We start from the raw sequence: 144,179 nt of genomic DNA on the forward strand, positions 1-144,179 counted from the left end.
ATATATATATACATAATAACATTAACCCTATTTCTGCATTAGTCCTGTTATAAGAGAAAAAATCAGAGCAATTATGAAAAACCTCAAAATAGAAAAAAAAAAAAACAACAGCACCAAAAACAAAAGAAATATCTTATACTTTTCTTAAATATATCTTTCTTGTATCCTTTCCTTCTGTTGAGTTTTTCCTTGACTTTTTTTCATATTTTTATTTCTCCACTGCCCTGTATATTTTCTACCAGTTATCATGATTTTCCTCTGGGAGTGAAGCCAATTTGTATTGCTTTTTCCTATACATTCTATACCCATTTTTTTAAAAAAGATTCAACTGAATTGTCTTAAACATTTACTACTACCCAATAAGAATAAAATTAATAGTATCATCATACAATTTGGGTGGTCCCAACAACTGTAAAAAAAACATTATTATAAGAAGAGCAATATTCTATCATTTTTAATGGAATCAAAGCAATTTGGTTTTTATTTTTTTTTTTAACAAATTCATCAACTTTTAAGAGTTCCCTAAGGATTGAGTTTCATGGAAGAGACTATTACTCCTTTCATGTTTTTTGCTAGCCCCCATTTTTGTATGCCTTTGTCTTGGTCTCTGTCTCTGTCTTATTCTCTGTTTTTCTCTTTCTCTGTCTCTCTTAATTTCTGTCTGTCCATGCCCTTCCTTTTCTCCCTTCTACCCCCTTCCATCTTCTCTCTCCTTTTCTTGCTCCCTCTCCCACTCCCTCTGCTTTCTTTTCTTGTCTTTCCTAATACCCTCTCTTGCTCAGATATAATTTTTCAAATAAATTACTGCTAACTCTTAGTTCATTGCAATGTGGTTATATTAAAAAGAAAATTGGTCTTGTTTATTGCTTCACTTTATTTTATAGCACTGAGTGGATTGCCATGCTTGTGCAAATGAGATACTGGCAGCAGCAGAGATTAGACAGACTGAAGCTGGTCTCATTTTTCCCCCTCTGACTCTAGCTCTGCCCAGCCATCTCCAACCTGATGGCCCCTGTTCTTACTCTTTCAGCCTTGTGCCTTGCCTGTGCAGAAAATTGGGACAAAGTCTGAGGAGGTCTACCAGGAGAACAAATGTCCACCAGGGACCAAGCCGAGATCTGTAAACCAATTTTCACTTGTGACCAATGCCAGGATTCAACCCATCTGTCTCCTGTGGTGAAACACTGGAGTGGCTCATTAACCCACTGTGCCACTTAGCAGCTTCCCTTCACTTGCTGCTTTGTGAATTAACATCCCTGCTGCCACCTTTCCAGACCCCTGTTTTATTTCTGCTCAGAGAGCAGCTGACTGAATAGTGGTTTTCTGTAGTTTGCTATCAGGGCACACACAGGACTTTAAATTTTTACCTGAAATGCACTGCAATTTTCCATTTAGTTCTATCTTATCATCATCCTTATTGTTGTGAATTCCCAAGATGAAGGACCCACATAGTGTTGTCAGTCTGATCTCTCAGTATTTTAATATGTCTGTGGCTAGTAATTAATGGCTTTAACTCTGTAGGTAGGACTCCAGGGAAGCACCTCAAATGAATTTTTCTCAAAAACCTCTCTTGGAGCTCACATACTCTTTGAGACTTCAAAACTGGATGACTATCCCCTATGATCAACCCCCTTGCCTTCTCATTTAAATGTTCTGCTATACAATGTGATTTGGATCAAAAGCTCAGTGCTTTACAAAAAAAATACCAACACACACACACACACACACACACACACACACACACACACACAAAGCTGCTTCAGGGTGAAGAGTTTGGATCCAAATCAAAACGTTTCTGTACTCTGGCCATTAGTGAACCCAGCTAACTCCTGGGAAAGACTGATATTCAAAAGATAGAGGGAGGAAAGCACCTGCTTTCTCACGCTGGTTTATTTTGTCTTGATAAAAATGCAAGGCAGCATATGCAGAAATGGTGCAGAAACACTATTCACATGGTAATTCCTTTGTATCTGAATAATTTCTTTTCAGGTGCTGAACTGAATGCCAGACCATGGGAGGATTTGAGCATCCCCCTTGTCTTAAGTGGCTCCATGGCCATGTTTTAGCATCTGGCTTGTTTTTTAGATCAAAGAAGTCCACTTTGTCTGGGTCTTCACAAGTGAAAGGTGGATTTGTTGGTTCACAGCCAACACACATCCATCTGAATGAGCCCTGTTTGTATAACGTGACCCCAGAAGAAGCTTTGGCAAAACCTTGATTTTTTTTTTTTGATCACAGGAAATGACATGGTAAGGATTTTTTTAACATTGTGTCTCATGACCTATAAGAAATATGTCACAGTCAGGTCCCTGAGCCACTCCCACCAACCCTTACCAAATCCTTGGTCTCAATGAAACTTAGGTAGTGGAATAATTCTGAGATGATATTTTTAGCCAAAGCAATGAGAGCCTATGAAAACTTTGTAAGCTCACTTTACTAGTAAGAGTGCCTCCACCCTCCAAAAAAAAAAAACAATTTAATTCAATTCACACAAGTAGGTATTAAATACCTGTATCTGGCATTTTTCTATGCTATTAGACACACAAAAACAAAAGCAAAAAATAGTCCCTGTCCTCAAGAAAGTTATATTCTACTGAGAGATGGAATTCTAAAAGGAAGATATTACCTGCACATTTTAATAAAGCACCACCCCCAGTAAATATTTGTACCCTAGTCACTGAAAAAAAAATCATAGGATTATTAGATAGTAAATGTAAAGCTAGATGAGAACTACATTTACATTACATTTAGATAAATTCCTTGAATTCATGAGAAAAGTGGGGCCTAGAGAGATTAAATGATTCATCCAAGATCACACAACTAATAAATGACAGAGGCAGGATTTGAATTCGGTTAATCAGATGCCAAAGCCATTTTGCTTTTTGATCCGTGCATTTTTTTTTGTGGGGTAATGAGGGTTAAGTGACTTGTGCCCAGGGTCACACAGCTAGTAAGTGTCAAGTGTCTGAAGCCAGATTTGAACTCAGATCCTGCTGAATCCAGGGCCAGTGCTCTATCTACTGCATCACCTAGCTACCCCTAAATCCATACATTCTTAAGGATTATATACTTTAGCCCTGATTCAAGTTCGAATCCTTTTTCTCAATTATTTTTGTTGAATATAATTTGAGGCGAACCCTTTGGTCAGTAATGGTTATATTTAAATTATGTAATAGTAGAAATCTACTTTACTGCATCTTTTAAAGTTTTTATGCCATTCAATGCTAGGAATATGTATACTCTTTTTATTCCCATTCAGTAATCACATTTAACTTCTCTAAACTTTTATTTAGATTCTTTTTTTTTTTGGTGACTTTTATTTAGATTCTTAACTTCTTTCTTATATTTTCCCTTAAATTAGTTTTTGACTAAAGCAGGTACATTGACTCCCTCAACTATTATAGTTTTGTTATCTATTTTTCTTTGTAATTTGATTTGCTTTTCTTATATGTTCTTTGATACTCTGCCATTTGACATTATTTCATTCTCTTTTGTACCTTTAATCATAATATAATTTTCCTGCATAATTTTCCTCTTCTAGCCATCCTTATTTTTGGTGTTGTCTTTTCTAATATCCAGTTTGCTATCCATACTTTGTTTTTGTATCTGCCTGTGACAAGTATAGTGTGCTTTTACCAGGCTGTTCTGAAACTTCTACCAAGTCCTAATTCTTAACATAGAAGCAAATAAGTAAACACCACTGAGGAGGAAGCACAATGGAAAATTAATTATCTGAGAAATAGGATTGTAAAACAGGGGAGTAGAGTCCAGAAAAATGTACCCCCAAGTCACAATCACCTTATTTTAGCAATTTACCAAGAGACAACCCTCTGGTACCTGACATTTGTGGGATAAGAATAATCACAGTGTGTGGGGGAGTAAAGTGAGAGAGGATTGTTGTTCTCTTCTGACCTGGCAAGACCTTCATTATTCTGATGGGCTGCTGCCATCAGGATCTAGGATGACCTTCTATGAGGAATTGAGAGGGGAATGAAAATTCATATTGACTACTATTGAAACTAACTTCCCATCATATATCTTTAGCTACAGTATCATTGTATGATTCTCAGTAAAGTATATTTAGCAGTATCATAATATGGAAGTATCATTTTGTCCAGATCCAAAATTTAAGACCCATCAGGGAAAATTCAGGCATAATAAATACTGTTGCAATCCATCATTTCAACTGTATGAAAATTTACATTTTAACTATATTTCTTGTATACATTGTCATTGCCATTGATTTTGCTTTCCAATCTGTTCCTCTATCCTCTGGCATTTTATGCATACTCTTCATATTCATGATTTTGGAAGTTAATTTTCTTCCTTCCTTTATATTTCCTTATAAAATTTTCTTTGGCCCACCCCCTTCTTCATAAGGAAAAAGAAGGTGGAGGAAACAAAGGGAATGAGATCCTCAATATTATTTAAGACTGAAGTCATCTGATCCCAATCCTCTGCTTCTCCTGTCTTTGTTTAATTTAGATACATTCACTAATCCTTACATCATCTGCCATTTAATAACTTCTTTCCTTGGTTGAAATTTCTTTTACTTTTGATTATTCATCTTTTTTTTTTTTGGTAATTTTGGATTCCACTACTCTGGAACAGTTTGGGATCATGTAGCACTAGGCCATAGTCTTTCTCTGCTATCTTCTACTCTCCCTCATCTGGGAATAGGAGCTGAGCTCAAAGTACCTTAATATGGGACTTTTACCTCTACCTCTTGGTGGCCCAATGTGGGCTTTGGTCTTGACTTCTCTGAATCACCATCTCCTCCTTTATCATTACCTATCAGGAATTTTCTTTACTTCTGCTGTGAGCCTAGTAAAACCCTACTGGATCTAAAAAAATAGAATAGCTTCAAGATTCCTGAAGGACCTAAAGGTGTCTCTATCTCATGCTTATCTCATTAATTAACTGGTAGTGGCTAGCAAATACTGCAGATACCACTGTTTTTGTTTTTTTTAAATCACCTTGGGGGCTTCCTGAACACAGTTTCCTTCACCGATCTTATTGAGCAATTCCTCATCAAGAACCAGATTTTACCTTTTCTGTGTTTCTGACAAGAGCTTTGCTAAATCAGGCTGGCTTAAGAGCACTTGGAAGGCACTTAGGCATATATATATACTGCTTGAGCCTCTCTATCTCATGTCTGTCTCTTGTCCAGTGACCTACAAAAAGTTACCATTGTCACTTGGTACATCTCTAACACAACCAGACCAAGATCCTACTGGCTTCTAGAATGTTTTTCCTGAGATCACATTAACTTCAGGACCCCACTGGTGGGTCCTAACTAAAATGTTCATGCTTCTTTTCATCTTCCTATGAAGTTCTGAATAGGATGGAGGTTCTTCTAGCAGAAGAGTTTCTCTCTTATTTCCCTACTTCATCTGTCACATTTTTTCACCTTTACTGGGGAGTTTCTTAGGGGACAAAGACTCAGCTAAAAACTTTTGTGTTGCCATCTTTTTTAGAAGTCACATCAAGGTCATTTTGCATTTTTGTTTATAAGTCTATTTTGGTCATGGATCAGGGACAAGAAGATTACACTTGGTTCTGAAATATGGGAAAAAAGAAAAGATATTATGGAGTGAGTATGGTACCCAGATGGTAGCATTACCTCCCTACATATTCCAAAAGGAAATGTTAGTTTTTCTTAGAGCCTCCAAATGTTGTCTATTGAAATCATGTGTTCTATGTTGTTGATATCAAAATGTCCCCATTTTCAGTGGGTAAAGGCTAGAACAGGAAGCACACTCATCACTAAAAGAGTCCTTGTTAGGCTCCAGATGGAAGACATTATAGCCACAGTATTAAAGTCTCTTAAATTCAGAAGGGATTTTAGAAGTCAACCAGTACCTGAATTTTAGAGATGAAGGAAACTTATACCAAAAGAGATTAAATGGTCACACATAGTTTATTAGTGGAAGCCTTGTCAATACTTGTTGTTTTATAGAATTATGTGGTGTTGTTCATCATGAGAAGAACCTGCACAGCTCTGTTCATCTTCTGGTTTGACACTCTGACCCTCAGAAATAGGAACAGTATTGCCAACTTTTATCTTGCTGGATTTCTACCTATGACCATCAGCCATCTCCTTTCTGCTTGTACAGTCCCTGGCTTGCTGAGAGTATGAGTGCTAATAAAGTATAGACCACAATAATATATTATGTCTGAGGTACTAATTAACCAATGCCACATATTTGGCATTTAGTTTGAACTCACTCTGAAGTCCATTAGTTATAAACTAGCCTGGAAACAGACTAGTCCCCATAAATTTGACACAGTGACATCTGTACTTTAGAAGTAATTTAAGAAAGCTAGACCAAAATCCTTTGGGAGTTCATCTTTATTAATTGGGGACCTCAGGGCATCATTTCTGTCACTTTGATATTATGAAGTTTCCACCACAGCTCAGGCAGTATATAGTAAACTTAGCACCTATTCAAGTATTTTAGTCATCTATGTGAACTACATTAAAGTTGAAGAGAGATTTTCTGCAAATAGTGACTCTTCTAGATGCTTCTGTTTTTTCTAAATGATATTTTGCTGGGTTCATCTAACCCAGGAACCCTGGAAAGTCTCCTGGAAGAGATTTGAAACACTTAAAAGAATTTTTCTTGAATATCCATTCAGGAACATCCAAGTGGATGAGTACAATCTATTGCCCAGATTATGGAATACATTTTATACACAGCCTGTAGATACTATCTATCAGTATGTATATCTGAAATAGATAGAACAGAGGGACAGTGAGTTGTTTCCAGAATTAATGAGAAGGAGAATGGGCTGGATTGCCTTTAGTCAGTTACAATGATGTCAGACTTCCCCTGGAAACTAAGATTCATCTTCCTAACAGTCTACTGATGCTGCTGCATAGCACAACCATCTTTGAAAAATTGAAAATAAGTTTCACAATCAGGTATATATACATATTACATATGCATATGCATATACATATTATATATATATATATATATATATATATACATACACCTAAGTGTGAAATTTACTTTCATATATACACATAGAGTGAGCATACTCATCTTGCAATATATAAGAAAGAAGGAACTTCAAATAAGAAACTGAATAAAATATATTGCCAGGTAAATGCATTGGAAGGAGAAAAAATGGTCTAATTATGATGCAAAGGAGATTTAAGTTATTTACTCCACTAGCATCCTTTTAAGAAAGTAAGAAGAACTAAATTATGAAGGGTAGATCCCACTAGATGTCCTTAGAGAAGCACTTTGACAGAGGTTGGATGGAAAGGAACCAATAGATTGCAATGGGTGTAATTAGATAAACAACCAAGTTAATAACACCACAGATTGACTTGATTATTTAGTATGTGAACTGTATTTCTTTAACAGTTCTGATCATAAGATTGTTTCCTTTCTAGAATTATGTTTTTGTCTTGAGTGGAAAGAATGATCAAGGTACTAAGAGGTATGGGGGAGACCTCTTTTTGTAAAAGTAGGGCTAAATGAGAAGTAAAAAACAAGTATAGGAAGAAAAATCTAATTGCTGAATAGGATGAGGACTGAGATTTGGCTAAAGAATTGATTAGAAAGGATTGAAGCAAATCAGTAAAGCATTTAAGTTATGTTCCTCTGATAGGAGGGGATAAGAGTTTGTCATGTTTCTTGTAGACTAGGGATATCATTTTTTAGGGCAATTAGGGTTAAGGAACTTGCCCAGGATCACACAGCTAGTAAGTATAAAGTGTCTGAGGCCAAATTTGAACTCATATCCTCCTGAATACAGGGCCAGGGCTTTCTCCACTGTGCCACCTAGCTGCCCCCTAGGAATATCATTTTGCCATTAATTCTATGATGTCCTGACCCATCTCCCAACCTCAATTCTAACCTCCTTTGCTACAGTTCTTGCTACATGTGAGGGAGAAAGAACTAAGAGAATAAGTCAATTTGAAAGAAAAAGGTAGTACTTTCCCCTGAAAAATTGGTGGAAATAAGAAAAAATCCCTTTTAGCAATGGGAATTAAGCCCACTGGTTACATAAAAAGACAAACTATAGCAGTTTTGATATCAAGAAGCTTATATAACCCATCAAATTTAGATAGATAGATAGATAGATAGATAGATAGATAGATAGATAGATAGATAGATAGATAGATGATGGATGGATGAATGGATGGGTGGATATTGGCAAGGACATATGACTCTATGGTAAGAAGAGATGAATTATAGTGGAATTATTCTGATCAAGAACTTGTGTGAGGTTAAAATTAGAACTCATTTCAACTAATTAGGGATTACTTGGGTTGGAGGGAGGAGGTGGCCTGAGGAAGATGCGAGTTAGTAGATTCAGGCGTAATAATTTTAATCTGCTACAGATGTCAGTGTACAGTGCTAACTTGAAGGAAGGTCTTGAAAGAAAAAAAAAACATTATATCTGAGTTTTGGTTCCATAAAATCAGAAGGTATTTGAGATAGTGGAGACAAGTTCATAAGGATATTTATAGGCTTAGAGGAAGAATCAAATTTATCTACTATATTTTATGTTAATATGTAATCATCTTTTTAAATATAATTGCAAGATTGTTAATTTCCTTATCCCCTTCTCCCTGAATCAGGATGCAATGCTACCAAGTGAATGGTGATGTCTTGATCTGAAAGACACCTTAGCCAGGTACTTAAGGCCTTCCACATTCTAGCCCCCCTAGCTTTGTAGCATTATTTCATATTGCTTCTCAACACAAACTCTGCATTCTAGCCAAACCAGGATACTATCTGTTTCTCATACTCAATACTCTATCTCTCACTTCTTTTCATTTGCAGGAATTCTTCTCCATTCTAAAGAATTTGCTCCTCCATTTTGGATTCACAAAAATTTTTGTCATCCTTCAAGATCAGCTCAGTTATCTCTTCTGAAAAGCTTTTCCTGACTCACTTCTCTCAACTATTAGTATCCTTCCCCTATTTTATTTTCCTTCTTCTTTTCATTTTTTTCTTCTAGATCATGATTTCTAGTTGTTATATCATAATAAAAGGACAAGAGAAAGAATGACTAGCTCTCAATGACCCATGATTAAAAGAATGCTTCACTGATTCTTGTATTAAGCACAGCAAACTTCATCCCTTTAATAGACCAGAGCTTCCCCAATTAAACTAATTTCTTTGGCATTTTTGCTATACTTTCATCCTTGACACTTTGTATGTTCCTAGTCTTTTCATGTCATGATTGCTTAAGATTCTTACCTAGCACGTGCATTTTCCAACTTTCAATTGAATCTCTGGTATGATGTCTCTCTCCATGAGTACTGATTTTGACCATGAACATCTTTGTTTCTCTGATCTCTTCTGACAATTACCTCTACTCCCAGTAATCATGTGTGATTCACTCCCCTCAAAGGGACAATAGTTGTGAACAATCTCTGAGTGTAGACTCCTGACTCCCAACTGCTAAACCTGGATTTTTAGTGTCAGGATGTGACAATACATTTTAAGCAAGATTTATAAAAACAACTTTAGTAACAATGTGATATTAACTTTATCTAACCTTCCCCACTAATCCTGCTTATTCCTGCTTAGTTGGCATAATCTTCATCTAATCCTCATTTCATGCATGATCTTTATTGAGAATATTGTACTGAAATTCACTTTTTCTTACCATAGAGCCAAATGTCCTTGCCACTTTCTATTTATCAATTTATTTATTTTTCTGTCCATCCATCCATCATCTATCTATCTATCTGTTTGTCTCTCTATCTATCCATCTTTCTGTATATGTATCTCTTACTCTTGGGCCTTTTGTAAACTTTGATGTCAGAACTGCTGTAGTTTCTTTTTTTCATACAGCTAGTGAATTTAATTCTCTTTGTTGAAAGGAATCTTTTTAGCCTTCCTCCCAACTTCTCAGGGGGAAGGTCTTGTTTCCATACATGTGACAAGAGCTGCAGCAAAGTTGGTTGGAGTTGGAGTTAGAAAGGCATGTGGGAGGCCATGGAATTAATAAAAAAGTGACATCTCTGGTCTACAAGAAACATGGTGATTCTTTTGTCCCAGTCAAAGAACATTTTCTTAAATGCTTTATTAATTTGTTATCCTCCTTTCTGATCCATAATCTAGCTGGATATTGTGAGAAATGAACTTAAAATTTCATCATCTTTTAGTATTTTTACTCTCTTGGCATTATAAAATTCTTAGTTTACACCAGAAATAGTTACCTAAAACTGTCAATACCTCTCCCAGAATTAATCATTTAAAAATAACATTTAAGTAAGAAGTTAGTTAATTTCAACAATGATATCAGAGGTTGTAGATCACCCTTTTGGCACTATTGATCTACTAATTTTGACACACAAAAAATTAGAGGCTCTCTTATGAAGTATTTCAATTTCTAATTAAAGTGTAATTTAAACTAAGATAAAGTAGAGTAAAACCATGTGTGTGCTAGTGAGGAGGGAAGGTATAGAAATGGTAATTTCCTATTTTCTTAATAAACAATAATAAAAGCAGGTACATGGCATGTTATTGTTTGCAAAGTACTTTAAATATGTAGATGGTGGGGGAGAGGCTGTGACTCCCATAAGCTCCAGATAAACCCATCCATTCATGCCCAAATAATGCAGTAAAAATCAAAACCCAGAACAGCCTAATGCACATAAGAACAGAGTGAGACTATTTCTCCACAAAAGAGGGCAATTCTGATCACCTACTGATCAGGCTGAACAGCTCAGCGCGTGGTCCGGACCCAGCCAGGGACACTGCTTCCAGCACATGTCAGAGTCTTCAGCAACAGCAGCTTCTGAGGCTCAGATCACGGACTGGTGAGGGGGTTCAGTGGTAGGCCGGGGTGAAGTGGAGGAAGTATCTACTGGAGTTGGGGCAAAGCGCCCTGGTTCTGAACCAATGGGCTGAATGGAGTGAGTGCTGGTGTCCCAGTAGGGGAGGGGTAAAAGCACGCCAAGCTTCCGACTATAGAGAATCAGAGTTCAATCAGGCTTCTGTTTCTGGGTCAAAGAGAAAGCGGCTGTGATTATTCACAAGCCAGGCAGGCTGAGAAGAAGCCCCATCACCCCCTGGGCCAGGCTGTAGCAGGAACAGTGTGTTCTGGAAGCAGCACTACACTTTAAGAAGGAGTAAAAAGCCAAGAAATAGTAAGCCAGGATGAGTAGGCAGAGAAAGCAGAAGACCATCGAAAACTTCTTTGGGGGAAAGGTAGACCACAATACATCAGAAGAAGAAGAAGATAATAATAGGGTCAAAGCTCCAACATCCAAAGCTTCCAGGAAAAATATGAACTGGTCTCAGGCCATGGAAGCTCTCAAAAGGGACTTTGAAGAGAAAGTAGGAGAGATAGAACAAAGATGTAGAGAAAGAGAGGAAGGAATGGAAAGAGAAATGAGAGCGATGCAGGAGAGTCATGAGAAAAAAGTCAACAGTTTGAAAAGCCAAATGGAAAAGGAGATTAAAAAACTGTCTGCTGAAAATAATTGCCTAAGAATTAGGATTGAACAAATGGAAGCTAGTGACCTTATGAGAAACCAAGACACAGTAAAGCAAATCCAGTTGAATGAAAAAATAGAGGGCAATGTGAAATATCCCCTTGGAAAAACAGCTGATCTAGAAAATAAATCTAGGAGAAATAATTTGAAAATCATTGGACTACCTGAAAACCATGACCAAAACAAAAGTTTAGACACCATCCTCCAAGAGATTGTGAGGGAAAATTGCCCAGATATTCTAGAAGCAGAAGCTAAAATAGAAATTGAAAGAATCCATCAATCATCTCCTGAAAGAGATCCCAAAAGGAAAACCTCCAGGAATATTATAGCCAAATTCCAGAACTCCCAGGTCAAGGAGAAAATATTGTAAGCATCTAGAAACAAAGGAATTTAAATACCGTGGAGCTCCAATAAGGATAAAGCAAGATCTAGCAGCTTCTACATTAAAGGACCAAACGTCATGGAATATGATATTCCAGAGGGCAAAGGAACTGGGACTACAGCCAAAAATCACATACCCAGCAAAACTAAACATCATCTTTCAGAGGCAAACATGGAATTTCAAGGAGAAAGAAGACTTTCAGGCATTTGTGATGAAAAGACCTGAACTGAATAGAAAATTTGATTTTCAAATACAAGACCCTGGAGAAGCATAAAAAGATATACAGGAAAATAAATCAGGAGGGCCTAATCCAAGGTGGTAGCTATTTGAGTGGAGAGGAGGGGTCAAATGCAAAAGATATTATGCAGGAGAAATGACAAGATTTGGCAACCGATTGGATATGTGGCATGAGGGAAATTGAGGCGTCTAGGATAATGCCAAGATGCTAACCTGAAATATTGTAAGGGTGGTAGTACCTATGCAACAGAAAAGGAAGTTTGGAGAGAGCATTTTTAGACATGTGGACTTTGATCTAGTTTGAAATGTTCTAATAAGCAATTAGGGATGTAGTATTGAAGCTCAAGGAAGAGAATTAGTATATATAGTCTTTAACAGGATTTTGTTTACAATTTTTAGATCAGCAATTCTTAATATTTGGAATATAGTTGTTTCACAAAAAGAATTTGGTAGAGTGATTTGTCTCAATTTTTGAGATTAATTTGTATAATGTTGGCATTAATTGTTCTGCAAGTTTGACAATATTCTCTGATAAATTAATTGATCAGAATCAGGAATTTGTTTCCCCCCCTTCTTTGAATAGGGCTGGTTTTTTTGTTTGTTTGTTTTGTTTTTTGTTTTTTGGGTTTTTTTTTTTTTGCTTTGTTATTTGCAGCTAGTTTTGCTTCAGTTTCTGAGATCGTATTATTTAAGATCTCTAAATGATGTTCTGTTCTTTGGGGTATTTTATATTTTTTAAAATGTTATTCTCTATTTCTTTTGTATTGTGAGTTTTGTTGATATATCCGTTTGTAGCATTTTGTAATATTTTTATTCTTGTTTTGTAGTGATTTTTCCTTTGTTATTTTGTTGATTTGATTTTTTTGTCCTTTCCTTTTTAATCAGATTGGTGAAGAGTTTATCAATTTTTTTAACCTTTTAAAATTACTTGACTTTAGTTTTGTTTGTAAATTCTATAATCTCTTTGGTTTCTAATATGTCTTGTCCTCTAATTTTCATTATTTCCTCTTTTATGTTTATTTTGCATTTGTGTTGACAATTTCTAATTTTTCTAAATTTCTAGGTCTCTAGTTTTAAAAAATGGACATCTAATTCACTAATCCTTTACTTTTCTGTTTTCCTAATGTTTATTTTGGGGGATATATTGTTTTCCCCATGACTGCTTTAGCTACAAGTCAGACTTTTTTATATGTTTTCTTATCATTGTCATTGTTTTTCCACATAATTGTTACTATGATCTTTGATTCACTTTTTATTTAAGGTTTCATTATTATGTCTTTATATTTGTTCTTCATGAACCATTTTTGTTATGGTACATAAAGGCTATTAAAATTGTTTCTGCCTTCTTAAAAAAAAAAGAAACACTTAAAATAGAAAAATACAGATAGAGCTAAAATTAAAAAAAAAATCTTAATTGATCCCCACAAATATCCTATAAAGTAGGTATCTATTTTACATGTGAAAAAACTGAGGTCAAGAAAGATTAAGTGGTTTGTTTGGGTTTTACAGCTAGTTAAAAGTCTTGAGGCAGGATTTTAACTCAAGTATTCCTGAGTCAGGATTTGAAGTCATCTTCCTGATTCTAGGATTCAATGATCTACCCACTGGGACTTCTGCCTGATAATAATAATAAATGGATATAATTGGTTAGGATCAATAGAAGCTGTGATTCTCAGATATAGAGATAAGGTTGGGCATCTCTGGATCTTGGTCAGTCCCAAGAAAGTTATCTTAAATGCAAACAAGGGAAAGTGTGCTATATACCTTCAAGTTTCCTAAGAGCCAATTTGAGGGGCCTTTCCAACTTCATGGGAACATTCATAAGAGATGAAACAAGCTATAGGAGAGAATAGACATCTTACATCTCTATTGTAGTAGCCAGCTCAAATTCCTTTGTAGTAACTCATTCAGTTACAAGACCCAATCCAAAACTGTCTTTTGTGTTTTTTTTTTTTTAAGTTACTAAAAAACCCCAACCACACATCTTCTATTGTAGTCCATTCATCTTTGGAGAGAAGATAAAAATAAATGATTCATCAACTGGGGAGAGAATTGGATTTGATAGCCTCTAGGATTTTATAATTAAGAGAACTAGATAATCAGAAATTGGAAATAATAGAACACAACATTTATTGTTGGTGCTGAATACATTAGATTTGCTGTTTTCTATTAGACTTTGCTGGCTTTCTATTACACATAAATTTATAATTATTTTTTATTCAATGAGCATAGACAATGAGATTTCTGGCATGGGGGCCAAGAGTACACAAGAAGTTCAAGAAGTTCAAGAAATTCATATTAGCATCAATTTTCTGATGCCTACTAGCAATATACCCTTAGAAAAATGTCGAGTCTGGGCTTTTGTAGTGTGCTCTTCTATAATGATGAAGGATTTAAACTAGGTGTCCTTAAGGTTCCTTCCATCTCTAAATCTAGGCTTCTATTATCCTATGATATGTTTTTTTTAATCCTAGTTTTCATTCTGATTTGATCATTTAGTCTTTTGCTTTTGTGGTAAAGATTAATATTGGAAGTTTTAGCTGAATAATTTGAGAGATTGCTCATGCTACTGAAGCAGCTTTTTTTTTTTAATTGAGGCAATTGGGGTTAAGTGATTTGCCCAGGGTCACACAGCTAGTAAGTGTTATGTGTCTGAGGCCGGATTTGAACTCAGGTACTCCTGAATCCAGGGCCGGTGCTCTATCCACTGTGCCACCTAGCTGCCCCTGAAGCAGCTTTTGAAGGACCTCCTCTTTTGGGAGGAAAACTCGAATGCAAGGAACTTCCAGGACACAAACTTTAAAGTGAGGGTGGGAATGGAAGTTGGAGTTCTCTGGCTGCTAAACTCAGCCTTGGTGGTGCCTGTGGGTGGGAGGAGTTTGGAAAACACATGGTTGGTGTTCAGCTTTGGGTGTGCTAGTTCTCGGCCTGGAGGACAATTTGGGATTCAGTGAGGTTTATAATGGAAAATAGACTAAATTTATATCTAAGGCCATTCATCTATATTTCTACTTCCCTATTGCCCTAATTGGTATCACCTTTTGTTGTCTAATTAATTCCCAAGCAATAAAAACTAATCCCTCACAGATTAAAGCTCAGAGGCTCCTTTTTCTTAGTGGTCTGGGATATATATGTGTGTGTGTGTGTGTGTGTGTGTGTGTGTGTGTGTGTGTGTGTGTGTGTAAGAGAAAAGTTAAAAGGGGGAGTTTAATGCTCCATATATCCAATTTTAAATCTCACAGTTTTGGCAACTACAAAGGGATTTTAAGGACCGCCCCCCCCCCCTAATTTGGCCATGACCCAGCCAATTTGGTGGACTTTCTCTTACCTCCTCTCCCCTCTGACTAAATTCCCTCATTTTCCTAATCTCCCTCTAAAGGCCTTGCTTTAAAGAAAAAAAAACTGGCCCAGTTTAAAGGGCAACATGCTTGAATATTCTGCTATTCCTTTGATTTTTTTCTCATTAGAATGTATTAGGACAGCATAATGTCCCGACTTAGAGGAATAGTTTACTCAATAGTCCTTCTTAACATTATTGGTTTTTTCCTCATTCAGGCAGCAAAAAGTTTTTGGTATAATAGTCTGAGTATGAATCTTAGGGAAAATGCATTTAATATAAGTAGAAATTTTATGCCTGCAATTGAAATACCTTTTAATACCACATTCATAGTTCATACCACTGTGGATCTCATTTTTGCTATTATCATTGTTATAATATGGGGGAAATTGTCACGGGTTGAGAGAGATGCCAAGATGGCTCCCTCTGCTGGAGATGATCCAAGTTTAGAATCAGACCAGCAGAAACTGCTCCCCCTGCAGGAAGCTATAGAACATACCAAAAAAGGAGCGCCAATTCAACTTAGAGAACATAACCCCTTTAGACCAAGTGACTTGAATGCATGGAAATCAATCGTGCCTAGTTTTGGGAAAAATCCAAACACTGTAATTTCACAGTTTAGGACTATATTTAATGCATATCATCCCACTTGGGCTGATGTTACTTGCCTTATGGAAAGTTTGCTATCCCTGGCTGAGAGTGCAGATATTATCTCAGCAGGAAATGCCCTTGTTGTGAAGGCTCAGGCTGTTGTTGCATGGCCTCTTAGGCATCCAGATTGGAATTATAATGATGACAAGCAATTTCAAGAATTAAAAGACTCTAGGGAAATGCTTCAGAAGGGAATGTAATCTTGCTCTAGAAAACCCAAAACTGGCAGAAATTTTTAAGCCTACCTCAAGAGGCTAATGAAAGACCAAATAGATTTTATGATAGGCTTTGTGAGCCCACTAGCCAATACACCAGATTAGATCCAGAAGAACTAGGAGATTCCTATATTATTCTCAACATATTTATTTATAACTCACTGTCAGAAATCCGCAAATATTTTCTAACACAATGCCCAGACTGGAAGTCTCTCAGAGTAGATAGGGTTAAAGAACTTGCAAATTACATCTTTGACTCATGTGAGGAAAGTCCAGATGGCCCTAGAGAGAGCATTCTGGGACCAGCCCTTCCTGGTTAGCCATTTAGACCCCAAAACAAGGGCACTAAGGTGTGTTATTACTATGAAAAGGAGGGGCACTCATTGAGAGAATGCAGGACTTGGAGAAGAGAATCTAATTACAAGGGAAATCAAAATAGAAATAGATCTTTTCAGGGGAATACAGAGAGACAGTATCTGAATAACTATAGACCCTATCAGAGAGATATAGAAAGACAGAACCAGAATTGTATTAACCGAGGTCTCCCTCAGAGGAGGGCACAGGATTGAAGAGATGAAGGGGAGGAATGGAACCTAGATAATGAAAGCCACATATTCCCAGATCTGGAATTTTTAAATGCATTTTTGTCAGTCCATACACCTCCCCAGAGTAATGAACCTCATATGATCCTCAAAGTGGGAGACACGTATTATTACTGTCTGCTAGACACAGGAGCTTCTAAATCAGTATTGGTAAGCAAATCAGACCCTGGGTGTAAAGCTGTGGGATCTTGGAATGTGGTAGGAGTCTCGGGGAAAAGCCCAAAGGGTGGCAAAATTGACCCCTTGCATGGTATCTGTGGGGCCCTTAACAGTGGAACATTCATTCTTACTTATGCCTGATGCCCTCTAAATTTATTAGATCATGATCTCCTTTACAAGCTTAGAGTAACCATATCTTGTGCTCCAAATGGGGCTGTCTCCCTACAATTGCCAGAGGATACTGTTTATTTATTACCAATTTTACGTATAGAAGCTAAAGGAGCAGTAGGGGAAGTATCCAAAATTCCCTCTGACGTTTCTGAGTCTTTGTGGGCCTCATCCCCTACGGAGGTAGGGATCCTTAAATCTGCCATGCTTGTTACCTTTAAGGTTAAAGGGGGGCCATTCCCCCTCCATTCCACAGTATCCATTGTCTAGGGAAGCAATAGAAGGGATCACCCCTATAATTGATGCTTTGAAAAGCCCTTTTGGTAGAAAAAGCCTCTGATTTGGTCCTAGGTAACCCTCTAACTGTGCAATGCCCTCACGAAGTAGAGGCTCTCTTATTACATCACAGGACACAAGCCTTTACAGATCAAAGGCTGGCTAAGTATGAAGTAATCCTGTTAGGCAACAAGAATATCACTCTAAAATGCTGCACAGTCCTTAACCCAGCAACACTACACCCTAACTTACCACTCTTGGGGGAGCCATTGCATGACTGTGCTTCTTTAGTTGATATGGCTGAGAAAAACCAGGATGATCTTTTTGATACCCCTTTAGAGAAGCCTGATATTGTCCTCTATATGGATGGCTCTTTATTTATGAAAGATGGGACCCATTTCACAGGGGCTGCTGTAGTTTCTGATTATGATACTGTCTTGGGCAGCTTCTCTGCCTTCCCATTTTAGTGTTCAAGCTGCTGAACTTGTGGCTCTTACACTAGCCTGTAATATAGCCAAAGGAAAGAAGACCATCATTTTTACTGACTGAAAATATTGTTTTGGAACATGCCACTCAGGGGGTATGTTTTGGCTACAAAGAGTTTTTTTTTTTTAACATCCTCGGACAAGGTCATTGCTAATGGGGGCCAGACAAATGGGGGATAAGATCATGTTAATGCTTTGTTTTTATGGATTTTCTATTTTTATTTTTGTTAGAAGAGTGAGCCAGGTGCTCATACAAGGGAATATAGATATACCCCTCTCTCCCAACCATGCCTTTTCAGAGAAACCTCTGACTCCTGCAGCTTTTCCAAATTCTAACATTGTTGCCCTAATTTTGCATGCCTGGAGGCAACGACCCCCGCCTCTAAAAGCCTTTAAATCCCTTAGAAGCCAGGGAGGGGGAACCCAGGCTTGAGTTCCAAACCAAGCCTGATTCTAATTGCCCTTCCCCTCCTCTCGGCACCCCATTTCTTCCCCCTCCTCTTGTGCCACCTCCTGCTTCTCCCATGGCCAAGCCCCTTGATCCTCCTGCCTGGGAGGTAACATGATCTAATTCACCATCTTCTACTCAGTTGCTGAAGCAATCAGCCTCAGCCCTTCCCCAGCCTGGCTGTGATTCTGATGTGACCTGCTGAGATTCTCCCAAACCAATCTTGGAAAACTCTTTAAATATGGTCGTTTTGTTTATCATTTTGTTAATCTGCTTTTGTCTTTAATTAGTAACCTTATAAAGCATTTGTATTATGAAAGGACTGACAGGCAATATAGAGGGGTTAAAGAAGACAAACTTAAACTGAATAAAAATCACAATCATCATCATATTTCAAGAAGACATTTTACAGAAATGTAGAAGTAAGCAGCAAGGTATTAATATGAGTATTGGGGATTTTAGATATCAGAATCAAGAGTGTTCTAAATTCACTCAGAGATATAATGTCAGTTCAGAGGTTACATAGGATTTCTATGCTATTACATCTATATTTTGAAATGAACAGTATGGGTTTATTTTCATAGAGATTCCATTCTTTTGAGATTGTTGTTTATACTTAGCTTTAAAAAAAGAAAATATTTGTAAAAGTTTTTTATACTCATGTGATCAAGTTGATATTTTGTAATACTCTTATTAATATTAAGTTCATATTCATTTATATTTCCCTAGTGTGAATTTCATTGTCTTTTATTCTTCCATGTATATTTTCTTCTATTCATTTATCTATCTAATTTTGAAACAATGAAAGACGGTTTTGATTTCATAATACAATGCTAATTCTGGCAGTATTGTGCTCCCATATTCTGAGTTGTTTGTTTTTGTTATTTTTTTTCTCTCAACTGATCATTTGATTAAACTCTATTTCCCTGGCAAATTGGTTGCCATGGCAAGTGTAAACTGATTCTAGAAGTATTAATTTTGATAAGCATATTCCAAAAAAATATGAGAAGAACATTTGTAAAAGTTTTCTTTTTACAAAAAAAAAGTTTTCTTTAAGATTGTGTTGTGTTTTTACTTGTATTTAAATATGTTCTTATTTTTTTACAAAAGTAATTGTATACTTAGTAAACAAAAAGAGGTATTATTTGAAATTATTGCATAATTGTATATTATATTCTAAGTCAAGATACATTCACATTTTTTATGACCATTACTATCCTCAATTTTTAAATCCATATGAGACTTGGATTATTAGAACTTATCATTTAGGACATTAATTGCCTTCATTCTGAATTATCAGATGCCAATTGACCAAGATGACATCCAATCACAAGAGGAATGCATGCAAGAGCAGACATTGAACTGTCACATGAGGGGAGACATGCATGAAGTCAAGGTATGGCTGAGGGAAAGGCTTTTGACAAATGTTGTGGTTGGTTTCTCTTGGTTTAATTTTTCCACAATATTGTACAGGTGGCTGGAAGTTTTCATCCCACCCATTTCATTCTACACCTGGCTTCTATGCCCCCTCCTATATGTCTGATGCCATGGACATCTCAATCCCAGGCATCTAATTAAGTCTGACTCAGTTTCCTCCAATATGTTTGGTGGCATGGACATATATCCCATCCACCTATTTTAAGTCTGGCATACTGCATGGGAAGAATATATTGCTCAAGTGTGGGAATGCTCATATCCCATAATTTCTCTGTTCTTTTATGGTAACCCCCATAATTATCTCAGGTGTCATGATAAATACAATGTTGGATTTGGCCTTGACTTTTGTTACCAATTATATTAGGTTTTTTAATTTCTCATAATGGCATGAGGATAATTAGGCAGATGATGCAAAAAGTGATGAAACAAAGATAAAAATTATTTTTTAAAATTAATATAGCAGCAATTGTCTTCTCAATTTACCCTCAGCAAGGGGGGACTATAGTAATATTAAGTTTTAGAGAATGTTTCAATTTTTATTTTATTATATGTTTCATGTATAACAACTAAGATTCTGATTTCCCTTAGACATGTTTTTGAGAACTCTTATTATTTGATTTGATTATTGACAAAGCTATTTTAAAGTTATGTTAAGCTCAGTTTTGTTGGAAATTTTCCTGTCTGATTACTAGCATCTACATATCAAGCCCTGAGACGACTTCTATTCCATAACTACACCCAGAGGACATCTGAGAAAACACTTTCAAAGACTTTAAATGAACAGTTTTGTTTTGTTGATTTTTATTCCCTTCTGTTATGTACACCATTTGTAATATGTATCCTCTGCAGAGGCCCTCCCTCTGCAGGCATATATTAAAGTGCTGGTTCATGAGGGACTGCCCCTCTGGACAAATTTCCTCTTTCTCCTTTTTCTATATTGTTATTAACATATTGTTTGTTAGCATAGGGTATTATATTCTGTTATTTTTTACTGTTTCCTCAAGGAAACACCCAGTGCTTCTTGAAGAAACAAAGGGGGTGGGATTGTAATGATTGGAATGATGCCACCTGCTGGAGATTTACTGCAGGGCACTCCACCATGAGGAAAAAGTGTCTGAGGGCAAGACATGCAGCTCTTTGGTGTCAGGAAGTGACATTTGCTTGTTGGAGGAAGAGGGGGCAAGGCTGCTGCTCTTGCTCTCTTTTGTCAGAACTCTGGTTGAGAGTGGAGCTAGGAATGCTCTCTCCCTTTAATAGATAGATGAATCTAGGCCTTTCTCTCTCTCTTTACCAAATTCTTATTCTCCTTAATAAATGCTTAAAAGTCTAACTCTTGCTAAAGATTATAATTTATTGACCACCACTCATTAGAGATTTTAGACAGACTAGCTAGAATTTTAGCCCCTTACAAAAACAACCCTGGGAGGTAAGTGGTAGTATTATTCCCATTTCATAGCTGAGGAAACTGAAGTAGACAAAAGTTTAAGTGATTTGCCTAGCGTTCTTCAGCTAGCAGGTATCCAAAACCAGATCTTCAGATATTCCTGACTTTAGGCCCAGTACACTATCTACTGTACTACTTAGCTGCCTCATCCATCTTCCTATATCATGCCAGAATTCCATTTATCAATTATCTTACACAGAATCATAGAATCAGAGTCTGAGTTTAGGAAGAGACCACAGTGACCAATCTTGTCTAATCCCTATCTTATTAAACTGTGGGTGGTGAACTTATATGGAGTCACATAACTGAATGTGAGGATCACAGAAGAATTGGCAACAGTAAAATGTGTCTTTTATATATATATATATATATATATATATAATATATTATATACTTATATACCCAGAGTTAAATAAAAATTTCTCAGATGTGTGTAATTTAAGATTCTAAATGTGGATTCTAATCTGTTCCCCAAGTTTTGGGGTAAACTGACTAAAATCACTGATAAAATGAGTTTGGGTTTTTAAGGGTTTATTGGAAAATAGAAAAAGATTGAGAACAGAATTCCAACAGCATGGCATTCCTATCTTTCCTCAAATTTCCTGTGAAGTCCTCTGCCACCACCACCACCATCAAGTCAGGAACCCAAAAGAGCGAGAGCTCTCCACACAGGCTCTCTTTCCTCCTTCCTGTCTCCTCCCAGAAAATAGGAGGCTCCTCAAGTTGATTGACTGGTAGCCTTGATAGACAGCACCCATGAGCAAATGTCATTTCCTGACGCCAAGGAAAAGCCATATGGCCTTGCCCTCTGAGGCATTTTCCTCATGGCCGAGCTTTCCCACAGCAAGTCTCCAGTAGGTGGCATCATTCCAATCATTACAGATGAAAAGGGGCAGGGTACAAGTCAAAAAAGTTTTAAGAAGCCCTGGTCTAATCTATAAAGGACAAAAACCTCTTTAGAACATACTTTTTTTGCCTCAAATAGGGCATTATTCAATGGAAGGACCTGAAATATGTGTTATTTTGAATGAAAGAGTACAGTTAACTTTTTAAAATGGAGCCAAATATCAATGGTGTCTCTAATTTGACACAATCATTGTGATAAAAATGCCTGTTTTGGCATCCTTAGAAAGGTATTTTCTTTTGCCTTTCTGACAAAATCTTGGATTTTGATTTATGACTTTCTCTATATCTTTGGGCTATTTGTCACATGGGCCTTAAGTGGAATTACCACAGTTTGACCACATGGAATCAAATCTTACATATATTTATTTAAGTGTTGTTGAATACCATAGCAGTTAGCAACAACCAAACTAGCATATTTGAAATGTAAATGAGGATATGGTTTAGTAACCATTGTGGCAAAGATGGTTACTCTGCTTTTGGCTTTCTATTCCTATATGCATGGAGTAATAATAAATTCAAAATTACAGTCTCTTCTCTGCTATACATTGGGATTTTATAATTTTAATTTCAATCATTTCTATAATATGGTTTGCTTATTCATTTCTAATGTGGTCTTGAAAGCATATTGTTTTAATGTTGGTTAGATAGATTTCCTAAACTACAAGTGTGTAGTAGAAAAAAAGCATAACAAATAGGTCTTATAAAAGTTTTAAATCCCACTATAGTTAATCAGTTTAAACAAGACATTTAAGTTGTAAATAGCATTTAAAAGTAAACAGAGCTTTACACAAAGTGACAGCTAGTATTACGTTTTCTGCTTCTGAGTGTGAGAAAATTAATGTACCAAAAAAGTGACTACTATCTAAAGGCGTCTTGCTCCAGACACTTTTAACAACTGAGATTTGCAGTGACTAGACCACTGAAGTGTCTCGTCATTAAATTATGTACTGTACATTAGAAACATATGGACCCTGGGAAGACTTGCATGACAGCACGGTTTTGAAATTCCCCAATTAAGATGTTGCTAAACTGAAAACAGAACTGAATGAAGAGGTTTCCTAGGTTACCTTGGTGATGGAAGGGAAGCACTGGGACAGATTTTCATTCATTTGAAAAGGTAACCCTTTGTCATTTACATGCTCCTTTCTTTGAACTATGGAAGCACCAAAGTTTGAGAAATATGCACAAAATGTATGTGGTACAAATCATTTGGATCCAGGGTGTTTAGACTTTTAGTGTCATGTATTGGAAACTCTACTTCCATACTCAATCACAAGCAGAAACAGAACTGTAACTATACATTCTTGAACCTGAGATAGTATCTTTAGATAAGCCAAGGGGAAGGACTAATTCTGTTGATGGTAGAGAAAGGACATGGTGGGGGGTGTAGAGAGAGGAGAGACTCTGGCCAACAAGTGGTCCCTTCTGGGGATATTGTAGGAGGAAAGAACAGAATGGACCAGGCCAGAGAGAAGGTAACTAAATAGGCTGTTGGGGCTAATTATTTTTTCTAAGGAGGCTCTAGGCTCAGTTGTTTTCTCCTACTAAATGAATACAAGTACTGTCAGTGTTGTTAAAATTTCTATGGCCTGAAGCAAAGGCCAAAATGTATTCCATAACTTAGTTACAGTTCTGTGAAAAAAAAGTAACATGAGAAAAAGAGAGGGGGCGGGGAAAGGGGGCAATAAAGATATAATTGTTTTTCCCACTCAATGAAAAAGTCTCATGAAACCCTTTGAAATTTTGCATTTCTATCGCAAACACCTTACAGAAAGAAGAAATTTTTGTTTAGCATCCATACTTTTGCAAAGAGAAATCTAAGTGTTAAAAAAGAGAAATTTGAGTGAATGAATGAAAGAAATAGCATTTATTAAATGCTTACTATGTGGCAAGCACTATGGAAACCACAGAGGATACAAATACAAAAAGTGAGATAACCCCTGCCCTCAAAGAGATTACATTCTAATAAAGATAGAGAACATAGGAAAATGTTGAAAGTTTTGGCATATGAAATATATATTTGAAATTTGGAATATGTATGATAAGTAAGTTTGCAATCACTCAGTCACCAGTGAAGATTGATCAGCCCCAGAGTAGAAGTTCCATAGTTCAGTGTTTTAATTTTCATAGTAAGAGGGGCATAAATTTTGGTTACCTGGTGCCAGAGATTCTGGTACAGTTAGGGAGAAATAAAACAACCATGGCAGGACAGATGGCAAGATGAGGAGATCCGAATGGCAACAGATATTTTAAGCTAGATGGGATCTTAAAGTTTATTTATTCACTATCTTCCATTTTATAGATGGAAAAACTGAAGCCCCCAAATATTAAATCAGTTGTACAAGGTCATACATCTAGTAAATGGTGGAGAAAGCCTTTGAATATTGATACACTAAATGCAGATTTAGCATTGTTTCTACTGTGCTAAAAATATTGCTTCCAAAAATGAGCTGTACAATATTTCACTGATATCATTATTATATTAAGATAATCTGTTTTTATAACTCAGATGGATATTGTTCCTGTCTATATGGAGCCAAATAGCTAAAAGTGACAATTCTAGTCTGCTGTTGAGAGATTTTATCTCAGTAGTGTCTATACATGTCATGCCAAGTATATTCAGGAACATCTGTCTAATTGACTGTATTGTTCATATCTTTACCTAGATAGTGATTGCCACACATACCTGCCCCAGATACAGATATAGAGAGCTTCAGTGACTGACCAATGGATGAAATGATTCAGTGGGGCAAATCAAAAAATCTTGAAAGGCCTGGTTTTCAATAATCACATGCCTCTTTCATAAAGAAAGCAACCTATGTGAGATTTTTCTGCTATTTTCTGCTATTTTAGCAGAAAGTTGTCTCCAAGGAATGAAAATAAGGGAAGGGCTTTAAACTGTTGACTTTTAAATCTCTTAACTTACTTTGCTCCATCTGATATCTTTTTTTTCCTTGGAAACCATACTGGGAAGGAACGATGTTGGAAGCAATAGTTTAGAGTTAAGAGAACTCTTATTTTATGGCTGCTATCCATAACATTTCTCTTTCAGATCTTGAAACTTGATGAGGAAAAATATCATTTTCCTGGCTTAGAGCATATTGATTTACTGAATTTTGGTAAGTATTCATCACTAATTAATATTATCATTTTGTTGTTGTTGTTGTCATCATCTTCATTATTGTTGAGTGGAATCAAATGAATGTGGTATTTAGCCTAGGAAATGATTTTAGAGATCACCTATTTCAAATATTTCATTTTACAGATGAGGAGACTGAGGATGAGAAATGCTAAGTGATTTATCAAAGGTCATATTTGTTATAAGTGGCGAAGGTCGGATTCAAACCCAGGCATTTTGACTGCAACTCAAGAACATTTTGCTCTATCTATGTGGATTGCTGTGTTTATTAGGAGTGTGTGTGTGTGTGTGTGTGTGTGTGTGTATGTGTGTGTGTGTGTATGGGCAGGGGGCAGGGAGTGTTTTATTGGATACATCTACAATATACCTTGTATAATCTACAATTATTCAAATAACTTAGATGAAAATTTAAAATAAAACATTATTGAAAACTTTCGCCAAAATTATGAAAATGTTTTAGGGTCCTGGGGAAAAGGAAAAGAATTGAGAAGAAGATCTAGGCACTATGCCATTTTTCTCTTTCATTTTTTTCTTTTGAGGCCTGGTCTAGGGCTGTCATTCTTGAATCTGAAACAAGAAAAATTGTTTTATGAGTGTGTGTGTGAACTTGTATGTGTGCATATGTGTTTTAACCACAGACCAGATGTTCTTTTACCCTCCCATCTGTTTATTTTCATAAGATTTCCCTCACTAGGAATTTTCCATTTCAAGAAAAATAAAATCTTTAAAAATTGTTTTACACCAGAAATTAGACATCACACAACTGGATTCATGCACATGAACCCCAAACAGAGATAAACAGCCTGTGACATCACTCTTTACTCCAAGACTGATGAAGTTACAAGTGGCCCCAGGTGGCTCTTTATAGCTATCTCCTGATGGAGAAGCTGGCTGGGATGAAGGAGAGAAAAAGAGAAGAGGGTTTTTTTTGTGTTTTTTGGTTTTTTTTGGTCATTCAGTCCTCACCTTTTAACATCCTCTTTATAAGCAGCTGAAGATCTAGGCTGGCTAAAAATGGTAGTTTCAGGTTAGCTCTCTGCTAATCTGACTTCTGGAATGGTAAGAAATGATATAATTCATCCATTCATTTCACAGTTGCCATAAATTCCTTGGATGACTGCAATTTCATTAGTTAAAAATACTGTTATTCATGTCTTGGGGTTTTCTGGGGGTGGAAGAAGGCATTTGTAACATTATGAAAGACAGACACATGTTTGCATCTTAGCCATTTGTTTTATGTGAATTAAGGAAGGCTGACATGGCCATGTTTGGGGCTCATCTGTCTTGCTGAATTATTTTACAAAAACTTTGGTCATTATAAAACCTCAAATGCATTTTTCCCCAAGAAGCTTCCCCCCTTCCCTCGTTTTTCAAGTCTGTGTGTATATAAAGAGAAACTGAATCCATATCCTTCTGATTCATTTACACTTTACTCATCAAAAGAATTTTGTAAGGGCTCTTTGTCCACAAAAGCCTTCAGAGCCTTTTCATGGAACTCATTTAGGCTACCTTTCTTAGAAACAGGAAATTGTGCTTGGCTAAGAGTAAATAATCTCAAACACCCAAACATCTGAGTCTGCATCAAAACCCCAACCCATGAGGCTTGAGAAGGATCTAAAGCTGGCAAAACATGCCCCCACCTTCTGAAACATGGATACTGGAAGGAGCCAACAAGTAGCTTTAGGATTTTAGCCAGGGATTTATTTATGAACAGGGCCCACTCTGTCTTTAAATTGTACCTAATCTAGGAGGTGCTGGCATGATTCCAAGCCTAATTCAAGTTTGATGTAGTCATTGCCTGCCTGTGATTAACATTCTGCAGTAAGCCCACCTAGGATGAGCCATTGCATATTTGTGGTCACAGTATGGTAAACTATGGCCAGTGCCATGAAAATTATATTATCATAGTTGGGCCTTGGCTAACCATGTTCAGCTCTTTCTCTCCCCATAATTACATAATTAGATTCATTTCATTTTAAAGCATATTTTAAAGAGTTTTCTGTATGCTATATTATTAAAGAATCATGCACTCATAAGGCTATTTTTGTAAGCCAAGAAAGCCACATGTTATGCATTATAAAGAAAGGTTTCCATGAGTAGACTTCTGTCAAGCTATGAGCCAAGATCCAGGAACATTATTTCAGACAGCCAGTGATACTTAGGGAGCTCAGGGAATACAGTTGCAAAGCAAAAATTACCAATAGAGTTGATGAGAAAAGATATAGGATGTTAGAAAAAAAATGTAGTACATTACTCTCAATGCCAACCCTCTCTTCTTGGTGGAATGAAGAATTAGACTTTAGGGAGAAGACAAAAAACTGTCTTCTATCCAGGAATTCTATCAGCCATGAGGGCAGGGATAGGAGGTGGAGGTGGCAGACCTAATTTGTAATAAGTCTATTCCATCTCTCTACCTCCTATTTTGAATACACTAGTCATCTGTCTTCTTTATATCTCAATTTTGTTTACGATTAGAAGGTATAATAGCTCAGCGGTTAAGTTCCTGAGCAGAAATTCAGGGATTCTCAGCAATAATGGTAAGACTAGGCCTGACTTGGAGTATCATAGAGCTAGAGATGGAAAGGACTTCCAGGGATGTCTAGTCCAACCCATTATTTTACAGATGAAAAAACTGAGTCCCCTTGCTTTGTCACCTTAGGAAGATTACTAGTCTGATTGTGGTGAGGGGGAACATGAATAAAATATTGAATCCCAGAGCAAATATGAAGTGCTACTGATAGATATATTCATTCAGCTACCAACTCCTAGCAGTTCTTCTATTTACTTACGTTATTATGGGCCTAGCAGGGGATAAGTAACCTTGCAAAAGTATTCCACAGAACAGAACAGGGCAAGTTTTGCATCAATTTGCAAGGTAGACTTTTCATTCTAGAAAGTAAGTTTAGCTATCTATATTGTCAGAAATTTTTTAAAAATAATATACATATTTCTATCTCATCCTCTGTTGTTTTTGATGTCCCTATTCATATTTACCAATGCAACACTGAAGATATGTACACCCACAATTTATTTCTTCACTAGATAAAATGGTTTGTCATTTGAAATTATATGGGGGCACCTATCTCTGTCCCAAATTTTAGGGAACTTAGCTGGGGTTTCTAATGTATTGCTACTTATAAATTAGAGGCTATAGCACCAGTCTTTGGCATTAAGCATTTATTAAAGCATATTAAATGTTAGTAAAGAGAGAGCACATGGCTCCAAAAGTTCAGAAGCCCTATATTACCTAAGATAAAGACAGAGCAAGGGGGCCATGTGGCTGCCTCCTCCACAGTCCCATGCCAAGAGCACATGTCAGAGACAGTAAGCTCCCTGTGGTCTAGAGGAAAGGTGGCTCTTGCACACTGATCAAAGCTAATTGGGGGCAGCTAGGTGGCACAGTGGATAAAGCACGGGCCCTGAATTCAGGAGGACCTGAGTTCAAATTCGACCTCAGATACTTGACACTTACTAGCTGTATGACCCTGGGCAAGTCACTTAACCCTCACTGCCCACAAAACAAAACAAAAACAAAACAAAACCAAAAAAACCCCAACAAAACAAAACAACAACAACAAAGCTAATTGGCTAGCATCATTCAAATCTATTGGTTTACTGGACTTAAGGGTGGTCCATATTAAAATAAGCTGTATGTGCTGAGGTCAGAGTCCAGAGGACAGACCCTCTGAGGAGAAAGGCTTTCAGGTTGGTGTAGTTTTAATCTCTACTGTCTCTATTCAGAGACCAAAGTCCAATTTGAGTGACCTGGGTTGGCTTTAAAAGAGGTTAGGCAAGACTCCCTCAATTGGGGGGGGGGCCCTCTGGGACCCCCAAAACCCATTGTTCTCTCACAATGGAAAAAAATCCTGTTACAAATCTATATGCTCTTTGAAGAAACAGTTATAATTTTCATTTCTGATTGTGCAATATGTATTTCTGTAGAACTGATGTGAAATTATAATGTAAATACAGTTACAATCTTTAACACATTAGGCAATATAGTACAGTGGAGGGATCACTGGCTCTTTAATAAGTGGACCTAGGTTCAAACCACAGATGATTGTATCACCTGGTATATGAACTAGTTATATTTATATACCAGATCAAGTTATAAAATGCCAAATCTTTACTTCTTGTACTGTGTTGATATATGTAATAGTCTATGTGATGGAATCATAATTAAGATCACAGGATCAGATACTTAGAGTTAGAAGGGACCTGAAGGGTCATCAATTCTGATCCCATTATTTTACCGATCAGAACACTGAGGCTCTAAGAGATTGTGACTAGTTTCAAAATCACAGTTAATAAATGAGACACCCAGGATTCAAGTTCAGTTCTTTTGACTCCAAATGAAATGTTTTGCCCACTATATACTATAAAGTTGATGGAAAGTAGCAGACACAGGAATGTGGTATTCACAAGATGTCTCCAATGGACAGGGTGGTAAAGGAGTAGAAAAACATCATGCCCAAACAAAAATGAAGAATTAAATAGCCTAATTATAGTCATAATGGGCTGCTTATTAATTTTCTTCCTTCTGATTTCTTTTACTTATTTTCTAATTGGCTAGAGCTTGGAAGTGACAGGCAAGTATGACCCATACAAATGTAGTTAGCATATAAACTTCATCAAGAAAGGTTTTTTGCAAATGAAACTGATGGCTTCCTAAATACAGATCATTTATGAGTTGAAGGATTCTCAGAATTCTACCATTCATCACCATAAGTGACAGACTGGACATTGCAGAATATAACCCACAGGACATCATTGTACTACTTCAACCTGGTTCAGAGTTTAGCCATAAAACACTTCATTTGCCCCATAAAAATGTGTGGAGAATATGCCATGTAGATGAATCTTAAAAAATAAATAACTAGACTTTTTGCTGTAGTGACACTACTTCAAAAGGACATAGGGAATTTGTTCCCTAATTCTTTATTTTGAAAAAAAAAAAACCAGCAATATTAACAACATTCCCATTATATCATACTCATCTGAGAGGCAGCTTGTTGTAATCAGGGAAGAAGGCCTGTGTTGAAGTTTATTAAGAAATGGCTACTATATTTAAGAAATTCAAGACATAGAATCAGAGATAATTCTTTCAGAGGACAAGTATGTTTAATTTAGGCCTTGTCATTCAGGTGGGTCCCTCTGTTTCCCACATCTTAAGATTGGTTGGTATTGGTTGGTAATTCTGAGACAAAAGAGGGAAAAATACTTGTGCACAATTGTAGTAAAGATTTATATCCTGCTGAAAAGTAAGAAAATGGAAGAGCCTAAAAATGTATTTCTTTTAACCATTATTAATTTATTATACTGTCAAGGCAATGGTAGGTATGTTAATGAATGATATCAATGAGAGAACACTCTTCTGAGTTCTTCATGTAGCATTAGTTCCCTGCTTTCTTAGTCAAGTGACTTATCTGTAAGAATCATTTATAAGGCTTTCTTCCCTCATATTCTTCATGCTTTCAAATCCTTTCAAAAACACATGGTCCTAGATGGTCATCAAACCACCCCTGTAGCCAGCTCAAGCCCTGGCACTGTATGTCTGACAGCCATTTCGACTGGACCCAGCCCAGATATGTTAAGACAACTAAAGGAAATTAATTGGGTTGTCTATTTCAATAAAAGAGCCAAGGCAGCAAAGCCAACATAAACAGCCTATAATAGTAATAGCCAATTTAAAGGATCATTAACAATTACCAGTAGTAGCCCTGTAGCTCTCAACCTTTCATCACCCAGATCTTAAACAACAGAAACTAAATACTAAAAGAAGAAGAAGTATAAAGCATGGAATTAAGACATACGTGACTAAGAGTTGAGTGAAAAGATATTCTTCTAATGAAGCCATCTGAACTGACAAAATATGAGCTATTAAAGGTATTCATAAGTGTAATATTATTTGCAAGAAATTTAGCTTGCATTGTACATTTTCTATTTTCTTTCTTCTCTGTATCTTGTATTTTTTCCCTTTCCCTCCTTTTAGGCATAAAAATACATGCATAAAAAAAACAAAACAAAAGAAAACAAAACACGAACTATGTTTGTTATGAAACCAGTCCCTGAATTAAGCCTTCAGGATATAAATATAAAAGAATAGTTCCAGCCCTCAAAGACCTTACATTCTAATAGCTGATGACAACACATATAGAAGACAGGTGTCTAGGAAAGAATATTTGGTTATTGAAAGTCATGGTGATTGTGGCATTATGACTAGAGTATAAGTGTGTGTATGGATTAAAAGGGATGACCAGGAAAAGGAGGAAGAGTAAAGGTCTATGGCATGGATATATGGAGATATAGAGATATATATATATGAATATAGATATAGATCTAGGTAGTCATGCTATGGCCTTTCCCACAGGAATTTACTCCTCTTCCTATACCTACACTTTTTTGCATATATATACACACACACATATATGTATGTATGTATGTATATATATGTATATACATATGTGTGTATTTAAAACATTAATACACACCTATACATATGTATATGTATACATATATGTATCTATATACATGAATATATATATATATATATATACATATATATATATATATATATATATATATATATATATATATATGAATATCTATTCATCTACCCATGTACCTCTGTACCTATCTGTCTGCCTTTAAATTTTTTTTTTTGTACTGGAATCACAACCCTACCTTCTAGTTTATCAGATCATAAATCAAGAAAAGACCTCACAGGCTTTTTAATCAAATTTCTTTATTTTTCAGGCCTAAGGAGTACAAGGATATGAAATGATGTTCTTTGCGGTTTTAGTTGGAAAAAATCTGGCTCTTGATTTGAAAGAGGATAGAACGGGAGAACACTAAAGTATACAGAAATAATAAATCTGTTGTAAATAAGTAAATGGCATAGTCTATATGAAAGACATTCTGTCAAATTCATTTGAGTTAATAGTGTTACATCATAACTAAAAAGGCTAACTCCATCTTAGGCTACTTAGGTAAAAGCACATTGGTCAAAATCAAGTGGACATATTTTCATGATGCTTTGCCCTTGTTCAGAGTACACCTAATAATTATGTTCTGTTGTGGGCCACACATTTTAGGATGGATATTGGTACGGTGAAGTATATACATCCAGAGGAATTTTAACCTAGAAAAGAGGAGACTGGGGTGGGAAAGGAAGGAAGGGCATAATGATTATCTTCAAATGCCTAGATGTTTGCCTTCTAAAAGAATGACTAGACATACCAAGCAACAAGAGATATGTTATAGGAACATGGATATGGAATTATTATAAAGAGGGACTTTCTAGAAAATAGAGGAGTTCAAAAATAAAATGAACTGTCTCACAAATTAGTTATCTGTCACTGGGAGTAGTCAAGCAGAGCCTAAATGACCATTTATTAGAAAGAACACAGAGGGAATTAATATATTTGATTGAGGGATTTGGGGTCACTTCCAACCCCTTGGCTTTATGATTCTATGTAAATAGGGATGTAGAGCTTTCCCCCCTGCCCAATTTTTAATTCAGAAAGTTGGATATAATCCACCAGACCATGATGCATCTAAATAATTATATGCCTAGTAAAATACCTTAGAAGAAAACCCACAGTAGTGAAAGACCATGGCTTTTGCGTTGCATTAATTAATCAAGTGTGAAAGCGCTAATGAGAAAGCAGTGCCAACCAGAGGAACCACACAGAGACAAGAATGAGGCTGCCAGAGATTCAAAAGAACTCCTTCTTAAAGCTGTATAGCCCCTGTGGAAACAAGAAAAACAAACAAACAAACAACAAACAAAAACAGCATCAATAAAAACAACAAAATTGCTGAAAGCTTTTAATCATAGTCTGTAGGACAAAAGTTGTTTTCATTCATGGCAGAAACTTGTATAATATCTTCTGAAAGATTTTTTAATTGTTAAGTAATTTTTCATTCATTTTTGACACTTCATGACCCCATTTGGGATTCTTTTGGAAAATATATTGGAGTGGTTTGTCATTTCCTTCTCCAGCTCATTTCACAGATGAGGAAACTGAGACAAACAGTATTAAGTGACTTGCCCAGGGTCACACAGCTAGTAGGGGTCTGAGGCCAGATTTGAACTTTAGGATGAGGAGTCTTCCTGACTCCAGGCCCACCATTCTATCTACTATGACACCCAACTGCCTTCTGATAGATTCATAGGCTAAATAAACATGGTGTTATTTGTAGAAAGTGAGGTTATCTTTCTTACAAAGAGAAATGAAAGCATGGTTAAAACTCACATAGCATTTTTTTTCTTCGAGTCTTAGTTATTGTCCTCCTAGAAGTAGAGATGGGATTCTGATCTCTAAATGTCCTTTGCTTCCATCTATAGGCAAGGAATTTCTGGGAAATTCTGGGACATATGTATGGCCAGTTATGGTAGCAGAAATGGTAAAAGAAATCCTTTAACCAACAAATGTCATTGCTAACCATTCTCCTGATTCCATTTAGTACAAAAATATATATTTTTTTTTGTGGGGCAATTGCAGTTAAGTGACTTGCCCAGGGTCACATAATTAGTAAGTGTTAAGTGTCTGTGGCCAGATTTGAACTCAGGTCCTCCTGAATCCAGAGCTGGTGCTCTATCCACTGTGCCACCTAGCTGCCCCCAAAGAATCTATTTCTGAGGGAATCCCACAGATCTAAGTACTTTATATATGCTACACTGGACAGAAGTACTGAGTTACAGTATTTAGAGTGAAGCATCGATAAATTGTCGAGGGATATGTGTGTGCGTAAACATGTATGTATGTGTATGTATATGTATGTATATACTTATATGTGTATAAACACATACAAATACATATACATACACATCATAAACATTCATGAATGACCTACTCTGACATCTACCTGTGAGTCCTCAGCCACTAATAAAGCTGGACTCCTATTTGACCTTTAGGGATTTCTCTAGTCGCATAACTTAATGAAGTTGGCTCTTTACAGAAGTAAACATGGTTAGATATTACATAAAGTTAATTTTACTTTTGGTATGTAATTTATGAGCAAATGAATAGCACATAATAACCATAAAAGAATGCATATAAAATATACCAAACTTCTATGAAACCTGCCATTCAACTGAACCCAGGAATTATTATGTTTTTATTATTATTATGATTAGTTGTTATAATTAGAGAAAGGAAAATAAACCAGTCACTCCTCATAAATATTCAATTCACAAATTAATTTAAACTACTCATCAAATGAAGATGGAGAAACTCTGGTTGTAGATTCTTGGCTCAGCCCCCACTTGGAAATTTTGGGTCCACTGCAAACTGGAACTCTCACAATTTTATTCTTTTCCTAGTCTTGAATGCCAAGTTGTTGGTAGGAATCTCTCTTCACTACTGGCCCAAACTAGTCTATTACAGATTAAAATGAGTAGACCTAATAGCTAATCCCAGAAAGGATCCAAATTATCACTTTTTCATGCAAATGTCTGTCTGTTTAAGGTTGGGAGCAATTGTGTCCCTTCACTTGTTATTGCTGCTTATCAGGCAAATCCCTGATAATTGATAATTACTTTAAGGAGGGAATCTAAGTGGCACAGTGAAGTGCTGGGCCTGGATTCAGGAAGATCTGATTTCAAATTCCATCACAAACATTTACTAGCTGTGTGGATTCAGACATTCTTTAGCTGTGTGACCTTGGACAAGTCACTTAACCCTTTTTTGCCTAAGTTTCTAGATCTACAAAATATACTGGAGAAGGAAATGGTAAACCACTCCAATATCTTTGCCAAGAAAACCCCAAATGAGATCATGAAGAGTCGGATTTAACTGAAATGACCAAACAACAAACAATAGAACCATTACATCAGAATTATGTAGGAAAGCAATTCCTCCCTACTCTTCCCTGTGGAAAGGCTAGGGCCAACATTCTTTCTAGGCTGTTAAGACAAGAAATGGAAAGATAAAGCATTGAAAGGAGGAAGATCTCATTTTCTCTAGGCATTGGCAGAACTCTTTGGTTTCCTAGATCAGGGCTCCTTATACTTTTTGTATTCACAACCACTTTTCACTGAAGAATTTTTTACGTGACTCCAGGTATATAGGTATATAACAAAGCTTCTTAACCTTTTACTGTTGCCAAATTTTTCATGACCCCCCCAATTCAGTTAGTAACCCCATGTAGGGTCACAAACCCACAGTTTAAGAAGCTTTGTTCCAGAGGGTGCTGGGTCTGAGTTTTCTACTTCTACTCCAACATGCATACACATACACACATACTTCTTTCTACAGCTCATTTTACAGATGGGGAAACTGAGACAATCAGGATCATATAGCTAATGTCTGAGACTGGATTTGAATTCTCGTCTTCCTAACTCTGTGTCAGGTGCTCTATCCACTGTGCCACCTAGCTCCCCAAGTAGCTTATATAATAGCTTATTAGCTATAGCATTTATTTCCCTTTTAACTGTTTTTGTCTATCATTACTATATCTTTATACATACTTTTCCTACTTATATAGTCACTGTATAGTCTGTATGCAACTTTGATGGTAAGTCTATTTCAATAGACTTTTGCCTATTCCTATTTTCCTGACCTTTCCTAAGTCCTCTGAATTTGCTTAAATTTTATTTTCCCCTTCCTTCCTTCCTTTTTCTCTTTTCCTTTCTTTTATCCCCCTTCATATATTTATATTTCAAACAATGTCTTTTTTTCTTTTTTTGACAAGGTAAAGTCTGAGATATAAAAAAGATACCAATTAAATCATTTCATCAATAAATATATTGATAGATAAATGGAATTGTATAGGGGAATACACATACACATGAACATGGGTATGCATGTATTTAAATAGCTATCTCTTTATCTGTCTATATCTATGTATTTGTTGGAGAACCCAGGGGGCTCTCTCACCCCTCTGACTGAGTTCCCCCTACCCAGGCTTTGACCACAGTCAGCGAAGCAGCAAGTCTCCTAGGAGACCTTGTGGTCAAGGCCTGGATTCCAGAGACAATGCTTGGCCACTCTCCCAGGGTCTGAAGACTCAGCTGTGCAAACTATGCTCTGTATAAGCCTAGAACAAATTCTGACATGTTAAGGCTAAAAGGTTGAAAAATTACTCTTATTCTCTAGAATTATTCTTGCAGACACTTTATTTGATTACTTTGTGGGTTTTTTTCTTTTTTTGCTATAAGTACTGAGCTATCCCGAATAATAAATCACACATAGTTGTTCACACATAATGTGATGCTGATGTGTCAATCATTAATGGTCTCCGATCCTCAACCCCTGTCAAGGGCATTGGCCCATGACCCCGACATGTATCTATATATCTACATACATGTTGGATATGTTTATATTGTATCATGCAATATAATTTCTTTATTTATTCATACATACATCTTTTTATTAAATAATGAATTACTTATGAGTGGTCTCCTACAACACAACTTTGGATCACTCACTTAGAACAATAAAACATTTAATGAAAATCATCAATATTTGTACCTCAGAAGATATATGATATTCTCTACTTCTATACAAAAAGAGAGATGCATTTCCTTATCTATTTTCTAGGACCAAAATAGAACACTTAAATTGCTCAAAATACAAATCCATTTGAGTGTTCTTTTCATTTTCATTAATGTAGCCATTCTAAATAACATTACATTAATTCTACTTTAATGTGTATCAATTAATTTGGGTTTTCACTCTATTTCTAAATATTTTATTTTTGTAATTTCTTATGGTACAAAACTGTTCATAATATCCATATAATACATTTTGTTCATCAATACCCCAACTGATGGATTCCTATTTTGTTTCCAGTTTTTTGCTACCACAAAAAGTGTTCCTATGACTCATTTCGTGTATATATGGTCTTTCTTCCTCTCTTTGATCTCCATGAAGCACATATATGTCTCAAAGTAGGAAAAGTTCAAAGGGTGTGAAAAAAATGTCCTTCTATAATTACAAATTTCCTCTTAGAAGGGTTAGATCAACAATATATTAATGTGTCTGTCTTCTTGCACTGCTCTGCCTCCAGAGTTGATTATTTCCATCTTTTATCATGTTTGGCATCTTGCATATTGTGAGGTAAAAACTCATAAGTATTTAAATTGAATTTCCACTACTGTTAGTGATTTGGAGCCATCTTTCATGTGGTAGGCTGTTATTCTATTAATAATTGTTCACATAATCTGATCACTTGTTCAGGAATTTCATATATATATATATATGTATATATATATGTATGTATGTATATATATGTATGTGTATATATATATATATAATTTTTCCCAATTACATGTAAAAATAATTTCAACAATAATTTTTAAACATTTTGAATTCCAAATTCTCTTTCTCATGTCCTCCTTCCCTGAGATTGTAAATGATTTGATATAGGTTATACATATACCGTCATACAAAACACATTTCTGTATTAGTCAAGTTATAAAAGAAAACAAAGACAAAAAAGCCCATGAAAAATAAGGAAATGGAAAATAGTATGCTTCAATCTGTATTTATACTCCATCAGTTCTTTCTTTGGAAGTGGATAGCATTTTTCATCATGAGTCCTTTAGAATCATCTTGGATCATTGTACTGCTGAGAATAACTAAGTCATTCCCAGTTGATCATTATACAATATTGCTGTTACTGTGTACAGTGTTCTCCTATTCTGCTCACTTCACTTTGCATCAGTTCATGTAAGTTTTTCCAGCTTTTTCTGAAATCCTCCTGCTTGTCATTTCTTATAGCAGAATAGTATTCATTTACAATCATATACCACTATTTGTTCAGTCATTCACCAAGGAATGGGCATCCCCTCAAATTCCAATTCTTTGCCACCACAAAATTTGTTAGTATATATATTTTTTTTGGTTGGGGCAATGAGGGTTAAGTGACTTGCCCAGGGTCACCCAGCTTGTAAATGTCAAGTGTCTGAGCCCAGATTTGAACATAGGGTCTGTGTTTTATCAACTATGCCACATAGCTGCCCCCTAGTATGAATATTTTTGTACAAATATTTCCTCCCCTCACCTTTTAAAATCTTTTTGGGGATACAGAACTAGTAGTTTTATTGCAGAATTAAAGCATATGCACAATTTGATTGTCCTTTGGGCATATTTCCAAATTGCTCTCCAGAATGGTTGGATTTGTTTACAACTCCACCAACAGTGCATCAATGTACCAATTTCCTCCATCCCCTCCAATAGTTATCATTTGCCTTTTCTGACAGAGTTATTTTAATTTGTGTTTCTCTGATCACAAGTTATAGAGCATTTTTTTTCACATGACTATGGATAGCCTTGATTTTCTTTCTTCTGAAAACTGCCTATTGACATCCTTTGACCATTTATCAATTGGGGAATAACATGTATTTTTTATAAATTTGATTCAGTTCTCTATATATTTGAGAAATGAGACCTTTATCAGAGACACTTGCTGTTAAAATATTTCCCTACTTTTCTGTTTTCTTTCTACTTTTGGTTGCTTTTTTTTTCTTTGTGTTAAACCTATTTAATTTAGTATAATCAAAATTGTCCACTTTAGATCTTTTAATGCTCTCTATCTCTTGCTGGTCATAAATCTTTGATTTGACAAAGGGAAATTAATCCTTGCTCTTCTACTCTGTTCACGGTAACACCCTTTATGACTAAATCATGTACCCATTTTGACCTTATTTTGGTATATGGTGTTAGATGTTTTTCTATACCTGGTTTCTGCCATACTGTTTTCCAGTTTTCTCAGCAGGTTTTGTCAAATAATGAGTTCTTATCCCAAAAGCTTGGGACTTTGGGTTTATCAAATACTAGTTTACTATGGTCATTTGCCTCTGCTTATTGAGTGTCTAATCTATTCCACTGGTGCAACACTATTTCTTATTCAGTACCATATTGTTATTATGATTACCACTATATAATATAGTTTGAAACCTGGTATAGCTAGGCCACCTTCTTTCACATTTTTTCATTAATTTTCTTGATATTATTGACCTTTTCTCCCAGATGAATTTTGCTATTATTTTTACTAGTCCCAAAGAATGTTTCTAGTCATTTGATTTGTATGGCAGTGGATAAATAAATTAACTTAGGTAGAATTGTCATTTTTACTTTATTAGCTCAGCCTCCCTATGAGCAATTGCTATTTTTTGTTCAAGAATTGTTTTAAATTGGCAGGCAAAGACTTCTAAATGAATAGCTAATGAAATATGAAAGTGGCAGAACATGGGTTAAAGATTAAGTTGGTGGGGTGTGGGGGCAGGGAGACAGTTAGGTAGCACAGTGGATAAAGCACTGGCCCTGGATTCAGGAGGACATGAGTTCAAATCCGACCTCAGACACATACTAGCTGTGTGACCTTGGGCAAGTCACTTAGCTGTCATTTCCCTGCAAAAAATAAAGCAAACAACAACAAAAAAGACTAAGTGGGAATGAAGGTAAGAAAATCACAAATGGGGAAATTGATGGGTCAACAACCTCAAGAACAGAGAAGAACCCATCCTTTGTATTTATATCCCCAGTACATCACACTATAAAACTTTAGGGATCCTGATCAAATAAAAGAGCAAGTAAAATAAAATCACCAAATTAAAAAAAAAACTATCAACACATGAAAGACCAAAAATAAAAAGAATGATCAGAATCTATTGTACAATATTATATGCTAATAAAACAGATTTTTAAATAGATGCATTGCCTACAAAAATTTAAAACACTAAAATTGACAAAACATAAAATTGAATCTTAATCAATCCAGTTGCCTCTTTGCTCTCTTGTCCATCTAAAATAAAACATAAAAGGTCTTAATCTTTTATATATTAACATAAACCATAAATAGGTGAAGGACAATTGTCCATCTTTTTCCTGGCTGTCTACTTATATTTTTTCTTCTTCGAGTCTGACCTTTGGGTTCCTTTATGTCTGATGTCCTACACTGAATGTGTGTATGTATATTTTCATGTGTGTTCATTTATATGTTTTTATACATACAGATATATATATATATAGAGAGAGAGAGAGATATGGATGTGGATATGGATATAGATAAAGATATAGATACACACACACACATATATGGAGAAAGAGAGAGTGGCAAAAATCTAGAGATATCTCCATAACAAATGTTCATAGAGACTATTTGTGCCCAACCTGTGGTAAAGCATTCTGAACTCATATTGAACTCATCCACAGGTGAATACACTTCGTCTCCACCATCATAATGTCATTGGTCCATTGCTTTAATGAAAATCTGGCTTCCCTTGGATAATATCACACACTAGCAATTTTAGGAGGGGTAATCATATTCTTTGATCCTTATGGCCATTTTAGACTATCCTATAACTAGCAGGGGGGTAGAAAGAATGCTGGTGGAAAAAAATTTCAGTTATATAGAGGATTTTGTTAGCAAAAGATTGGAACTACAGTGGAATGGGTTTAAGTTGGACTGGGAAGTAGAGGTAATTCAAATTGAGCCAGATTTTGGGAAAGAAGAATTTTGAATACATCTTTTAAACCTTTTATGATTAGTCTAGATAACAAAGGGTTTAAGGAATAAGTTCAATAGGAAGTATAATGGAATCCTCTGGTAGTGGAATTTAAGTGATAAAAGATCTCTTTGATAGATTGCATAGTTAACCTCTCAGAGTTTGAGATAGAATTTGTAACTCAATTGATTTAGTGTGTGCTTCCAGATGTCTTTCTACTTATTGGCTGAGGTATCAGAATTATAAAGACATGGATTGTCAAGTTTTTTAAACCCAAAATCCAATAAAAGGGACTTTTCTATGAGTTTGGGGGTAAATATTATAAATAGAGGAAATTGAGAAATTAACTAGGCTTTTGCTGCTTGCTATTCATATCAATTATACTAAAAATACTTCACAAGCCCTGAATCAAGTGCAAATACAGTGCAAATTGTGGAGACGTGGTATGTTAACAACAGAGGAAATTTAATGGATCTGGGGGGAAATGGGTGTAAATTGTAGAAAGATGTACTTTGATCATGTAAATAACCATTCTTACTGCACAGGGTAAAAAAGCAGTAGAAACATGAGATAAAAATCTGTTTCCATGATTTGAAAAGAGGATTAACATACGTCCATCCTTCATAAGGAATAATAAAAGGATGTCTGATAATTTAGGAAAAATAGCCGAGTAAAGACCAGAAGTAACAGCTCTTTGTGTCCTTATATATGATGAAGGCTAACATCCTTATCTCTATTAGGTGTTTGCAAAGTCAAATGTTATTTTTTGTTATCAAGGGAGGACTGAACAAAGATATGAACAAATAATAATTGGATATCCCTATTTCTTTGAAGAATAGGAAACTGGTACAGATAGGAAACAAATCTGAATTTTGGACATTTTGACTTTCAAGCAGCATCCAAATATTTGTAAGTTCGTCTGGAGTGATTACCTTAAAAATGTGACCTGTTTCAAATAAGCTGAGTTTAAGTGAATAAGAAGGAAAAATTAGCTACATTATCCCTCATACATCTTCACATGCCATCTTTCAAAAATCCCATTTTTCAACCTGCAAATGAATCAAACCTTATGGATTAAATCTACCTCCCCAAGGCATAAGAGTATAAAATTAAGTAGGAAAAAAGTCAGTCGAAAATAAACAAACTAACAAACAAACAACCCTCTCTTTTCTTTTAAGACTTTTCTTAGCTTTAGAAAAATAGTTTATATGTTGCTGGATGGAAAATGTCACCAAGTTTTTTTTCTTTGATTTATGTTTATTTGCATACACATTCTATTGCTGATTGGAATACTAATCATTTAAATAAATTAGGTATTTTCTCAGAAAGCATTGCCATTTGCCCACAAAAAGAAAATAAAAAACAAAATTGAAAAAATGTTTAAAAATTGGATTGTTAACACAGTGATACACTTCTATGTCTGATTTTTTAAAAACGATGTGCTTTCAAGAAAAGATTTGGATTTCCAGGCAAATTTGCAGGAGTAGTAATAGTAACAAATCAGATGTATGAAACTTGTTGGGTTTTTTTGAACCCTCTCAACTGTGATGAAGTAAGAGGTATTAAATTATTATTTGTATACAAGTTATTTAAATCATCCCTATTTAAAGATGATCAAACTAAGGCCTAAGGAAGTTACTTGGACAATCACTCGTCCAAGGTCACCAAGCAAATAATAAATGTTGGAGTACTTAAACTTATGCCTTCCTGCTTAATGTTTATTGCTCTTTCAATACAAATTGGAAGGATATTCCATAATTTAAGTAACCCTGTACCTTGCAAGAAATAGATGACTATAGATGAAATTGAAATAGTTTTCAGTTTGCCATGCTTAAAATTTGCATAATTAAAAATATCAGTATATCTATACTAGAGAAGGAATCAACTAGGAATGATATCACAAATCTTTACCATGAATAAAAGTTTCCAAGACTCCTCAAAGATAAATTAAGCATAGATTAGATTTTTAGTTTATTTATTCAACTTAATTTGTGTTTCCAAGATGTTCTTGTGAATGGAAGCTTGGTCCTTGGCATAAGGAATAAAATTTTACTGTGAGGTTTATTGGCTCAAATGATTGATAATGAAAAGGTTGTCTTTTGATTTTTTTTTTTGTCCTTTGATTTCTGGTTCAGTTATGACTTGGGTGCCTATTGATCACCAAGTCAAAATTATTTGCACACTCTATAGCTATGATGGCAGAAAAAGTCACTAGTTATTTTTTAATAATAACCTATATTGGAGTAGCTAGGTGGCACAGTGGATAAAGCACTGGCCCTGGATTCAGGAGAACCTGAGTTCAAATCTGGCCTCAGACACTTGACACTTACTGTGTGACCCTGGGCAAGTCACTTAACCCCCATAGCCTCACCAAATATATATATATATATATATATATATATATATATATATATATATATATATATACACACACACACACATATATACATATATATACACACACATATACATATATATACACACACACAATACATATATATACATTTATATATATATATATAAAAAACCTATATCATCTACATTAGCCCACCATGAGAGAGGATGAGAGTTGAAGGAATTAATGAATGAGTGAATAAATGATAAGATTTTATTAAACTTTTATTATATACAAAATATTGGGTTAAGCTGTACAGATATAAATAGAAATAAGAAAATTCCAGTTGTCAGAAAGCTCACATTCTAAAGGTGGAGACAGCACATATGGAACTAGGTTGAGTTGAGAATTGCATCATACAATCTTAGAGTTCAAATGGACCATAGAAATTGCCAAGTCCAGCCCCTAGCTTATTGATATATGTACGAATTCCTCCTACATTCTGAAACATTTCTAAAGAAGTGGTCACCAACTTCACTCTTGAAAACCTACACTTGAATATTTCAGTGCCTTCCCTTTAAAATTCATCCTGTCTTAGTTATTGATCTGGCTGGGAAAATAGTTTGTATACACCCTAATATTCCTTTAAAAATAAGAAAAGTTCACATGATCTTTCCACTGAACTTTCTAAAATTGGTTTTCCTACACTTTGGGATACATGCCTGATTCTGCCCAACATTACTTTCCTTGACTTCTAGGAAGCACAAGATATCATGGTCATTTCCTCTAAAGGTAACTACCATTCATACAAAACCTTTCTTCATTGTTGGTCTGAACTGAATCCAGAGTAGAAGTCCGTTTCTTGTTTATCCTCTTTTGAAAGAAGAAATAATTTATTCAATGTTTTGTTGCTAATGGAATGAAATTAGTTTCCCCATCTTTATCTCTGTATTCTACTCTTGTGATTTACATTAGGAAATCACCTTCCATGGACTATCTTCTCAGATGATTTGTAGTATGACTTCCCACAATGATATAACATTTCTTTTCTCTCCTTTTATGCCCACCTAAATAGACCACCATACTTCTACCATCAGGTTAATGGACTTCCATCATGATGGATATATTCTTTAAATACAATATAATTCTACTATTCTTACTCCATATTCTGAGCGCTTTGTCAGGATTAGAAGAAAAGAAATCTAAAGCAAGAAGGACTCTTAGGAAATAGCCACTAATCATAACTGTGAATGTGAATGGGATGAACTCTCATATAAAGCAGAAGCAGAGAACAGAGTTGATAAAAATCGAGAATCCTACACTATGTTGTTTATAAGAAATATAATTGAAGCAGAGAGACAGACACATAGTAAAGGTAAGGGGCTTGAGCAAAATTTATTATGCTTTAGCTGAAGTAAGAAAAGCTGGAGTAGCAATTCTGATCTCAGACAGAGCAAAAGCAAAAAGTGACCTAATTAAAAAAATAAGGAAGGAAAATGCATCTTATTAAAAGGCACCATAGACAATGAAGTGATATAAATACTAAACATATTCACCAAGGGGTATAGCATGCAAATTCTCAAAGGAGAAGTTAAATAAGTTAGAGTAAGAAATAGTCAGATAATTTTGATTATCTTAAATACATTAAAAAAAAAAACCTTCTGCACAAACAAAACCAATGCAACCAAGATTAGGAAAGAAGCAGAAAGCTAGAAAATAATCTTTACAGCAAGAATGTCTGATAAAGGTCTCATTTCTTAAATGTATAGAGAACTGAATCAAATTTATAAGAATACAAGCAATTCCCCAATTGATAAATGGTCAAAGAATATGAACAGGGAATTTTCAGATGAAGAAATCAAATCTAGAGACCTATAAAGAAATGCTCTAAATCACTTTTCATTAGAAAAATGAAAATTAAAACAACCTTAAGGTGCCACCTCACACCTATCAAATTTGCTAATGTGACAAAAAAGGAAAATGATAAATGTTGGAGAGGATTTGGTAAAATTGGGGCACTAATGTTCTATTGGTGGAGTTGTGAACTAATTCTACCATTCTGGAAAGCAATTTAGAACTAAGTCCAAAGAACAATTAGACCATGCTTACCCTTTGATCCAGGAATACAACTACAAGATTTGTATAACAAAGAGACATATAAACAGGGAAAAGGGCCAAGATGTGCAAAAATATTTATAGCAACCCTTTTCATGATGGCAAAATATTAGAAATGCAGGGGATGCCCATCAACTGGGGAATGGCTGAAGAAGCTATGGTATATAAATGTATGGGGATACTATTGCACAATAAGAAATGATGAACAGATTTCAGAAAAAAAAACTTGGGAAGACTTCTATGAACTGATGCAAAGAGAAATTAGCAGAACCAGGAAAACATTGTTCATAGTAAAAGTAAAAACTGTGAGATGATCAACTGTGAATGACTCGGCTCTTCTCAGCAACACAATGCTACAAGACATGTACAAAAGACTCACAAAGGAAAATTCTATCCACATTCATCAAAGAACTGATGGACTCTGAAGGCAGATCGAGGTATATGTTTTTCTGCTTACTTTATTCTTTTTTCGTGTTTTTTTTTCTTTTTCCTTTTGGTGTATTTCTTCTTCCATAACTGTGACTAATATGGAAATGTGTTTTACATGTTAGCACATGTACAACCTATATCATGCCATTTTGGGAAGAAGGGAGGGAGAAAAATTTGAAACTCAAAATCTTGTAAAAATGAATGCTAAAAATTGTCTTGAAATATAATTGGGGAAAAGTAGTATTTTTAAAAAATGACCCTTTAGAATTCATCCAGTCTAAACTCCAAATTTTAGAAATGAAGAAACGGCAGCCTAGGGAGTACAAGTGGTTGCCAAAAGCCAGTTATTTAGATTTGAATTCAGTTCCTCTGAATCTAGACATTGCGCTCTGCACTCTACTATGTGCAGAAAAAGGCTGTCCCAAATTGAAAACGTTAGTATTAAAATGTCTGAATTTTTCCAATCAATCAATAAATTGATGTCTTTATTGAGTACACCATTTTTCTCTATTTGTTTTATTTCCAAGATATAAAAGGAACAAATTCAAATGTATAAAACTAAGAGTCATTTCCCAGTAGGTAAATGACCTGTTACAAATATACATTTTTCATTTTTTAAATTAAGTATTTTATTTTTTCCCAATTACATATAAAGATAGTTCTCAACTTTTGTTTATACAAGCTTTCCAATTTCAGATTTTTCTCCCTCCCACCCCTCCCTCACCCCTCCCCTAGACAGCAGGTAATCTGATATAGGTTATATGTATATATATGTGTGTGTGTGTGTGTGTGTGTGTGTGTGTGTGTGTGTGTGTGTATACACATAATAACATTAATCATATTTCTGCATTAGTCATGTTACAAGAGAAAAATCAGAGCAATGATGAAAAACCTCAAAATAGAAAAACAACAGCACCAAAAACAAAAGAAATAGTATGGTTCATTCAGCGTCTATACTCCACAGTTCTTTTTTTTCCCTGGATTTGGAGATCCTCTTGTATCATGAGTTCCCTGGAGCTCTTCTGTACCATTGCATTGGTGAGAAGAATATAGTCCATCACAATAGGTCAACATACAATGTTGATGATACTGTGTATAATGTTCTGCTTCTGCTCATCTCACTCATCATCAGCCCACGCAAGACCCTCCAGGTTTCTCTGAACTCCTTCTGCTCATCATTTCTTACAGCACAATAGTGTTCCCTTGTATTCATATCTCACAACTTGTCCAGCCATTCCACAATGGACATCCCCTCAACTTCCAATTCCTTGCCACCACATAAAGAACAGCTGTAAATATTTTTGTACATGTGGGTCCCTTTCCCCTTTCCATGATTTCTTTGGAAAAAAGACACAAAAAGGGTATTGCTGGGTCAAAGGATATAGACAGCTTTATCGCCCTTTGGGCATAATTCCAAATTGCTCTCCAGAATGGGTGGATCAGTTCACAGCTCCACCAACAATGCATTAGTGTTCCAATTTTTCCACAGCTTCTCCAGCATTTATTATTTTCCTTTCTTGTCATTTTAGCCAATCTGATAGGTATCAAGTGGTACCACAGAGTTGTTTTTATTTGTATCTCTCTAATCATTAGAGATTTAGAGCATTTTTTCATAAAGGAATATGTAGCTTTGGTTTCTTCATCAGAAAACTGCCTGTTCATATTTTTTGACCATTTCTCAATTGGGGAATGACTTGGATTCTAGTAAATTTGATTTAGTTCCTTATGTATTTTAGAAATGAGTCCTTTATCAGAAGTACTGGCCTCAAAAATTGTTTCCCAGCTTTCTGCCTCCCCTCTAATTTTGGATGCATTGCTTCGGTTTGTACAAAAATTTTTTAATTTAATGTAATCAAAATCATCCATTTTGCATTTTATAATATACTCTATCTCTTGTTTGGTCATAAACTGTTTTCCTTTCCAAAGATCTGATAGATAGACTATTCCTTTCTCTCCTAATTTACCTATGGTATCACCTCTAAATCTAAATCATGTATCCATTTTGACCTTATTTTAGTATAAGTTGTCAGATGTCGGTCTATGCCTAATTTCTGCCATATTATCTTCCAATTTTCCCAGCAGTTTTGGTCAAATACTGAGTTCCTATCCCAGAAGCTGGAGTCTTTGGGCTTATCAAACACTACATTGCTAGTGTCATTTACTACTGTGTTTCCTGTGCCTAGCCTATTCTATTGATCCTCCACTCTATTTCTTAGCCAGTACCAGATAGTTTTGATGACTGCCACTTTATAATAAAGCTCCAGGTTTGGTACTGCTAACCCACCTTCCTGTGAATTTTTTTTTTCATTATTTCCCTGGATATTCTTGATTTTTTATTTTTCCAGATGAATTTTGTTATTATTTTTTTTAGCTCTATAAAATAATTTTTAGATAGTCTGATTGGTATGGCACTGAATAAGTAAATTAATTTAGGCAGTATTTTCATTTTTACTATATTACCTCTGCCTATCCATGAGCAATTGATATCTTTCCAATTATTTAGATCTGATTTGATTTGCATGAAGAGTGTTTGGTAGTTGTGTTCATAGAGTTCCTGGGTTTGTCTTGGTAAGTAGACTCCCAAGTATTTTATATTATCTACTGTTACTTTAAATGGAATTTCTCTTTCTATCTCTTGCTGCTGGACTTTGTTGGTCATGTATAGAAATGCTGATGATTTATGTGGATTTATTTTATATCCTGCTACTTTGCTAAAGTTGTTAATTGTTTCAAGTAATTTTTGAGTTGATTCTCTAGGATTCTTTAAGTATACCATCATATCATCTGCAAAGAGTGATAGTTTTGTTTCTTCCTTGCCTATTCTAATTCCTTTAATTCCTTTCTCTTCTCTGATTGCTAAAGCTAACATTTTTAGTACAATATTAAATAATAGGGGGGTGATAATGGACATCCCTGTTTCACCCCTGATCTTATTGGGAAGGCATCTAATTTATCTCCATTGCATAAAATACTTGCTGATGGTTTTTGGTAGATACTGTTTATTATTTTAAGGAAAGCTCCACCTATTCCTAACCTCTCTAATGTTTTTATTAGGAATGGGTGCTGTACTTTGTCAAAAGCTTTCTCTGCATCTATAGAGATAATCATATGATTTTTGGTTGGTTTTCTTATTGATGTGGTTAATTATGTTAATAGTTTTCCTAATGTTGAACCAGCCCTGCATTCCTGGTATAAATCCCACCTGGTCATAGTGTATTATTGTGGTGATAAATCTCCTTGCTAATATCTTATTTTAGATTTTAGCATCAATATTCATTAGAGAGATTGGTCTATAAGTTTCTTTCTCTGTTTTTGCTTTGCCTGGTTTTGGTATCACCACCATATTTGTATCATAAAATGAATTTGGTAGAACTCCTTCACCTATTTTTCCAAATAATTTGTATAATATTAGAATTAATCATTCTTTTAATGTTTGGTAAAATTCACCTGTAAATCTATCTGGCCCTGGGGATTTTTTCTTAGGGAGTTCATTAATGATTTGTTCAATTTCTTTTTCTAATATGGGTTTATTTAAGGATTTTATTTTTTCTTCAGTTAACCTGGGAAGTTTGTATTTTTGTAAATATTCTTCCATTTCATTTAGATTGTCAAATTTGTTGGCATACAGTTGGGCAAAATAATTCCTAATTATTGATTTACTTACCACTTCATTGGTGGTAACATCACCCTTTTCATTTTTGATACTGGTAATTTGTTTTTCTTCTTTCATTTTTTAAATCAAATTAACCAATACTTTATCTATTTTATTGTTTTTTCATAAAACCAGCTCTTAGTTTTATTGATTACTTTTATAGTTTTTTGCTTTCAATCTTATTAATTTCTCCTTCAATTTTCAGGATCTCTAGTTTAGTATCTAATTGGGGATTTCTAATTTGTTCTTTTTCTAGCTTTTTAAGTTGCATGCCCAATACATTAAACTCCTCTTTCTCTTTTTCATTCATGTAAGCATTTAGAGCTATAAAGTTTCCCCTAAGCACTGCTTTGGCTGCATCCCATAGATTTTGGTATGCTGTCTCATTATTGTCATTCTCTTGGATATAGTTATCAATTGTTTCTATGATTTGTTGTTTGGCCCATTCATTCTTTAGAATGAAATTATTTAGTTTCCAATTGATTTTCATTTTACTGTTCCCTGGCTCTTTCTTACATGTAATTTTTATAATATTATGATCTGAGAAGGATGCATTTACTATTTCTGCCTTTCTACATTTGACTATGATGTTTTTATGCCCTAATACATGATCAATTTTTGAAAATGTGCCCTGTACTGCTGAAAAAATGGTATATTCCTTTCTATCCCCATTCAATTTTCTCCAGACATCTATCATGTCTAACTTTTCTAGTAATCTATTCACCTCTTTCTTATTTATTTTTCAGCTATATTTATCTAATTCTGAGACGGGGAGATTCAGATCCCCCACTAGTATAGTATTACTATCTAATTCCCCTTGTAACTCATTTAACCTCTGCTCTAAAAACTTGGATGCTATACCACTTGGCACATACATATTTAATATTGATATTACTTCATTATCTATAGTACCTTTTAGCAAGATGTAGTTTCCTTTCTTATCTCTTTTAATGAGATATATTTTTGCCTGCGTTTTGTCTGAGATAAGGATTGCTAGCCCAGCTTTTTTTACTTTAGCTGAAGCATAATATTCTGCTCCAGCCTTTTACCTTTACTCTGTGTGTATCTCTCTGCTTCAAATGTGTTTCTTGTAAACAGCATATTGTAGGATTCTGGTTTTTAATCCACTCTGCAATTTGCTTCCGTTTTATAGCAGAGTTCATCCCATTCACATTCACAGTTATTATTACTGACTCTCTATTCTCCATTCTCTTTACCCCCTTTGTACTTTTTCCCCCTTCTTTCACCCTGTTCTTCCTCACCAATGTTTTACTTCTTACCCCTGCCTCCCCCAATCTGCCCTCCCTTTTTATCACCCCCCTCTCTTTTCTTTATCCTTTACTCCCTTGCTTTTGTCCTCCCTTCTATCAGACCCCCCTTCCCTTCCCCTTTTACTTCCCTAAAGAATGAGCTAAGTTTCTTTATCCCAATGAACATATATGTTATTCCCTCTTTGAATCAAGTGTAATGAGAGTAAGGTTGAAACAATGTTCACCCCTCCTTTCTTTCCCTCTATTGTAATAGGTTTTTTTTTCCCCTCACATCTTCATATGATATAATTCACCCCATTCCACCTCCCCTTTGCTCTCTTCCCCATGGACTCCCTTTTTAACCCCTTAATTTTTTTTTTATCATCACATCAAAGACAATTTATATTTATACCCTCTGTCTAAAGTCCTTCTCTCTGCACAAATACATTTACAGTAGGGATATAAACAGTTTAACCTAATTGAGTAACATTTTTTCCCTCTGTTTACCTTTTTAAACTTCTCTTGAGTCTTGTATATTAAGATCGAATTTTCTATACCATTCTGGTCTTTTCATCAGGAATGATTGAAAGTCCCCAATGCCATTAAATGTCCATCTTTTCCCCTGAAAGAGAATGAATATTTTTGCTGCGTAATAGATTCTTGGCTGCAATCCAAGGTCCTTTGCCTTCCGGAATATCATATTCCAAGCCTTGCGGTCCTTTTAATGTTGATGCTGCCAGGTCCTGAGCAATCCTGACTGTGGCTCTATTATATTTAAATTGCTTCTTTCTGGCTGCTTGGAGTATTTTCTCCTTCACCTGATAATTCTGGTATTTGGCTACAATATTCCTTGGAGTTTTCCTTTTGGGGTCTCTTTCAGGAAGTGATCAGTGGATTCTTTCAATGATGATTTTATCCTCTGATTCTATGATATCAGGGCCATTCTCCTAAATAATTTCCTGGAATATGGCATCTAGATTCTTTTTCTGGTGATGGCTTTCAGGCAGTCCAATGATTCTCAAATTGTCTCTCCTGGATCTTTTTTCCAGATCAGTTATCTTTCCAATGAGGTATTTCACATTTTCTTCTATTTTTTCATTCTTTTGATTCTGCTTGACTGATTCCTGGTGTCTCATGGATTCCTTATCTTCCAACTGTCCAATTTTAATTTTTAAGGCATTGTTTTCTTCAGTGAGATTATGAACCTTTTTTTCCATTTGGCCAAATAAATTTTTTAAAGCATTGTTTTCTTTAGTGAGATTATGCACCTTATTTTTTCCATTTGGCTAGATGAATTTTTTAAGGAATTGTTTTCTGCAGTCAATCTTTGTGATTTCTTTTCCAAGCTGCTGATTCTTTTTCATAGTTTTCTTGCTTTGCTTTCATTTCTCTCCCCATTTTTTCTTCTACCTCTCAATGGATTTTTGAAATCCTTTTTGAGATCTTCCAGGAAGGCTTTTTGTTCTTGAGACCAATTCACCTTCCCTTGTGAGGCTTCACAGGTAGGTAATTTGAGAGTATTGTCCTCATCTGAGTTCGTGTTGGCTTCTTCCCTATTGATACAGAAGCTCTCAGTGGAGAGGGCTCTTTTTTGCTTCTTACTCATTATTGCAGCTTATTTATTTATTTTTTTTAGGTTGAGTTGAGGTCTGCTCTGGGGGCACCAGGGTCCCTGTTTTGGGCTTCTGGTGCAGGGGTAAAGGTGCTGTGTGACCGGCTTTTTACTCTGAGGCCTTTATAGTGTGTGCGGTTTGCCCCCCTGCAGTTCCTGTCTAAGCGTGCTACATCAGTGTGCCTGGTTGCGCCTATCCTGTTTGTGGCCCTACAGCTGGCAACTTGCCCTCTCGGCTGGTGCAGGTAGGTTTTTCCACTGTCCTTCTTGGCCACCAGATTTTTGAGTCAGTTTCCAGGGGCCTCAGTTGTTCGGCTGTGGCCCACAGCTCCTGCTGACTTGCCCCGACCCCCTGGGCGCTGGGCTGCTGCCCTGCGCTTGGCCTCCCTTTTGCCCGAGTCAGACCGACCTTTTCCTGAAGTCTTCTAAATTATCTCTGGTTGGAAGACTGTGTCTCTCTGTCTCTTTGCAGGTTCTTTACTTTCAGAATCTGTCCAGACCCTTGATTTAATATTCTTTTTGAGGGTACAGAAGGAGAGCTCAGGCAGCTTGCTGATTCCTCTCTGCCATCTTGAATCCACCCCCAAATATACATTTTTCAAAGGAAGAAATACAAAGCTATCAAAAAATGAATGAAAAAAATGTAATAAATCACAGATAGAAAAATGAATATTGAAACAATTCTAAGTTTCTACAGATAGTATATTACCTGGCTTCAAGGATCCTAAGATCCTGTTGGAGATAGATAAGCTTATAATTGGATCTTAATTGAAATAAAGTATACTCAGAGAGGAAAGAGATCATTATGGGTTGAAATGGTCAATCAGGGGCAGCTGGGTGGCATAGCAGATAGAGCACTGGCCCTGGATTCAGGAGGACCTGAGTTCAAATCTGGCCTCAGACACCTAACACTTACTAGCTGTGTGACCCTGGGCAAGTCACTTAACCCCCAATTGCCACACACACACACACACACACACACACACACACACATACACACACAGAAATGGTCAAACATTTGACAAGTGTTTATTAAGCATCTATGATATGGTAGATGTGCAGCAACATCTTCTAGAATTTGAGATTTGAATTGGACTTTAAAGGATTTAGATAGGGATGTGGAGGGGTTAAGCAATTTTAGGTAAGAGTACATAAGTTCAGTGATAAGAATAAACATGCAATATATACATTGCACATGTATACTGAGGAGACCAGACTAGTTGGAATGAAGGGTTAAATGGTCAGTGAAAAAGAAAATGAGACTGTATGAATAGGATAGAGACAAGTCATATAGAACACTAAAGAAGATGGCAGAGGAAAGGCAGTGAGCTCTCAAACTCACAACATGATCTCTCCAAAAAATATCCAAATAATGCCATAGGGCAATGCTTGGGATAGCAAAATGCACAGAAGAATATGCTGAGATCATTTTCCAACCAAGAACAACTTGGAAGGTCAGAAGGAGGGATCTGCTGTGCTGAGAAAGGAGTAGAGACCAACCCCACACTCACGCTGACACAGATTAAGTCCCAGGAAGACCGCACCAGAGAAAGAGACCCCCCAGAGCCTCTGAATCATCTGCAGTGCCAGTGTCCCTTGGAACTAAGTTCACAGTCTGGTGAGAGGGCTGAGCCCTTGGCAGGGGGAAGATTACAGGGGTCTCTGCAAGTACTGAGGCAGAACTTGGGTTTTTTAACCCCTGCTGGGATTGAGGAGGTAGGCTTGAGTATCACTGGCTCAGGTTGGGGAAGGGCACTGGCTCATTGAAACTGACAACTACAGCACACAAAGGTGGTTGATTAGCAAGTTGGGCTGGACCAGAGAACAGGTCAAGCAGTGAAGAACCTGCTCCTCTTTAAATCATACTACCTGGGACCTCCTGAAGCTTGGCATAGTGCAGCCCGGAAACAGTGACCCACTTTAAGGTGCCAAAAGTCAAGTAAAAGAAAGGCAAGATGAGCAGCTAGAGAAAAGAGAGGACCATACAAAGTTTGTTTAGTGACAAGGAAGATCGAAGTGGACTCTCAGAGGAGGTTGGCAACATTAGGGCCCCTATATCTAAAGCTTCCAAGAAAGATAAGAATTGGTCTCAGGCCAAAGAGGCACTCAAAAAGAACTTTGAAGATAAAGTTAGAGAGGTAGAGGAAAAAATGGAAAGAGAAATGAGGGTGATGCAGGAAAGACATGAGAAAAAAGTTAAGAGCTTGAAAAACCAAATGAAAAAGGAGGTACAAAAATTCTCTAATGAAAATAATTGTCTAAGAATTAGGGTTGAACAAATAGAAGCTAGTGACTTTATGAGAAACCAAGACAAAATGAAGCAAATCAAAAAGAATAAAAATATAGAAAGCAATGTGAAATATCTTCTTGGAAAAACTGCTGATCTAGAAAAACATCCAGAAGAGATCATTTGAAAATTATTGATCCACCTAAAAACCATGATCAAGGTAAGAACATCATCTTCCAATAAATTGTCAAGGGAAATTGCCCTGATATTCTAGAAGCAGAAGGGAAAATAGAAACTGAAAGAATCCACTGATTATCTCCTGAAAGAAATCCCAAAAGGAAAACTCCCAGGAATATTATAGCCAAATTCCAGAGCTCCCAGGTTAAGGAGAAAACATTGAAAGCTGCAAAAAACAAAGAATTCTGTGGAGCCCCAGTCAAGATAGAACAAGATCTAGCAGCTTCTACATTAAAGCACTAGAGGGCATGGAATATGATATTACAGAGGGCAAAGGAATTGGGATTACAACCAAGAATCACGTTTCCAGCAAAACTGTGTATGATCTTTCAGAGGAAAAAATGGGACTTCAATGATAAAGAGGACTTTCAGATATTTGTGATGAAGACACCTGAAATAAATGGAAAATTTGTCTTTCAAATACAAGACCCTACAGAACCATAAAAAATTGGGGGACATACCTGGGCTCCTCAGTGGGTGACTTGTCTTGTATCTGAGGCCAGGTTTTGGCTGGCGTCCCCAAGGGTCCAGGGTGGATACTTTGTCTGCTATGTCACCTAAGTGCCCCATGATGACATCTTTAGGGTAAAATTGAGGGGTGAGAGGAATGCACTGGGGAAGAGGGAAGCAGAGAGGTAGCATGGTGTGAAATCCCACATGAAAGAAACAGGAAAGGGTTTATGGAGTGGGGGAAGAGATGGGGGAGGAGCAGGGCAGTCAATGAACTTTACACCCATGAGAAAAGGCTCAAAGACCTTAATCTAATCAGAGTTGACTCAAGGAGTGATTAAAACACACACACAATTGGGTGGAGTAATCTATTTAATCTGGGCAGTAAATGAGCCTAACAGTCATCAGAATTGGCTCAAAGACCTTAAACTCATCAGAATTGGCTCATGGAAGGAATAGCCTACATACTCAACTGGGTGGGGTAATCTATCTAACCCTGCAGGAAAATAGGAGGGGAAGGGGATAAAGAGAGAGGGGCAAAAGAAGGGAGGGCCAATTGGGGGAAGGGACAGACAGAAGCAAATTGTAGAAGGATAGGGTGAAAGAAGATAGATAATAGAGTTAATATCATGGGAAAGGGAATAGGGTGGAGGGAAACAGTTAACAGTAGTAAGTGTGAAAAAGAGAAAAGGGGGAAAATTGTACAAAAAATATTTATAGCTACTCTTTGTGGTGGCTAAGAATTGGAAATCAAGGGAATGGCTATCAATTGAGGAATGACTGAAGAAATTATGTTATATGATTGTAGTGGAATGGTATTATGCTATAGGAAATGACAAACAAGATGATCTAAAAAAACCTGGAAAGACTAATATTAACTGATGTATAGTGAAGTGAGGAGAACCAGGAGGACATTGTGCATAGTGACAGCAATATTATTCAATGAGGAATTGTGAATGACTTAACTACTCTCAGCAATACAACCATCCAAAACAATCCCAGGGGAATAATGATGAAGCATATTATCCACTCCCATAGAAAGAACTGATAAAAAGAGCACTTGGGGATTGTACATATATAACCCATATCAGATTGGCTGCTGTCTTGTGGAGGGGGGAGGAAAGGGAGGGAGGGAGAAAAATTTGGAAATCTAAATCTTATGAATATGAATGTTGAAAACTACCCTTACATGTAACTGGAAAAATAAAATAAATGAAACAGTGCATATATATATATATATATATATATATATATATATTGAGAGAGAGAGAGAGAGAGAGAGAGAGAGAGAGAGAGAGAGAGAGAGAGAGAGTGCTGAAAACATACAAGGAACTTAGACTTGTGGAAAGAGGGGCTGAAACTAGTAATTTTTGCACTTTAAGTGCTGTCAGGAAAAGTACTTTTGTTATAGCGTTACTTGGAGTCCTGCTACAATAACTAAAGACCTCAGGATATCATAAGGCTATTATTGTGAAGGCTACTACTGTGATAGGGCAGAGACAAGGGTGAGATCTGAGAGGATCTTACTTGTGTTGCTGCTACTTTAAAACAATAACAACAACTACAATTAGTTATTCTTGCTAAATAGGTGCTAAGTCAATATTTTTCCTATTATGTCAGAACCCTCTAAAAATTTTAGTGCTGAGCATCAAAGATCTGGTTGCTTCAACCTAGTCAGAGCCCTAATTAAAAGCAATAGATAAATATTATAAATCAACATGATTTTTGACAGGAGAAATGGAAGGGAACTGGCATTTATTAACATCTACTATGTGCCAGGCACTGTGCTAAATACCTTACAAATAGTATCTCATATGGTCCTAACAAGAACCCTGGGAAGTGGGTGTTATTATCCCACTTTTACAGTGGAGGAAACTGAGACAGACAGTGGTTAAGTTTCCTGCCCAGGGTAAAAAAATAGTGAGTATCTGAGACCAAATTTGAACTCAGGTCTTCTTGACTATAAGTCCAGTACTCTATCCAGTACACCTTCTTATTGCCTATTTGACTGCACAATTTTGTGACTAAAACATAACATTAACAAAGTGCTGTCATGGGGGCAGCTAGGTGGCACAGTGGATAGAGCACTGGCCCTGGATTCAAGAGGACCTGAGTTCAAATCCGATCTCAGACTCTTGACATTTACTAGCTGTATGACCCTGGGCAAGTCACTTAACCCCAATTGCTTCACCAAAAAAAAACGTGCTGTCATGGAGGAACAGCATAATTCAAAGGATGATGCAACTCACAAGGCCTGGGATTTTTGACTTGTCTTTTTTTAATCCCTTATGTTACTAGTTTATTTAGCTTGTAAGTAATAAGTTTGGCTTCTATCAGAGAAACTCCCCTCATCACCAAGTGGGGAAAAAATAGTCCTATTTCTCTCCTAGGCTCTGAAGAAAACAAAGTGTCCCTGTGTCTTTTTTTCCCACAAAGCTCTTGCCTGAGGAGGTGAACTCTTCTATAACTTCTGGCAAAGAATACTTCTAATGCAACTTCAGAATCTGTGTGAAAAACACTTGTGAGGGTATAAAATATCATGTGCTCTGCCAGAAAGAAAAGAGTCATTATTCTCAACCACTAGATCCACAACTGGCATACTATTGGCAGGCCATTTTGGTAATTCATGACTGTGGTTCTACTTGGAGGTAGCAGCCCTGTTGATTAGCAACTCCAGGCTGACACATAAGAGTTATGACATTTTTACCCTCAGAATCTCTCCACAGCTGTGATAGGCACAGTTTCTCCAAGAGTTAGAGTGAGGGTCTTCATAAAAAATAAGGCCTCGGGGCCTGAGTTCAAATCCAGCCTCAGACCCTTGACACTTACTAGCTGTGTGACCCTGGGCAAGTCACTTAACCCCAATTGCCTCACTAAAAAATAAAAAATAAAAAAAATAATGCCTCATGCTGAAACTTAGAGAGTTCATTATCTCTATTAACCCTTAGGACCTGTTCTATCTCAATCTTATCCTTATATGTACAGGAGTGAACTGAAATGTTTTACTTATGACATGATTCTGTTTCTCTTCTGACAATATAGAGTAAGAGATGCCAGATCTTTGATTTAGAAGGGGAAGTTATTCTAGTGGTCATCTAGTCTAAACTGCCTATTTTACAGATGAGGAACCTGAGTCTCAGAGACAACAAGTTATTTGCCATAGTTCACATGGGCACTAAAGTAGTGGAGTTGAGATTAGGACTCACATCCTCTTACTTTAAATCCAGCACCCTCTCTGATGCTAAAGGAGTACAAGAGGGAAATGGAGATGACTCTTGCCAGTGAGATTTAAACATAAGGCCAGGCAAGACTTGATCAAGTTTCATTTTCTTCTGCAGAACACAGCCCTAGCCAATTCAAAAGCCTTCCAGAGTAGAAATGCTGAAGCTAGGCCTTTGGCATCTTACCCTCCTTCTTAATATTTCTCAAGTTTTCCATTTATTTTGAAATGCTAACCTCAAATACCAAATAAAAGATCTCCTTTTAAAAAAATCAGGAATCTGAAAGGTTATACTGCTTGCTTATTTATCATTCTCACACCACTGTCCACTTGGAGCAAAGCAAATGGTTTGACAACTGTCCATTTATAAAACGTGGCTATTTAAAAGAAAGTCAGAATTTCAACTTCAGGAGGTGTGAAAAGAATTTTGTAAGCAATTAATATTAGTCCAAACACTTGTGCCTCAGTAGTTTGTAGGAATATGTGGGGCAGCCTATTTGAGACAAGGACATGCATTCAAACCACATACACTGCACATTTTCAGTCCAATGAAAAGCTATAAATCAGACTGACTATTTAGTGGTACTAGAAAGTGATTTCTCAAAGGATATTCCACTCACTACCATAAAGATTTTGTTGTTTGTGGTAGTTAACTTTTTTTTTTTTGGTCATAATGGTTGATTTGTGTTGAGGAGCAAAATTCACTTCATAGTAATGTCCCTATTTTCACTAAAAGCCCTAAGAACAACAATCTTTGTGATGGTCTTCAATTTGGTTTTGGGGGAGAGTGTAGGGCTGGGAGGGATACTTACTGAGCTGCGTAGCGTATGAGATAAAGTATATCAAAGCCAAAGACCTTTAAAGCCAATTAAGAAAAATTATGGATTTGGAAGTTGGGTTTCCTGTATTTGGTCCAGTATTTTGACCAGTTGCTCAGTGTGAAATAGGTGGCAGTTCTTTGGTCTAATCCCTAGAAAAACATCTAAGGATCCTTGTAGTAGAATTCCATGGCAGTACTTGGCCCAACAGAAGTTATATCTCACTAAACTGCATGATGGAGTTTTATTAGTTAATGTTTACAATGTGCTTCAAGACTATGGTGAAAGGTATCATGGAAAGGAAATAGCATTTTTGTAGGGTTTAAAAAACAACCTATTTTCATTACAGATTCTTTTTGGCAATAGACACAAGTGAATCCTCCTATTCTTGTTCTGATAAACCCAGATGCTACTGCACTTTATAATGTTATCCATTCTTGCTTTATATTTATTTATTTCCAAAAAACTTGTTTTGGCAAGATGTGACCAGACCTCAGGCATTTCTGTGTAAATGAATCCAGCATTAGTGCAGCAATTCCAGGTGGTCATTGTCCAATCCACAGGCCACCCAGTATAACCTTTTGTGTCCACTAATTGAAGAACTAATTGAAAAAGATGAACCTTGCACAGTGCCTGAAGGCCTACAGAATTGGACTTGGTGAAACAAGGAGAAGGAAACAGATTACTGAGGTCAATACCTTCCAGAGGGTGGGGGGAAACCAATTTATTTCTAAGAGAGTTGAAGTCTCTCTTATTCACAATATAAATATGCTTCAGAGATCTGAAATTGTTTCCTGCCAATTTCCATGTGTGATGTTGGTGCTGCTAAAACATTGGAAACAAGAAGAATGCCCAATTATATATACACATTACCTCCCCGCTTCAACCATGCCTCCCAGGACTAAAACCATTTGTTTATCATTATAAAACAAGTAGGCTTCTACTTTAATGGAGGAGTTGACATAGCTCTGGCCTCTCACAATGCCAGCATCTCAATCGGCACAGACAGTGCCAAGAACAAGCTAAACACACACCTCTGAGGTCATGGTTACCTTTTGATCACAGCCTTTGCAAAAATAGCCAAAGCCTTGGGAAGAACTGTAAAGTTTGAGAAACATTTGTAGGATCTGTCAAGCTTCCAGGCTCACTGGTGGGAATACTTTGTGTTCTTTTCCATTCTGCTGGAGCAGAGTGGTGGGTTATGGACAAGCTCCGAGGCAATTAGAATTCCATAATTCAAATTAATAACCTCATAAAACATTGCAGATTATGTATGGCATTTTTAAAAACCTACAACCAAGGGCCTTTAGCCTATTCCGATAGCAATTTTGAAATGACTTGGAATTCATCCCGGGCTTGCTAAAATTAAACAAATAGATAAATAAATAAATGAGACTTTAACTAAAGCACTTTGCAAGAGAAATTCATATAATGAAGTGTGTTTTTTGTTGTTGTTATTGTTTTAAATCTACAATTAGATTTGCAAATTAGTGGAATATGGAAGCTATTTACTTTAGCTGGTTTTGCTTTACTGGGGGACAGCTTTGAACATCATCTCTTTCTCATGCTGACCTTTTCTTTTCCATCTAGGGAAGGGGAAATGGTAGACAGAGAGGGAGAATGTAAGTTTTTTTTTTATCATGTTCCTGCTATGCTTCATCACATTGTCTAGTGAAATGAATAAATTAGGGTTTTAACTCCTTTCGTTGGATTATGTGTTTTATATATTTCCATACTTTTAATTTAGTAGGGCAGTGCTTTCCATTAGAAGATGGGTCTCATTAAAAGAAATGTTATTATGGAACTGTGTGCATTAAGTTTAATTTTCACTCAATTTAAAAGGAATACTTGGGAGACCAGTGCATCGAAGCACAAGAAAATGATTAGTTGGGGCTCCTTTTAAACAGAAGAGCAAAATGTGTGAAGAGTGGTGCCTCTGGGGCAAATAAAACAATCAAGTCGTCTGAAATGGGGTTGCAGGCTCCGCATAAATGACCGTCCTGCTCTATTTTCAGACCTCCTGCCTTTCTTTAATGACCACTTATCCTTTTCTGGGAGCAGCTGAAGAAAGGAGATGGGGGTGGGGTTATTATGGGAAACCCAGACTCAACTAGGGCAGGGTCCTGAGGGGAGTGCATTTCAGAATTTCCCAGATTCTCATGAAAAAAGGGGCAACTGAGTTGGTTTGCAAAAAAGGCAAAGAATTTTATCCCTGCCTTAGGGATAACCACAAAGGCCACAACTTAATATAATGCCACTTAGCAGAGGGAAGGTACCTCCACAAAGATGTCCTAGGGTTGACTCATTTACCAACGTCCAAAGAGCAAAGTTCTGTAATTTTTTGTTTGTTTTTCAGGAGATTCTCGTAGGCAGTTTTTCTTTTCTTCTTCTTTATTTCTAAAGTCTGGGTCCAGATCTTGCTAGTCTTTCTGGTTCCAATAAATGATTTATGCATGCTTTATGTTAGAAAGAAAAAGACCAAAGGAAAGCCCTCTGAAGAATTTAAGTTCCAGGCATCAACAGAGGAGAGGCAACTCAGCATCTTGTGCCTAATTTCTCAGATGCTGTTTCAAAATTAATTGTCTGCCCTACTTTGTAGCATTTTGGAGCAGGAAGTTATCTCAAGAGACACCTGTATATGAGTGATTTTTCAAATTGTTCCATATAGGTAAAGAATTTATTTTTGTCTTTGGGGACAATAGTTATAAAATCTCCTTTGGTAGACAATTCCATTGCCTTATCATTAGGTAGTCTGTTTCTTCCTTATGTCTAACCATAATCTTTCCTGCTTTAATTTAAAACCATTTGCTCTGGTTGACATTCTTGAGCATGGAGAACATCTGTTTAACATTTTACTGAAACAAGCCTCCTCATGTATTTGAAGGAGAAATTGTCAGGTTTAGTCTTCTTCTTCTTCTTCTTCTTCTTCTTCTTCTTCTTCTTCTTCTTCTTCTTCTTCTTCTTCTTCTCCATCTCTCTCTCTCTCTCTCTCTCTCTCTCTCTCTCCCTCTCTCTCTCTCTCTCTCCCTCTCTCTCTCTCTCTCTCCCTCTCTCTCTCTCTCTCTCTCTCTCTCTCTCTCTCTCTCTCTCTCTCTCTCTCTCATCTCTCTCTTTCTCTTGAGGGAGATAGTTGGGTGTGTGAGAGCAAGGTGGAGGGAAGGATCTACCTGTGATTTGTTCAGCTTAGGAAAGTCATGATGTAGAAACTCCCTCTACCAATCAATAATCATTTATTAAGCATCTACTGTGTGCCAAGCACAATGCTACAGGATAGAAAAGGAGTCAAAAGACAGACCCTGCCCTCAAGGATCTCACAATATAATGGGGGAGACAACCTAAAAATTAACATATACAAATAAGCTATATACAGGATAGATAGGAAATTATTAGCAGAAGGAGGGGATTTGAATAAAGAGGGTTTGGAAAAGGCTTTCTATAAAAGACAGGATTTGGATTGAGATGTACAGATGGACTTTATAATTTCTAGTCTTAGAGAACCTCTTGGAGGCACAGAAAGGTTAAGCAGTTTGCTCAAGGTCCCATAGTCTTAGGTAATACTTGAACCCAGCTTCTCTCAGATCCAAGGCTGGCTCTCTGTCAGAATGAATCACAACCCCTCCCCTTCTCTAGGCTAGCTAGGTCCAATTACTGATCTTTCTTCGCACAAGACTTTTTTTTTGCTATGTCCATTATCTGTATTGCTCATCTCTAGACTTTTTCAAGTTTCATGCTTTATAATGTACCATGACTAAAATTAGAGTAACAATACTTTAAAAAAATATCTATAGGATTTATCTGTAGTGATGAGAAAGTACAGGTCTCTAAAAACAACACCATCTCCATTCCTGAAAAAGCAACCCATAGTGCAAATATTACAATGCTGTAGTCATATTTACTCATAGATTGTATGTGCACATACACTGAACCCCATTACTTCCACCTTATCCCATTCATACTTGGTCACTAGACAAACAACTGCAATGGTTATTTCTAATTTTCTTGAGCAGTATTAGCTACATGTAGCATTTGATATTCATGCAAACAGTTGAACATGTTTAACAAAAAGTATTATCTTGAGGCTTAGGTTGATGGTGGGGGGGAAGAAACTAAGCAAAAACATAGCAGATGATTTGCCCTTAAGTGATCTGTGAAGTGATGTTGAGTGACCTCTGAGCCCTCATGTTTCTTAACTTAGTGTATTTTTCCTTGATTTTAGTTACTGACAACAATAATAAAGAGCAATTAAGTAATGTCCCTGCTTATTCAGTAACAACCTTGTCCTAAACAGGACTTGTAAACAAGAACACAACACTTGTCAACCCATTAAGGTTTTTTACAAGCCTATCTTTTCCCAAGAAACTATACAAAGTAATAAAGTGAATAAAATTAGCATTCTTCACTACCCCAGTTTTAATTGTTACTCTCTCTGGGTGAGTGAGCTAATGGCTATTCACAGAGGTATAAGCTCTGTACAAGGAAGCACTAGCTAGAAATTGTCTTTGCATAATGTTGATTTGCTCTAAATAAATACAGCTATGGCAAAAAACAAAACAAAACAAAAAACAACAACAATGGGAAAAATCCAGGCTAATTATGTTACAGATAAACTAGAACAAAGAAAAATATTGAACAAAAACAACAAAAAAAGTGAACTTTTTAGTTATCAGACAAATATCTGCTGAGCATCTGTAATTCTAAGGAAGGCAAGGAACTTACAAAGAAAGATGGAGGTGGGCTTAAGCAATCATGCCCCAATCGTGCTCCTGAGAACATGGTTATACAGAGAATAAACCTTCATTTAATGGCTATTTTGTGCCAGGCACTGTGCTAAGAACATTACAATATTATTCTACTTGATCTCCAAAACAAACATGGAATATAGGTGCTATTTTTATCTTCATTTTACATTTGAGAAAACTGAGGCAGTTAACTGACTTGCTGAGGGTCACATAGCTAAGGAATGTACAAGGCTGGATTTGAATTCAGGTTTTCCTGACTCCAGGCCTACTGTTCTAATTACTATATCACTAAGCTGACTAGTAGAAGGCATGTGTTGAGTAATAGAAGAGATAAAGTGGGATAGGTAATATGAAGACAGATTATCAGGGTTAGGAAACAAGCATTTTTAAATATCTTCTATGCCCCAGAAACAGTTAAGTCCTGGGGATATAAAGAAAGCCTAAAACCCAAAACAAACAAAAACTGCATGTAAACAATTGTGCACAAACAAGATATGTAAAGGATAAATTAGAGATATTCACAGAAAGAAGGCACTAGAATCAGAAAAAAATTCATATAGGAAGCAAGTGATTTTAGTGAGGATTGAAGGAGGCTAGGAGGAGATGAGTGTGGGGAGAATTCAAAGAATAGGTGACAATCAGTGTCAATAGATCATAGAATACATAGAGGAGAGTGAGATGTAAGAAGAAGGGAAAGGTGGGAAGGGACCAAGTTTTGAAGTCTTTTTAAAGCCCAACAGAAGATTTTATTTTGAAACCCAGAGGTAATAGGAAGTCACCAGTTTATTGACCAGGGTGCCTAACAATCTGAAAATTCATTTGCCCTGCTTATTTTGTAGTAATTAGACTAATTTTTTTTTCGTAGCCTTACTCAGAGCTATTATCACATAGCCAGAGTTATTACCCTTTTTATAGTAGGGTGGTACCTTTGGTACCTTTGTTCAAAGTTTTTCAGTCCTCCTGCCCCCTTTCTTTTCTTCTTCTTCCCCTGATTCACACCTATATACACCTAATCTATAAAGAGAGTAATGCACCAAGGAAAAGAATGGCAATTCTTCCAAATACACTAAAGTCTGCTAAATTGGATTTTTTATCTTCCATTTATTTTATTTTTCCAGTTACATTTAAAAGTAATTTTCAACATTCATTTTCATTAGATTTAGAGTTCCAAATTTTTCTCCCTCCCTCCCTTTCCTTCCCCCTTCACAAGATAGCAACCAATCTGACATAGGTTATATATGCACATTCCACAAGCTTACTTTTTTTTCTCATTTTTTTCTTTTCTTTTCTGTTTTTTTTTCTTTTAGTCTGTGTTCTTTCTCTGGGAGTGGATAGCATGCTTCATTATTAGTCCCTTGGGATTGTCTTGGTTCATTGCATTACTGAGAGTAGTCAAGTCATTCACAATTGCTCATAGAACAATACTACTGTCACTATGGACAATGTTCTCCTGGTTCTGCTCATTTCACTATACATCAGTTCATATGAGTCTCTCCAGGTTTCTTTCAAATCATCCGGCCCATCACTTCTCACAGCATAATAACACTCCATTACAATCATATACCACAGCTTCTTCAGTCATTCCCCACTTGATGGACGTTACTTTGATTTTCAATTCTTAACCACCATAAAGAGTTGCTATATTTTTTGTACAATTTTGCCCCCTTTTCTCTTTTTCACACTTACTATTGTTAACTGTTTCCCTCCATCCTATTCCCTTCCCCATGATATTTACTCTATTATCTATCTTCTTTCATCCTATTCTTCTTCAAAAGGGATTTACTTCTGACTGTCCCCTCACCCAATCTCCCCTCCCTTCTTTTGCCCATCTCTCTTTATCCCTTTACCCTGCTATTTTCCTGCAGGGTGATGTTGATTACCCCACACAATTGAGAGTGTAGGCTATTCCCTCCATGAGCCAATTCTGATGAGGTTAAGGTCTTTGAGCCAATTCTGCTGAGTGTTAGTCTCATTTACTCCCCAGATTCAATAGATTACTCCACCCAATTGTGAGTGTGTTTTAATCCCTCCTTGAGCTAACTCTGATGAGATTAAGGTCTTTGAGCCTTTTCTCAAGAGTGTAAAGTTCATTGACTGCCCTGCTCCTCCCCCATCTCTTCCCCCACTCCATAAACCCTTTCCTGTTTCTTTCATGTGGGATTTCACACCATGCTACCTCTCTGCTTCCCTCTGCCCCAGTGCATTCTTCTCACCTCTCAATTTTACTCTAAAGATGTCATCATGGTGCAGCTAGGTGACAGAGTGGACAGAGCATCCACCCTGGACCCAGGAGGATCCAAGCCCCAATCTTGCCTCAGACACACTACACGACCCCATGCCATCTAACTCCAATTTATTATGGTTCTCTAGGGCCTTGTATTCTTGATTCTGGGTTGTAATCCCAATTGCCCTCTGGAATATCACATTCCATGCCCTCTAGTGCTTTAATGTAGAAGCTGCTAGATCTTGTACTATCTTGACTGGGGCTCCACAGAATTCTTTGTTTTTTGCAGCTTTCAATATTTTCTCCTTAACCTGTGAGCTCTGGAATTTGGCTATAACATTCCTGGGAGTTTTCCTTTTGGGATTTCTTTTAGGAGATAATCAGTGGATTCTTTCAGTTTCTGTTTTACCTTCTGCTTCTAGAATATCAGGGCAATTTCCCTTGACAATTTATTGGAAGATGATGTCTAAGCTCTTTCCTTGATCATGGTTTTCAGGTGGATCAATAATTTTCAAATTTTCTCTCCTGGACCTTTTTTCCACATCAGCAGTTTTTCCAAGAAGATATTTCACATAGCTCTCTCTCTCTTTTTTTTTTTTATTCTTTTAGATTTGCTTCATTGTCTCTTGGTTTCCCATAAAGTGACTTTTTTCTCAAGTCTTTCCTGCAACACCCTCATTTCTCTTTCCATTTTTTCTCTACCTCTCTAACTTTATCTTCAAAGTTCTTTTTGAGTGCCTCTATGGACTGAGACCAATTCTTATTTTTCGTGGAAGCTTTAGATATAGGGGCACTGATGTTGCCAACCTCCTCTGAGGGTCTACCTCGATCTTCCTTGTCACTAAAGAAACTTTCTACAGTCCTAACCCTTCTCTGTCTGCTCATCTTGCCTTTCTTTTACTTGACTTTTGGCACCTTAAAGTTGGGCTCTGTTTAGAGGCTACACTATCCCAAGCTTCAGGGGGTCTCAGGTGGTATGATTTAAGGGGTGACAGGTTCTTCACTCACCTGGCTTATTCCCTGGTTCATAGATAACCCCAGGCCAATTGGCTTTGTGTGCTGTACTTGTCAGCTCTAATGTGCCTGTGCCCTTCCACCAACTAAGCCACTGCCACTTAAGCCTACCTCCTGGTTCCCAACAGGGCTGAAAAACCCAAGTTCTGCCTCAGCACCATCAGAGACCCCTGTAAATATCCCCCCTGCCAAGGGCTCAGCTCTCTCACCATACAGTTATTCAGAGGCTCTGGGGATCTGTTTCTCTGGCGAGGCCTTCCTGGGACTATATCTGTGTCAGCATGACTGTGGGGGTTGGGATCCACATCTATCTTGGTGCAGCAGCTCCCTCCTTCAGACCTTACAAGCTGTCCTTGGTTAGAAAATTATCTCAGCGTGTTTTTCTGTGGATTTGGATGCTCCAGGAATTGTCCTATGGCATTGTTTGGAGGTTTTTTGGAGTGATCCTGTTGTCAGTCTGTGAGCTCACTGCCTTTCCTCCACCATCTTCTAAACTGGATTTTAAAATGTCAGTCAACAGACATGAACCAAAGGTGTTAGTCTAGAGCCTAAGTCCAGGAGATCCAAGGAAAAGGACAAGAATAATCACAAGTTCAAACTAAAGAGAAAATCTAGAAACAATAAAAATGTTGGGGAAAATGGTAATTGGAGATAGAGTGAAACGTTCACGTTGAGCAAACATTCAGAATTAGGAATGATGTAGAAGTCAGAGGTTAGAGCAGAGAGGGAAGATCACAGGCAGGAAAGCAGTCAGTAGCTGAAGAATCTAGCAGAAACTGAAGGTCAAGACAAAATGATGAGTCAAAGGCAGGCAAACACTCTAGGGACTCAAAGCAGAAACCAAGTGCAAGGAAGAATCTGAAATAGAAATAATAATCATTATTATTATTTTTTTGCGGGGCAATGGGGGTTAAGTGACTTGCCCAGGGTCACAGAGCTAGTAAGTGTCAAGTGTCTGAGGCCGGATTTGAACTCAGGTCCTCCTGAATCCAGGGCCAGTGCTTTATCCACAGTGCCTACTTCTTTTAAAATTGTGCTAGTGATGTTCTAATGAGTAATAAATTCTGGTCAATTTTTTTATTTTAAAAGTTTGTATTAACATAATTTTATTTATTAAAAAAATGAAAGGTCATTGGACTCTCCTTTTTTTAAAAGAAAACATTTATTCACTGAGGGAAAATGGATATGGAATAATACTTAAAATAATCTGATAATAAAACAAAAGTAAATTGAATATGCCTTTTTTTTTCTTATTGAAAATGCTGTTGTAGTATTTTACAGCAACAAAAAGGATTAAATCATTAAGTTTGTTTGTTATGGATGAAATTTTAAAATCAGGTTTCCTTCACTTCTTCAGGCTACTTTGAGTAGGGAGGAGAAAGGAGGTGGGTATAAATAAGAAATTAGACTCCCTCAGGAGAACAGCAGGTAGGATAGTCTCATAAAATGGAGACAGCCCTGCCAAATTGGGTCATCTGGCAGCCCTAAGAATCAGTCAAACAAAAACAAGCATCTTTGATCTGCTTGAAAGACTGTAGTGAATGAAATACAAACTTGAGCGACCTCTTAACTTTTTCAGCTGAAGAGTCTTCATCCTTCTCCTTTAAGTTCTCTTTTCTCTTCCAGATTCCCAAGCACTTCAGATAACTCCATGTGGTTTTCTGATTGCCCTTCCTTTATTCATGTCCAACCAGCAACATCAAACAAAGTCCACTTTGGTCCCTGAAAGTGCAGTTGTACCAACCCAGATTTCTGAAATAGCAGCTGGAAACAGCATAGAATAACACTTAGCTGGGAGTTGAGGGGGGGGGGGGGGAGGAAATGGTTCACACAGAGAGAGACATACATTCAAACTATACCTTCAGGAAGAAAATGGAGCACTGGGCAGGAATACAAATGTTTTATCTACCTTGATGCAAAACATCCAGAAGTGTGGAAATGTGCACATTTTTGACTGACTTTTTCAATCATTCACATGATGATGTAGAAGCCTGTAGAAGCAATCTCAGCCTGGTGTATGGTAAAATTCTACATATACTGGAGAGATTTGTAGCATTCTGTTTCCTTAGAACACAGCAGTACTCAGTCAATCCCATACAGCAATCATTCATTAAACACCAACTCATTACAAGACCCTGTATAATGCTAGTGTTTAGGAACAGCACCCTGTCCCTCCCATCTTAAAAAATCACTTAAACCTTTGTCTACCTCAGTTTCTTCAACTGTAAAATGGATATTATAATAGAACCCTACTCCAGGATTGTTGTGAGGATTAGATCAGATGACATTCATAAAACATTTAGCACAGTGCTTGGCACGTATTAGGTGCTTAATAAATGTTCATTCTTCTTAATAATAGCTAACATGTATACTTTAAAGTTTGCAAAGTGCTTTAGTCATCACATGAACTCTGTGAATTAGATATTTGACGAAGGATTCAAAATCAGGTTTTCCCTACTTCAAATGCAGTGTTCTTGTCTTTGCCATTTAGTTCTCTCACTGTTAATTTACTAACTAGATTAATTTTTATGTGTAGCTGGTATGTTTCAGAGGACATGGTTTGACTATCAGTATATTGAATTCCAAATAATAATAACCAGTGCTGTAATGGGGAACTCTTGTATTTCTGACTACAGGATGTTAATTATCCATGGCCTAATTCAGAGGCCGCTATGAGCTAGTTGCTCTCTAATTCTTCTGTTTAAAAAGAAGACAAATCAAATAGAACTGCCAATGAGCCAAGATAAAATATTACATATGACTGACAATTGGCCAGAGAACAAATTCTGTCAGAGTGGGCAGTTCAGACCAATAACACATGTTATTGTTATTGATAACTAATATTTGTATAGCACTTTGAATTTTGTAAGTCCTTTTCATACATTATAGCATCTTCATAACAATAAACCAGTGAGGTGGATACTATTGCTAAAATAATAATAATAGCTAATATTTCTATAGTATTTAGTATTTGCCAGGTACGTTACAACTATCTCATTTGATCTACACAACAACTCTGATAAGTAGGTGCTATTATTATCCCTAATGTACTGATGAGCAAACTGAGGTAAACAGAGGTTAAGTGACTTGCCTAGATCACATAGGAGGGGTCAGAGGCCAAATTTGAACTCAGTTCAGTTAGACCTGACTCTAGGCTGGATGTTCTAAACCCTGTGCTAGCTTGCTATTTTAACCTCTGCTTTATAAATGGGGAATCAGAGGATCAGAAGATACTATAATTCTCCCAAGGCAACTGTTTCAATATCAGATTCTGAACCCTCTTCTTCCTTACTTAAAGTACAGTACCCTTTTCACTCTACCACATTGATTCTCTGATGTCAATAATAATAAATAATCATCATGAAATTGAATAACTAAGAACACTAATTTATAGAATTTATATGACACTTTAAGGTTTACTTTACATAGATTTGTTGTTGTTGTGTTGTTGTTGTTGTTGTTATGTCTTCAAACAACCCTGGGAAGCAGGATGTGCTGGAACTAGCTAGACTTAACTAAAGTATTAATAATACAGCAAAATTTAAACATCCCTCCTCTGAGCCTAATGTTAAGCATTTTCCAATATACCTCCAGAGGAAGGTGCTATTATTATCCCTATTTTACAAATGAGGAAAGATTAAGTGACTTACACAGTATCAAATAGCAATTAAGAGCCTGAGGTAGTACTGAATTCTATTCTGTCTTCTTATCTCTAAGTCCAGCTTATCATTATTATTATCCAGCCTATCAATGTCTCCTTCAAGTCTCTCTACCTCGAAGGTAAGTTACAGACATATATATATGTATATATATATATATATATATATACACACACACACACACACATATACATACATAAATATACATATATATGTAATTGCATAATATATACACATTCATATCTATTATCATACATGAATATACACATATACATACATGAATGGCATGTATATGCAGTGTGGAATATGGGAATATAAGACTTTTATGAAGGAATATGACAGAATAAAGTTTGCTGATACCTTCTGGCCACATGAAAGACTCACTTAGATATTCTTCTGTTCAGAAGGTTGTAAAGTACAGGCTTGATCACTGTTGTTTAGTGATAGAGCAGAGGGAATTTTTTGTTAAACTGGGTTGAACTAGATGACATCCAAGGTCTCCTCAAAAACTGAGATCCTATATTCTAGAAACCTATGACTGTGCAGAAACCATGTTGAAATGATTGGTTAATTTGATCATCCCATTAAATAATAGACAATAAAATTATTTAAATGGAATTTGGCTTCATGGAAACTAATAAATCAATGAAAAAAGTTAAACAATGTTTCTTTTGGGTTTTTGTGTCTCAATGGGTTTCTGAGATTGTTTTCTATTAGACATTGCAGAGTGAAACTAGTAAGTGTGAAGGTTTGAGGAAAGCAGTGGTAGGCTTTCCATTCAAGAGAAGAAGGTGGAATAGAATTTCTGTGATCAAAATCAAGGAGCTAAAATGAAGTTTACGGTGGCCTTATGATACTTTTTGTATCTAGATTCTTCCAGGAAGTTGATAGAACAGATCATGAATGATCAAATAGATTCTTGTTTTCTTTTTCTTTTTTTTTTTTTCACGGCAATTAGGGTTAAATGACTTACCCAGGGTCACAAAGGTAGTAAGTATCAAGTGTCTGAGCCCATATTTGAACTCAGGTCCTCCTGAATCCAGGGCCAGTGCTTTATCCACTATGGTACCTAGCTGCCCCCAGGTCAAATAGATTTTTTAAAAGTCCAGAGAATGGAAGCTGCAGTCAAGCTTTTTAGTCTAGAAGAGAACTTTAGCAGTGGTTGTAATGATGATTTTTTTAAGAGAAATAAAAAAAAGGAAAGGAAGGAAGGAAGGAAGGAAGGAAAGAAGGAAAGAAGAAAAAGAAAGAATGAGGAAAAGAGAAATGTGGAGAAAATAATTTAAAATTTCTCTAATTTTTCTCTGCCTATTTAGTGTTGCTAAACATACAATTTTGTGGGGGGGGTTTGGACTCTATTTTTTAAAAAAATAGTTATTTTACTTTGAATTTAAGTAATAAAACAAACATTTCCATAACATTGTAGAATATAAAAAAAGATGATTGCACATGAATGCAAATCTATTATATGCAACTTGCTACTCCTCTTAAATATATAATAAAGTTATCATGTAACTTTTTTTTCCTTTTTTTCTTCACTCCCCAACCCCAGTCCTAGAAATCGCTACTATATGGCTACGCACATATACACATACATATGTGTTTGTGTGTATATGTATGTATTTGTACATATGTATGTATATCCATGCAAAAGTATGTATTATATATATGTAAGATCATTCTATACATACTGCTCTTTATTAGTTCTTTCTCTGCATGCAGATTGTGTCTTCCTTAATAGAATTCTTGGTAAATTTACAGATAATTAGAAATGATTATTAGCTTGTCATGTATAAAATTAGAACCAGTATAAATTAGAAACTATAGTTCTAATTACATATCATATTATCTCAATCTTGTTTCTTTTCACAAAAGATTATACATTTATCCAAACACAGAGATAAAGAGTTGAAAAATGATTTGAGAACTGCAGACCAAAGTGTCCTTTGACTTTAGGTTTTGAATACCTAGTTAAACAAATCACATTTTAATATGTGTGATGCTTGGTTAGTTTCTCATAGAGAAAACCAATATCTGTGGTCACATACTATCCACCTTTCATCCATTATAGAAATGCAGGATTTCCTGGGGTCAGAGTCAAGATGGCAGAGGAAAGGCAGTAACCCATCAGGACTCCCCTCATGATCATGCCAAAAACCTCCAAATAATGCCATAAGACAATTTCTAGAGCAGAGAACACACAAAAGGATAGGATGAGATAATTTTCCACTAAAAATGGCTTAGGAGGTCAACAGGAATGGTCTGTTGTACTGGGGAGGGAGTAGAGCCCAGATCTGGGCTATGCCAACATAGAACCAGCACCAGGCCAACCCAGAGAAAGAGATCTCCGGAGACTAAATGAGTTGCAGCCATTGCTACTTCTGAAACTCAGCTCACAGTTAAAGAACAAGCAAGCCTAGGGCTATTTCAGGGATGTGGAGAACCTGCCTATCCTTAAGTTGTACCACCTGGGAACCTCTGAAGCTTGGGGCAGTGCATCCTGGAGACAGTTCTCCACTGTAAGAATGAGTGAAAAGTTGGGGGCAGCTTGGTGGTGTAGTGGATAGAGCACCGGCCCTGGAGTCAGGAGGACCTGAGTTCAAATATGGCCTCAGACACTTTACACTTACTAGCTGTGTGACCCTGGACAAGTCACTTAACCCCAATTGCCTAAAAAAAAAAAAGAATGAAATAAAGTCAAGAAATAGGCTAGAAAAATGAACAGACAGAAAAAAAATATGGACCATTGGAAGTTTCTTTGGTGACAAGGAAGCTCAACATATACCCTCAGAAGAAGATAACAAAGTTAAAGCTCCTATTTCCAAAGATTCCAAGAAAAATATGCATTTTTTTCCAAGAGTGGAGTTTTGTTAAGTTCCAATGATTACTGAACTTATGACCACTCTTAGAAAACAAACCTAGTGCTTTATTGAGAGTGGAACATAAGAGAGTAGAACTGAAAGGGACCCAACAGGTCATCTAGTTAAACCCTCTCATTTAAACAAAGATAAATTTGAGGAAGCCTTAAAGTATAATTATGAGAGGGAAGCATTGTGATGTCATGGAAAGAGTACTGAGGTAGGAATCAGGAGAACTAGATCGAGATTTTATCTCTTCTACTAACTAGCTTGTTAAATGGATTGTAGAAGATTATTTTATCTTTTCCAGATTTCTTTCCTCATTTGTAAAATGAGGAAATCTATTAATTTAAAAAGCTAGGGAATCTTGGTTGTTCAGATTATAGGCAGGAGAGAGACTAATCCTACTAGTAAATATATTGGAAGGACTGACTCTAAGGACCACACCTACTTTTTGATAGAAGTTGACCTTACCCCAACATTCCAACAGAGATGCCCTGAAAGGTCTTAACCACTTGTGGAGAACAAATGAAGTGTTACTAGGAATGTATGTTAAGCATGGTAACTAGCATAATAGAGTGGAACTATCTTGGGGAAGGAGAAAAAGTGAACCTGATTCACATGTAAATGCTTCATTATTTCCAAACTCTGGAGGTGACATTTAGCTGGAATATTTTAGGCCTCTATGAAGTTCCTACTCTGATTGCTAATCATGTCTTGGAATGTCCCCAAATTTTATAACAGATGAGTGGAAATATAAGCAGGTGCTATGTACACAGCTTGAAAGGTTTTATTTATGTCATGGCAATAGACCATATCAGATCTCTACAAACCAACCTAGCTAAATATAAAAATGTTTATCACCAGTTAGTTGGTTAATAAGAACGTATTCAGTTTTGTCCACCCATTAAAGAAAGAACTAAACAAAATGGTCCTCCATGTATTATCTATCATACATTTAGAGCTAAAAGGAGACTTAGAGGCCACCTAACTAAATCTCTATTTTTCATATGAAGAAATTGAGGTCCCCAGGTGCTTAAATTACTTTTCCCGCATCATACAAATAGTGTACATCAGAGATGGGATTTGAAAAAAAGTTCCTCATGCTATAGATTTAGAGCTCTTTCTCCCATACTTTTCATACTCCCTCCTAAAGTAGAGGATGTCTTTCTGTGTCCACAGTTATGTGACAGAATGATAGATAATGGGGCAGAGGGCCCTGAGAATTATATCATGTTTAGACTCTAGAAATATGAATTTAACTGTTGATATTCTAACTGTGAGAATCATGTCCAATCACAAAATAATTTGAGATATGGCTAGAGAAACTAGACATTCTCTCTCTAACTCAAACCAGGAGACATAAGGACATGATAGCTTGATATTCAGATGGCTTTCATATTCTCTCTAGTGTCACAAAGTAAGTGTTAGTAGTATGTGTTTTTTATCCTGTGCCCTGAACACAAGAAACATGATTTCATTTGACCCCTGTTCACCTCTCCTTGTAGCATGCATGATGACTATAAGCAAAAGGCCATCATGAATATGATTACAGCTTTTAAGAAGTCAATATCTAATACAAATTATAATATAAAGTTATAAGAACAACCTGACAAAATCTTCCAATCATATCAATAGATAAATAGAAAGATGGATGACACAGTGTAGATAAATAGGTAGATAAATGCTTTTTATGACTTCATTTAAAGGAGAACAAAAAGTAGGATATTAAACAATATGTTGAAAAATATGACTCAAGATTGAGAATTGAAAAAAAAAAGGTGAAGGCTTGTAGACCACTGACAAATCGGATGACAGTAATGTACACACTATAAGATGTGACTGAGAAGACTGCATGTGGGAAATACTGAAAAAAATACCCAAAACTGAAATTGACTATGTAGCTGGTTGTTTGGATGCTGCCCATCATAATGTAAGGAGACAGAAATGACATAATTTTGTCAGAGTCAAGGTATGATGTGTCCAACTCTGGCTAATCAGACCAATACAAGTTCAGAAAACTCTTCGACATATTGGACACAAATAGTCCATCTAAACATTTAGAGTGGAGATATCTCTAAATTTACACATCTCATGTGTTTTTTTTACTACTTACAATTGTGCTTTGCTCATAGAACATAGCACCTTCCTTCATGTGGACACGCCATGTCCTCCATGCCTCACAATTGATTCCAAAGTTCTTCAGAGAGACCTTGAGAGTGTCCTTGTACTGCTTCTTCTTAGGTCTGTGAGCACTTGCCATGTGTGAATTCTCCATAAAATAATATTTTAAGAAAACATAAGTTTGGCATTCAAACAATGTGGCCAACCTATCAATTGCACTTTTTGTAGTAGAGTTTGAATTCTTGGCAGCTCACATTGAGAAAGGACATCAGTGTCCTGTATGTTATTTTGCCAGGTGATCTTCAGAATCTTCCTAAGATAATTCTAATGGAAAATATTCAATTTCCTGGCATGGCATTGATATACTGTTCAGGTTTCTCAGATGTACTACAATGAGGTTAGCATAATGCTTCTGTAGATCTTACAGATTGGTAGGCAGCCGAAGACATCTTCTCCCCCACAGATTCCTGCAGAGTCTCCCAAGCACTGATCTAATTCTGGCAATTCATGCATCAACCTCATCATGTATATGGACATCTTTGAAACATATTCTGCCAACATAAGTGAACTTATCTAAAGCATTCAAAATTTCTCCATTTGCTGTTACTAATGGTTCTATATATGGATGGTGTGGTACTAGCTTGTGGAGAAGCTCTCTTGGTGTTAATTATCAGGCCAAAATTAGCACAAATAGGAGAGAATACTCTGTTGCATCTCATCTTTAGAGGATGCATTGCACAATCCTCTGTGGCCAAAAAGCCTCACACCAAATCTCCCTCCATTTACTCTTGGCTTGAAGTCTTTTCAAATAAAATAATTTATCATCAGTGCAGTAGCTGACCTTGATGTTGTTTTCATTCCCATTGAGGGGAACTGGACAACACTGCTGAAAACATCATGTTAAAAATTATGTGAGCAAGAACATAGCACTGCCTCATTCCATTGGTGACTTGGAAAATATGAGTGCATCATCCATTATCCAGAACTTGTGTAAGCATGCTGTCATGGAACTGGCATACCAAACTGCCAGGCAACCATATCTTGCCATGATCTTCCACAAGCCTGCACAACTGATAATATCAAAATTTATTGGAGTAATATCTGAACTAACTATGGGAGCCGTCAGACCAGTGAGTAATTAGTACAGAAGACAAAATCAACACAAAATTTTTAAAAAAGAAAATATTAGAACAGGAATCCATAAGCAAATGCAATAGATAACTACAATGTGAACTACTCAAATAAGTTATTGTCAAACAAAACTGGAGATGGTTGAAAGATGTTAATTCCAAATATCATTATTTCCTATACAAGTTCCAATGAAGTAAAGTCATCATAAAGTTGTTGCTTTCATAGAGGAAGTCCTATACGACATCCAAATAACTAAGCAATTCCTTATAGATGCTGAGATCCTCCGGATCACATACTATTTCTTTTTTAAAAATTTTCTATTTAGAATTTTATTTTCAAAAATATATGTAAAAACAAATTTTGACACCAATTTTTAAAACCTTTGTGTTCCAACTTCTCTTCCTCTCTCCATTCCCACCCCCAACCACAAGAACTCAAGCAATTTGAAATAAATTATACATCAATAGTCATGGAAAACATTCCCACATTACCTAGGTTGTGAGAGAAAACAGTTAAGAAACAAAAGTTCAGATTAAGGAATTGTCAAAGAAAAAAAAATTAAAATGTGTTTCCATCTGTTTTCAGATACCATCAGTTCTTTCTTTCTATATGGATTGCAATTTTCATCAGTCCTTCAGGGTTATATTGGATCATTGCCTTACTGAAAATACCCACATGCTTCCCAGCAGATCATCTTACACTATTGCTATTATTTTGTATACAGTACATTTCACTCAGCTTCGGTTAATGTAGGTCTTTCCAGGTTTTTCTAATAGTATTCTGTTCATCAAAACCTGTATATAGTACCTTAACCTTGACAAGAATTTTCTTCATAATAGCCCAGCAAAGTAGGAACCATACGTTTTGCCATTATAATCAATAACCATAACTATTTCCCTCCATCCTATTCCCTTTCCATGGTATATACTCAGTTTTCTATCTTCTATTACCCTATTCCTCCTCAACAATGTTTTACTTTTGACTGTCCCCTCCCCTGCTCTGCAATCCCTTTTTTCACCCTTCCCTCCTTTTCCTCTTCCCTTCCTACTTTCCTGTAGGGTTAAATAGATTACTCCTCCCAATTGAATGATGAGATTAAGGTCTTTGATTCTTTGTTCAAAATTTTTCTTCCTCCCTCCCTCCTCAAACCTCCCTATGAAATCAAGCAATTCAATGTCATACTTGTGCAGTAATGCAGAAGATCTTCACCTTCCTTGAAAGTTAAAGTGCTCTCTCCCCCAATCCACCCTTCCCTCTTTCCCCACACCCCCTTATCTTCCTCCCCTCCCACTTTCCCTCAGAACAAAAATGTATCAAGATACCCACATGAGTATGTATGTTAGTACCTCTTTGAGCTAATTCTGATGATATTAAGGTTCACTCACTTCCCCACTCCTTCGCCCTCTTCCCCTCCCCTCCATAAGCTTTTTTTATGTTTCCTTCATGTGAACTACCTCTCCCCAGACCACTTTTCCCCTTCCCCCTCTCCCAGTCTATTCCTTCTACCCATCATCCTTATTTTAAAGATGTCATCATGGGTTAGCTAGGTGGCACAGTGGACAAAGCACCAGCCCTGGGCCCAGGTGGTCCCAAGCCCAAATCTGGCCCCAGACATAATACACCCCACCCTGTTTGCCCCAGAAAGAACAAAGCATAAATGCTTTACAGATATCATCCCTTCATATTCAGTTCAGATATTTTTCTTCTGTGAATTCCTTACTGAGAAAGTTCTTATGAGTTTGAAGTATTATCTTCCCATATAGGAAAGTAAACAATTTGATCTTTTAATATCCCTCATCAAGTCTTTTTCCTGTTTAACTTTTTATGCTTCTCCCAGGGTCTTGTATTTGAAAGTCAAATTTTCTATTCATTTCAGGTCTTTTCTTCACAAATGCCTGAAAGACCTCTTTTTTAGTGAAGTTCCATTTTTTCTTCTGAAAGATTACACACAGTTTTGATCGGTACGTGATTCTTGGCTGTAGTCCCAGTTCTCTTGCCCTTTGGAATATCATATTCTCTGCCCTTTGGTCCTTTAATGTAGATGCTGCTAGATCTTGTTTTAACCTTATTGGAGCTCCACAGGATTTGAATTCATTTTTTCTAGCTGCTTGAAATATTTTCTTCTTGATGTGGGAGCTCTGGAATTTGGCTACAATATTCCTGGAAGTTTTCCTTTTGGGATGTCTTTCAGGAGGTGATTGGTGGATTCTTTCCATTTCTATTTTGCCTTCTGCTTCTGCAATATCAGGGCAATTTTCCCTGACAATCTCTTGGAAGATGCTATCTAAACTCTTATTTTGGTCATGGTTTTCAGGTAGTCCAATGATTTTCAAATTATCTCTCCTAGATTTATTTTCCAGGTCAGTTGTTTTTCCAAGGAGATATTTCACATTGCCCTCTATTTTTTTCATTCAATTGGATTTGCTTTATACTGTGTCTTGGTTTCTCATAAATTCACTAGCTTCCATCTGTTCAATCCTAGTTCTTCGGCAATAATTTTCATAAGACTGCTTTTGTATTTCCTTTTCCATTTGGGTTTTCAAGCTGTTGACTTTTTTCTCATAGCTCTCCTCCATTGCTCTCATTTCTCTTTCCATTCTTTCCTCCACCTCTCTAAATATCCCTTCTATCTCTCCTACTTTCTCTTCAATGTCCCTTTTGAGTGGTTCCATGCCCTGAGAACAATTCATATTTTTCTTGGAAGCTTTGGATGTAGGGGTCCTGAGGGTGTTATCCTCTTCTGAAGGTACACCTCAATCTTCCTTGTCACTAAAAAAACCTTCTAGTGTTCTCTACTTTCTTTGCTTGCCCATCTTGCTGGGGTTTTTTTTTACTTTTAGCTCCCCCTTAAGGGGGGCCCTACTTGTACGCTACACTGTGTCAAGCTTTAGAGGGTCTCATGTGTTTGTTTTGAGGAAGGGCAGGTTTTTCTCTCACCTGGACTGTTCTCTGGTCTGAAGGCAACTTCAAGCCAACTTGCTAGTTAAACAGCCAACAGTGTTTTGTGGTGAGATAATATTTCTAAAGCATGTCATGAACCTTAGAGTGCTATATCAACACTATTATAATCGTAGATGCAGCCATGATAAAGTGAAGAACTTGTTCTACTATAGCAAGATCCCTTAACCTAAGGTCAAGAATATTAATAAACAACAAAAAATTGTTAAAAGTTTCTAATATGTGCCAGATATTTTGATAGGCAGTTGCTATCAGTTATGATGGTTTGTAGGTTAGGGAATGTCATTTCAATGTGTTAAAATATAAGAAAATAATCTTGGAAATGATTAGGTTGCATGCTTAGGAAAAAAAAATCATTAATACAGCTATTAGAATGTATATGCATATTGGTTATTATTACATTATCGATAATAAACAGTTGAAAGTAGACAGACTTGATACTTTTGTAGCAAGTAAGTGATAAAAATAGGTGCCAAAGATTACACTGGAGATGAGCATTATAAGAACATATACTTGGAATTTACTAAAGGATTCACTTTAGTGGGACAGATAGCCAATTAAGCTTTTGCCAGTTTTATTTTCGTGTGTGTGTGTATGGTTTCAGGATGTGAAAGTAAGAATTTTATGTAAGTGTTAAAAGATGATCAAGAATAATAAAATTTTTCCTCATGTGTTGCACTAAATCAAAGGCCAGATGTGAGACCATTAGTAGCTGTATTGCTTCAAGAATGGTGTAACTTTATCTTGACTTTATTTTCAACCTTTGGAATGATTAAAAAAAAAGTGGGGGGAAGAAGACATAAAGGGACTGAGAACATGGATAATTTACCCTCACTATAATGCTCTCCAGACTGTGGGATTTTAAAAATAATTTATATTTTAAGGGATACAGTGTTGTAACCAGGTCCTTATGGTATTTCCAGAAATTAACCACTTTGGAGAGGATCCCAAGTGGGTGTGCCTTATGTATTAAATCCATATTATCATGAAGCTTCAATGCATTTTATTTCTATACAATCTAAGTATTCTGTTTAAAAGAAAAGTAATACCCATTTATGTTCATTCTTTGCAAATGTTAATTTGATGTTTTACTATACTTCAGTTCAAATCCAAGTGTTCCCTACATCCTAGTCCTCCATTAATTACCTTAAAGGGAGAAAAGTCACCATGTCCCTGAATGTCATGGGAAAAGCAGTTCACTTCTTCAAATATTATAGATTTTTTTATCTTGTCCATTTTTACATGAACTCTGATATAAATTGGTTGTTCTTTCTTAAAATTATGATTTTTTTAGCTGAATAGGCAACAATAAATGATTCATACATAGATGAAATTATCTTTTGTAAACCTTTTTCTACTCAACTTTATTTTGCAACACTTCTCATTTAAAATTCAAATCAGTTTTTTTGGAACTCTTTTTGCATTTAGTTAATTGTGGGGTTTTATAGGCTTTTAAGGATTCTGATACGTTAAAAAAGAAATCTTTAAAATGAAAATGTTGTCTAAATATATATCCTTCTGTAATGTGATTTATCAAAATAATACAAAGTGCTTTTCAGTAATTTACAATTCTGTAAATGTAAGAATGCCACTAAACTAAGGAGCACAATTTATGCTTTTAAGTTGTAAATGTGCCAATATTCATAAAAAGATTGCTCAACTCCAGCATTTTCCAAATTTATTTTGCATTTTAATATATGTGAGCTCAATGAGCTCAAAACTCCTTAGCTCCACCTGTGGAGTGTTAGGTCTCCCTTTAGTTGTAGAACTTGACATAGCTACCCAAACATTGAGCAGTGTCTCTTGATAAGAGGGGATCAAGTTAGAGGTTCATGGCTCTAAGGCCAAGAATGAAGTCAGTGGTGCTCAGAATCCATTGGATAAACTCTGTCTACTGGCTGCAAAGCAGCACGGTGTCCAGGTGTGGACCTTACAATCTGAGGAAAATAAATAGCTATGTAAATTCCTGACTGCCTTCCTCAAAGATATAGCAACCATGGTCATATACAACACTGAAGGAGATGGGAGAGGAAAAAAGGTTTGTCAGCCAGCATAGCCCAATTCCTACAAAGATTATCTTCCTTTCACTTTTATAAGCTCTCACGCATGTATTTGCAAGGGTGGGCTAGTCTGATCAGGGTATTCAAGCACAGAAAGTAGTATAAAAGTTGCCTTTTCCCTAAAGTACGTATGGGAATCTATCCCTTAGATTCCTAGCTCCCTGGGGGCAGAGACTATCTAACAACCACAACCAGAACAATAATGATAAAAAGGATTATTATTAACATTTATATAATGCCTACTATGTGCTACGTGCTTTACACATATTATTTCATTTTATACTCATGACAACTGATGGAAATGTTAAGGGCTGTTAAGGGGGTCTCCTGAATTTTCAATGTCTGTTGTTTTTGCTCTTCCTAATTGTACCCCCTTGACTTTTATTTTTTGTATCTGTATGCTTTGTTCTTTTTATTATCTTGATGTTTGATTTTCCCCTTCAAATTAGTCCTTAATTTTGGTCATTCTTACTATGGCTTGTATACTATGGCTTGTAATATACTTGGTTAATGCATAATGCATAATGGTTCTAGTCCCATTTTGTATGTTGGGCTGCCCTACGTACTGGGTGTCCCACAGTACTGTTTTACCTGGTACACTTTATATGGTCACTGGCCTACCTCAGGGTCAGCTTTGACCAACAGGGGGAAATATTAAGGATTGTTAAGTCCACTGAACTTGTCTTTTGAGTTGCCATATTTTCCAGAAACAGTGGACCCAAATCATGCAGAGGGCCCTAAATTTGTCATGGAAAAAGTTCACCCTAAGCTGAAATAATTTGTTGATGCACCCCAAGCTGGACCCCTTGTGCATCCTTGGGAGGCAAGACAGGTGCCAGCCAGTCTTATCCAGGCTAGGATAATGCTTGTGCAGTTAAGGTTTTTTGCAGAGAAGCAGACTCTCCTATCTTCATAGTCTAACAATTTCCAAGGAAAGAATAAAGCTTTTGCTATCACCTTGTTCCTCCCCATGGGGAATGGTCTCGTCTTTTTTCCCACCTTTGCTACACCATCATTCCCCTTCCTGGTATCCCCTGCTCCCTTTGTCCTGCTATCATAAAAATGTAAAATTTCTATAAAGACTGGGAAACCATTGAATTCCACATGCATGCTAATTTCTCTTGTAATAAATCTGATTTTCACATGTCTTCACTGTGATTGCCTGTTGACAGAAGTAGGTGTTATTGTTTTATAGATAGGAAACTAACTTTTCCAGGGTCACACAGCATGTAAGTGTCTGAAGCTGGATTTGAACTCAGCACTTCCTGACTCCATACCTGGTTCTCTATTTATTGTGCTAGCTAGCTGTACTCTGGCACCTAGCAAGGGCCAGGCATGTAGTAGGTGCTAAACAAATCCTTATTGACTGATTATTCTAAGATGTTCATCCCAATGATATATCCATTTATACTTTTCTGTTGCTAACAGAAATAAGGCTAAAGATCTTGAAAACTGAGAACCAGATGAAGAAATTGAAGTCTATAAAGTTTAAATGACTTGTTTAAAAGCATGAAGGTACTATATGACAGAATCTAGATATAAATCTAGCATTCTTTCTTCTGCACTCTGCTGCTTTATGATCATAGATTTAGAACGGGAATTGGTCTTAGAGATCATCTACATTTCACACTTTCATTTCACAGATGTGGAAACTGAGGCTCTGAAACCAAATCCTGATTCCCAGTCTTTTAAATATGTAACACTACTTAATCAAATCAGGAAAAGTGTTGACTAAAGTTCTCAGGAGGATTCATAGAATAACAACATAAATGATAATGGCTAAGATTTATGTAGCATTTTTAAGCTTACAAAGTTCTTTCTCTATGTGTGTATACATATGTGTATGTATATGTGTACATATGTATATATGTATATACATATGTATATGTGTATATATATATATATATATGTGTGTGTGTGTGTGTGTGTGTGTGTGTGTGTGTGTGTGCATATGCCTATATAATATTATCTTTGATCCTCACAACAATCCAATAAGCTAGGTGCTGCTATTATTCCCATTTTACTTTTCCGGAAGTGTCAGAAAAACAAAGTGTATTGTTTGCTTGGTCTCACACAACCAAGTGTCTGAGGCAGGTTTTGAATGCAAGACTTTCCTTTTTTCCACTCTAGTTATGTATCTACTATATCTGGATGTGGTATAGGATTTAGTGAAGCAGGAAGGCTGAGAATAGTCCAGGCAGGAGGAAGACCATAAAGAAAGAAATCCAGTAGAAATATGCATAGTGGGGCAGCTAGCTGGCACAATAGATAAAGCACCAGCCATGGGTTCAGGAGGACCTGAGTTCAAATCCAGCCTCAGACACTTGACACTTATTAGCTGTATGACCCTAACCAAGTCACTTAACCCTCATTGCCCTGCAAAAAAAAAAAAGAAAGAAAGAAAAGAAAAGAAAAGAAAAGAAAAGGAAAGGAAAGGAAAGGAAAGGAAAGGAAAGGAAAGGAAAGGAAAGGAAAGGAAAGGAAAGGAAAGGAAAGGAAAGGAAAGGAAAGGAAAGGAAAGGAAAGGAAAGGAAAGGAAAGGAAAGGAAAGGAAAGGAAAGGAAAGGAAAGGAAAAGAAATGAGCACAGTGTGGGGAAGTAAGATTACTGGCTGCAGAGGAGTATTGGGGAATAATGATCAGCGAGGATGATTGGGGTGGAAAAAGATCACTAAGAACAGTTTTAAAAGACAGGAATGAATTTAAATTTGTTGTTTCAATGATACAAAATTATTCTTGTGAGTGGTTGGGCCTTTGTTTACGTTGTTCTGACAAACCTCTTTCATGACCAAAACACAGCCCAGTAACTTAGAGGAATAGCAATTCCATTTCTAAAAGGAAGGCCTTTTTGAGCACTTATTTCCAGCCGTTTCATTGGTTCTTCTAATGTTAGAGGGATCATGGCTTTCCTTTTGACCATGGGCTAGACTCAGCAAATCAGAATCTCTATACATCAATTTGATCATTTTACTTAAGTTTTTTTTATATAATGAAGTTCACCTTTTCAGTGTTGGGATTCATGATTTGTTTATATAGGAGAATAAAAAGAACAGACCAGGAACATGCAAGTCACCCTCAAATGCACTTGCAATTTTGACAAATGCTTCATAAGCTCTAAAGCACAAATTGACCAAAACCTGGCCAGCTTAAGTTTTATATTCAAATTGAACTCAAAGTGAGTTTCACATGGTTTTGAGTTTCACTATGAATACATCTCACTGTTCCAAAAACAACTAATCTGTGCATAATATGAATTGGAAGAAAATTTAGCCAGTACATTTAAAGTAAGTTCTTGAATTCCCTTAATATTATTAGTTTTGTTATTATTTGAGAGGTCTGGTTACACACCGTGATGAGGGTTTTTTGTGTTTTGTGTTTTTTTTGTTGTTTTTTTGGCTTGGGTAGTTGTTGGTTTTGTTTCCCAAAGAGACATGAGCAAAAAAGATCCTGCTGTCAATCCCTGTTTCAGAGACCGATCTTAGCTCTTTAGGGGAAAAAATTACTTCCAGTGAACTTTTGGGGTAAAAAAAAAAAAGTTCTATTGCCTTTAAGTGTTTCACCATGGATTACAGAGTCTTTCTAAACATTCTTCAGTTTAAAAGAGTACCATAGCTACATGAAAGCTGGAACCAAACTAAAACTTCCCACAAATCTACTTTTAGGGAGAGGGAATAATCTCTCCACTTGCTTAGTTAACTCTAGAAAGGTATCTGGCCAATATGAAATAAAGTGAGAGAAAAGGAAGTAGAGAAATAGAAAGAAGGAAGGGGAGAATCTGTTATTTTTTTTTCCTGTCATGGACAAGCTTTAGCCTGCTTACTACATCAAAAACAGTAACTTATTTATTGGGTGTTTTTCTTTGATGGGTGGGGGAAGAAACCTAGCCCCCTTTTTTTTTTGAGGGGAAAGGATTTTATTTGATTGCTTTGCACTAGCAGAAAGACTATTAGATCTCTTCAAAAGAGAGCCTGGTTTTAGTGTGAACTGGCCCAATAAATTAAAAACAAAGCAAGCTGATTAATGCCACTTATAATAGCAAAGCATCTCTTGATTTATCCTTGATATGAAAGCCAAGCAAATATACCATTAAAACTCCGCCCCCCCCACTCTCCCCATTTCTCTTTTCATTCTCTCCCTCCCTCTTTTATTTATTTTTTTATTTAATTTTTTTTTGTTCCTGGAACATTCTGTTTCTTTTACGAGCTAACAAGTTTGATGTGGCCCTGTGTCTTATTCCCTTCCAGGCTTGCAGCTGTTTTGGCAACAGAAGAAAAAATCCCCATAACAAATCAAATAAAAGCCCATTCTGTGAAGAGGAATTGAAAACAGCAGGCCTCAAAGAGGACTGCACATGAGCTGCCTTGTTCTGGCTTTCAACACAACTCAAATCAGAAACACATTACCATAATCTGAAACAGCCCACTGCTAACACAAGACAGATGGTGGGTAATAACCCATGCATCATTAATAAATAAATTCCAGCATTAAAGGCTTTACAAAGTATGACAACATTATCCGGGCACAATTACTGCCCCTCTCCCACCCCCAACATCATTTCAATGTGTTGTGGGCTGTGGGGAGGGACTGGGGAGGGGGGGAAGGGGGGGTGTTGTTCCATTTATTTAATTATTTATTTTGAAGTTCCCCAAATGTGAAGGAAGTTTAAATACAGCACAAGTTTAAACCAGATGAAACCTATCTCAGTGTATAAGATGGGTCTGAAACTCCAGAAGGGAAAAATAAAATAGCTGCCAAAGTGTAATAGCTCCCATGCCCTTCCACTGGATCAACAAACGGCAATTTATTGCATTGCACTCCACTGGTACACTTTGCCCTCTCTGGTACTCCACTGTTCATATATCTTACTACACACTTCAAGCAAGAATTTTGGCATCAGATTTGCCACAAAGCTGAAAGATATATGTGTAATTTCTCAGCTTTCCTTTTGCAAATGATACCATCTGTCTCTCCCCACCACCTCACCACACCCCAACTCTGCCAACCCTCCTTTGTAGGCTGAAAAAAATAGTAATAAAAACTTAACTTCAACAAATGTTGGAAACTGAAAATGTTTACCATTCACTCACCAGCTGCCCAATGAGATCAATTATTTTGCTACTTTGGTTTGTTTGTTCATTTGGATAATGTTATTCTAACCAGGTATGTGTATAAATAGAATGGGCCCTATGACCCATCAAAAGGTGGTGGTGGCCTTTTAAATTCTCTTTTAATAAGCAAATTTAAAATGTTTTACTGTTGCTCTTTCAAAAATAAAATAAAACATCACTCTCAACTTTCCAATGACTTCTGCACCCACCCAATACAAATTTGATAGAAAGAAAGTACTATTAGGAAAAACAAATCAATACATTGGCTGCAACTGACATTGCTTGATTCATTCTGCACCTATATTCTACCACCTCCCTGCTGAGAGACAGGAGACATGTTCATTGTCAGCCTATAAAAGTCACTCTTCTAATCAAAGTTGTTGTTTTTGTTTACCTTAATGTGGTCATTAAGGAAAATAGTTCTCCAGGTCTTGCTCAATTTTTTCTACATTAGTTCATACTGGTTTTCAGAGGATCATAGTATAACAGATCTACAAATAAGAGGGAGATAGACCAATTGTCCCATTTTGTTGTTGTTCCATTGTTTCAGTTCTTTGAATCTCCATTTGGGGTTTTCTTGGGAGACGTTCTGTTTCCCTCTCTGGCTCATTTTATAGATGAAGAAACTGAGGTGAACAGGGTTAAGTGACTTACTCAGAGTCACAAATGTCTGAGGCTGGATTTGAATGCATAAAGATGTGTCTTTCTGATGCCAAATTCAATTCTTTATCTGTCCAGCCACCCAGGAACAAACAGCCTAATGCTATTCAAAATGTGCCAATAGCCCCAAATAGTTTAATGAATTGGCCAGGTAATAAGAAGCCAATATGCAATATAAATTCAGCTCCCTAAACTCCAAATTTTGTATTCATTTCATTACAATTTCCCTGAATTTTTCATATATATAATTTCATATATATAAAAATAATCCATTACATATGCACACTATAATTTGTTCAGTCATTTCTCAATCTATGAAAACATCCTTTCCTTTATGATATTAATAATTAGCTTTCCAAAGACAGTCCAGAATGCTACAGTTGAGGCCTATGCATGTCACTCTTCTCTCTGAGCTTAAAAAGTGAACAATAGTGTTGGGAATAATTTCTGCATACAAGTGATATTTGAAAGGTTTATATCATGTTGAGGTTCTATCTAGAGCTGTGTATTTATCCATAATAACAGTCATGGAAATAGTCTGTCAAATGTACCAAAATGAAAAAAAAATTGCAAGAAAGTAATCATATTGGAGTCTAGCTTAGGTAGGTATCAGGAATGGGAAATCATGAAAACAAGGATTATCAACCTTTTACTCTTTAATGACAAAGTTTATTTATCTTTCCAGGGGTCTAAACTTGATTTATATTCCTTGAGAAGAGATCTACATCTATAGATTCAGCACTTTGTACAAACCAACCCTGCCTTAGATGGAAGGTCTTTCTTTTGTCTATTTTGTGTATTCTGTTCTTTTAGTATCTAGTACATTCTTGCTTTTCCACATTGGTATCTGCTTCTTCAGTCTCCAATTCCTCTTTTTTTTCATACTTAATTATTATATTTTCTACATACATATGTGTATACACACATACTGGAGATATTTTTAATATTGAACTTAACAAATGTCAAGTAAAATGAATGTATATGCAAAGTAGAACAGAGAAAAAGGATTGCATATGAAACTTCAAATTTTTCTTAAGGGGAGCTTACCTTTTCTTTTAATTATACTTGAAAAGAGATTTTTACAGAGAGGAAAACTATCCATGTTACAAAAATATCAACATCTTACTTATAAAGTTTTCCTGTTTGTTTCTTGCTGGCTTTTTAGATGTTCTCTTTGGTGAATTTTAAAAAATGCCTCAATGGCCTATTTGCTTTGCTCTTTTTTTCTTTTGATAAATTATCACTAATTCCCCTTTCCTTCCAACCATTTTCTCCCAAGTTGTAACAAATATGAAAGTCAAGTTAAAGAAATTCCTATATTGACCATATGTGAAAATGTCTTATCTCATTCTATACCCTGAGTTCCTCACTTTTGAGTGAGTAGGTGGGTAGCTAGTCTCTTTAAAAATTGGTCCTCTGCAATCTATGGTTGGAATTAGCATCAAGCAGATTTCTTCAGTATTTTAAAGCTGCTTTTCTATACAATTTTTTTTTGCTATTACAAAACTTATTTTTGTAGTTCTCTTCATCCTGCAGCAGTTTACACAAATTTAAAATGATCCTATTCATTACTTCTTTTTTATTTATTTTTTTGCAGGGCAATGGGGGTTAAGTGACTTGCCCAGGGTCACTCAGCTAGTAAGTGAAGTGTTTGAGACCAGATTTGAACTTAGGTCATTCTGAATCCAGGGCCAGTGATTTAACCACTCTACCACCTAGCTGCCCCCAACATTTATTTTTCAAAAAGTTGATTTCCATATTCTTCGCCTTCCTCCTTTTCCCTTCTCCTTGTGAAGGTGTGTTATTTGATATGGATTATAGCTTTGCATTCACCTTTCATTAATTCTTAAAACAGTAGTTGTTCAATAGATTCATAGACTAAAATTTGTTCAACCATTCCTTAAGCGAACCCTATTTCTCACCTCCCCATTGAATTTCTATTTCTTTGCTATGATTTTTAAAGGTACTACATACATATATATATATATATATATATATATACACACATATGTTTACATATGTATGTAATTGCTGAGCCAATTCATAGTTCTGTTGACAATACATCAGTGTGCCTGTTTTCCTCAATCCCTCCAATAGTTGTAATTTTTCTTTTCATCATCTTTGCTACTATGTTTGAAGTAGAACTACCGATTTGTTTTAATCTGAATTTTTAAAATTTTTAGTGATTAGAGTATTTTTTTTTTCCCATGGCTATTGATAATTTGGACTTCTTCCTTTGAGAACTGTCTGTTCATATCCTTTGACAAATTATTTATTGTGGTGTGTCTCTTGTTCTTATATGTTTGAAACAATTCCATATATATAATATACATATATATTATATATACATTAGACATGAGGTATTTTTATCAGAGAAATCTGTGCTGTTCCCAGTTATCCATTTCCCTTCTAATTTTAACTGCAATACGTTTAGTTTATGGAAAACTTTTTAAATTTTATATAATCAAAATATTATTCTTCTTCTGTTATTTTCTCTATCACTCATTTGACCATAAAGTGGTCATTTCATGTTGTCACGATGTCTGTTTCATTTCTTACATTAGACCATGAGATCCTTGAGGACCAGAATAATACCTAATCTGCACTGTTAGCTAAAAGGAAATGAAATCATAGCTCCAAGTCAGTCAATTCCAAAAAGTCTTTTCTTTGCACTCTCTCCAGCTTTCTTTGGAAACAGTTGCTGACACATGGTCAAGAAGTGAGGATGGTTTTAATTGATTCATAAGATATGTGGTTTCATTCAGTATTAGAATTTAGTTGCTAATCACAATGAAAACTTCTAATATGAGACATTTATTCTAGCTATATTATGAGAGGGGAAAATGGGATAATGCACTATATTTGGAGTCAGAACTGGGTCCAAATTTTAACTCTTCTTCTTATGGCCTGAATGTCCTTGGTAGTGGAGTATGTTGGCAAATGTTTAACAAGTGGATCTCTGAGCAAAGAAAAAAATATATGGATGACACACTTTTAGATTTAATATACATATTTATATTTCTTCCACCATTTTATTAAATTTAGACAGTCAATAAAATATGAAATCATTCTCTATCTGTAGTGGTTGTCAATTTCTGAAATATAAATGCTCACATATAATAACCGGCTGACTGGGTACAGTGTAGAATTTAGAAGCTATGCAGTGAGCCATAAACATTTCTTACTTTATAGTATTTCCTAGGACAGAGAAGCTGTTTTTAGTATTCTGGAAGAAAAAAATTTTCAATAATATTTTAAACAGGAAGATAAGTCAGCTGATGGGCAACTGTATTTCCCCAAAAGTTAGTTATCTAAAATAGGGAGTTTCCCTCTGCTTAGGAATCATTAAGATATTCTTTTGTTTTTTCAGGTGGGGCAATGGGGGTTAAGTGACTTGCCCAGGGTCACACAGCTAGTAAGTGTCAAGTTTCTGAGGCTGGATTTGGTTTAGGAATCATTAAAATGAATATTTAGAAAAAAAAAAACCTGATAGTCCAGCCATTTTGGAGGAAAATACACTAAGGCTTTGGGGAGCCTAGTCCAGTAATTCAGTGTGTTAAGACTTTATTCTCCTAAATCAACAGTGAAAAAAGCCTCTAAGGATTAGATTAACAGAATAATGACAGGTGTCACTCTTCTTACAGGGTAGAAGTAATACTTTATGTTAGGACAAGCAAAAAAGGATAGAGACCACACAAGCTCAAGTGAAGAAAAAACATACCTGGCAGTAGACATGAGTACATCAAAATGCCACTAATTGGTGTACATGGGAGATTGGCAGCAAACAATGTCTGGTAGAGACTAAATACTTATAGTTGATATTTAAATGTTTGGTAGAATTCACTAGTAAATCCATCTCATCTTGATGCTTTTTCTTAGAAAGCATATTTGTGGTCTGTTCAAATTCCTTTTCTAAAATAGGCTTATTTAGATATTTTCTTTCTTCTCCTGTTAATCTAGGCAGTTTACATTTCATTTAAATTGTTAAATTTATTGGCATGTAATTCAGCAAAAATAACTCCGTATAATTGCTTTGATTTTATCATCATTAATGGTATATTCACCTTTTAGATTTTTAATACTTTTAATTTGGTTTTCCTCTCTTTAAAAAAAAAAACTCATTAACCAATGATGTATATATATTTTCTGTTTTTGTTTCTCATAAAACCAACTTCTAGTTTTATTTATGAATTCAACGATCTTCTTATACGCAATTTTATTAATCTCAACTTTCATGTTTAGGATTTCCTATTGGCTTTTTAATTGGGGATTTGTAAATTGTTCCTTTTGTATTTTTTTAAATTGCATACCCAATTTATTGGTCTGCTCTTTCTCTATTTTATTAATATAAGCATTTAGAAGCACAAATTTTCCTCATTACTGCTTTTCCTGTATCCCATAGGTTTTCATATGTTGTATATTTATTATCATTCTCTTTAATTAAATTATTGATTTTTTCTCTGATTTATTTTTTAACCTACTTATTCTTGAAAATTAGATTGCTTAGTCTCCAATTAGTTCTTGTTTTGTTTTGTTTTGCTTTTGGTGAGGCAATTGGGGTTAAGTGACTTGCCCAGGGCCACACAGCTAGTAAGTGTCAAGTGTCTGAGGACAAATTTGAACTCAGGTCCTCCTGACTTCCGGGCTGGTGCTCTATCCACTGTACCACCTAGCTTCTCCTTCCAATTTTTTTCCAATTAGCTTTTAATATGTTTCTTGGTCTCTTGTCGAATATAATTTTTATTGCATTATGATCTGAAAGTGATGCACTTAATATTTCTGCTTTTCTACATTTAAATATGAAATTTTTATGTCCTTATATATGATCAATTTTTGTAAATGTGCCATATATTGCTGAGTAAAAAAAAATGTTTTCTTTTCTATTTCCATTCAATTCTTCAAATATCTATCAAATCGAGCGTATCGAAAATGCTATTCACCTCCTTAAATGCTTTCTTATTTATTTATGTATTTATGTATTTATGTATTTATTTATTTATTTGGTTGGTTGTTTGGTTGTTTGTTTGTTTGGTTAGATTTATCTAATTCTTACAAGGGAAGGTTAAAGTTTCCAATCTTTAGTATTACTATTTATTTCCACTTGTAATTCAATTAAATTGTTATTTAAACACTTACATGCTATAGCACTTGTACATATGTTGGCTGTTACTTTTATCATTATATAATTTCCCTGCTTAATGAAATTTAATGAAGTACAATTTAATGAAATCTACTTTATCTTTAGTTTTGTCCAAGATCATTATTGCTACCCCTGATTTTTTTATCCTCAGCTGAAGCATAATAAATTATTCTCCAGACCTTTATTATAACTCTCTATCTTGTAAACAATATTTGAAATATGTTTTGTATACAGAAAATATATTGTCTGTTAGATTCTGACTTTTAACCCATTTTGTTATCCATTTCTGTTTTATGGTTAAGTTCATCCCATTGATATTTAAAGTTATAATTATTAGTTGCACATTCCCCTCCATCCTATTTTTCCTCACTATTATCCTTCTTACCTTCTCTTTTTCCCCATTGCTTCTCATATATATGAATTACTTCTAGGCAATACCTCCCTAATCTATACCCTTTTAAAATAATCTCCCTCTTATCATCTCCACCCACCCTCCTACTTTTTGATCTACTCACACTTCTAAAAGTCCCTCCCTTATCCTGTCTCCTCTCCCTCTTATTTTATTTTATAAATTGATAAGACTTTTATACTCTTCTGGATGTATATGTTGCTCTCTTTGTTAAGACAGTTCTGATGAGAATAAGGTTCCAGAACAACCAGCCCTCTACTCCACCTTGCTTCCACTCTAACAGTTATTCCATTCATGCCTTATTTTTAGGAAATTTTGTCTCAATTTTGTCTCTTCCTCTATAATTTCAATTTTTTGAATAATCCACTCAACCCCAAGTCTTTTATTTATTTATACTCTTTCAAACTACCTAAGTAGTAACATTCTTAAAACTACAGAGAACAGTTTCCCATATAAGAAGTAGATTGACCTTATTGGGTCCCTTATAATTTGTCTTTAGTGTTTACCATATGTTTCTCCTGAATCTCATATGTCAATTTTTCTATTGAGTTCTGGTCTTCTTGTCATAAATACCTTAAAGTCTTTCAATTCATCAAGTGTCCTTTTTCATTCAGGATTATATTTAACTTTGTTGAGCAAGTTATTATTTATTGAAAACACAGCTCCTTTGTTCTTAGAAATATAGTGTTCCAAGCCCTTTGTTCTTTTAGTCTAGAAGCTACTAGATCTTATGTTATCCTGACTGAAGATCTACAGTAGTTATTATTTTCTGATTCCTCATAGTGTTTTCTCCTTAATCTGGGAGCTTTGAAATGTGGCCATAATATTCCTGTGAGCTTTCTTCTTGGCATCCCTTTCAGGTGGTAATCAATGATTTTAAAAAAATTTCTATTTTACTTTTTCATTCTAGAACTTCACAGTAATTTTCCTTAATGATATCTTATAACATCATCACTAGACTCTTTTTAAAAAAATCATAAGCTTCAGGGTGGTGCCAAGATGGCAGAGGAAACATATTAAATGCCCAGAGCTCCTGACACAATTACTCCCAAAACAGCAATATAACAACTCCTGGAGCAACAAAACCTACAAAAAGATGGGCTGAGATTATTTTCCAGCCAAAGACAGATTAAAGGGGGCCATTCTGGGCTGTAAGGCGAGTCCAATCCCGTGATTGTACCAACACAGAACCCAGGAAGGCTGTGCCAGAGGAACTTATTCCCAAGCCTCAGAATCAGCTGCAATACCAGCATCTTCTGGAACTAAGCTTACTGTCAGATGAGAGGGCTGAAGAGCTGGCCATGACGGGGGTGGGGGGGGTGGGAATCAGGGGTGTCTGTGGGACCTAATGAGTAATTCTGATATTCCACCCCAGCAAAGAGCTAGGAAGAAATCTTGATAGACAGGAGGCCCAGGTTGGGGAGAGGTGCAGGCTTGTCAAAGCTAATAACCACACAACCCAAAGTTCTGCTGGTTGGTTAATTGGCAAGTTGCTTGGAGTTTATCTTCAGAGCAGAGAACAGGCCAGGCAAGAGAAAAACCTGCCATGTCTCAAACTGAAACACCTGGGACCCTCTGAAGCTTAGGACAATATAACTTAGAAGTAGGACCCCTCTGTAAGAGGGAGTTAAAAGTCAAGTAAAAGATGGCAAGATGAGGAAGCAAAGAAAGTGAGAATTATCAAAAGTTTCTTTAATGACAAGGAAGAACAAGGTCGAGCCTCTGAAGAGGATAATGACATCAGGGCCCCTACATCCAAAGTTTCCAAAAAAAAGTATGAATTGGTCTCAGACCATGGAAGTGCTCAAAAGGGACTTTGAAGAGAAAGGAGGAGATATAGAAGGAAGATTTAGAGAGGTGGAGGAAAAGAAGGAAAGAGAAATGAGAGTGATGTAGGAGTCATGAGAAAAAAGTCAGCAGCTTGGAAAGCCAAATGGAAAAGGAGATAAAAAAGCTCTCTGAAGAACATAATTGCCTAAGAATTAGGATTGAATGAATGGAAGCTAGTGACTTTATGAGAAACCAAGACCCAGTAATGCAAATCCAAATTAACAACAACAAAAAAACAAAACAAAATTAAAAAAAAATAGAGGGCAATATGAAATATATCCTTGAAAAAATAGCTGACCTGGAAAATAGATCCAGGAGAGATAATTTGAAAATCACTGGACTACCTGAAAACCATGACCAAAATAAGAGTTTAGACAGCATCTTCCAAGAAAATGTTAGGGAAAATTGCTCTGCTATTCTAGAAGCAGAAGGCAAAATGGAAATGGAAAGAATCCACCAATCACCTCCTGAAAGACATCCCAAAAGGAAAACTTCCAGGAATATTATAGCCAAATTCTAGAGCTCCCAAGTCAAGGAGAAAATATTTCAAGCAGCTAGAAAAAATGAATTCAAATACTGTGGAGCTGCAATAAGTCTAAAACACAATCTAACAGCATCTACATTAAAGGACCGGAGGGCATGGAATATGATATTCTGGAGATCAAAGGAATTGGGACTGCAGCCAAGAATAACCTACTCAGCAAAACTTTGTATGATCTTTCAGAGGAAAAAATGAGACTTCAATGAAAAAGAGGACTTTCAGGCATTTGTGATAAAAAAGACCTGAATTGAATGGAAAATTTGATTTTCAAATTCAAAACCCTAGAGAAGCCTAAAAAGGTAAACAGGAAAAAGAAATCATGAGGTATATTAAAAGATCAAACTGTTTACATTCCCCCATGGGAAGATAAAACTTCTAACTCATAATAACTTTCTCAGTAATGGGGTAGCTGAAATGAATACACTTAGAGGACACAGGTCTAAACTGAATATGAAGGGATGATATCTGTAAAGCACTTTTTTTGTTTATCCTTGTTTTGTTTTGATTTTTTGTGGGGCAGGCAGGGTGGGGTGGCTTATATCTGAGGCCTGTGTGGGCTCAGGGCCTCCTCAGTCCAGGGCTGTTGCTTTGTCTACTGTGCTACCTAGCTAACCCATGATTACATCTTTAAAGTAGGGATGAAGGGGTAGGAGGAATGTATTGTGGGAAGGGGACAGAGAGAGGTGGACTGGGAAGAGGTAGTTCACATGAAAGAAATAAGGAAAAGCTTATTGATGGGAGGGGATGAGGGGGAAGGAGTGGGGGAGTGAGTGAACCTTATTATCATCAGAACTGGCTCAAAGAGGGAATAACATATATACTCAAGTGGATATAGTAATTTATTTTTTCCCTGAGGGAAAGTAGTAGGGGAAGAAGATGGGGGCGGGTGGAGAAGAGGGGAAGGAGGGAAGGGCAGGGAAACAGTTATGGTGAGATGTTTCACATTGTCTTCTTTTTTCATTATTTTAATTTTGATTTATTATTTCTTGTTATCATAACATCATTAGCTTTCCTTTGCCCAATTCTTGTTTTTAAGCAATTATTTTCTTCCATAATGTTTTGGACCTCTTTTTCCAATTTGTTGATTTTCTTTCATACTTTCTTGATTTTCTTGTATTGGTCTTATATTTTTCCTATTTTTTTTTGTCAACCTCTGTTATTTGATTTTCAAAGTGCTTTTTAAGCTCTTCATTTTAAGCTCTTTTGGGGCATGTGACTATTTGACATTTTTTTTAAATTACAAATGTCAGGTTCTGAGCCAAGATGGCTGAGTGAGAAAACAACCCACTGCAGCTCTCCCAGATTTCCCCTCTTAACTGACAAAACTGCCTCTGAACTCACCAAGGGACATGGAAAAAGCCTAACAGTCTGGCAAGAAAGGTCTGTCTTACCTGGGTGGGAGGGAAGTAAAGTTCAGGAGCAGCAGTGACAAAAACAGCTTCTGGGCCCACAGCAGAAGTCTACAACAGACCCATGAGGCTACTGAACAGTAGTGAAGCCCTACACAAGCATATCAGCAACTGATTCCCACCCCTATCCTCTCCCAGCAGAGAGACAATTTCCAGAGCAAAACCAGCCTTAGGGATTTAGCAGATCACAACAAAATTACTCTTCGAGGGCCTGTTAACACAGTAACAGGTTACCATAACAACCCAACAGCAGGTTGCCACCACAGGGCCTGAAGATCAAAGGGATCCCTCCTCCAGGGCCTGGCTGACAAAAAATGAGTAAAAAAAAAACAATGAAAAACAACAATGAAAAAATTTGACTATTGGCAATTACTTCAAGAAAACGAAATGTCTAGACACAAATAGAGAGGTGGACAGTCACAAATTGACTATGGGTCAACCTTCAAAGGGAGGTACAAAGTGGTCTTAGGCCCAAAATAAGTTCCTGAAAGAGCTTAAAAAAGACTTTGAAATTTGAATTTGAGAGGTTGAGGAAAAAATTGTAAGTGATGCAGCAAAACCATGAAAAAGAAATAGAAAATAATAATATAAAAATACAAAAAATGACTGAGGAAAATAATTCCCTAAGGAACATATTTGGCCAAATGGAAAAGGAATTATAAAAAAAGTAACTGGAGACAATGATTCTTTAAAAATTAAAATTGAACAAATGGAAACTAGTGATTCTATAAGACACCAAGGTGAAGTAAAACAAAAATCAGAAAAGCAAAGAAGAAGAAGAAGAAGAAGAAGAAGAAGAAGAAGAAGAAGAAGAAGAAGAAAAAGAAAAAGAAAAAGAAGAAGAAGAAGAAGAAGAAGAAGAAGATATAAACATTCTCATTGAAAAAACAACGGACCTAGAGAATAGATCCAGGAAAGATAATGTAAGAATTATTGGACTACCTGAAAAATATGACCAAAAAAAAAAAAAAAAAAGCCTGGGCAATATCTTACAAGAAATTGTCAAGGAAAATTGCTTTGAAGTATTAGATCCAGAGGGCAAAATAGATATTGACAGAATTCACCAATTTCCAACTAAAAGAAATCCCAAAATGAAAACTCCCAGGAACATCATAGCCAAATTTAAAAACTCACAGATCAAAGAAAAGGTTTTGCAAGCAACCAAAAAGAAACAATTCATATACTGTGGAGCTACACTCAGAGTTACACAGGATTTTGCAGCTTCCATATTAAAGAATCACAGGGCTTGGAATGTAATATACTGGAAGGCAAAGGAGTTAGGTTTACAACCAAGAATTACATATCCAGCAAAATTGAATATAATTGTTCAGGGGGGAAAATAGATATTTAACAAAATAGAGGATTTTAAAGCATTTTTTATTAAAAGGCCAGAGATGAATTTGACTTCCAAATACAAGGTTCAAGTTAAACATATAAAAAGGTAAAAAATAAACTAGAAAGAAAAACTGTAAGAAATTTAATAAGGTTACACTTGTTCTAATACTGTATTATAAAATATTTTTAATTCTCAATAACTTTATTGTAAAAGTAATTTTAATGCAATTAAGAGTATATGTAAAGAGCTTGTGGTTATAAGCTAATATTTAAGGTATGATAATATTTGTAAGTATAAAAATGTAATATAAGAATGATTAGAAAGAGTATATATATATATAGACAGAGGGTATGATCATAAGATGACATTGATGATATAACACCATAGAAAATAAAATAAAGGGCTAAAATAAATTGCATGGAAGAAGGAAGAAGGGAGAAATTGAATGGGGTGAACATACACACATACGTGAAGAGGCACAAAAAATATACAAACAAATGAATGAAAAAATGGATGAATGGATAAATAAATAAATAAATAAATCATCATAATGGAGGGGAAGATAGGTAACATGGGCAAAGAGTAAACCTTACTCTCATCAAAGTTGGCACAAAGAGGTTACAACAAATATACTCAGTTTGATACAGAAGTCTATGTCTTACCCTATAGAGAAGTTCAGATAGGGACAGTGATGATGGAGGGAGGAGGGGGGGGGGCCGATACAGGGGAGGGGATATTGGGAAAGGTGGTGATCATAAGTAAGGCAGTTGTGGGATAGGAGTGGGTAGGGGGTCAGAATGGGAAGTATGAACCGATGAAAAATAGCATGGACAGTCATCATAAGTATAAATGTGAACACATTTGAGGCAGAGTGATACTTGCGGAGTGAATGTAGAGTTGGAGCACAATCTATTTGCTGAGAGGTACCATGGAAAATTAAGTCATATCAATACTTAAAATGTATTCACCAAGTAATATAGCATCTGGGTTTTTGAAGAAGTTGAATGAATTGAAAAATCTCTAGGACCAGATGGATTCACAAGTGAATTTCTACCAAACTTTTAAAGAACAATGAATCTAATACTATATAATTTATTTGAAAAAATAAGAACTTCAAAAAAGCTTGGAAAGACATGTAAGAAATGATGTATTGGGAAGTGAGCAGAACCGAGAGAATTCTGTAAGGGCCAAATTTATTATGGGAGAGTTAATGAGTGGCTCGCCGTAATACTGGAGATCAGAAAATAATGAGAGACCTCTATGTCTAAAGTTTCTTCCTTTCCACACTGCCTTTTTTAGTTATTTCTCCCAGGCCAATAAGAAAAGAGATTAACAGCCTCTTTTCCAAAAACAAATCATTTTTTATTAATGGGAATAAAATATACAACAAAGGTAAAATTAATAAAGTCAAGGACAAGGGAATAGCACAAGTGAAAAATGGATAAGCTCCCTGGATCTAGCAAAGACTGACACAATCCCCAAACTTGCTTCCAGCTCAGCTAATTTGAAGAGCTGGCCTTGTTTCGATTAACTCATCACCTGGGGTCCATAGTTTCTATAGGAGTCAACTGTGCAGCCCCTCTCCAGCCCACTCTCAGGAAGCTCACCAACAGGAAAGAGACCTCCTTTCAGTGAGCATTCCCTTTTCTACTTTTTCTCTCCCTCCCCCAAAAGGGAGGTCCTTCAAGTTGCTTGGCCAAGAGTGGTCCCCCTAGTGGTCTCAGTAGTATATGTCACTCAAGGCAGGCCAGGTGTGGCCTATATCTAATCATCGCAAGTAGGTACTTAGTCCATTTTTCAAACAATACTAGATCAATCAGGTGGCACTCCTGGATGTCTACCAAATTCCATTATTTTATCACAATATTCTACACAGAGAAAGCAATATTGTTTGATGAAGAACTGTGAATGACTTGACTATTATCAGCAACGCAATGATCCAAGTCAATCCCAAAGGAATATTGAAGAAACATTCTATCCACCTCCAGGGAAAGAACTGATATTGATGGAACAGATTTGGAATGCTATTTTTCACATTCTTTCATTAAGTGACAAATATGGTGATGTTTTCCATGATCATATATGTATAACCCATATTAGATTGTTTGCCACTGAAGGAAGGGGGAAGGGGAGAGGTCAAGGGAGGGATAGAGATTGGAATAGAAAAATATAAATAAAAATGTTTAATCTAGAGAGGTGGGGGAGGCATGTGCTGGGAAGGGTAAAGGAGGTATAATATGTATTTATATACAAACACACACATATTATATATATGTTGTGCATTAATAAGTTATTTATATTATTTATATAGTAATTATATTTAAACAAATCTGTCATATAGATTATTTATATAAATTTATATGTATTTGTTATTTATAAAAGTTATTTAAGACATTAAAATACTAAGTTATATGTATTAGAATACATATGTCTAGGTATATCTAAATGTAATAATATAGAAAATTTACATTATATTTGTCATATATGTGTCTTTGTCTATATTATATCTATGTTTGGTATGTGTATAAATATGTTTGGTATATGTATAAAATATAATTACATATAACAAATAAAATAAAAAATATAAAACAATTATGAATGGCTTTTTAAACTCCACTGTCTTCTTCTATGACCACAGAACTCTTCTATCATCAAAGTAGCTATTTATAGTTGGGTTCTTTCTCCTTTGTGTACCCATCATGATCATCATTGTCATCATGATCATCATCATTTATTGACATATTATAGTCCAGTTTTGGTCCTGAGTTTTACAGGATCATATTTTAGGCTTCAGGTTTTTTATAAGGTTGTTTTCTGAGCTCTACACAACTTTGGATATGCTTCTTGATCCCCAAGCCATGGCTAGGACACTAGTCACATTGTCAACTCAAATATTCTTGCTCTGTGCAGTCCCTTCTGTAGCTATAAACTACAATTTACCCCTCTGCCCTGGAACCAAAACCAGGGACTCTTCTCTCCTACAGGTGCACACAGCCAGCAGAGTCTCCACCCTTCTGCTACCATACTCATAGGGTATGTAATCACTCCTCCTCACCCACAGATTCAGCCTGAGGACACACAGCTAGGCCTGGCCTCCCACTATCATGGAGGGTCTTGTGATTTTCTGCTCTGCTGTCCAATCTCCACATTGTCTGTGAGGTGAAAGTTTCTGAATCCTAGACTACTGCCTGACCCAGCTGTCTCTAGTGCTTCTTGCTTGCTGTTTCCACAGGGTTCTGCCTGGAGGTGTTTGCATTTCAATTAGGCCAATACCCCAGCCCCCAACACTGCCCAGATCAGTTCTTTCCTAAGGTCCTTCTAAGTTGTCTTAGGAAGAAAACTGCTTTACCCCAATGTTTAATTGTTTCTGCTGCTCAAAGTTCATTTGGAGGTGATATTTTACCTTATTTGTGGGAAAATTGTGGAGAGTACAGTATTTCTTGTCTTATTCCACCATTAGGAAGTTTTCTATCTTCATATTGTATTCCATTCTTCCTACTGTTCCAAAATCTACCAATGTATTCGAGGGTATTCTCAGGTTTGGAAAAAGATACCACAAACAGAGATCAATAGGGAGCCACAGAGATTCTAGATGCAGAAGTTTCATAAGAGCACAGAAAAATGGAAATAGTTCTATTCTTTGGAAATGTTGACATTCACGTGATAACCTCCTAATTTTACTTCATTGAAGCTTATGGAAACTCATAATTTCATTTTCATGGTTTCACGCTTCTTTACTTTTTGTTGAAGTTTTCTAGTCTTGGAAATATGGGAACTAAAATGAAAAAATTCCTGCTTTTATGAATTTCCCCTTAATCTTTCCAAAAAACTGTTGGACTTACATCCATGCCATTTATTGATAGCTAAAGGCACAGATGATATTCTTTCCCATCTTCTGACATTTTAATGATATTTTTATGGAAATATGGAAAGTTTCTAACAAATATTTGTGAAGCTTCCATCTAAGTTACTCCTTAGAGTCCATATTTAATCAAGTGTCAAGAATACTGAATTGGCAACAAAATCTCTAGCATACATCTACTCTTCATTCATACTATAGTATAGTCCAGGCCATTGTCATTACATGCCTAAACTTTGAAGATAACCTCAGTTATTTTTCTTCTCTGGTCTCTCACCTCCCTAACTCATCCTTTATACAGTTACCAAAAATGTCTTTCTATGTTATCTGACCAAATTAAACCTCTGCCCCAGTACCTTCAGTGGTCTTCCAGGAATGAAAAAACTTGATTCAACATTCCAGGCCATGCACATCTGGCTTTTTGCCAACTTTTTCAGTCTTATTTTCTGTTACTTCCTTTCATGCACTCTGTTTCATCCAAAATGGATCACTAGCTGGTACCCCAAATCAATAGAATATCTCCTGCTTCCCTCTAGTTTATAAGCTCTCTCCTTTCTTAGGTATTTATGGGTTATGTTGTCTGATCTCTCCTCTATAACTTTTACTTTTTATTTTGCATAATTATTATTATTGGATTGCTAAGTCGTAAAGTGGATAGATTTCCAGGTATGGAATCAGGAGTACTCTGTGACAATTAAAATTTAATATGGTCACCTATTTCTGTCCCAAATATAGGGAAAATAAATTAACTGGGGTTCCTAATATATTTGTTACTTAGAAATTAGAAGCTACTGCACTAGTTTTGGGCATTAAGCATTTAAGTATGTTAAATATTAGTAAAGAGAGAACACATGCCTCTGAAAGATAGGAAAGCCTAGAGAAAAGAGAAAATGGAGAGCCCTAGAAGTCCATGTCTGCACTCACCCCATTCCTGCGCCAAAGAGAGCAAGAGTCTCTGCAAGCTTGGTGAGAGGAGCAGAGCCAGCCCATAAACATTGTTCAAAGTTCATTGGATAGTATCACTCAAATCTATTGGTTCACTGGATTTGAGGGCAGTTTGGCACAATCATGCTCATGTCTGGGCCCAGAGAACAGGTCCTCTAGTGGGAACAAGACTTTCAGGTAGGCATAGTTTTTGTGGCCCCTGGAAGTCCCCAAACCCCTATTATTTTCTCACAACTCATTTCCCTGAGGTCATACCTGGCCTCAGACACTTACTAGTTATGTGACACTTAACCCTGTCTGCCTCATTTTCTTCATCTGTAAAAATGAGCTGGAGAAGGAAATGGCAAATCACTCCAATATCTTTTCCAAGAAAATCCCAAATGTGGCCACAAAGAGATATGACTAAATAACAATATTAATTAACATTAATACTAGTAATAACTAACATTTATACAGCCCTTTAATCAAAGCAAACTGTTTATATAATCTCATTTTATCTTCACAACAACCTTGTGGGTAGATGCCCTTATTTTACCCATTTTATAGATAAGGAATATGAGGACAGGGGACATTTATATTTGCCTACTATATGCCAGGCACTATGCTCATTGTTGTTTTTGTTTTATAAATATTGTCTCCTAAGAATAACCCAGCAAGGTAGGTACTATTAGTTTATAGTTGAGGAAGTTCAAGTGGACAGAGGTTAAATGACTTATCCCAGGTCACACAGCTAGTAAGTGTGTGGGGCCAGATTTGAACGCATCTTCCTGACTCCAGGCCCAGTGGTCTATCTACTGTGCCACTTAGACACCCTTAAAATAGTAGAGAAAAGGTAAAAGAAGGCAGTAAAATTTATATATAGTCTATTATTTATTATTTGACCATTTCAGTTATATCTGACTCTTGCTGACACCATTTTGAATTTTCTTGGCAAAGATAATGGAGTGGTTTGCCATTTCCTTCACCTGCTCATTTTACAGATGAGGAACTGAGGCAAACAGGGTTAAGTGACTTGCATATGGTCACACAGTTAACAAATATCTGCAGCATGGTCTTGGTAATTTTACTTAGGGCTCCCTTAAATTAGCAGTGCAGTTAGCCATAAGCTAGCATTCTTTTGAGTGGAAAACATGTGTAGTTGGGTGTTATCACTGTTAAAAAACAACAACCCTGTAGGACAAGCATAGCAAGCTGTTCAGATTAGAATTGCCATCAGTTGTTTCATTAATGCAAATGTAAGGAAGATGTATAAAGCAAATGTAGCTTAATGAAAAGTATATCATGATGAAAACATGAAATATGTTTTGAAAGTATGACTCTGTTACCAAAAAAAAAGCCCAAAATGTCTGACAGATTTATTTTCCTCAATTATAGACTTCAGAATGGTTCTGCAAATACATTACTGCTTATGTACTAATTTAATAAAAGAAGAGTTTCTAATAGGCACATATCTTTTATGACCTCTTTCACAGCCATCCCTTAAAACTTAGGCTCAGTTCTACCTAGTTTCAGCCCATCCTACTTTAGAAACATTACTTTTTATTGGCCCATTGTAATGCCCTTCTTTTACAGTATACTTCTTGTCCTACTTCCAGTCTATCACAGGCCTGATTAATTTTCCCAAAACACAATGTTTGTGATACTATTCTCTTGTTCAAAGATCTTTATTGCCTGTCTTTTGCCTATAAGAAGCTCAAGGTCCTTTACTTGGCCTTTGAGACCCCCTATAATCTGACCAATTTTTTGTCAATTTTTTTTGTTTGTTTTTTTTCTATATTTTTTCATTTCTTTTCTCTTTATTTATTTTTGTTTGTGGGGTTTTTTTGTTTAATTTTTTTGCCCCCTCCCCTGCTCTATCCTCCCTTCATTCACCCTTCAATCCTTATTCCCTTTCCTTCCTACTTTTCTGAAGGGTTAAATAGATTACCCTTCCTTATTGGATATGTGTGTTATTCCCTCCTTGAGCCATCTTTGATGAGGTTATGGCCTTTGAGCTAATTATGTTTTCTAAATTTTTCTTCCTCCCTCCCTCCTCAACTCTTCCTATGAAATCAAGCAATTCCATATATGTTATACATGTGGTGTTATGCAGAACATCTTCACCTCCCTCTAAAGTATTTTGCTTTTTACAGCTCCCTCCCACAAACTTCCCTTCCCTCCTTCCCCTCTTCTTCCCTCCCCCCATCTCCTTCTCCTCCCACTTTTCCTCAGGGCAAAACTATATTACTATACCCAAGTGAGTATGTATGTTATTTCCTCTTTGAGCCAATTCTGATGATAGTGAAGTTCACTCACTCCCCCTCTTCCCCTCCCCTCCATAGGCATTTTTTTTTGTTTCCTTCCTATGAGCTACTTTTCCCCATTCCACCTCTCCCCTCCCCACTCCCCCAGTATATTCCTCCTACCTCTCCCCCTTATTTTAAAGATATCATTATGGGTTAGCTAGATGGTACAGTGGACAAAGCACTAGCCCTGGGTCCAGAAGGCCCAAAGTCCAAATCTGGCCCCAGACACCAGACAACCCACCCTGTTTGCTCCACAAAGAACAAGGATATATGAATAAATGCTTTACAAATACCATCCCATCATATTCATTTCAGACCTGTGTCCTCTGTGTATTCCTTGCTGAAAAAGTTCTTATGAGTTGGAAGTAATATTTTCTCATGTATGACTGTAAAAACAGTTTAATCTTTTAATTTCCATTGTGATTTCTTTTTCCTGTTTACCTTTTTATTATTCTCCAGGGTATTGTATTTTAAAGTCAAATTTTCTATTCAGTTCAGGTCTTTTCATCACAAATGCCTGAAAGTCTTCTTTTTCATTGAAATTCCATTTCTTCCCCTGAAAAATTATGTTGTTTTGCTGGGTACGTGATTTTTTTGGCTGTAGTCCCAGTTCCTTTGCCCTCTGGAATATCATATTCCATGCCCTTCAGTCCTTTAATGTAGAAGCTGCTAGATCTTGCTTTATCCTTATTGGATATTCCACAGTATTTGAATTCCTTTTTTCTAGCTGCTTGCAATATTTTCTCCTTGACCTGGGAGTTCTGGAATTTGGCTATAACATTTCTGGAGGTTTTCCTTCTGGGATCTCTTTCAGGAGGTGATTGGTGGAATCCACCAATTTCAATTTCTGTTTTAGCTTCTGCTTCTAGAATATCAGGGCAATTTTCCCTCACAATCTCTTGGAGGATGATATCTCAGCTCATGTTTTGGTCATGGTTTTCAGGTAGTCCAATTATTTTCAAATTATCTCTCCTGGCTTTATTTTCCTGGTCAGCTGTCTTTCCAAAGAGATATTTCACATTGCCCTCTATTTTTTTTTTCATTCAATTGGATTTGCTTTACTGTGTCTTGGTTTCCCATAAGGTCACTAGCTTCCATTTGTTCAATCCTAATCCTTAGGCAGTTATTTTCATCAGAAAGTTTTTTAATCTCCTTTTCCATTTGGTTTTTCAAGCTGTTGACTTTTTTCTTATGACTCTTCTGCATCACTCTCATTTCTCTTTCCATTCTTTCTTCCCTCTCTCTATATCTTCCTTCTATCACTCCTATTTTTTCTTCAAATTCCCTTTTGAGAACTTCCATGGCCTGAGACCAGTTTATATTTTTCTTAGAAGCTTTGGAAGTAGGGGCCCTGTGGTTGATTTCCTCATCTGAGGTGGCACCTTGATCTTCCTTGTTGCTGAAATAGCTTTCTATACATTTGAACTTTCTTTGTTTGCTCATCTTTAAATTGATTTTAAACTCTCCACTGGGGGAATGGGTGTGGGGGGCTGCTTCTCAGCTCCACTCCTATTCCTAGCTCCAGAGGGTCCCAGGTGTTTTGGTTTTAGGGAGGGCCAGTTTTGCTCTCACCTGGCCAGTTCTCTGGTCCAGAGATAACCTTAAGCCTACTTACTAAGCAACCAACCAGCAAAGATTTCTGTGGTGTAGTTCTTAGCTTTGGACTCACCTGCGCACCTCCCCCACCTGAGCCTTCTGCTGCTCAGGATTTCTTCCTGGTTCCCCGCTGGGGTGGAATAGCCAAATTCTTCCCCTGTCCCACTGGTACCCCTTCAGTTTCTTTCACCCTCCATCCAACCAATCCACCCTCTCACCCAACTGCATGCTCAGCTCCAGAAGACACCAGTGCTGTAGCTGACTCCAAAGGCTCAGGGCTAAATTCCTCTAGTGGTGTGTGTGGTGTGTTGGTCAGCTGTATCTCTGGGTTAGACATTAATCATGGTCCAGTACAGCCCCCTGAAGAATATCTATAGCTCGAAAATAATAGCAGCCCATATTTTTGTGTGTTTTTTTCTGCTCCAGAGGTTCTTTTATTGCTGTTTTTGGGGTGATTGTATCAGGAGCTCTGTGTGTTTAATGTCTTTCCTCCACCGTCTTGGCTCCACCCCCCTCTTTTTTCAATTTAAAAATTCATTGAACATTTATTGAATGCCAAGTCTTTATCATCATAAATTATAAGGACTTTTTAGAAAAAAATTGAGACTTCTGATTTTATCAATGTAGTAAACCTTTAAGATGAGAATAGGATGAAGGTGGACACCAAAGGTTGATGAGTAGTCCTGAAAAGGATTTTGTAAGCCCTCACACCAGAGGTGCTAGTCCTCTCTGATCACCCAAATCTCACCTGTGACTGAAGTAGCTATAGCATGTGCAGTGGCCAAACCAAGTAAAACCATCTGGACAGAGGGGAATAACCTAGGTTGAGGTTAAATTTCAGGCCATCTACCCCCCAAAGCATGTGAAGACTTCCCCTATGAAAATGGGTGGATGAGAACACTTTGTTTCAATGGCATGAAGAACACTGAAGAAGGCACTATGGAGTACTAAAAACTTGTTCAGACATCATCTACATCAGCTGCCAATACTTTTGACTTTTGTCTTGCACTGGACTTGGATGACTGGAAGAGAAAGTGAGGATGGCAACTTTGTGCAAGTCTGCCTCACTTAAATCCAATTTATTGTGACTCAGCAACACCTTGTGATATCACTTGTCCTCCTTGGAATGAAGGACAGACAATATACTCTTATGGTGGAAACTCCCTCCACAGATGAATTAAGTAGCTCTTTTGTAACTTCAATGCCTGGGTCATTTGTTCAATTTAAGTGACTTGTTGAGAATCATGCAGCTAGTGTGGGTCAAGGATCATATTTGAACCCTGATCTTCCTGATTCCAAGATCATTAATAATCATGCTGACATGGGGGATATAGGATACTTAAAAATATTAAAGAGGGAAAAACAGTCCAAAAAATTAAGAAATACCTTTTCCTGGAGGTATTTAACATATATGTAGATAAATAAACAAAAGATTCTTTGAAGGCTTTGCTTCTCCAGTCCTCAGCTTTAAAATAAGGGGGTTGGACTGGGTGGCCTTTGAGACAGGCCCCTTCTAGCTATAAAATCATGATCCTATCACAAAGGAGAGAGCACTGACAACTATTGGGAGTTGTGAGGACCATGCCCAGCCCTGGCTGTTTAAAGGAATCCAAAAAGAAGTTGACAAAAATCCTTTGTGATATGAGACCACTAATTTGATCAGGAGTTTAGGAAGTAGCCTGGAAGAAAGTACTCTATGTGGCAATATGTGATAGATACTAAGCATAATGAAGAAACAAAATAAGTACTCTAAGGGTTCAAAGGAGGGAAAAAATCTCATCTGTTTGCAGGGAATGAGGAAGACTTCTTGTAGTATGTTTTTGAATTGGACTTTTATTTATGGATATGATTTCTCTGGATAGGACATCCTATACAAAATATGTTGTGGTGAAACAACCTGAAAGAAGTAATGGATTTGGGAAAACGCAGGACATTTTTATTTAACAGGTGATAACATTCGCATAGGATCTATTGTATATGTAGGAGAGACTTGAGAGATCAAATTGGAAATATAAATTACACTTATGATATGTAGGGCCTTTAATACCAGGCTATAACATTTAGACTTTTTTGTTTTTTATAAGCAAGAGGAATCACTGAACATTATTAGGAAGGAAAAGGGAGGACAGAGAGGATGAATAACATGATCAGACTTAAGCTTTAAGAAGATAAATGTGATGGCATCATGTAGGATGGATTGAAGGAGTTAAGGCTAGAAATAGAAAGACTTGTTTAGGAGGCCATTATTTTAGTTCTGGAAAGAAGTTATGAGAATCTAAAATAAGTTTGTGTTGATGAAAATAAAAGAAAGAAGGGACTGAAGAATAATATTTAGGATTTAGCAGACACCTGGGATTTGGAGGTAAAGGAGAAGGAAGTTAAAGTATATATTTAACATTTCAATCCTGAGACTTGTCCTGGTAAAGTCTTATTGTAATTTACTCAAAAGTCACTTAGATTAATAATGTAGTTGTTTTTATATGCTTATTCTTCTGGTCTAAAGAATTCCATGTCTCAAAAAATAAGTGATCAAAAGATGTGAATGGTTTCCAAAAAACTGCAAACCATTCACAACCATATGAAAAAATTCTCCAAATTATTAAATAAATTAAAAAGAAATCAGAAATTTCATCTTATGCTCATCAAACTGATAAGAGACAGAAGCAGTCAGAATTGGAGAGGCTGTGAGAAGACAAACAAAGTAAAACATAATTGGCGGAGCTATGAAGTAGTTCAACCATTCTTGAAAATAGTTTTCAATTATGTTAGCCCATATCTTTTGGTCCAGTAATCCACCTGCTAGGCATTTACCCACAGTCTGGCCAAAGGTGGGAAAAAAACAAAGGCCCTGTACATACCAAAACATAATAAGAATGAGAAAAAAAACCTACAAAGAAAGGAGATATCTGTTGATTAGAAAATAGCTGAATAAATTGAGGTATATGGGTGTAAGAGTACATCATTTCATTTTAAGAAAAAATGAATGTGAAGAATTCAGAGAAACTATGGATGTCAAGAGTGAACTTATAGAGAGTGAAGAGTGCAGAATAAAGAGAAAAAACATACTCAGGGATTAAAAGAATGCAAAAGAAAATAAATTTAAAAGTTTTTGAACTCAGGATAAAAACAATGACTGAATCAATTCAGGAGAAAGGATGATGAAATATACTGAATCATAGTATCACAAGATTAAAGGTGTGGCCAATATTGATTCCAGAGGACAGATGATGAAACTTTTACCTTCATTCAGGAAATAGAGGGAGGTCTGCAAGTATGGATTGTTACATTCTGTAAGGGGCTAAAATTCTAGCTAGTCAGTCTAAAATATCGAATGAATGGTCACCAATAAATTATAAGCTTTATCAAGAGTTTAGATTTTTAAGCATTTATTTAGTAGAATATGAATTTGGTGAAGAGAAAGAGAAAGGCCTAGATTCATCTATCTATTAAAGGGAGAGCATATTTCTAGCTCCCTTCTCCACTGGATTCCTGAGGAAAGCGAGCAAGAAAGCCCCACCTCGCCCCCTCTTCCTACTACAAGCAAATGTCACTTCCTGACACCAAAGAAAAGCTGCATGGTCTTGCCCTCACAGACCTTTCCCTCATGATGGAGCTTTCCTGCAGTAAGTCTCCAGCAGGTGGCATCATTCCAATCATTACAGTCCCCCCTCTGTTACTTCAAGAAACACTGGGTGTTTCCTTGATGAAACAGTCAAAAATAACAGAATATAATACCCTATGCTAGCAAACAATGTGTTAATAACAATATAGAAAAGGGAGAGAGAAATGTTTTGTCCAGAGCGGCAGTCCCTCATGAACCAACTCTTTGACACTAGCCTGCAGAGGGAGGGCCTCTGCAGAGAATACATATTAGAAATGGTATACATAACAACAGAAAGGAATAAAAATCAACGAAACAAAACTGTTCATTTAACATCTTTGAAAGTCTTTCCTCAGATGGCTCTTGGGATGTCCTCTGGGTATAGTCATGGAATGGAAGTCTTTTCAGGGGTTGATGTGTGGATGCCAGTAATCAGAAAGGCAAATTTCCTACAACATTGAGTTTAACATAACTTTAAAATAGCTTTGTAAATAATCAAATCAAACAATGAGAGTTCTCAAAAACATGTCTAAGGGAATTCAGAATCTTATTTGTTATACATGAAACATATAATAAAACAAAAATTGAAACATTCTCTAAAACTTAATATTACTATAGTCACCCCTTGCTGAGGGTATATTGAGAAGACATTTGCTGCAATATTAATTTTTTAAAATAATTTTTATCTTTGTTTCATCACTTTTTGCATCATCTGCCTAATTATCCTCATGCCATTATGGGAAATTTAAAAATCTAATATAATTGGTAACAGATGTCAAGGCCAAATCCAACACTGTATTAATCATGACACCTGAGATAATTATGGGGGTTACCATAAAAGAACAGAGAAATGATGGGATATGAGCATTCCCACACTTGAGCAATATATACTGCCCATGCAGTATGCCAGGCTTAAAATAGGTGGATGGGATATACATCCATGCCACTGAACATATTGGAGGAAACTGAGTCAGACTTAATCAGATGCATGGGCTTGAGATGTCCGTGGCATCAGACATATAGGAAGGGTCATAGAAGCCAGGTATAGAATGAAATGGGTGGGATGAAAACTTCCAGCCATCTGTACAATATTGTGGGAAAAATTAAACCAAGAGAAACCAACTTCAACATTTGTCAAAAGCCATTCCCTTGGCTGTACCTTGACTTCATACATGTCTCTCCTAATGTAACAGTTCAATGTCTGCTCTTGCATGTATTCCTCTTATGATAAGATGGCATCTTGGCCAACTGGCATCTGATAACTCAGAATGAAAGCAATTAATGTCTTAAATGATAAATTCCCATAATCCAAGTCTCATATGGATCTAAAAATTGAGGATAGTAATTATCCCAAAAAATGTGAATGTACCTTGACTCAGAATATAATATACAATTATGCAATAATTTCAAATGATACCTTTTTTTACTAAGTATACAATTACTTTTGTAAAAAAAAATCAGAACATATTTAAATACAAGTTAAAATACAACACAATCTTAAAGAAAACTTTTTTTAAAAAAGAAAACTTTTACAAATGTTCCCCTCTTTTTTCAAATATGCTTATGAAAAATAATTATTCTAGAATCAATTTACACATGCCATGGCAACCAATTTGCCAGGGAAATGCTTTAAAGAATTCAGACAAATGATCAGTTGAGAGAAAAAAATAACAAAAACAAAGAACTCAGAATATGGGAGCACAATACTCCCAGAATTAACACTGTGTTATGAAGTCAAAACCATCTTGCATTGTTTCAAAATTATATAGATGAATGAATAGAAGAAAATATACATGGAAGAATAAAAGACAATGAAATTCACACTAGGGAAATCTAAATGAATACGAACTTAATAAGGGTATTACATAATATCAACTTGATCACATGACTATAAAAAGCTTTTACAAATATTCTCCTTTTTTTAAGCTAAGTATAAAACACAATCTCAAAAGCATGAAAATCTCTATGAAAATAAACACATAGCATTAATTTCAAAATGTAGATGTAATAGCATAGAAATCCTCTGTAACCTCTGAACTGACATTATTTATCTGAGTGCATTTAGAACACTTTTGATTTCGATGTCAAAAATCCCCAATACTCATATTAATACCTTGTTGCTTGCTTCTACATTTCTGTAAAGTATGTCTTCTTGAAATATGATCATGATTGTAATTTTTATTCAGCTTAAGGTTGTCTTCTTTAACCCCTCTATATTACCTGTCAGTCCATTCATAATACAAATGCTTTATAAGGTTACTAATTAAAGACAAAAGCAGATTAAGAAAATGATAAACAAAAAGAACATATCTGGGATTTAAAGGGTTTTTCAAGGTTGGTTTGGGAGAACCTCAGCAGGTCATGTCAGAATCACAGCCAGGCTGGGGAAGGCCTGAGGCTGACTGCTTCAGCAACTGAGTAGAAGCTGGTGGATTAGATCTTGTGACCTCCCAGGCAGGAGGATCAAGGGGCTTGGCCATGGGAGGAGTAGGAGGTGGTGCCAGAGGAGGGGTTGGGGGGGGGCTGCTGAGAGGAGGGGAGGGACCAGGGCAATTTGAATCAGACTTGGTTTTGAACTCAGGCCTGCTTTCCCCTTCCCCCACTGCTAGGGGATTAAAGGCTTCTAGAGGCTAGGTCATTGCCTCCAGGCATGCAAAATTAGAGCAACAATTAGAGTTAGAATTTGGAAAAGCTGCAGGATTCAGAAGTTTCTCTGAAAAGGCATGGTTGGGAGAGGGGGTAATATTTGTATTCCCTTGTGTGAGCACATTGCTGGCTCTTCTAACAAAAATAAAAATAAAAATAGAAAATCCACATAAAGGAAGCATTAACATGATCTTATCCTCCATTTGTCTGGTTAAACAGACTAAAATCAGGAACAGGGTACTTAGGGAGTTGAAAAAACCCATTTGAAAATTTAAAGGGAAAACAGCTGGTACTTTAGAGTTTAAAGGGACAGGGTAGGGGAAATTTCTTACCCAACCAGATCAGAAGACTGTAGGTTCAGCTTTCCTCTTCATGGTCTGCCATCTCTAAGGGCTAAAATTCTAGCTAGTCTGTCTAAAATATCGAATGAGTGGTCACCAATAAATTATAAGCTTTAGCAAGAGTTTAGACTTTTAAGCATTTATTAAGGAGAATAGGAATTTGGTGAAGAGAAAGAGAAAGGCCTAGATTCATCTATCTATTAAAGGGAGAGCACATTTCTAGCTCCCTTCTCCACCAGAGTCTTGAGGAAAGAGAGTGAGAGCGACAGCCTCTGCCCCTCTTCATCACACAAACAAATGTCACTTCATGACTCCAAAGAAAAGCTGCATGGCCTTGCCCTCAGAGGCCTTCTCCTCATGGTGGAGCTTTCCTACAGTAAGTCTCCAGCAAGTGGTGTCATTCAAATCATTACAATACACTGCCAGAAGCAGTTGTGCTTAAAATTATTTTTTCTTTTGACAAGAGAAGAAAAGAATTAGGATTATAGGAAGGAATGATTTCTAGATATATTTTTTGTTTGTTTGTTTGTTTGGTTTGGTTTGGGTTTTTTTGCGGGGCAATGGGGGTTAAGTGACTTGCCCAGGGTCACACAGCTAGAAAGTATCAAGTGTCTGAGGTCGGATTTGAACTCAGGTACTCCTGAGTTCAATCCAGGGCTAGTGTTTATCCACCGCGCCACCTAGCTGCTCCCCTCTAGATATATTTGTGATTTACAAAGCAGAAAGCATAAATAAGATCATAATTTCAGACCCTTTGGGCACTTTGGATGGCCTCCTTCATCTCACAAGTTTTGCTTAGTTGATTGATCTGAGACAATATATAAATTTCATAGATATTCCAGATTGAAAGCATCCCTGAGACAGCTTCCGCTTCCCAAAATGTGTGTATCCTTGTATCAATCTATCAGTAGAAAAATCTATATGGAGAGGGAGATATCCATATATAAATAGGTAATAAGTCCTTAATATATTTGAGAGGAATGAAGTAAAAATAACAGCTGACATTTCAGTAGCAATTTAAGGTTTCCAAAGCACTTTATAAATATTACTTTATTTGATCCTCACAACAATCCTGAGAGGTAGGTGCTATTCTTAATCACTTATTACAGATGAAGAAACTAAGGCACAAAGTAGTTAAATGTGTGATGTCTTGATATATAACTATTTACTCAGAAATTAGATAGAGATATAGATAGCATTTGATATGTATATATCTCCAACTACATATATAGATATATCAATATATAGAGACACACAAATCTATATACATGCATACACACAAATATAGATATTTCTAGGTAGTGCAAAGCTACACAAAAGTATGTAATATATTGTGCCAAATGCTCTTAAGAACATCACTTTTTATTAATGGTTTGAAAATTGCATGTGGCCATTAAGTGGAGTAATAGCCAAAGACATTTTTTTTTCAGTATGACATGTGTAAATATTATTTCTGTTAACTGCATATGAACCCTTAAGCCTTAGGACAGATATAATATTGACCTTAAGACATGATTTCTTATATCAAGGATTATAACTGGGCAAAATTAGTCAGTCCCCAGTTTAATTTAATCTGTTGTATTTCTGTGTTACGATTAATTAGTTTACATACATCTTTAAAGTAAATTTTTCAGGACATGTCAACTTCCTATTGAGATACCAAGAAATGGAAAATAATAAATCTAGATTATGAAGATAAATTACTTGCCATGTAAATGAGTGTGGCTTGTACAACTTACAGAGAGGCAGTGTAGCATATTGGATGAAGAGCTGTCTTAGAGTCTGAGAGATCTGGGTTCAAACCATGCTTCTGATGACTACTGACTATCTGTCCCATCCTGACAAGTCACTTAACCTTTTAATGACACCAGGCTGACACCTTTCTAGAAGTAAATTGTAAAGAAGGAACTGAACTGCACTTCTAAAAAAAATTCCTTATGAGGAAACTGTTATATCAATGAAGTCATGTTTGCTGTCAGATATGTTAAATATGGAAAAGAATTTTAAAAGAATAAGTTTCTAAATGAGACAAAATATTTTTTCCCAACAAAAAGCTATTTTATTTTCTAGAAACAGTTTACTTTTTTTCAGAATGGGGTGTTCTGCCATTGCTGTCCAGGTCATAAAAAGAGGGTATTACCTAAGGTGGGTTAATGGTGCTGTGAAAATGTCCCCACACCCAATAGTCTGGTAGATGTACAAATTTGTGAACTGATATACCAGCCAGAGAGGTAGCTTTGTGGACTGGGAAGGAACTAGAACTACTGCCACTTGTCAAATCCTCCTTCTCCGTCACCTCCATCAAAGCTATATTGACCCTAGTTAACATAGACGTCAACCCAGGGGACTTGCAAATATATATGCACCTAGGCAGCTAGGTGGCCCAATGGATAAAGCACTGGATCTCAAGTCAAGGAAGATGAGCTCAAATCCAGCCTCAGACATTTATTCATACTGTGACTCTCTCTGGTCATCCTTTAACTTTTGTTTGCATCAGTTTCCTTATCTGTGAAATGGGGACAATAATAGCACCTATCTCCTAGGATTGTTCTGAGGATAACATGAGATATTTGTAAATCACTCTGGAAAACTTAAAGCATTATAAAAATGTTAGTCATCATCATTATCACTACCATTTCAAGCATACTCAATGTCACAGATAAGTAAAGATTTTGGTTAAATAACTGAGGAAATATACCTTGACTGGGGGTAAAGAGGAGAAAGTAGATTATTAGGAGGGGGAAATGTTGCATAGATAGAGAAACTCGAGCATCAGAACCATATAGAGGTATTTTGCCTCCAAATTTCCTACCTCAATTAAGTATATGCCATGCAGATAAGTGAATACATAAAGGAAAGAAAAATAAAGTTTTCCACCAAATAATACATTCCACTTGAAAAATGCCTGCCTTGTGTCTACATGGCCCACGTGTCCTATGGGAAAGGATGTTTAGCAAAGATAGACAGAACTTAACAGTTCATGCCCAGTTCCTGTTCCCATAATTTTTCCTTGATTGATTTAGCAGGAACTGGATAAGAGTTAATTATGCTTTCAATCCCTATTCCTAGACTGGAAACTAATCAGAGGAAAGTAAGCCAAAGGTATTTTTTCAAGTCTTTTTAAAGGAAAATTTGGCTCTACTGGATCTGTGCCCGTCAGCCAGATGTTTAGGTTGGCAAGCAACTAGGCCAAAAAATAAAAAGTACTGATTTAAGAAAATATGTAAGTCTGGAAGTTTTTCAGTTCTGAAGTACTTACTGCAGTATAACTAACATCAGGTGTAGTTTACCTTAGACACAAATGACTGAAAATCATTCCATCCCTTTAGTCTATCTTCAGCTCTCCTTCCAAAGGTATGCAACAAAAGCAACCATTTCGAGGGAAATTGAACAAGTTTTGTTTGCCTTTCAGTAATAATTACTATTAATAATTATCATTACTATTTATAGTTGCTGTTGGAAACCAAATCAATCACTCCAGATGTTCAGGACTCATTGCCAATGGGGTGGTATTGGAAAATACTTGTGTATTTTCCCCATGGCTTAGTTTTTACTCAATGGACATGGCAGGTTCTTTAAATTTTTGTGTGCACATTAGAATATTTGTAATTCCTTAAATGTGTTGGTCACTGTGTTGTCTCTCATCTAATCTCAATGTTAGTTATATTTTTAATCTTTAATAGCCACAGAATCCCTACACATATACTGTCTAGAAAGCTCTCAGCCTTTATTCTCTATTTCACCAAAAGTACCATATTTAAAGATCTGTCATTTAAAAATATTTGTTAGTTGGTGATTGAGCCTGTCTGAAGTGTTCTATGATACTGAACATAAAGCATCAATAGAAAATTGTACTTAAAAAACAAATATGTTGCAAAGAATTGGGGAGTAAGGTTTATTATAAGCCATCTGTTATTAAAAACTTTATTTACTGATTTGATTTTAAGCACAGGAAAAAGACAAATTTCCAACTCTAAATTTGGGAATAGGAATACTTATTATTGAGTAGCACAAAATAATTTTATATTTTTGAGATTAAGGTTTTGTGATTGTCAAAGTCTGTTGAAATAGCTTTTCTAAAGATAGTTCTTTTCTAGTTTATGATTTTCAAAGTAGGATTAGAGGTCCCTCAGTAAGTCACCAGGGAGCTTCTTGGAAATGGAAGAGACTGAAGCTAACTTGGCTTTGCCATGTCCATGTTAAATCTGTAGGAATCAGACTTGAAATCAATCAAAGACACTAAAAGTCACATAAGAATGTGGTAAATTCTGAACTAGCAATGAAAAATATGATTATTACTTACCATTAATTGTTCACTTTTTTCTTTTTTGTCAAAAGGTGTTGTGAGTTATAGGTCAATGAATGATAAATATTAGATATATTATTATTTTTCTATTATATGAAGAAGCTCTGAGAAATATATGTAGTATTGTTGAAATGTGATAAAAGTGATTAGCTTAAAAGAGTATTTCTTACACTAATTCATTCATAGAGCACTTTGGGTCATAAAATACTGTGGGGACCAGTTTTTAATTGGGGAGTGTTAGCTAAGCGGCTTGCCACAATATTGGGGCAAGGAAGGAAACCAGCAGCCTCCCTCAAAACAGAAGAGGATTTATTTTAATAGGAACAAACTTAAAAAAACACACATACAAACAGGATCAGTAGGATCAAGGGAAAGGAAATAAAATGGGGATAGGGAAATTATAGAACCTGAAAAGATAACACCACCCAGGAATCAGCTGAGAATACGAAGCAGAATTCCTGTCGCCTTCCAGCATCCAGCTAGAATGACCAATTCTCCTCCCCAGACCCAGAAAAAACCCCACACAGCCCCAGCCAATGGGATGGCCACTCTGACAGCCACATGACTGCCCTCACTAGGCTTCCAATCATTATACTTTTGCCAGGCCCATGTAGGCATCAGCGAGTAGTGATGATGTGAGGTGCCAGTGCCATGGCAATGGCTACAACCAGTGGGTGGAACACCATGAGGTTTGAGGAGCCCCAGGCCAGTGTGTGTCGAGGCATAAAAACCTCAAATAACAATTAATTCTTTACAGTACCTTTATAAAACCTACAAATATGGTTTAGGGAATTTGATGGAATAGAATTTTCATGGCATAAAGGACATTTGAGAAATTTGGGAAAAAATAGAGGGCTGTAATCACACAATCAAAGGTAAAAGTTGATAAAACTATGTAGGAGAATAATAAGACAAGAGGAAGGAAGTTGAGTTTGGTTGCCATGGTACTAAGAGGTAGAAAAGCTACCAACAAAGTGAGGAGAGTGACAATTCCAGAGGTAAAGACCTCCAAAAGCTGTTTGCTATAGCAGTTCTCCAATGAAGCTAAAATAGAGCTTGGAATGTGATATTCTCGAGGGCAAAAGAGTTAGAATTATAACCAAGAATCACCCACCCAGCAAAAGTGAATATAATCCCTCCCGAGAGAAATGGATATTCTTTGAACCAGAGGATTTTCTAGGATTTCTAATGAAAAGACCAGAGGTGAATAGAAAATATGAGGTTCAAATGAAAGACTCAAGAGAAGCATAAAAAGGTACACAGGAAGGAGAAATCATAAGGGATTAAATAAGATTAAACTGTTTCCATTCCTACATGGGAAGTGATACTTGTAAATCTTAAAAAACTAAAAAAAACCTTTTCTCATTATTAGAATAGTTAAAAGGAGGGCATGGACAGAGGGCATAGGTGTGAATTGACTATGATGGGATGATATTTAAAGAAGGTAAAATTAAGGGGAGAAAAAGGATAAATATGATGGGAAGAATTGTATAAAATAAAATTAAGGGGTAAGAGAGATGCACTGGGAGAAGAGGGAAGGGAGAGGTAGAATGGAAAAAGTTTTCTCATATAAAGGAGGCATGCAAGGAAGAACTTTTATAGTGGAGGGGAAAGGAAGGGTGGTGGGCAATTCTTGGAAATATCTGTTTCCTCAGAATTGGTTCAAAGAAGATATTAAATCTATCTATCTACCTAATTTCTTATATTTCTATACCCACATGAATGTGTATGTATATATGTATGTATGTATGCATATGTTTTATATATATTATGTATGTATATATATACATATATATAGCATTTCTTAGATTTCAACACCAACCTAAATGCATATGTATGCATGTATGTATATATGTATATGTGTATATGTATGTATATATATATATATGTGTGTGTGTGTGTGTGTGTGTGTGTGTATAAATGCCCACATATTCAGGTGGGTATAGAAATAGAAATTATGCAATAAGGAAATAGTAGGGAAAAGGGATAAGGGATATGGGATAGGGAGGGAAGTGGCAGGGTAGATTGGGGAAGACAGTAAAATGGATTTTTGAGGAGGGACAGGATGAAAAGAGAGAAAAAAGAAACAAGAAATGGAATGGGGATAGACAGTAATCATATCTATGAAGGTGATTATCATTAACTCACCCATAAAACAGAACCAGATAGCAGAATGTATTAGAAACCAGAATCCAACAATATGTTGTTTGCAGAAAACACACAGAGTTAAAATAAAGGGTTGGAGCAGAATGCAATATGCTTCAGCTGAAGTAAAAAATAACAAGATAGCAATCATGATCTCAGACATAGCAAAAGAAAAAACAGCCCTAATCAAAAATCCAATAAGGGAAAGTATATTTTCCTAAAAGTTACCATAGACAATGATGTAATATTTTTTAAAAAATGAATTATAAGAGGTTCTTTTAGAATTTTATTTTTCTCCCAATTACATGTAAAATCAATTTTAGTTCCATTTTAAAAACTTTGTGTTCCAAATTATCTTTCTCCCTCCCTCCCCACCTCACCCCTCTTATGAACACAAGCAACTCAATATGTTATACATGTGTAGTCATGCAAAACATTTCCACATTTGTCAGGTTGTGAAAGAAAAAAAAACAGAAAAAACTTAAGAAAAAGGAACTAAAAAAATTATGCTTCAATCTGTATTCAGAGACCATGAGTTCTTTTTCTGGAGATGGAGTACATGTTTCATAAGTCCTTCAGAGTTGTCTTGGATCTTTATATTGCTGAAAATAGTTAAGTCATTCATAGTTGATCATCTTACAATGAGAATTACAAGTTTCTCTGATAAAGGCCACATTTTTCAAACATATAGAAAATCAAGTTACATTTATAAAAATAAGAACGATTACCCAATTGAAAAATGGTCAAAAATATAAAGAGGCAGTTTCCATAAGAAATTAAAGCTATTTATATTCATATAAAAATGCTCTAAATCACTATTGATTGTTGAAAGACAAATTAAAACAACTCTGAGGTACCACTTCCTGCCTATCAGAAATGACAAATCCTGGAGATGAGGTAAAATAGGTACACTAATGAACTTTTGGCTGAGTAGTGAACTGGTCCAATTGTTCTGGAGAACAATTTGGGACTATGCCTAAAGGGCTATAAAATTGTGCATACACTTTGACCCAGCTATGCCACTACTAGTTCTGTACTTCAAAGAGATTGAAGAAAAGGAAAAAGAACTGATATGTAAGAATATTTATAGCAGCTTTTGTTGTAGTAGTGAAGAATTGGAAATCAAGGAGATGCTAACTAGTAGGGGAATGGCTGAACACAGTATAGCATATGATTGTGATGGAGTACTATTGTGCTAACAGAAATAATGAGGGCTATGGTTTCAGAAATAAAACATGACAAGACCTATATGAACTGATGCAAAATGAAGTGAGAAGAAACAGAATATCATTGTGTGTAGTAACAGCAATGTTGTAATGATGATCAACTGTGATAGACTTGGCTGTTTTGACTAATATAGCAATCCAAGATAGTTCTGAAAGATTTAGGATGAAAAAATTCATTCAATATTCATTTAAGTATCTTAAAATAGTTCTCTGCTAAGCCATGAAAAATATATAATTTGAGGCTAAGGACTCTTAAATGGGGTCCATGGAAAATGAAATCATGGTAATTTTCATCCAAATTCTATGAGGTAAAATTGAAAGGTTATCACATAGATGTGAACATTTCTTAAGAATAGGATGAAAACATACTATCACCACCAAAGAAAGAACTGATATTGATGGAACATACTGAAGCCTGGTATTTTTAAATTTCTTTCATGTTTTTTTTTCTTTTAATGAAGTTTTCCTGTACAAAATGACAAATATCATAAGGCTTTGCATAATCATACATGTATAACCCATATATGATTGTTTCCCACTTTAGGGAGGGTGGAGGGGATGGAGGGAAATAGGGATAAAAACTGGAACCCTAGGGGCAGCTAGATGGCGCAGTGCATGGAGCACCGGCCCTGGAGTCAGGAGTACCTGGGTTCAGATCCGGCCTCAGACACTTGACACTTACTAGCTGTGTGACCCTGGGCAAGTCACTTGACCCCAATTGCCTCACTTAAAAAAAAAAAACTGGAACCCTAGACTATAAATAAACATTTATACTTGGACTATATTAGAAAATGGCTGCATTGCAGGGTGAATATAACACAAAATTCAGACAAAGATACACAGGTAAACAGACAGACACACACAAACACAACTAAACATTACTCTTTTTTTTTACTTCTCCAGTTATTCCAACCCATCGGTTTTTTAACATGGATTATACTGATTTCTGGAGTAGTCCATGAGCTTAAATGGAAAGACAAAACATTAAAACTTATTTTTTACTAATCTCTCATTGGAATTTAGCATTTCTTTTGATTCTGAGTTAAAAAAAATTATTCTTGGAAGGGGTCCTTAGGCTTCACCAGATTTCCCAAGAGTTTCATAACAAAAGGAAAACTCTGATCTAAGGTAAAGGAAACAGAAAGCTGATGCAAAGTACTTTTTAAAAAATATCAAAAAGTATTTTATTATTTTCTAGTTACATGTAGAGATAGTTTTCAACATTTGTTTTTACAAGATTTCTAGTTTCAAAATTTTCTACCTCCCTCCCATCCCTCTGCCCTCTGAAGGACAGCAAGCAATCTTATATGGGTTAAACATGTAAAATCACCTTAAACATATTTATGCCATTACTCATTCTGTGAAAGAAGAATCAGAGCAAAAGGGAAAAAAAACCTCAAAAAAGAAAAAAAATAGAAATAGTATGCTTCAATCTGCATCTAGATTCCACAGTCTTTTTTTCTGGATTTGGAGAGCATTTTCCATCATGAGTCCTCTGGAACTATCTTGGACCATTGTACTGCTGAGAAGAGTCAAGTCTATCACAGTTGATCAACACCCAATGTTGTTGATACTGTGTACAATGTTCTCCTGGTTCTGTTCATCTCACTATGCATCAGTTCACGTATGCCCTTCCAGGTTTCTCTGAAATCCACATTCTCATCATTTCTTAAAACACAATAGTATACCATTTCATTCATATACCACAACTTGTTCAGCCATTCCCCAGTTGACAGGCATCCCCCTAATTTCCAATTCCTTGCCACCACAAAAAGAGCAGCTATAAATATTTTTGTACATGTGGGTCCTTTTCCTTTTTTTATGATCTCTTTGGGGAAAAGACTCAAAAGTGGTATTTCTGGGTCAAAGTGTATGCACGGCTTTATAGCCCTTTGGGCATAGTTCCAAATTGCTTTCCAGAATGGTTGGATCAGTTCACAACTCAACCAACAATGCATTAGTGTTCTAATTATTTCACAGATTTTCTAACATTTATTATTTTTCTCTTTTGTCATATTGGCCAATCTGATAGATGTGAGATGGTACTTGTTATTTTAATTTGCATTTCTCTAATCAAGAGTGATTTAGAATATTTTTTCATATTGTAGTAGATAGCATTGATTTCTTCATCAGAAAACTGCTGGTTCATATCCTTTGACCATTTCTCAATTGGGGAATGACTTGGATTCTTATAAATTTGATTTAGTTCCCTATATATTTTAGAAAGGAGGCCTTTATCAGAAGTACTGGCCATAAAAATTGTTTCCCAGCTTTCTGCCTCCCTTCTAATTTTGGATACATTGCTTCTGTTTGTACAAACTTTTTTTTAATTTAATGTAATCAAAATCATCCATTTTGCATTTCATAATATTCTCTATCTCTTGTTTGGTCATAAACTGTTTTCCTTTCCAAAGATCTGAAAGGTAGACTATTCCTTCCTCTCCTAATTTACCTATGGTATCACCTCTTATGTCTAAATCATGTATTCATTTTGACCTTATTTTAGTATAAGGTGTACAATGTTGGTCTATGCCTAATTTCTGCCATACTATCTTCCAGTTTTCCCAGCAGTTTTTGTCAAATACTGAATTCCTATCCCAGAAGCTGGAGTCTTTGGGTTTATCAAGCACTGCATTACTAATGCCATTTGCTACTGTGTCTCCTGTGCCTAGCCTATTCCATTGATCCTCCACTCTATTTCTTAGCCAGTACCAGATAGTTTTGATGACTGCCACTTTTCTATTCACCTCTTTAACTTCTTTCTTATTCATTTTGTGGCTAGATTTATCTAATTTTGAGAGGGGAAGATTCAGTTTCCCCGCTAGTATAGTTTTGCTGTCTATTTCCTCTGGGAACTCATTTAACTTCTCTAAGAATTTAGATGCTATACCACCTGGCACATACATGTTGACATCACTTCATTATCTATTGTACCTTTTGGCAAGATGCAGTTTCTTTCCTTATCTCTTTTAATTAGATCTAAGTTTTTCTTTGCTTTGTCTAAGTAAGGATTGCTACCCCTGCTTTTTTTTTTTTTTTTACTTCGGCCGAAGCATAATATATTCTGCTCCGACCTTTTACCTTTACTCTGTGTGTATCTCTCTGCTTCAAATGTGTTTCTTGTAAACAGCATATTGTAGTATTCTGGTTTTTAATCCACTCTGCTATTTGCTTCCATTTTATTGCACAGTTCAACCCATTCCCATTCATAGTTATTATTACTGTCTATTTCACTCCATCCTATTTGCCCCCTTTATACATTTTTCCCGTTCTTTCACAGAATTCCTCCTAACCAGCATTTTGCTTTTGACCCCTGCAATACACAATCTGCCCTCCATTTTACCAGTGCCCCCTTTCCCCTTACCCTCTTACTTTCCTAAAGAGTAAGGTAAATTTCTTTATCTAAATGAGCACATATGTTATTCCCTCTTTGAACCAAATCTGATAAGAATAAGGTTGAAACAATGCTTACCCCTCCCTTCTCTCCCTCTATTCAAAACACTTTTAAAAATATATATATTTAAGGCATAAGTTGATTCAAGTACAATTTTCATCACTGCTGTTGTGCAATATGGACTTTGCCTAAAGTCCTACTCAAATACTTCACTGTAGCATGAAGTTGACACTGAATTTTCCATAGGCATTGATTTTCTCTATTGCTGAGTAATCTCTTTCTAATTTAATTTCCTTACATAGATCACTGTCAGAGTTAGAGAATCTTGGGAAAAGATGAACAGCTGTATGACTGAGGCTGTATGGGCATGCAGCTGTCCACAGCTGCCATTTATTCCCTATCTATTTAATAGGGATCAACACACTGGATGCCAGCAGAATCTAAGGCCTGGCAGATTCTACCAATCTGGAAAGGTTTCAAGAATTGCTCTGGCAACAAACTGTATATCTGTCATCTAAAGAACAGCCTGACTAAGTTCACAGAGGTTCATTACTAGGTTACTTATAGTGTGATGTATTTTTATTTTTTTGCTACATCAAATCTTGATCATAAAGCCATAGAAACATTGTGATCTATGTCAGTGCAGAGAATAATTACAATTAATTAATGAATCTCCAGATTATTGACATACCACATTTGAATGCACTCCTGAAATTAAGTAGGGAAAAAACAACCCTAAAATAAACTAACATTAGGCAAGATGAAAGAGAAAGACAAACAAGAATTTATGTCACACATACATAATGGTGGTGATTATCAAGATCTAATCACTTGCTACACTGCTTTTACTCACATTTTATGATCAATGTCCTCTGATTCTGAACTGCAACATTCATTTTCTCTTGTAGAGACTACAGGGAGTGTTGAAATTTGCCATTCAAATACTCTACATGATACCATGTAAGCTGTCTTGGCTTCTTTTCACAACTCAATGAAAGTATTGCTACTAGTGAAGAGGAGGGGGAACTAGAACCTATAATACAATATATCCCCTTCAGTCTCCATTACATTTACAACACACACACACACACACACACACACACACATGCAAACATTGCCTTGAAAAGTCTTTTTTGCATTCACTGAAGTTACAAGCTAGTGTCACAATTACAAATTCTCTTCCTGCAAAACTCATACACTCCAACCCCCTACACTCACCCTTCTTTTCCCATACTCAAGAGCAAATACTCTCAACTACTCAATCCCAAATACATATTCAATCCATTCTATTCTCTTTTCCAAGCTACCCTCCAACCCACTTTTCCTGTACTACTGAGTATAAATGCTTGCTTTCTGTCCATAGTTTATTTTTTGCCATTCACCTACATACACCAGACCTATTTTCTCTCACAATCCCTTTAGCATCAGAACATAGGGCACATTAGGACCCCTATCTAATAAACAAAAGGAAATTAATGGCAGCTGTGCATAGTTGTTTGCCCCTACAGCTTCAGGGCCATAACAGCTGTTCCTTCTTTTCTGGCCCTCAACTTCTAACAGTGATCTCTGTAAGAAATTTAATGTATAACTAAGGGTGCAGAAAGAAATCAAGAAAAAGTGAGTAGCATTATCTTATAGGTGAGAAAATATGGATTGAAATCAGTACATGGTAGTGTGCAGGAATGTGAATGAACTTTGAAATTTCCTAACACTTAGGAGTCTCTTACCCTTAGCCCATCAATATGATCATTAGTGTATGAAATGATTTCAATTAGAGTATGTCTTTTTTAAAACTCTGCTCTATTTCAGGTAATACCTCTACTTTATAGAACAGTAATGAGAAACATAGAGAGATTAAGGGATAGGGATCCCTACAGATAGGGATAGAGATTAAGTGTAGGGGTACAAACTACTTAATAGTAGAGTGAGAATTAGAAGCTAGGCTCTTTTCAATAAATATTACAAGCTAGAGTTTAGACAAACATGTTAACTTGGGTCTCTCTCATCACTGATTAAATCTCTTATAATACTGCAATCATGATTGTTGTTCTCTGGAATGGCACATCAGGCAGAAGATACTCCATAGCCCTGAAAATTTCCATAACCATTGGTCTTCACCTACACTATAATGAAGGATACTTTGATCAGGAACCCTGATGAATTTTGATATCAATCTTCAGTAAGTGAAGTTTATTTCACTTAGAACTGAGATTTCACCACCTACAGGATCTTATTTTGAATCCATTTGCTTAGAAGAATGGGCAGGAACACATTCAAGAGGAAGCTTAGTATAGACAAATCTATGGCCTACAACAGTTCTGAGAGTGTCCTGAACCAGATAAAAATGTAATTGGCAAATAGTTAAACAAAATAAATAAAAACAAAGTAGAATTTACTTAATATTAATACATAGTTTTCTAATTCAATGTTTACCAGCAGGGAGCCTTATGTATGATTTAATGTCCCCGGTTCTATTTGACTTTAACACCACTGGTATATTGGAATGGATACTGGCTTTGGAATTGAGAAATCCTCAGTTTTAACCTAGCTTTGGCTGGTTACTAGCTATATGTGCCTGGGTAAGTAATTTTCCTTCTCTCAGCCTCAGTTTGTTCCACTATAAATCGAGGAGTTTAACTAGATGCTACAACACATCTCCTAGTTTTAGATCACTATAACTATAACCTCAATTATTTAGTTGAAGACATCGGATATTATTGGAATTTTTTATGAAATATGCTTTATCCTGAGCCAAAAAACTGCTTCTCCCCACCATGATTTAACAAAATCCTAAAAACAAAAAGCCTTAAAACAAAAACTTGACTTGGACCAATCCAGGTCAACAAGTAATTATTAAGCACTTACTATAGCAGTAGATATACAGACAAAGAGCTTACATTCTTTTGGAGGAAGGTGTATACAACATGTAAACAAATAAATATATACATGATGATATGAGGAGGGAAGGGAGATAACACTAACAACTAGATGATTAAAGAAAGGCTTTCCCTAGGATGTACCATATATCTGAGCCTTGAAGGAAGCTTGGTATTCCAAGATATGGCATAAAGGAGGGCCTGAATTACAGGCATGAGTGTTACGATCTATGCAAAAGGTTGAGGAAGAAAATGGAATGCCTAGATCCAATGAATAAGAGGTAAATCAGCCAGTTTGGCGGCAAGCAGTGAAAGTGAAAGGAATTGATGTGAAATAAACCTAGAAAGATAAAATGGAACCAGACTGGAAAGAGCTTTAAATGGTAAGTTTGAAGTTTTTGTAATTTAATTCTAGAGGCAATGGGGAGCTATTGAAAATTGTTGAGCAGGGGAGTGTTTATGTTTTAATAGTGCTTTAGGAAGAACACAGGCAGATCCTTTTTGTATTCATTATCTTTATAATGAAAAATAACTCATTTTCCATTAATTTGAAAAATCTCTCACATCAGAATCTGGTTTCACAATTAGTCTGATAGTAACATATTGATAGAAGAAAATATAGTGGTTCTTAGGTCAGTATTGTTATTCTCTCAGGCTCTGAGGCCATTTCTAGTTTTCTTGATGGATTATATGTTTGAATTTTGTTGTTTTTAAACCTTCAGGATAAAAAATATTTTGGCATGTCAAAATTTTCTAGAAAAAACTGGAAATTATTAATCAGGATCATTTTCAGGTATTAATAATAGTCACAGCAAAATCCAAATACATGTCTTTACATATGGATCAGAAATGCCAATTTGAAAATAAAAAAAGTATTGTAAGTTTTTCTGATAAAAGACCTTGTTTCTCAATATATAGAAAACTGAGTCAAATTTACAAAAATAAGATCATTCTTCATTTAATAAATGGTCAAAGGATATGAATAGGCAGTTTTCAGATGAGGAAATCATAGCTATCAATAGTCCCTATGCAGAAAAATGTCCTAAATTACTACTGACTAGAGAAATGCAAATTAAAATGACTCTGAGCTACCACCTCACACCTGTCAGATTAGCTAATATGACAGAAATGAAAATTATGAATGTTTTGAGTAGGTATGGAAAAATTGGAACACTAAAGCACTGTTGGTGATATATACTCTTTCAACCATTCTAGAGAGCAATTTAAAAACAATGCCCAAAGGGCTTATAAAACAATGTATATCCTTTGACCAAGCAATACCACTATTAGGTCTATATCACAAAGAGATAAGAAAAGGAAAAGGACATATATGGATAAAAATATTTAAAGCAGCTCTTTTAGTTGTGTCAAAGAATTGGAAATTGAGGCAATGTCCATTAATTGGGGAATAATTAAATAAGTTATTGTACATGATTATGATGGAATACTATTGTGCTATAAGAAATGGCTCTCACAAAAACCTGGAAAGGCTTACATGAATTGATTCAAAGTAAAATGGGAAGAACCAGGAGAATATTTCATATGGTATCAACATACTTTATGTTGTTCAACTGTGAGTGACTTAGCTATTCTCAGCAATATTCTGAAGGACTTATGATGAAAAAATGTTTATCTCCAGAGAAGGAACTGATGGAATCTGAATGTAAACTGGACCATACATATTCTTTATTTTTCTTCTTTTTTTGTCTGTATTTTGTTCTACAACATGACTGACATGGAAATGTTTACATGACTAGACATGTAAAAAACTATATTAGATTGTTTACCTTCTCAATGAGGAGGAAAGGGAGAGCAGGAGAGAATTTGGAATTCAAAGATTTTAAGAGAATGTTAAAAATTGTTTCTACACATAACTGGGGGAAAAATAAAATATGGAATTAAAAATAAAAATACCTATGTTATTAAAAAAGAAATTCCAATTTGCATAATTTTGCCTAATACTCTTGAGAGCTAAATTTTAATTGTCATAGAAATCACGCCGAATTTGTTTTCTAAATTACAAATCAAAAAATGAAGAGTTAACTTCAAAGTGGAAAAACTTTGATATTGCTTTAGATTTAGTTGGATTTAAAATGTTTTAAAAGGATGTAGCTTCTCCATCAGTGTTGGGGAAAGGTGAGATCTTCCTTTAAATGAAGGCATGCCCACCCCCAACTTTCTAACCCCCTTCCTAAAAAAGAGGAGCAGATGCTAGGCAGGCTTTTTGAAAGGCTGTCTCATTTAAACCCTGAATCATGAACCAGTACAGGGCAAATGAAATAATTTTCATAGTATTTCAATATATGTGAGTCTCTTTTTCTCTTCTTTTAGGAAATAAATTAATGTTTTTGTTATTCTTAAAAAAAAAACAAGGGTAAAATGTTGATCCGAGAAGTTCTAAATGTGGGGGTGGGGGGGTGGTTTTTCTTTTTGTTTTGTTTTGTTTTTGTTGTTGTTATTATTGTTTTTTAAAGGAGGGAGGAACAATAGCATCAGTGACAAACCCAGTGGCCTTCTGCCAGCCACAGGAAGAGTTTATAAAGAGGGATCTCTAATCTTAGAAGAAGGCCTGCTATGAATAGCACCTGCTTTCCCTAACTGCTCATTGAGACAGGTCAATTTTACAGAGTGTGTGTGAGCCTATTTTTTTGATTTATGCTAATAAGAAAGAAAAAAGTACAGTGGATGGTGCTTATTTTCTATTGAAAAGCATATTGGAAATACTTTGTGTGCTTTCTCTTTACCTTCCCCTACCCTTCTTCCCTCTCTCCCCCCCTTTTCCCCTCCCCCACTGTCTCCTTGCATTGCTCAACATCAGAGCTAAAACAAGGAAGAAGACATTCAGTGTAATGATCTTAACAATTCAGATGAGCTGTCTTGTGGTTTACCACCAAATGGAGAGCAGCAACCACAATAATGGAAACATTCTGGCCTTTTCCAAAGCATAAAGAAAGAGAAGTCCACATTTGGCACAAAGATTGGATTCAACAGTGAGAAGAGATAGAAAGGAAGAAAACTACTCTTGTACAGTAAGTGGGCCTTGTGAAATGGTGTCCAGGAAACTCCATCCCACGCCCCCTCTCTCTGTAATTGTTTTTAAAATGGCATTGAAGCAAAAAAAAAATTTGCAAATCTTTTCCTAACCACACATTGGAAAATGTGAAGGCAGCACTCACTCATGTCTAGCAGATAGATTATGACTACTGTGATATGGTACAAAATTATACCCAAATTTCCTAATGGAAATCTACATGTTGTTTTTAGTGTATGCAACCTATTTCTGTTGGACTGTCAGCCTGTGGTAATTTGTTGGTTTCAGGTTTGGGAAGAGTTTTACTGTCTACTTTATACTATAGGGAAGTGTGTATAGGAAAATGACTTCATTGGAGGCAAATTGTGTCCTCAGATATGGACAACCACTGGACAAGAATGAGGTCTCTTCTTGCAGAAACCAGTCTAAATGGCAAATGTGCTATTCAACAAATAAATACAAAATAATTCTCTGTGGCAGAGTAAGCAGAATCAAAATAATAGTTTAGTAGTTTTCCCTTTAATCATTATCATCTTCTCTATCATAAGCAATAATTCTAACCATGCTTTGATTATCTGATTTTACTGAAACATAATGACCTTGGGTTTTATAAAATTAAGAATATTACCCAATGGGGTAAGAATGCAGTCTTCACAATGAACTTCCCAGGAAATTGTAGATCAGGTTTGGCAAAAATCAGGCTTAGACCCATATCTTGTACCATATAAAATAATAAGCTTCAAACGTATGTGACCTAAATGTAAAAAAATAATAATAATAAAATAAAAAACAAAGGCATATCATTAAATAAAAGGAAGAAAAAGTAAGAGAAATCTTGCACAACTATGGAAGAGAGGAGACAAAAGGACAGCCTGAGACATTTTCCAGCCAAATAAGGCTTAGAAATTTGGCAGGAGGGGCAGCTAGGTGGCAAAGTGGATAAAGCACTAACCCTGGATTCAGTTAGGACCTGAGTTCAAATCCAGTCTCAGACACATAGCATTTACCTAGCTGTGTGACCCTGGGCAAGTGTCCACTTAACCCTCATTGGCCTGAAAAGAAAACAAAAGAGAAGTTTGGCAAGAAGGGGGATTGCTATATGGGATGAAAGGTAAAAGGAAAGTAGAATAATGGTGTTGGAGGGAAAAATAGGATGAAAGCCACTACATCATTAGGTAATCATAACTGTGAAAAAACAAAGTCCAGCAAGTTTCTCTTCTAAGGCCTCATTTCTAAAATATAGAGAAAACTTAGTCAAATTTATAAAAAAAAAGAGGCCACTCCCAAAATTAATATATGGTCCAAAGATATGATACCAAGTAATTTTCAGTAATGACGTAATCAAACTTTCAATATTCATATGATCTTAATTAACCATTCCAGAAAGCAATTGAAACTATGCCCTAAGGGGTTATAAAACTTTTAAGTACCCTTCACCTAACCTATACACAACTGGTCTGTATTTCAAGAGATTTTTTTTTTAAAGGACAAGGACCATAGGTACAAAGATATTTATAGCAATTTTTATGGCGACAAAGAACTTGGAAATTGAGGGGGTGCCACATCAATTGGGTATTGCACTGATTATATTTTGGTATATAATTGTGATGGAATACATTGTACTACTGAGAAATGATGAACAGGATGCTCTCAGAAAAACCTGGAAAGGACTATGATTTCACACAAAGTGAAATGGAGTAGAATCAGGAGAAAAAAGACACAGTAACATAATATTGTACAGAGGTTAACTACGAATAACATAGCTATTCTCAGCAATATAAAACATTCACAAAATAAATCCCAATAATAAAATAAATAAAAAATAATCACAAAAGACTTGTGATAAAAATGCGATCCATATCCACAGATTGAACTGAAGGAATGTGAATGAAGATTGAAGCATACTTTTTTGTTGTTTTACTTCATTTTATTTTGGAGGTTTTTGTTTGTGTTTTCTTTCACAACTAACTAATATGAAAAGCTATTTTGCATGATTTTACATGTATAACCTAATTCTACTCAAGGAGGGGCAAGAGAGGGAGGAAGGGAGAAAATATGGAACTCCAAAATTTTAAAAAGGAATGCTAAAAGTAGTTTTTATGTATAATTGGGAAAATATTTTTAAAATGTCACTCATGCCATTTCTCACATATGACAATTTATCTCTTACTTCCATTCCTTTGAACCAAATAAATTACAACTCTGGCCAGAAAAAAATAAGGGAGAAGCGAATAATGGTGAGTAATTCAATTACTGAAGTGACTTGCCTCCTAAATACTTACATTTGAAGCAACAGGATCCTTATTAAATAATATAACTGATGATAACATGTCAAGTATATATTGATCTAGAAGTTTTAAGTAGGAATTTTCACTCAAGTTAATATAAAGTTATACTACAATCATCTTTCTAAAAAAATCAGAGGATAAAAAAATGATGTAAAGAAAGAATATCTCTAAGGCAGAAAAACCTGTGCAACCACTACACATTTCACTTAAGGTTACAATTTCTCATAATTTAGGGATGTTAGAACAAAGTATACTTTTTGTACTATAAAAGTGTTTTTTTAATGGAGTTGGCTAAGAACATTTTTTAAAATGTCAAGAAATTGGCAAAGTTATATGTTATTAGAATTATTTCATGGAGAGGCAGACGACCTCGGTTATATTTCCCTGACCAGTTGTGTAATCATGTATAAGTCACTTTACTTCAATGGGTCTCATTTCTTTATCTGTAAATTGAAGGTTTAAATTACACTCAATTCAATAAATATTTAGTAATATTTACTGTATGAATGACAGAAAAAAAATGATCAGCTCTCAAAATTTTACATTCTATGGACTTTTAGGATGATTCTATTCCAGAGGATCTCTAAATATTTCTCTTCCAGTTTTAAAATGCTTTGGCCTTTACGCTCTACAGAAATGTTTAGCATACTTGAACATAGACTGTTTTCAAATATTCTAGAAGGAACAATTATATACAAACAATAAATATGCTAATTATGAAACATTCTTATCTTTTCATTAAAATATGTCCCATTGGACCTTAACTTGGCAAAACTTTGTTAGACTAATTTGAGGTACAAACTGTAATTGAAAGTAATAAAACCACATTTCTTTAAAAACACAATTATAGGCTGATTTAAGAAAAACATACTTACAAAAAGCCCAATGTATTAAATGAATAAATTAAAAGATGATTGTTCACTTTATATAAGTACAAAAGTTTTTTTTTTATTTAACATTTTGCCTTTGTTTTTCTAGTAGCTCCTACAATTGACTTTTCTGGCTCTTGTCCTTAGCTTTGGATTTGGGACTTTGACTCCCTCTATTTGAATATTTCTAGATTTAGAACATGAATAGGATATGGGTTCATAATCAATAGGATTTTGGAGATGGAAGAATATTGAGCTACTGTGTAGGAAACCCTTTCAATTTTTTCAGAAAAGAGACTAAGATTATAGAGAGTTAACATAACCAGTTCAGGGTCACAAGACTATTTTTTGGCAAAATAAGAACTATAATACAAATCTCTTGATTCCCAATGTGGTGTTCTTTCTAGTTCTTTATTTTATTTAAATTGCTTACCTTCTCCAGAGTTGTGGAAGGGATGTGTGGGAGAGAATTTGGAACTCACATTTATTTTATTTTGTTAATATATGTGAAGTCATCTATTATGGAAAATATGTTTCCATGTTAGCCACGTTGCAAAAGAAAAAAAAACATACACACAAACACCAAGAAAAATAAAATTTAAAAATATGCTTCAATTTGCACTGAGAATTCATCAGTTTTCTCTGGAGATGAAAAGCATTTTTCAGCATGGGTCCTTTGAAATTGGCTTGGATAATTGTCTTGATTAGAGCAGCTAAGTCTTTCACAGTTGATTGCTGCTACTGTGTCCAGTGTTCTTATGTTTCTGTTGACTTCACTTTGCATAAGTTCACATTAGTCATCCTAGGTTTTTCTGAAACTATACTGCCCATCACTTCTGATTACACAATAGTGTTCCATCACAATCATATACCACAACTTGCTATCCATTGTCCAGTTGATGAACTCTACCTCAATTTCTAATGTTTTGTCACTTCAAACAGAGCTGCTATAAATATTTTTATACAACTCCTTTTCTGTTTACTTTTGTCTCTTTGGGATAAAGATCTTATATTGCTAGGTTAAATGGTATAGACAGCTTTATAGCCCTTGGGATATATTTCCAATTGGTTCTCAAAAATGATTCAACTAATTCACAACTCCATAAAGAGTTCATTAGACATCATCTCAAGCACTTTGTCATTTTCTTTTTCTATCATGTTAGCCAATATTATAAAGGGGAAGGGGAATTTCAGAGCTATTTGGATTTGCATTTCTCTAATCATTAGTGATTTAGGAGGGCAGCTAGGTGGTGCAGTGGATAAAGCACTAGCCTTGGATTCAGGAGGACCTGAGTTCAAATACGGCCTCAGAAACTTAACACTTACTAGCTGTGTGACCCTGGGCAAGTCACTTAACCCTCATTGCCCTGCAAAAACAAACCAACAAAAAAAAAATAGTGATTTAGAACTTTTTTTTGGGGGGGGGCAATTGGGATTAAGTGACTTGCCCAGGGTCACACAGCTAGTAAGTGTTAAGTGTCTGAGGCTGGATTTGAACTCAGGCACTCCTGAATCCAGGGCCAGTGCTCTATCCACTGCGCTATCTAGCTGCCCTAGGACATTTTTAATGTAACTATTGATAACTGATATTTTCTTTTGAAACCTGCCTGTACATATTCTTTGATCATTTATCCATTGGGTATTGAATCTTATTTTTATAAACTTGGCTTTGTTCCCAATAGATTTGAAAAAAATGAGCCCCTTATCATAGAAACTTGCCAGAATCCACCCCCCTCCATAATCCTATTTTCCTTCTAATTTTGACTGCACATGTTTTGTTTTTTTTTTCATGGAAAAACTTGTTAATTTCATTTGATCAAAATTATCTATTTTAATTGCCATAATTCTCTTTATTCCTTATTTTGTCATAGACTCTTTCCTTATCCATAGTTATGACAGATATATTTTCCTATGTTCCCCTAACTTGCTTATGGTGTTAGCCTATATATCTAAAATAATTTTTCCATTTTGACCTTATCTTAGTAGATGTTGTGAAATGTTGGTCTATGCATACTTTATGCTAAACTACTTTCCAATTTTCTAAGCAATTTTGGTCACACAGTCAGGTCTTACCCCTGAAACATGGACCAATGGGTTTATCAAGCACTACATTAATATGGAAATTTTCTACTGAACATTGTGTACACAATCTTTTCCACTGATCCACTACTCTATTTCTTTTTTTGTTTGTTTGTTTATTTGTTTGGTTTTGGTTTTGTTTTTTCTTTTGAGGGACAAGGAGTATTAAGTGACTTGCCCAGGATTACACAGGTAGTAAGTGTCAAATGTCTGAGGCTGGACTTGAACTGAGGTCCTCCTGAATCCAAGGCCAGTGTTTTATCCACTGCACCACGTAGCTGCCCCCACTACTCTATTTCTTAGCCAGTACCAGATTATTTTCATGATTGTCATTTTCTAACACAGTTTGAAATATGGTACTATTAGGCCACCTTCCCTCATAATTTTTTTTATTTGAATCCCTTGATCTTCTTAGACTTTTGTATTTCCAGATGAATTTTCTTATGTTTTCTACCTCTATAAAATCATTCTTCAATAGTTTGATTAATATAGCACTGAATAAGTAAATTAATTTAGGTTAAATTATAAGATTTTTTTTCTTCTTAGAGCTTTATTTCCCAAATTACATGTAAAAACAAGTATTGACATGAATTTTTAAAAAACTTTGTGTTCCAACTTCTTTTCCTCCCTCCCTCCCCACCCCTGCCCTAAGAACTCAAGCCATTCAACATAAGTTATATATGAGTAGTCATGCAAAACATCTCCACACTAGCCAGGTTGTGAAAGAAAACAGACAAAACAAAGCTACAGATTAAGGAACTATCAAAAACATTATGCCTCAATCTGTTTTCAGATAACATCAGTTCTTTCTCTGTAGATGGATTGTGATTTTCATGAGTCCTTCAGAGTTATATTGGATCATTACATTGCTAAAAATAGCCATGTCCTTCCCAGCAGATCATCTTACAATAATGCTGTTATTTTGTATACAGTACATTTCACTCTGCTTCAGTTCATATAGGTCTTTCCAGGTTTTTCTGATAGCATCCTGTTCATCATAACTTTTATACAGTAACTTAAACTTGACAAAGAATTCTCTTCACAATAGTCCAGCAAGGTAAGTACCGTATGTTTTGACATTATAATCAATCATCATAACTGTTTCCCTCCATCCTATTCCTTTCCCATGATATTTACACTATTTTCTATCTTCTTTTACCCTATTCCTCCTCAAAAATGTTTTGTTTCTGACTGTTCTCTACCCTGCTCTGTATTTGCTTCTTTTACCCTTCCCTCCTTATCCCATTTCCCCTCCTACTTTCCTGCAGGGTTAGATAGGTTACTCCACCCATTTGGGTATGTATGCTATTCCCTCCTTGATCCAACTCTGATGAGATTAAGGTCTTTGAGATAATTATAGTGTTTATAAGGCTGCTTTAATTCCCCACAACTCCCTCATCCCTCCCTCCACTCCATATACCCTTTGCTGTTTCTTTCATGAGAGATTTAACCCCATTCTGCTACTCCCCTATCCCCACCCTAGTGTATTCCTCTCCCCCCTCAATATTACCCCAAAGATGTCATCATGGGGAAGCTAGGTGAGACAGTGGATAAAGAACCCACTTTCAACCCAGGAATACCCAAGCCCAAATTCTGCCTCAGAAGCATGACACTCATTAGCCCAGACCCCCACCCCCATCCCGACCCCTGCTGCCCCTGCCAAAAAAAAAAGACGAAAGAAAAAAATTAATAAGTGCTTTACAGGTAACATCCCTTCATAGTCATTTCCTCACTTGTGCCCTGGTATCTAAATTTCTTCCTATCATCTGCTCTAATACTCAGAAGCCTCCTATGATTCACATTACCTATCTCCATTGTAGGGATATAAACATTTTAAAACCCTTTTAACATCGCTCATGATTTCTTTTTCCTGTTTATCGTCTTATGCTTCTCTAGGGTCTTGCATTTGAAAAGTCAAATTTTCTATTCAGTTCAGGTCGTTTCATCACAAATGCCTGAAAGTCCTCTTTTTCATTGAAGTCCCTATTTTTTCCTCTGAAAGATTATACACGTTTTGTAGGATGTGTGATTCTTGGCTGTAAGTTCCAGTTCCTTTTGCACTCCTGAATATCATATTCCATGCCCTCTGGTTCTTTAATGTAGATGCTGCTAGATCTTGTTTTATTCCTTATTGTAGCTTCACAGTATTTGAATTGCTTTTTCTCTAGCTGCTTGCAATATTTTCTCCTTGACCTGGGATCTCTGGAATTTGGCTATAATGTTCCTGGAAGGTTTGGGGGATTCTTTGTTTTGTTTTGTTTGTGTTTTTTTTTTTTATTGAGGCAATTGGAGTTAAGTGACTTATCCAGGGTCACACAGCTAGTAAGAGTCAAGTGTCTGAGGCCCGATTTTAACTCAGGTCCTCCTGACTCAAGGGCTGGTCCTCTATCCACTGTGCCACCTAGCTGCCGCTAGAAGTTTTCATTTTGGGATATCTTTCAAGAGGTAATTGGCAAATTCTTTCAATTTCCATTTTACCTTCTGCTTCTAGAATATCAGGGCAATTTTCCCTGACAATTTTTTGAAAAATGATGTCTAAGCTCTTTACTTGATCATGGTTTTCAGGTAGTCCAATAATTTTCAAATGATCTCTCCTGGATCTATTTTACACATCAGCAGTTTTCCCAAGAAGATATTTCACATTGCCCTCTATTATTTATTCATTTGTATTTGCTTTGTTTTACCTTGGTTTCTCATAAAGTCATTAGGTTCAATTTGTTCAAACCTAATTCTTAAGCAATTATTTTCATCACAGAGCTTTCCATTTGACTTTTCAAGACTGTTGCCTTTTTCTCATGTCTTTCCTGCATCACACCTAATTTTCTCTTTTCATTTTTTCCTCTTCATCTCTCCCTTTATCTTAAAAGTCCTTTTGAACACCTCTCTGGCCTAAGACAAATTCATATTTTTATGGGAAACTTTTAGATGTAGGGAAACTGAGGTTTCTATCATTTTCTGAGGGTGCACACCTTGATCTTTCCTTGTCACTAAGAAGCTATCTGGTTTGCAACTTTCTCTGCCTGCTCATCTTACTTGTCTTTCACTTGGCTTTTAGTTCCTTCTTTGTGTGGTTCCTGCTTCCAGGATATACTGTCCGGCCAAGCTTCAGGGGTTTCCAGGGTGTTATATTTAATTGAGGGGGCACTTTTTTTTCTCACCTGGTCCCTTCTCTGATCTGTAGATACCCAATTGCCAACTTGCCAATCAAGCACACAGCAAAAATTTTTTGTGCTATGGTTTATAAGCTCTGAAGAGTCTGCACTCCTTCTCCACCTAGGCTTCCCCTGTTCAAGGTTTCTTCCTGGTTCTCCACTGGGGTAGGACATCCAGATCCCCCATTAGTTCCTTCATATACCCCTGTATACTCCCCACACCCCCACCCCCAGCTAGCCGTTCAGCCCTCTCATCAGACTGTGAGCTTATTTCCAGAAGACACTGGCATTACAGCTGATTAGGTGGTTCGGGAGTATGTTTCTCCCATGCAGCCTGCCTGGGGCTGTATCTGTGTTGGTGCAATTGAGGGGCTGGACTTTACTCACAGGCAAACTGCCCCTTCTGATGAACTTCCAAGGTGCCTTTGGCTGGAAAATAATCTCAGCCATCTTTTGTGAGTTCTGCTGCTCCAGGAGTTGTTTTCTGGCTGTGTTTGGAGGTTTTATTGGAGTAATTGTGTCAGGAACTCTGATTGTCTACTGCCTTTCCTCTGCCATCTTCTAGTCATCCACTTTTGGTGTCACCTGTGGCTCTAAGTATCTGTAGCATATACAGTGGCCACACCTCAGTATAAACCTTGGCAGACGAGGCTACAACCAAATTGAGGGTAACCAACAGCCTCAAACCAGTTGGTGATTTAGGAGTATCTACTCCAAGTGTGTGAAAACTTCCCTAGTATAATGTGCAGATGAGAAATTTCCAATTGCCATGGAATGACTGAAGCTGCTGCTGTAGAGTGCTTAGAGCTAGGTCAAACATAGAGATGCAAGGTCATCCACTGCATCCTGGGCCATCACCAGGAATGTTGACTTTTGTTTTGCCACTGGACATTGATGAATCTGGATATAGACAATGAGTCTCCCATTGTTATTATATTGCTCAGTTTATTCTAGGAACAATTCATGTTTTCTCCATTGTTAGATTTGTCTTTATTGTGTTTTAAAAGTTCTTTGTAATTGTGTTCATGTTTGTTGCTGGGCTTTGTTGGCCAGGTAGATTCCCAGTATTTTATATTGTCTGCAGTTATTTTAAAAAGAATTTCCCTTTGTCTCTCTTGCTTCTGGGTTTTGTTAGTAATATATAGAAATGCTGGTTGTTTTATTTCAGTTTGTTTTATATCCTACAATTTTGCTAAAGTTATTAATTGTAAATAGTTTTTTTATTTGAAATCTCTAGGGTTCTCTAAGTATATCATCATATCATCTTCAAACAATGATAGTTTTGTTCCTGCTTGGGGCCTATTTTTAGTTATAATAGAACAGGAAATAATACTGGTTCTCAGGGTTCCTGCTCCATCTTTGAGCAAAAGTGAACCTCCTAACTTTGAATTATATCCTTAAGCAAATGTAGGCAATGGAGTTGCCAAACGACTTCCATTTCTGCATCAGTAAGTATAGCAAACAATACAATCTACTATCCACTGGCTAGGTGGCACAGTAGATAAAATGATGCACCTGAATCGAGAAAATCTGAGGTTAAAATGGCTTTCAATAATTTACTGTGACCATAGGGAAGTCAATAACCTCTGTTGTCTCCAGTTTCTTTTCTCTATAAGATAAGAGGACGTTATAGGACCTACATCCCAAGTTTGATCTTTATTAATTCCTTTGTAAAACTTAAAGTACTGTTACTGTTACAAAGAAAAATATCATAGAGAAGGGCAACAATGTAGGAAGAAGAAGAATAACGGTAGAGACACCCAGAAAATTCATGACACGAAGGCCAAGGAAGAACACAGTAATGAAACCTTTTGTATATTCATGGAAAATGTACAAGTTGTGGGTTCAAAGCTTGGCAATATAAAGATTCTTATACATGGGGACAAATCCAAGCTAATAATCAATGTGGTTTTAAAAGATAATTCCTTAGTTTAAAAAAAAAGAAATTAAGTAAAAAAGGGAGGGGCCAAAATGAAAGATGTTTTGGATATGGTATTGATAAGACTTGGCAACTGATTAAATATGAGCAGAGTGAAGAGTCAATGGTGACTGTGTGTATGGTGATATGTTCATCTGTAAAATGAAGGAATTTAGTAGAGGCATTTAAGGTCCCATTCTTTGCTAAATCTATCACTCTGTGATCCTATGGATATAAAGAAATAAGAGTTATCTGTATAAAGATGCTAAATAAATCCATCATATCTGATGAGGTCACCAGTATAGTGAGAAAAGAGTAAAGGGACATGGATAGAATCTTGGATATTTTTTCTTTAATAATATCATCTTTCAAAGGTGGAGGAAAATGAGGAAAAATGCAATGCTGAATTTGATTCTCAATAGAAAGGAATTGACCAATTAAGTGAATATGGCGAGAACCTTAGAGGAAATAATCTCATCATTATAGAATTTGATAGAATACAGTAAAGCCAATAATAGTCTGACACAAAACCTAAATTTTGGAATAACATCTTTCAAAGGACTCAGAGAAAGAATATATAGGATCTCTTGTACTAAAAATCTGCAGGGAAAAATCAGTTCAAAAATGAATGGAATCTCTCAGGAGCAAAATTCTGAATATACAAAAAAATTTTGAATTAGTAGTAAACAGATGTATAAATAAATCGATGTGAATACATAGGTAATTAATGAACCAACTTAGACTTTAAAATAATATGTACAGAAGATAACATCAAGGACATAAAATAGAAAATGAATTAAAAAATAATGTCACCTTATGAGTATGCTCAGGGTAATAAAGGACCAATTAACCAAATGCTAGTGGGGAATAATAAGGATATTAGGAGCATGTGTCATTTTTTAACATCTTGAGGAAAAACAAGGTTAAAGAAGAGATGACAACTTAGGAAAGGAAGATGGAGATTAACTATCCAAGTCTTGTCTGGCTTTTTTTTCCCTTCTAAAGAGAATCCTTGGACTAGAGAATATAGGAAAAAAAAAAACACAAACACACAAAATACCCTAGCAAATAAGGAGTTCAAAAACCAAACTAATTTGACCAATTAGGGATCACTTAACTCTTTTTATTGAGTTTAAGTTATAAAATGGAGATGAACCAAATGTCATGTTACTGAAAATTGGTATATATGATTATTAATCCACAATCATTGATTGATGTATGACAGATTGGAGAAGAGGCAAGGATCTGCTGGTTCAGGGGTTACACATATTAGGAATAATAAATGCTTAAATTATTAAAAAGTACAAGTGAATGAAGCTTTCCCTATGAGGCTGAAATAACACAACACTCAATACCTCAAGAAATCACTAATAGGACTAACCCAGATCTGTCCTCCAGAAGTACACAGTACCTAGCCCTGACATCAAGACTAAAGTCAGGAAGTATGGTGGAAGAATAAGCAAACACACACACACACACACTCACAGAAGAATCCTATCATAAGAAGCTTTTATGATGGCAGGGATGCTCATGACACAAATCCAGAGGGAAATTGACTCCAAAATTTCCCAAGGAAAGTCTAAAAGAAAAAGTCAGTTTGGGGATAAATTCAACTAGAATTTCTGGAAGAGATGAAACAAGAGAGTTTTTAAAATTAAAATATTTTTCTCTTCTAAATGAAATGAGAGCATTGAAGCAAAACTTTGCAACTGAAAATGAAGAATTATGGAAGATAGAATTGTAAATGGAATTAAATAGCTTTGCATGAGAAATAAAAAAAATCTTGCTTAAGCAACAAACTCTGATAGTTAGGATGGACTAAAAAAAAGTCAATGACAAAAGACTGAACAAAAGAGAAGAAATGCAAAAAAATTCATAGTAAAAACAACTCACCTGGAAAACAGATCGAGGAAAACAAATGTAAGTATAATTGTACTACCTTAAAGCCATGACCCCTAAAAAGAGCTTAGATATCACATTCCAAGAAATCTTATAGACTGCACAAATCTCTTGTAGAATTAGAGGGACAAAGTGGAAATAGATTCCATTGGTCACCTCTTGAAAGGAACTCCATCAACGAATACTCCCAGGAATATTTTAGCCATAATTAAGGGCCTCTAGGTGGTGTAGTGTATAGAGCACTGAGGTTGGAGTCAGAAAGAATTAATTTAAATCCGGCCTCAGATATTAGCTGTGTGACCATGGGAAAGCAACTTAACATCTATTGGCTTTCTCAGAAGCAAAAATCTGTAAAATTCAGGACAATAACAGCACTTACTTCTCAGGGTTCTTATGAGGATAAAATGAAATAATATTTGGGAAGCATTTTATAAACCTTAAAGTATTATAGTACTATAGCTAGCTAATAGCTAACAGCTAGCTATCATTAACATTACTACTATTTATAATAATAAATCCAGAGCTTTCAAGTTAAAAAAATACTTCAAGTATCCAGAAAATAATTTATTAAAAAACTAAAGAGTTATTGTCAAGATTCCACATGATATAACAATCAACATAAGAGATCAGAGAGCTTTGAATATGATATTCCAGAAGGCAAAGGAAATGAGCTTACAGCCAAGAACAATTTACCCAACAAAATGTAGTACACTCATGATCAGGGTGTGTGGTAGAACTATATCTTTAAGGTATTAGAGAATTCGAGCATTCCTGATGAAAACAGAGCTACATGGAAACTCTGAAGTTCAAACACAAGAGTAGAGAAAAACAAAAAATATCAGAAAACACAAATGAAGAATTAAAAAAGATTTAGTAAGAAAAAACTGCTTGCATTTTAATATGGGGAGATGGTACATATATCCCCTTTGAACCTTATTATCATTAGGGGTCATAAATGGAATCTAATTAGACAGAAGGCCCAGAAGTGATTCTTTTATGTCTTGATAAAGATGGATTTGGGGGATTCTGGGAAAATGGTGGAATAGGCCAGAAATTTCCAGGTTTTCCTGATTTCCTCCACAGACAGAAAGTCATTAAGAAATTAACATAGAGCAGCAAAAATGAAGGGATAAATGATTGTCCTCATAAGACAATTTAAGAGAACCTCAGACAAGACAGGGCCCCCAGGAGCTGATGTTTGGCCCTAGAGAAGTATAAACACCTCCAGCCCAACTCCACCAAATTAGCAAATAGCAGGCCTTGGAGAGCTCTGTCTGGAAGCAGAACAGGCCTCCAGAAATTTCACCTAAACTTTCAACTCACTTATGGCCTCAAGAAAATTTCATCTCACAGCCTTATGAAC

The sequence above is a fragment of the Dromiciops gliroides genome, chromosome 1 (assembly GCF_019393635.1).
Source record: "Dromiciops gliroides isolate mDroGli1 chromosome 1, mDroGli1.pri, whole genome shotgun sequence".
Taxonomy (NCBI): Eukaryota; Metazoa; Chordata; class Mammalia; order Microbiotheria; family Microbiotheriidae; genus Dromiciops; species Dromiciops gliroides.